The sequence below is a fragment of the Oncorhynchus gorbuscha genome, linkage group LG11, assembly GCF_021184085.1.
Source record: "Oncorhynchus gorbuscha isolate QuinsamMale2020 ecotype Even-year linkage group LG11, OgorEven_v1.0, whole genome shotgun sequence".
Taxonomy (NCBI): domain Eukaryota; kingdom Metazoa; phylum Chordata; class Actinopteri; order Salmoniformes; family Salmonidae; genus Oncorhynchus; species Oncorhynchus gorbuscha.
Window position 1 is genome coordinate 74,828,327 of NC_060183.1, and position 144,179 is coordinate 74,972,505.

The 144,179-nt window shown below is 42.9% G+C and overlaps 3 protein-coding genes across 5 annotated transcripts; 1 reads left to right on the forward strand and 2 right to left on the reverse strand.

Moving 5' to 3' along the window:
* Positions 1–1,312: 1,312 nt before the first annotated feature.
* slc12a2 (solute carrier family 12 member 2) lies at positions 1,313–71,903 on the reverse strand. 3 transcript variants are annotated; one of them, XM_046290486.1, is made up of 28 exons: positions 70,814–71,903; positions 35,642–35,761; positions 32,809–32,884; positions 32,282–32,377; positions 28,380–28,519; positions 27,273–27,383; positions 26,906–27,014; positions 26,438–26,565; positions 26,187–26,271; positions 25,942–26,108; positions 25,570–25,677; positions 25,206–25,329; positions 24,885–24,986; positions 22,258–22,413; positions 20,849–20,948; positions 18,937–19,048; positions 16,565–16,705; positions 15,539–15,645; positions 14,859–14,938; positions 13,388–13,528; positions 11,282–11,329; positions 10,700–10,726; positions 8,334–8,450; positions 7,326–7,437; positions 5,934–6,020; positions 3,951–4,086; positions 3,592–3,659; positions 1,313–1,627 (listed from the first exon to the last, which is right to left on the reverse strand). In XM_046290486.1, exons 1-28 carry the CDS (start codon positions 71,348–71,350, stop codon positions 1,492–1,494), a joined length of 3,471 nt encoding a protein of 1,156 aa, XP_046146442.1. In that variant the 5' UTR covers positions 71,351–71,903; the 3' UTR covers positions 1,313–1,491. The 3 variants fall into 3 exon arrangements, with proteins under 3 accessions (XP_046146442.1, XP_046146444.1, XP_046146443.1); XM_046290487.1 differs by lacking the exon at positions 10,700–10,726 and having other exon boundaries at positions 1,314–1,627; XM_046290488.1 differs by lacking the exons at positions 10,700–10,726; positions 11,282–11,329.
* Positions 71,904–115,178: 43,275 nt separating this feature from the next.
* LOC123989460 (cortexin-3) lies at positions 115,179–133,084 on the reverse strand. The gene is made up of 2 exons (XM_046290490.1): positions 132,811–133,084; positions 115,179–115,581 (listed from the first exon to the last, which is right to left on the reverse strand). The coding sequence occupies exon 2, from the start codon at positions 115,470–115,472 to the stop codon at positions 115,179–115,181; it is 294 nt and encodes a 97-aa protein (XP_046146446.1). The 5' UTR covers positions 115,473–115,581; positions 132,811–133,084.
* Positions 128,252–130,664, forward strand: LOC123989459 (diacylglycerol O-acyltransferase 2-like). Its single transcript, XM_046290489.1, has one exon. The coding sequence runs from the start codon at positions 128,374–128,376 to the stop codon at positions 129,352–129,354; it is 981 nt and encodes a 326-aa protein (XP_046146445.1). The 5' UTR covers positions 128,252–128,373; the 3' UTR covers positions 129,355–130,664.
* Positions 133,085–144,179: the final 11,095 nt, after the last annotated feature.

Below are 144,179 nucleotides of genomic sequence, written 5' to 3' on the forward strand. Positions count from 1 at the left end.
TAAACCAGGTATGGGCTTTTATAACAAGTATTGATTACAGCGCATCTGCATAGAAGCATGTATCAGTTCCCTCTTGAAACATGCTAATCCATAGCTTTTACCTACAATTTCCCCTCTTTTGAACACAGAACTAACTCAAACTCTGAACAAAGACACTCAGCAAAGTTAAGGCAACGTCTTCATTCGGTTGTAAAGGCTAGACCGGTTACTTTGTAGTCACTCCAATGAGGGGGACCTGAGGGGCAGAGTCCTAACTTGAGATATGAATTAACCAACTCAGACTTTGAAGTCTCCTCTAGACATCAATACACAAATTTAACAAAAAAGTTTGAGTAAAATTGGAGCGTCTCAAATTAGGATTCAGCCCATAGATTCCACTATGAGGACAGAAGTCAATGAGGGGAACCTACTCAAATCCAACGGGGACGTGGACTAGGAACTCAGCCGAGGGTTTTGCTGCTTTTGGTTGAAACACTTGTTCGCGTTAGCAGCTTTTGAGAGACAACTGGCATGATGAGGCTAATCCGAAGCTAAACCCACTTCTAGTCATTTCTGACAGCATGGTAGTAAGACCCCTGGGACCTTCCAAGTGTAGACCTGCAGATATCTTTCTGTTAAGAGACCATTCTTGGGCACCAACCAAATCAACTTTCAGAGTTGAAGTTGATTGCGTCTACTATAAAGTAGGTAGAGGGTACTGCACTAAGAACACCGTTTCATTTCCACAGCTTAAAAGGAAGACAAAATACAAATGTGGAGTCAAATTAAATCCGAGGTCAGAAAACAATAGGAAAGCGTTTAGGGAGGAGAAATAAAGACTAGAAAGATTTTTGTTCCATCAAGTGGAGAGTCTTTGCTAACCTCCTACAATCCACTCGCATAAAAACATTCCTCAAAAACAACAAAACATTTAAAACTCTATAACAAAATAACTTATCCATCTATATTCTTCATACCATTCAATCTGGGTAGATCTATTCATAATTTAATTCCTTTGATTCCAACTGGAAGGCACATCCATAAGGCTATAAAAGGAGTAGCAAAGCATTCAGTATGGTTCTCTCCAACACAAGAAAAGGAAAAATTAGAGGGTGATTATTGCTGCTTTGAAAAAAGCAAAAATTATCTAACTTAAAAACGTGACATCGAGAAGAATCTGAATAATAACAATAATGATAATAACATTGTGTGAATCACATGAACAGATGCTTTCAAGCCAGAGGAAATCAATGAGTAAATTAAAATTGTTCACTTCTTTCGTGTGCTGTGTACAATTTGAAAAGAGTAGTGCGGACCCCCCCCACCCCCGACAGACCCCCCCCCCCCCCCCTTTCACATAAGAGGCTGGACCTCCAGAGCAACACCATATCCTTTATTATCATCATTATTATCAATGGCTACGGTTTCTACCTTCATTGGAGTGTGTGTGTGTCTCTTAGGGCACTGGGATAGGAGGTGTGGGCGGTCCCAGAGGCGGCGTGTGTGTGATTTTTAAGAGTAGAAGGTGAGGACGCTCTGGTGGTTGCCTCGTACCAGGAGGAGGGGAGGCAGGTCCTTGGACAGAGTCTCCAACCAGGACATGTAGAGAGCACTGGATACGGCTCCCTTTCTGGCCAGGGGCATGCTCCTGGAAGAGAGATATTAAGAAGTCATACAGTGTCCTTGGCAAAAGGCAAAAGAAAAAGTATAACCTATTGAGAGAAATACCTGGCGGGGGATTTGGGATTGGGTGTATGTCCACGAAAGCATAGTTTAAATTCACCCTAGGACTGATGGACCATCACTACTGTTATCTCACCGATACGGTCCCACTTCCTGGGCAGTTACATAGAGACATCTTCACATAGGCTGACTGGTAATCATAATATAATAATAATAATAATATATGCCATTTAGCAGACGCTTTTATCCAAAGCGACTTACAGTCATGTGTGCATACATTCTACGTATGGGTGGTCCCGGGAATCGAACCCACTACCCTGGCGTTACAAGCGCCATGCTCTACCAACTGAGCTACAGAAGGACCAGCTGCACCATCCAATCCCACTTGGATTTTATTGCATTAGTCTGGGTTTCCCTTCAGATCGCACTATCCATTTCAGACCCTCTCAACCTCGTGCCTCATCCGTGGATCAGCACAAACTCAATCCCACTCGCCTACTTCAATGAAGTGCATTATGACCAACAGACAGCATTGACACATCCTATTCCAAACATCCATTAATGAGACACAAAATGGAGTTCCACTGACACGGAGGACAATGGGCTCCTTCATTATAGTGGTATCAGTACAGTATCAGTGGTGTTGTGAATAGGATAGCAGGGACTGAAGCAAAGCCTAGCCAGTTGTGGAGAGAGAATGCAAAGGCAATTAACCCACAGCCCTACTGAAAGAGTGTGTGGGCTGTCGTCTGTGCACGCGCGGACTGTCGACTATAGGCTGTGTGTGTGTGTGGACTATAGTCTGTGTGTGTGTGTGGTCTGTCTGTGTGTGTGTGTGTGTGTGTGTGTGTGTGTGTGTGTGTGTGTGTGTGTGTGTGTGTGTGTGTGTGTGTGTGTGTGTGTGTGTGTGTGTGTGTGTGTGTGTGTGTGTGTGGACTATAGTCTGTGTGTGTGTACTATGGTCTGTGTATCTGCGTGTGTGTGGACTATGGTCTGTGTATCTGCGTGTGTGTGGACTATGGTCTGTGTATCTGCGTGTGTGTGGACTATGGTCTGTGTATCTGCGTGTGTGTGGACTATGGTCTGTGTGGACTATGGTCTGTGTGGACTATGGTCTGTGTGGACTATGGTCTGTGTGGACTATGGTCTGTGTGGACTATGGTCTGTGTGGACTATGGTCTGTGTGGACTATGGTCTGTGTGGACTATGGTCTGTGTATCTGTGTGGACTATGGTCTGTGTGGACTATGGTCTGTGTGGACTATGGTCTGTGTGGACTATGGTCTGTGTGGACTATGGTCTGTGTGGACTATGGTCTGTGTGGACTATGGTCTGTGTGGACTATGGTCTGTGTGGACTATGGTCTGTGTGGACTATGGTCTGTGTGGACTATGGTCTGTGTGGACTATGGTCTGTGTGGACTATGGTCTGTGTGGACTATGGTCTGTGTGGACTATGGTCTGTGTGGACTATGGTCTGTGTGGACTATGGTCTGTGTGGACTATGGTCTGTGTCCATAGGAGAGGGAAGGATTAGTGAGGAAGCAGTGGGAGAATGAAATGAGGATGAGAGGAAAATGGAGGGTAAATATAGCAGAGAGAGAAGAGGATGAAGAATGGATTGAGAAAGAAAGGTGTGTGAGCAACAGAGATCAAAGGTGAAAGTTAAGTGGCAGAGAAGTGGGAAAAATGGAGGTAAGGAGAGGCCAGATGAGAGAAGGGGAGACCTGGGGGTGGGTGACAGAAGGAGAATGATTATGGGAGGGCTGCTGGAGTCTCAGTTTACTGGACAGCCAGCTGATCCACTTCGCGCCCATTATTGACAGACACGAGGCCTCCTCCACATCTTCACACTGCCGGTGGTTGCCAGAGGTCAAAGCCATAATGCCGCACACAGGCAAGTTGCAACACACATGAATAAATGCGCTTACATGACAATGAGGTTGGCTGTGCTCGAGTGCTCCTTCAGCAGTTCGTTCAGTCTGATCTGACGATTAGTCTGAGAACAATCAAAACAAAAATACAGGTTAAGTTGTATACACAGGCATTGGGTTACGAGATTACCATCTAAGACTGCAGCCACACTTGGCTGTAAAATAGGCAGATACCAGAGCACATTCCTTCCCATATAGCTCGTAAAATACATTGGGCACAATACAAAACTCATCATCGGCTTGGTTCCATTTAGTCTCCTAGCATCCTACAGTTAGCCCCTACCACTCCATGTTCACAGATCTGAAAGGACTGGATAGGAATAAGTGATATGGTGATGGCTAGTGGTTAGACTCACCTTGGCCCTGTAGAGCTCCAGCTCGTTGTCTGTGATCCTCCAGGGCTCGCTGGCCTTCAGTGCCTCTGCTGTATCCTGCTCCATGTCGTCCTCCTTCAGCCGGTACGGCTCAATCATCTCCTCAAAGGCAGTCACACTTAAACACCACAGGGGATCAAAGGTTGTTAAACCACAACACACACAGTCAAAAGTTTAGACACACCTACTCATTCAAGAATCTCTTTATTTGTACTAGTTTCTCCATTGTAGAATAATATTGAAGACATCAAAACTAAGAAATAATACATGGAATCAAAAAAGTGTTAAATCAAAATATATTTTATATTTGAGATTCTTTAAAGTAGCCACCCCTTGCCTTGATGAAAGCTTTGCGCACACTTGTTATTCTCTCAACCAGCTTCACTTGGAATGCTTTTCCAACAGTCTTGGAGGAGTTCCCACATATGCTGAATACTTGTTGGCTGCTTTTCCTTCATTCTGCAGTCCAAATCATCCCAAACCATCTCAATTGGGTTGAGGTCAGGTGATTGTGGAGACCAGGTCATCTCATGCAGCTCCATCACTTTCCTTCTTGGTCAAATAGCCCTGACACAGCCTGGAGGTGTGTTGGGTCATTGTCCTGTTGAAAAATACATGACAGTCCCACTAAGAGCAAACCAGATGGGATGGCGTATCGCTGCAGAATGCTGTGGTAGCGATGCTGGTTACGTGTGCCTTGAATTCGAAATAAATCACAGCAAAAGCACCCCCACACAATCAGACCCCCTCCTCCATGCTTCATAGTTGGAACTACACATGCGAATATCATACGTTCAGTTACTCTGCGTCTCACAAAGACACAGCGGTTGGAACCCAAAATCTCAAATTTGGACTCATCAGACCGAAAGGATAGATTTCCACCGGTCCAGGCAAGTCTTCTTATTGGTGTTTTTTTGGCCAGCAACTCAACCATGAAGGCCTGATTCACACAGTCTCCTCTGAACAGATGTTGAGATGTGTCTGTTACTTGAACTCTGTGAAACATTTATTTGGGCTGTCATTTCTGAGGCTGGTAACTCTAATGAACTCATCCTCTGCAGCAGAGGTAACTCGACCTTTTCCTGTGGCGGTCCTCATGAGAGCCAGTTTCATCATAGCGGTTGATGGTTTTTGTGACTGCACATTTTCTGGATTGACTGACCTTCATGTCTTAAAGTAATGATGGACTGTCATTTATCTTTGCCTATTTGAGCTGTTCTTGACATAATATGGACTTGGTCTTTTACCAAATAGGGCTTTCTTCTGTATTCCACCCTTTGGCTCAAACGCATTAAGGAAGGAAAGAAATTCCACAAATGAACTTTTAACAAGGCACACCTGTTAACTGAAATGCATTCCAAAGTTGTCATCAAGGCAAAGGGTGGATACTTTGAAGAATATAAAATATATTTTGATATGTTTAACACTTTTTTGGTTACTACATGATTCCATGTGTTATTTCATAGTTTGTGTTTTCACTATTATTCTACAATGTAGAAAATAGCAAAAATAAAGAAAAACCCTTGAATGAGTAGGTGTGTCCAAACTTTTGACTGGTACTGTACACAGCGCAGTAATACGTTTCATTCAAAATATGTTTTAATTCAAATTACCGCTGCTGTATATTACTATGCACAATAATCTGTTTTCAACTTGTGGAAAACATTGCAGCTTGCAGTTTACATTTATCCTATTATCCTATTATTCATATTAGTGATTGTCAATAAAAGGTTTCCTGTAAGTATTTAAGTGCTTGTAGACTTGTTGACTCCCAGCTCTAAGAACACAGTCTACTTAGTTACTTCACTTTCTTTTTACATACATTTTGCAATGACATTTCAAATAAGAACAAATGTGTCAAATTAAAATAGACATTTAAAAAAGAAACAGTGGCCAACCCCCACCCACCCGACAATCTGAGATCTGTCAAAAGGGAGATTCAATCATAAGAGAAAAACAACATACTTCTCTTTTTTGGGCTTGGTGTTGATGTCTCCCAGTACATTGATGTCGGAGAAGTCGATCCTGAACTTGCTGAGAAGTGTGGCCATCCTGAGGAGGAACAAATGCCTGATCAAACACTGAAAAGCCGCTTACATCCAGAAGCTTTAGAGGGACTGCAAACACAAGCCACCGAGGGCACGAAGAAGCCATTTGGAAGGATCACAGCAAACAGGTGCAAGCTGTAGTTTATATTTTGTAGGGGGAAAAGCCGCTGTAGCTGTTGAGAGGCTCTCTCTTTATGACAGTCATTTCCCTCGGCTTTCTTCTTCAAAAGATAGGGATAACGTCTCCTCAAAACATCTTCATCGTCGGCACACGGCGACTACAAACATGGAATGTCTGCATGTGAACTGCAACTTCTCTTCTTTTTTTGTCAAAGGACTTTCATATCAAAGGATACTGGAATCCTCAATGACATGGAGAGTTTGGATGGGATATTAATTGCAATAAAGAGGTCCAAGTATTGAACAAATGAAGTTCAAGAAAGATGGCTAGCCAGTAGTGAAACTATGTTCAAATCAGCCAGGAAATGCCTGGTCCTGGTTTTATCAAATGCCTGGTCCTGGTTTTATCAAATGCCTGGTCCTGGTTTTATCAAATGCCTGGTCCTGGTTTTATCAAATGCCTGGTCCTGGTTTTATCAAATGCCTGGTCCTGGTTTTATCAAATGTCTGGTCCTGGTTTTCAAGTACTAATAAACACAGTAGATAAATGAGTTGTGGCACATGCTAAGATAAAAGGCTTGGGTTGCCAACAAAAGGGAGGCAGCTGTGTGGCGACAATAACAGCGAGGGACATTTTGGACAATAATACTACTGCCATGTGGGTTTGTAATACGCAGAACACAGACAGAGAGACAAGGAGAAAGAGACAGAGACCCTAACTGCTTATGTGACGCGAATGCCACAGACGACGATAAAGAGTTTATATAAAAACACATGCAGATTTAATGTGATGATGCAACAGCGTGTGTTTAATCCCATAGGGCTGTGCCCATGCCAGGCAGTGTTTTTGGAAGGCGATCCCTGGCACCATTAACACACGGATATAATTCAGCAGTTTTAGTTTCAGCAGACTTAAATCTAGGCCATAAAAGAAAAATGAATAATTCAATTTCTCCCATTATGTATGTAGCATTAGGTGTTAAATCTTTTTTTTGAACCTTTATTTAACTGGTTTTCCTCAGAATTTAACCTAAAGGTTATTTGTGTGTTTTCTTGTCATTGTATTCCCGCATTAGCCTATGTCAGCAATCTAGCCATGAAGTTAAATGCAGCATTCAGTTATCTCAAGTACTTTCAACACATTGGCATAGGTAGAATAGATCTACAGCAACTAGGACTTTCAACTCACGCTCTGCGGTCGTGGTCAATCCTGTTGATCTTGCCTCCGATGAAGACGCGGATCTTGCAGTCATTCCACTTCTTCTTGTTGGTGAGCAGATAGGGGATGAGCAGGGTGAGGCCTGGCAGAGTCACGAGAAAGAGTCATTCACCATCTCTTTGTGGGGCCATGCTGTGGTTTGTTCTTGCTGATGTGCAGAGTTGGGATATCTCTAGTCTAAGGTCTAGGTTTCTAGTGTCCTCGGAGCTGCAAGGCCCATTTCGGTCCCCATTTCTCAGCCACAAATTGTTGATAACATGTAAACTATATTTAGTCGCCAATGTTTATTGAAAACATATACATTTGTACAGAGAGCATTTGTTGTCTCTAAAATAGATTGTTACTGTTGTTGGTTAGTCGTATTTTTTTGCCATAATAGCATTGACATGAAATCAGTCAAAACAAGACCTGGTTTAAAGAACCAGATGAAACGAGCCACCTACGATTCCCTACATGGCAGCTTCTTGTCATTGTTGCTATCTGGCCATCCGGAATCATAACAGCGTGCACATTGTTTGTGACATTGTCAGCTAACCAATCTATAGCCTTAAGTGTTTCCCTGCGTCCCAATGATCTACTCTTTCTCCTGAAGTGCGCATTCTTCCCAACACATCCAAAAGCATTGGGTTAGTGTGAGCATGGGCTAGAGCAGTGTTTCTCAATCCAGGTCCCGGGGACCCAAAGGGGGGCACATTTTAGTTATTGCCTTAGCATTAACACACCTGATTCAAATCATCAAACATGATGAGTTGATCATTTGAATCAGCTGTGTAGTGCTAGGGCAAAATGAACCAGGTTTGAGAAACACTTGGTTAGACTGTCTCCACCATACTTCTATACAAATCATTATCTTTTAAAAGGGAGGACATGGAGTGTTTGTCAACTTAAAACTGGGGTATCAAAGCTGCTCTGTAACAGAAACGCAGTAAGTAATCATATAGCACCCCCTTGTGTTCTGGAGGACCAGACTTAACTCACCACCGTCGTCAAAGAGCCACCACACGTCCACGGTGCCTTTGCCTTGTTTCCTCTTAAACAGCTGACTGGCGTCCAGGAGCCTCTGGTCGGCCACGTTCAACGTCTGGGGGCTTTTCTCTGTGGGGCCCAAAAACTGCTATGTCAGACACTAAGATCAAGACAGGACAGGAAGCTGCTGACTTAGGGAGATGACTTCGGTAAGAATTCTTCTCTGTGTGTGACTCAGACTGGGCCCGCAATCATAAAGTCTCTAGGATCAGTTTTGGCTTTCAGATCATAATGAACCAGATTATACAGACCAGAGGGATCTGATCCTAAATCAGCACGGTCTCCTAGTTTATATATATTTTTTGCCCTGGTCCCAGATATGTTGTTTGTGTGATATTGCCAACTCCTAAGGTCATTAGCAAGACCTGGGATCAGGATATGTGTGATAGAAATCAAAGGAAGTGGGATCTTATGTGTATTTTATCTAACAGTCACAGTATAATGGAAACCTTCTCTGAAGTGGGCTCAGTGGAATGTAAACTGTGTGCCGTCAGTGAGTGTCTATTGTAACATTCCTTCCTCTGCTCTCTGTCTTGGTCTGTGTCTGTCTGTCTGGGACTTGGATAAGTAGACAGTAGTTATAAAACAGATGTACCTGAAAAGCACATGACAAATACACACAGAATAGAGGGGCCGAGAGAGAGAATAGAGGGGCCGAGAGAGAGAATAGAGGGGCCGAGAGAGAGAGAATAGAGGGGCCGAGAGAGAGAATAGAGGGGCAGAGAGAGAGAGAATAGAGGGGCAGAGAGAGAGAATAGAGGGGCAGAGAGAGAGAATAGAGGGGCAGAGAGAGAGAATAGAGGGGCAGAGAGAGAGAATAGAGGGGCAGAGAGAGAGAATAGAGGGGCAGAGAGAGAGAATAGAGGGGCAGAGAGAGAGAATAGAGGGGCAGGTAGAGGGGTAGAGAGAGAGAATAGAGGGGTAGAGAGAGAGAATAGAGGGGTAGAGAGAGAGAATAGAGGGGTAGAGAGAGAGAATAGAGGGGTAGAGAGAGAGAATAGAGGGGCAGAGAGAGAGAATAGAGGGGCAGAGAGAGAGAATAGAGGGGCAGATAGAGGTAGGAAAAGGGGGAGAGGAGGAAATAAGCAGACAAACCCCAACAGAAACAGACATGCCTGCCAGAAAGGAAGGGAGAGAGACAATGACAAAGTACTGAAGAGAGTGTCATCTCCTCAGAAAGAGAAGAAACAGGCACTAAAGACCGACAGGAAGTCCAGCAAAGAAAGGATTTAGAGGAAATACAACGTCAGAGCAGACACACACGACGGCACTTCAGGGACTGCGCTAGAGCTACAGGAAGCCGGAGTGAGTTAGGAGTGGAAAGACAGGAGAAAATAAACATACAGGTTATTCCCAGAGCAGCCGGCCCTAACCGAGCCAGGGCAGCCGGCCCTGACCCAGAGCCAGGGCAGCTGGCCCTAACCCAGGGCAGCTGGCCCTAACCCAGGGCAGCTGGCCCTAACCCAGGGCAGCTGGCCCTAACCCAGAGCCAGAGCAGCTAGCCCTAACCCAGAGCCAGAGCAGCTAGCCCTAACCCAGGGCAGCTGGCCCTAACCCAGAGCCAGAGCAGCTAGCCCTAACCCAGAGCAGCTGGCCCTAACCCAGAGCAGCTAGCCCTAACCCAGAGCAGCTGGCCCTAACCCAGAGCAGCTGGCCCTAACCCAGACCCAGGGCAGCTGGCCCTAACCCAGAGCAGCTGGCCCTAACCCAGAGCAGCTGGCCCTAACCCAGAGCAGCTGGCCCTAACCCAGAGCAGCTGGCCCTAACCCAGAGCAGCTGGCCCTAACCCAGAGCAGCTGGCCCTAACCCAGAGCAGCTGGCCCTAACCCAGAGCAGCTGGCCCTAACCCAGAGCAGCTAGCCCTAACCTAGAGCAGCTGGCCCTAACCCAGAGCAGCTGGCCCTAACCCAGAGCAGCTGGCCCTAACCCAGAGCAGCTGGCCCTAACCCAGAGCAGCTAGCCCTAACCCAGAGCAGCTAGCCCTAACCCAGAGCAGCTAGCCCTAACCCAGAGCAGCTAGCCCTAACCCAGACCCAGGGCAGCTAGCCCTAACCCAGACCCAGGGCAGCTAGCCCTAACCCAGACCCAGGGCAGCTAGCCCTAACCCAGACCCAGAGCAGCTAGCCCTAACCCAGACCCAGGGCAGCTAGCCCTAACCCAGAGCCAGGGCAGCTAGCCCTAACCCAGAGCCAGGGCAGCTGGCTAGGCAGGAAAGACTAACCCTAGATGACAGAGGAAGACGGCAACAAAGGGTGACAGAGTTTGCGCATGAGTGTAAGAGCAATAGAAACAGAAAAGAAAAGAAAACCAAACTCAACCAGGTTCCACGGTTCGAAAGCACATGACTGAGAGTAAGAGAAAGAGAATTACAATAAGGCAACATGACAGGAAGACAATGTGTGAGGGAAGGGAAAGGGGGATACAGTCAGTTGTACAACTGAAGTGTGTCTTCCACATTTAACCCAACCCCTCTGAATCAGAGTGTGGGAACGTGCGAGTGAGCAGGTGTGAGTACGAGTGGGTGCATGTGCGCGGGTGGTGGGTACGTGTGCGCGGGTGGTGGGTATGTGTGCGCGGGTGGTGGGTATGTGTGTGTATGTGTGGTGGGTATATGTGTGTGTGTGGTGGGTATATGTGTGTGTATGTGTGGTGGGTATGTGTGTGTATGTGTGGTGGGTATGTGTGTGTATGTGTGGTGGGTATGTGTGTGTGTGTGTGTGGTGTGTGTGTGAGTATGTGTGTGTGGTGTGTGTGTGTGGTGTGTGGTGTGTGGTGTGTGGTGTGTGGTGTGTGGTGTGTGGTGTGTGGTGTGTGGTGTGTGGTGTGTGTGTGTGTGTGTAAGCACGTGTGAAACAAGAGAAAAGGAAAGGTAAAGAAACTCAATAAGGTGGACTGCCTGCCTTTTCTCAACAGCGGCTTCCTTGCGGCTTTGCGCTCATCATCGTCACCTGGATCATGGAGGGAGAGAGAACATGAAAAAATGATACAGAAATTAAGAACGGAAGGGTTAATGTTTTTGTTGCTGTCGCCATGATGGAAACCCATACGTCAACAGCCCCACTGGGTGTGTTGGGGGGGGGGGGGGGGCTACGTCAGTTGATCCCTGCGCCAAACAGAATGGAATGGACCCCAATGGAAAAGGCATCAGTGGTAACACCAACTGTTGGAGTCTCTCGGGGAAGGAACTTCCAACCCCGGCAATGGTTAGAGATCCTGGAGTCAGACAACTCCACTACTGGCTTAGTAGTGGACGAGCACTTTGAGAGTTTTAAGACATTGGTTTAGATGTTTGACTCCTTTGAAAGCTACTGGAATAGTCTAAAGACAGATTTGTGTAACCAGTGTTTCTAGCCAGGACCCACTCTTTAGTCTTTAAAGGAGGGAAAAATCATTTTCTGCCACTTCAACCATTTCAGAAACACTGCTTTACAACAACAGTTTAAATAACTTGGTCTAAATCACAATTTGGGGGAGGTTCTCTGGTAGTGTCAAAATTGAGAAAGTAATGTACGCAAGTAATCTGAGAAAAATAATGAAGGTTCCGGCATTAGAATTGCTTACTGCTAAGACGATTATAGATTTGACATTAATCTTCAACTAGCTGTTTTCGTCACTTGGCACTGAAAGTTCACCATGTAGTACAAACATGTACCTTACTTTTAAGTAGTCAACTGGCATGCACACAAACAACCTCTCCATCAAACAAGTGCACATTAAAGTACACACGCACACACGCACACACGCACACACGTCAGGGTAACATTAGAAAACCCACACAAACACACAGCTTCAGATGCTCTTCATTATTTACTGTGGGAGGGAATTGAGTGAATCGTGAGAAATGTCACTTCCTCTGTCACTGCACAGGATCAGGGACATGATATTCCCTATGGGAGGAAATAGAATTAAACTGACGTTCCCAGCCTGTCCATGCTGCACTGTGGGAACAGTTTCCCTGTTTGTTTGGTCATAGTTTGAGGAAAACACACATTTTAGTGAAGCAATGTGTGTGTGTATTTGGGTTTGTGTGTGTGCATATGCGTCTAAGTGCATGAGATGTTTGTGTGCATGTGTGTGCGTACACATACGTGTGTGTAAACAAGGACAGACACACACACACACACACACACACACACACACACACACACACACACACACACTGCAGTGAAGCCATCTGTGGGCTGTGGACTAACAAACTGGCCCCAGTGGGAAGGCTGGGGGTCACGGGGTCAGAGGCCACTTCCTCTCTGAGTCGGGCGACTTACAGGGCCGCCCACTCAGTGTATCCTAGTGACTGGCTGGCGAGATATAAGGGAGGTCTTTGAGAGATCTAGGGGGGATAGGGCGTGTGGCGATAAGAATTCTGAAAGCAGTTTACATGCTGACCTCTTTCTCAAGCACGTTCACATTGTGATTTCACAAGAAACCTAGTTCACTTTGGCAGAGTATCAGACCATCGAATGTCATCACAAAACGCCTATGTTTCCATACATGCTAACGTGAAGTTATGGACAATTAGGTTGAGTAAGAGAGGTGAACCAACCTTTTCTTCCTGTCTCAGGACCTCAATTAGCTGAAGCAGGCGTGTGCGCAACACCACTGGTGTAGAATCTAAGTAAAAAGGCACTCGACACGCGTTCCTGTTTATGTGGGATACTTTAGAATGACGCCTGTAATGGGAAATATGATGAATTACTTTCCTGTATTTGAGCCTATAATTATCTGCTGAGACTAACTACCTTTGAGCTGCTTAACTGCCAGTATCAAATGTCTGCCAGTGTTGAGCCGAGGACACACTGACAATGTATCTGTGACACTGTGATTCTGTAGCAGCTGATGTTGTGACTTCTGTCGGTGCTGTGTGATTAATATCAGAGAAGACTCTGCTTCAACAGGGAGGCGTCTCCCCGTTGCAACTTGTAATAAACCGGATCGGTTTTTGATTGACATTATCAACGACTGCGCTCCTTTTGGTTCACCTGGAAATTCCCATTACAACTCCTGACCTTTCTGGATGGCTGGGCTGTTCTGGACGCTGGTGGCTTTGGACGAGGGCTTGGATGAGTCTCCGTCAGAGTCCTTCATGTCGATGGACACCACCACATCCTTCATCCCCGACGTCTTCTCCTGCGACGACAGCAGGTCATCTGCAGAACAACAAAGCTAAACTATTAGCCAACTGAAACTGACATGACCAGAACATCCTGCAAACATGGTGAACAAATTACCTGCGATGCTAAACTATTAGCATAATGCAAACAGAACATCCTGTTAACATTGAAAATAAATGACCTGCAAAGTAGCCCGGGCTTGAGTGGAAAACAACTTGAGCAAGACTCCATTTTGTGTCCACTAAACACAGAAGTAGCCAGTAACTGTTAAAATGTTGGTCATTATCTTGATGATGGGGCTATTTGATGGGTGAAAGGCAAACAGTGTGTTAGAAAATGGCCGGAAAGCCATTTGGGCCAATTAAGGTGAATTTGGGTGGACTTTTGGCTGCGTAACAAGCCAAGTCAGATGACTGGACTGAGGAAGATTAATTCAACTAAAAAGTACAGAGTTAGGAACTGCTTGGTAATATGATACAGCCGCTTCCCACAAACAAGCAAGGACTTGGGCCTAACTTTTCCCTTTAATGCAATTATCTACATGTATTGACTAAGGTTTATTGGTGAAGGAATGGTGCGCGAGTAACACGCCTACTCTTCAACCAAGACATCTTCACAATATGTAGGAAAAAAATGGGTTTCAAATACAGGGGAAAGAAAAAGGTCAACTTTCAGGTGAAGATGAATAAGAAGGTTAACAGAGCGTGACCGCGTGGGACCCAGGTGATCTTCTAGAATCTGCAGTTGGACTGTGTTTGGAAAGCAAATCTAATAAAACATCCATTTGAGTTACTTGTTTAATTAAATCTCTCTCTCCAACTGGTGAGAGCCACATTGAGTTAAAGAATCACACCTCATTTTTGGTTGCTCTCGATTCCCTGTGTAGTTGCAGAACATAGACATGATGCAGAAAAGCACTGGTGCGAAATTCATTTTCTCAATAATAACATAACATTTTACGAGGAAACCAATATGAGACAAGCTGATGTGATTAGTCGTTTGGCAAGGGAGTGTTTTAGTGTGTGTGTGGGTGGGTGGGTAAGAGTATCATGTCATTTGGCAAGGGAGTGTTTTAGTGTGTGTGGGTGGGTAAGAGTATCATGTCATTTGGCAAGGGAGTGTTTTAGTGTGTGTGAGGGTGGGTAAGAGTATCATGTCATTTGGCAAGGGAGTGTTTTAGTGTGTGTGTGGGTGGGTAAGAGTATCATGTCGTTTGGCAAGGGAGTGTTTTAGTGTGTGTGTGTGTGGGTGGGTAAGAGTATCATGTCGTTTGGCAAGGGAGTGTTTTAGTGTGTGTGTGTGTGTGTGTGTGGGTAAGAGTATCATGTCGTTTGGTACAAAAGTGTTACTGTGTGTGTGAGTACACCTTGTTCTGAGATGTGGGACACGTCCAGACCCTCCTTCAGTCTGAGGACCACGGCACCGTACTGATAGTCAAACGCATCACTGAAAGACAAACAGAAATAAACACGCGCTGTTGGCATTTCACAGGAAGCCGCTTGACACAGAACTGGGCCTGGCTCTGTGTATAACACACTACATTAAAACCTGTACTTTTCCACTTGGACAAAACACACTAACCACACTAACGCAAACAAACAAGCTAAGGACTCAGGCCACAATGAATGGTTTCAAAGGACAAAGCGAAATGCCTTACTGGTAGAGGTGGGAACTTCATGATGATGTGAAAACTGGCAGCCAGACTTCACCCAATTAATAATACTTTGATGTCTATAGGTGAAGCTAGCATATATTGAAAACTAAAGAGCACATTCCTATAAGTATTAGAGTAGCTTTTAATATACTGTGGCTGAACCATCTCTAGCTTTCCAATCTAATACAAAAATTCACACACTTTACACCAGGAACTGATTCAACCTAAATCCATAATACCTACATGACTCTGATTAAGTTTATAAATGGAAGTCCAAGCTGTGTGCTTGTTATCTTCACAACCCATCACTTTAAAACAAATTACTTCTCTAATCAGGCATCTTTGTGGACAGCTTTTTGACAAGGTGGCTTGCGAGGCCCCCACTGACTTACTGGATCATCTGGATGTAGGTCTCAACGTTCATCATGTCTCCGTCCTTCCAGTCGTTCTTGAAGCCAATCACCAGAGTGTTGGGCCTCAGACGACCTAGCCCAGCCGCCTTGAGAAAACACAGGTCAGAACAACCTAAAGAAACTACTAAATAAATCACGGTCAGGAGTTTAACCCCCCCCCCCAAGTGACACAGCTATCAAAGGCACTATCAACGACACCAGGGGCGTCGTTCCCAGGCTGTGTCACAACCGGCCGTGATCGGGAGTACCATTGGGCGGCACACAATTCCTCCCCCCCAAGTGACACAGCTATCAAAGGCACTATCAACGGGTTGGGGGGGATCGGGAGTACCATTGGGCGGCACACAATTCATTATAATAACTAATAATTTGTTCTTAACTGACTTGCCTAGTCAAATAAAGGTTAAATAAAATATACATTTCACAGTGCTGCATCAACCAAAAACCAGAACACGCAATCGCTTTCAAGCATAAAAAAAGTCTGGTTGGCAGGCAATCAAAGAGCACCATCGGCATCAGGGTCAATTCAATCTCGATCCATTGCTATCATTAATTCTAGTTTTCAGTGTCAATTGACAATTCCATGGAGTTGAACTGGAGTTCACTCCAATGCTCACTACCGTGGGTTTCAATATATTTTCATGCACTTGAACTTTAGGATAAATAAATGACAACTTTGTATAAGGTCAAAGGCTTGTGTTTCAAGGGCAACTAGAGTAGGGTAGCAGGTAGCCTAGTAGTTAGAGCGCTGGGCCAGTAACTGAAAGGTCGCCCGTTTGAATCCCCAAACCAACAAGGTGAAAAATCTGTCATTCTGCCCTTGAGCAAGGCCGTTAACCACCCACACCTCTCTGTTCCAGTTGGACCTAGTGTCAAATTGATGATAAAAATACCTTTAATTCAAATAGAACTAAAATAACTTCTCACAATTGATGTACTTAAAATTACAGCCCACCTAACTTCTATGGTACACTGCCAATTATTGTAACGTTTGTCTGTTCTCACCTGTAGCAGATACTGGGTGCCCTCCCGAATGTCCTCAGCGAACACGGATGTGTAGAATGCCTTGGTCTCGTTCTTCATCAGCCAGCGCTGGTAACGTGTCTGGTCATTGGACAGCTCTTTGAAGTTGGGCCTTCTGGAGCCCTGTGAACACAAAGAAAATAGAGTCACGCTAAAGGCTAGTAGTATTTAGTGTAGTATTTAGTAACTCTTTAACAAAACAGAACTAGTTCCACCTTGCAGTCAAATCACAGCTGGATATATTTACGGTACCAATTACCGTTAGAAAAGGTTCTCAAGTTGTCCCGAAAAAAGCCCTAATTCAAACAACCACTCTTAAAAGGCCTATCCATGGAGTCTTGCTTATATCTAAAGAGGGGCTTCAGCATAAGAAGCAGCCCTAAGCCAGAAAATGCATTGGCTTGTGTCGTTGTACTTGCTCTTTTTTTGCAATAGAGAGAGTGAGGGTGTGTGTGAGAGAGAGTAAGCAAGCAAGACAAAGAGAGGGCACTATATTCCGCAGTACGCCCAGTGACTTGGAGAGATATCCCGCTCATGGAGCGGCACGCCACATTTTTTCCAACCGCTAAACTAAAAACCGCTCCTCGCTCAAAAAATTAAAAATAAATGCCCCTCTAAAATCACAATTTAACCAACATTATTTTTGTAACTACCTGGATCTACCATTTGGTTTTGAAGTATTGAAACCAAACCACATGATTTGAATTAAAAGTATTTTAATAAACATAAAAAGGTGAATGTCATATTAAACAGCATATAAACACTGTAAATAGGTCAGGAGCCAGACAGGGAGCATAAGGAAGGAAAATGAATTATTTAGGCTATATTATATCAAGGCTATAGCCTACAAAGAAATACATTGTGAAGCATTTTCGAGTGCGACACTAGGCTGGTAGGGACATAAAGCAATCAGCATTTTAAACAACATTTTATTGTATTAAATCATTAGTCTATAAATTACGCATACATGCTGTGACTTACTTAGAATTAAATACAAATTCATCTAAAAATGCCTTATTAGGCTTGGTCTGAATATATTTTTAGAAACACCAGTTTGGCCAGAGTCTGTGGCTTCAGGCTCGTGCCTGGAGAGCAGGCTGGCAGCAGAGAATATCCTCTCCCCTGCTTGCAGAGCTACTGGGAATGCTGAACACCCTTTGTGCCACTGTTGCCAGGCTGGGCAGAGATGCATAGTTGTTTTCTTTCTTTTTCTCTCTATAGGTAGGCCTAAAAGTTCAAAATGTAAAGTTCCTTGAAACTGGGAATATGCAAGCCCTATTGAACTAACATCAATTATGGCCTACTGTATAGATAATATAACAAAAATGAACACAGCTTAAGAGAGACGATTTTGTTGTTTATAAGTACTTTGCTACAATGACACTCTTAGCTAGCTACCCACCTCGTTCCTCTCTGTTAGCATGTGCACCCAGTACACCCATTATGCTTTCAGGATAAGGGTCTTTTCAGATTCTACAATGATTCCTTAGGTTGTGGACACTACATCACCACACTCCCTCTCTTGCTATTGTTCCTCCTCATCTTTGTAAGACACCTTGATTTTCACACCTGTGTGTTTTATCAGTTTATTTATGAAAATATTTTGTAAACTCCATGAGAGTAGCGAAAGTAGCTATAGCAGCACAAGTAAACTACAAATGCATGCTGGGCCACGCATGCTCCGAGCTCGTGAAGTGGGCGCTACTGGAGAGAAGTTGGAGTGGCCAATAAGGCTGACGCTCCAGCCTCTGGGAATCTCCCGCCAGTCACATTTGGCTCCACTGACACTCTGGTGGAGGCAAAATGATTAAGGCCAGAGACCTTTCGCTGCTATTGACAGCAGAGCGTCAGTAAAGTGCCTTTTCACATTGTGGGCACGGCACAGGGACGATTACATCAGCCCAGTCGTCACACTGTCTTATTGGATCGGTCATTTTATTGCCCCCAGGTGAGGGATTTCGATTTACAAAGTAGCTAAAAAATACAAATACAAAAAAACTAAATGGGAGCAATGACTCACTCAACAGGAAATGTGGATTTTAAAAGTGAACAGGGGACTAATAAGAGCAACACAGGAGTCCAGAACAACACAGGAGCCACTGTGTTCGGTTTCCTGTAAAATCGGTTCTAATAGTCTTCATGGGAGTTAATAGAGCACTTAGTCACCTGCAGTCAACAAGAAGTAGTTATGGCATTGCATTGAGATTGTTCATCTATGGCTCAATGTTCATCTATGGCTCAATGGACCCTATGAAACAAGTGGAAAACTATGAAATGGAGCCCACACTGTACCATGGTACAGTTATGGGATGGAGCCAAAATGGCCTCCGGTTGGGCGACGTCTGGTTACTCACCGTGCGAACATGGCCGCAGATCATCAGGCCCACATTCTTGGTGAAAGCGTGGACCAGGTGGAGCAGAGCTGGACGCGAGTTGGGGTAGCCCGTCATCACTAAGCACTGAGGTCTGTTATAAAACAAGATCAAAACGGAGTTAGCATCCATGCACAAATTAACACAAAGATCTAACCCAGGAATAGTAAATCGTCCTTCCGGAGAGCAACTGGCTTTTGGTTCCAAGCCTTTGCTCTGATTCTACATGTTTTGAGGAGCAGCGGATCAGGCGTGATAGACCAGTGCCGAGACAAAAGCAAGCACCCAGTAGCTCTCTAGGTGGGTTGACCAACAGCCACCGTTGGCTTAACCCTTTTGACTGTTTTTTGTTTGTTGCTAGGTCACATGCACATTGTACTTAATGCGTCATCACACACCGTGTCTTCTCATGACCTTGAGAGAAGACGTCGTCATATCCTCGATGAGGAATGAAAACAGACCGAGAGCTCCAGAGTAGCGCACATCAAAGCAAATATGTTAAGCACATGGGATTAGGGGAGCCAGGAAGGGGGAGAAAAGGCCAGGAGTAACATGTTTGAATGCTGACGACAATGTCCTCCCAAATCCATTGGAACACTTCCAGGACAAACGGCGCAGTCCGAACAGCATCCGTAGCGCCTCCTACAGTCCATGTGAGAGCGATTGAACAATAAAGCACAAGGTTGTTGTGTTGTGGCTCGGACAACGTCGACACAATGGTTGCATCGTTTTCTTAAAATTCATCTGGTTTAGCTCTACTGAAGCACTTTTCCTATATCAGTTTCTGAACGAGACCCACTGGGTCCAAACTCCAGGTAAGTTTAATCAAGCATCACTAGAATGATAGTACTAAAACATCACATATCTAGTTAGCTAGATAAAAAGGCTCAATAAACGTGGAATCATTCTAAAAGAGGCCACAGCACAGTAGACCATAGTTGAGAAACGCAGTTCTATACCAATAGCCTAATCCCCATGCTCTCTACCATGGCCTGATAATGACCGATGCTAGGTTTCAGAGAATAGATGGTTTAGTCTAGCTCCTTTGTCCTGAAAATAGATGGTTTAGTTTAGCTCCTTTGTCCTGAGGCGGGGGAGTGTGAAGGATGCCAATCATATGCCATTGTTGTCCCAGGTGTGCAGTTACACAACCCTCTCCAGGGGGGGTGTGTCGTGCCGAGACCAAGAGAGGGCTCTGGCTGCAGCCTGACTCGACAAACAGCAGTTTCCTCCCCCGCTACCCCGTCTGCAGCCTGAGCCTACTGCAGCCTTATCTGATCTATAAGACACAGTGAGCATGCGTTAGGGACGACTCGCCGAGCAGCATCGAACGGTAATTAAGTGAAGGAGTCGTCATTAATCAAATTTGCCAATCAGATACTTTTAGAACTAACAGGGCAACAGCCTTTATGACAATGTGAATGATAGAGATTTCCTGAATACGATACATTTTACCCAGTAAATATTTAACAAGTAACATAATGAAATTTAAAGACTGGGACAGACGCTGGTGTTGAAAATGAGGTGGTTTAGTGACTAAAGAACCTAGCCTTTTGGGCTCACGAGTGAAGCAACGGTCTAAGGCACTGCATCTCAGTACAACAGGTGTCACTGCAGTCCCTGGTTCGAATCCAGGCTGTATCACATCAGGCCGTGATTGGGAGTCCCATATGGCGGCGCACAATTGGCCCAGCGTTGTCCATGTTCGGCCAGGTTAGGCCATCATTGTAAATAAGAATTTGTTCTTAACTGACTTGCCTAGTTAAATAAAGGTTAAATAAAGGTTACATAAAGGTTAGATAAATATGGGCGAGCGCATTGTGAAGACGAGACATACTTTTCCGTTGGTCTAAGAAGTGAAAGTGTGTATATGGGAGTGGGTTCTGTACAGTACCTGAAGTTCTTGATGTGGTCCTCAACACTGCTGAGATGCAGACTGTGGGTCAGGGCCTGGTGGTACGTCAGAGCCTGAGTGGAAGAGCCCCAGTTCACATCTGGAAGACAGGACAAACAGTCACATTCTGGAGTCAGGACCCTGTATGGGTGGCCATTAAGACGGTCAGGCCACTGGAGCAACTTCCATGCAGTGTGGTACTCAGTAGGGATGCTGTGTACGTGTGTGTAGAGCTGTGACTCACCGTGTGAGTGTGTGTGTAAATCTGTGATGGAGAGCATTTGTGTATTAGAGATGTGTGTCAAATTGAGTGTGTGAAGCCATGTGTGTATTTGTGAGTTTATACAAAGCCTCTCTGTAGATGTCTATATTGGTGTCTGGTGCTCTGCTGGGGTTTCTAGCACAGGTCAGGTGTGTTTACCCAGAGGTCCCATATGGGGACCCAGATAGCCATCTGACCCCTGTGGGGACCTCCACAGCCAGGCCAGAGAGGCTGAGCACCAACACAGACGAGGGCATGTAACAGCATGTAGCTGGTCCCCCACCTGCTGCACCCTCCCAGCTCTAGACATTTCAAAAAGGCCCCCATTTAATGTCACACTGCCTTGCGTGGGCGGGTAGCTTAACAGAACGAGCCAGCCCTTTGGCAAATCACCATAGAAACACCGGAGGGAAAGTCTCTTCATGTACTAGATAACATCACAGAAGGAACAAAAAGTTGTTCAGAAATCCATATGCGAATTAACAGACAATCAAAGTTTCCCACAAAAATGTTTGTGAAAATATTTTCTAACCTGCAAATGGAGCCACAAGCAACTCTTAATGCAATATCATATTGTGAAAAGCCAGTTCACTTCAGTTGAATTCAGACAGTTTCCACAACCCTGCGTTTTGCTATAAATACATTTAAACCGTGTTGGCCTGGGCAGCACTGCAGCTGAGGGTGCATAACAAACACCTCATTGTGAGGCAAATGCTTACCACCAAAATACGTATGTGCATCAGCAATAAAATAACTTTAAATATCAATAGTGGGACCTGATTCACATTCTGTGTTCAAAGCATCTTTGGGTAACAAGGGACGGACTTCCAGTGCACTGTGCTACTGTGGCTGATAGAGGCTGACATTTCAGTGGAATCAAAAGAACTAGGCAATTATTTACGTTAAGTGGTGAAAGCGTAATTTACATCGATTGACATTCAATAGGACCTCTTTCGGGAATTTTTTTTTGTTGTAGGCTAATTCATGAAAATATTCTGCTTTAGTTTGTAAAGTAAAATAACCGATAACCCACGACAACGATAATCCACATCAAGTTTCACAATGAGCACCTATCTTGGCAAAATAACACTAGTCGATGTTGAGGCAATCCAAGATGGCCGACTTGGCCTGTTGACGAGTCACTCACCTGGCTTCTTGTAGCTCACGTAGATGTAGAGGCCCATGACAATGACGTTGGTCATCAAGGCTGCCCACCAGTTGATGACGAACATGACCACGCAGCACAGCACGGCTCCGGCCAGGGACACCCACATGTTGTAGTACTTGAAGCTGGGGCGCCATCCTATGGTTCAGCGAAACGTTAGGTGGACTCCCTTAGAAGAACCCTCATAACATGCACTTGGGGGGCCAGCCATACCAAGGGGTGACAGCATATGACATTTGTCCTTCTTGTAAAAGACAGAGGGGCTGGAATGGGTTATATAACCAAATTTAAGGAAGAAAATGTGAACTTGAACAGAGGTAGAATCCAAAAGGTTAGATCAAATCTGCCCCTCATGTCTATGAAGAACCAGTGACTCTATGGCGAGCCGCTTACCATAGCTGAAAACTCTTGTTAATTTACGACTTGCATTATGTCTTCACATACATGGTTTTAGTGAAATTACTGAATCATTTAAAAAAAACAATGGAAGGCGGCTTAATATGGCAATGTCACTGAATGAATAAGAGCATGGATATGCACTTGGATTAAAAATGGAGTTAAAAATCAGAGTTAGCAACCAGTTAGAACATTGTAAGAGAATGTTACATCCACGGCTACTGGATGCCCATTTATTGGGTACTAGAGACACTAGACCAGTGGGAGTTTAGTAAACTGGAACAATGGGGCACAGTTTGACTGTGTGCACGGTTACACAATGACAAGAACTACAAAAAAAAACAGGACCTAAAGGGTACATTGTTTGTGACGTCATTCTTTGCCACATTACTGTTTTTACACGCAGTCATGGGAGAGAGAATATGGGCTAGAGCCAGAAAAGAAGGCGTTAGACATTGCCAGTTTGAGAGTTTCCGGAGGTGAGAAGCCAAGTGTCTATTGCCTTGCCTTTGGTGAGTCATGTACCCTTTAAGTCTGTGTAATTTAATGGTCTGTGCGGACAATGTCAGAATTAGAGATCAACTCTACCTTCTGTTCTCCTAGGGTTTTTTGGTATTAAGGGAAAAACAAACGTCACTTTATACAACGACTGCTGAACGATACAACAGGATAAAAATATCACATTGAAAATGGTTCATCTGTTTCTTCCATGATTTCGACTAGACATTTAAAAAAAAGAATAACAGTCAATCTAAGCAGAGATCTTGATTTCTTGACACTGTTAGACTGACAGTTGAAACTGAGTGGACGGCGTCCATCTTTGATCAACCGAGTGCTAATTAATGACTGTCCCATTATGCCCAAGCTAGCTTCAGTACTAAACCCCATCCTCTGATTTGTGTCTGTCAAACCTCCAGTCAGACAAGGGTCAAATCCAAAATAGATAATCTGTTACATTGAATAATAAAGAGAAGCAAGCTGCTTTTCAGCAGTATTGTTTTCAGCCAAGTACAGTATCAATTGCATAATATTGCATGTGTATTATGAGTAATTGAGACATTCCCATTGATTCCAAACTACTTTCCTAAGATAAAGATCACAGTAGCCGTTATTTAATAAAACAACTCGCCGGATATGAAAATGTTCAGATAGGCATGTCATTACTTAGGCATGTCATTACTTAAGCTGAGTTATTTGGGAATGGCAGATTGATAAGACTCTATGCAAAACATACCACTGGTGCCATGCATATTAAACAAGTCCTATTCACTGAGAATCAGAGTTAGGACTGCCCTATCTCCCTCCACAATGTCAAGAGTCTGCCTTCAAGATGATTTGTCAGTTCCTATACAGGCCGTCATAGAAAGGCTGTGCCTAGCTTCTAAGAAGACCTCCATGGAGTGATGTAGAAGTGTAAACAAATGTTATTTGTAATTCTATAGTTGACATCTGTTTAAAAGGTATTCCTGGATGAGCCATTAAAAGTGAACATAACAACAACAAAAACACTCCACTGGGTATGATGTCTTCGCCATGTGGCCAGCCTCTACAGTAAATGGAACGACATCTTGAGCCACCATTGCATGACTGCATTGAAGTGGTTTAAAGGGAAGACTATTGTATGCCTTGTACTGGAAATAATTAGTGTGGAAGTCCTATCATTTCCTATTAAATCAAGTATTTAAGCCAGAAGGACTTGTGACCAATGACTTAAGTTAAGACTCATGACTTTACTCTGAAAGTGGAAATCAGCAGTTGAAACGTTTAAAGTGTTCTTCCCACCCGTTTCGGTAAAAAGCTGTCCAAAAATTGCAGATTGCCCCTTTAACTGGCAAATCTAGGAGGTTTCTTCAGCAAAGTACCATATTTGTATTTGTGGCTATAGTCAGGACCTTTGTGGCAGTTTTTTTGGTCGTAATAAACTTCCAGTCTTCCTGCATATATAACTTTTCCTCAGGTAATGAGGCCTTACCTGGCGAGTGGGCCAGAGAGGCCTTACCTGGCGAGTGGGCCAGAGAGGCCTTACCTGGCGAGTGGGCCAGAGAGGCCTTACCTGGCGAGTGGGCCAGAGAGGCCTTACCTGGCGAGTGGGCCAGAGAGGCCTTACCTGGCGAGTGGGCCAGAGGCCTTACCTGGCGAGTGGGCCAGAGAGGCCTTACCTGGCGAGTGGGCCAGAGAGGCCTTACCTGGCGAGTGGGCCAGAGAGGCCTTACCTGGAGAGTTGGCCAGAGAGGCGTGGAACACAGAGAAGTTGATGAGAGCATAGGAGGCCAGGAAGAAGTTGGAGATGATGGGAGCGATAATGTTCAACTGAGCTAAAATGAAACAAAAACATGGCTGTTTAGATTAACACTTTGTATATGTTCATTGGCAACTGTCCATAGACATTCAATAGTGCTCTTTAGGTAATTGGCTGTCCCAAACAGGACAGAACTATACCACTGAATGTCACACTACATACACACTAGAGAATTTCGTATTGTGAATAACAGTGTTGTCATTCGATGCAGAAACCTGGATAGCGTACTACGTACCAATAAGGATGAAGGCTAGAGCGATGCAAAACGTGAGAATGTAGCCGCGGAGGGGCTCATTGTTCTTGCCATAGCCCTTGGCAAACATCTCCAGGCCAGGGTAGATGTTGTCTTTGCATAAAGCCTGGAGAAGGAACAAAATCATTGGAATTGGACACTGCTATACTAATCAGTTGATAGGACCCTAGATGACGAAGGAACATTGGGATACGAGAGCACAATCTTGCCTTTTATCTGCGTCTATGGGACAGTAACTAACATGACACTGTTAGTATTTCATACAGTATGGATAGTATAAGCATAAACTGACTAGCAGGGACAGAGGAGGGAAGTGGTATCTGGGGAGGGTAGTCTAGGGACTTACCTGGAATACTTTGGGGGCGCTGACCAGAGACGCCAGGGCAGAGGACAGAGTGGCGGAGAAGATCCCGGCGGTTATGATGGGTCCGAAACCAGACACGATGCTCATGACCTGAAGAGAAAGCACGTGAAAGGTTAGATGTAAGGATTGGAGAGAAGGAGGAGTGCATAAATTGGAGTTTATATACTTGTGGTGGAAACATGTTGTCTAAATGCAGCTGTATTGGCCCTCTGGGAAGAATTCAAATTGGTTAAGCTTCCATAGTGTCCTTAAGAGTTTTTTACTCTGAGAATGAGAGCCTAACACTACTCAACTGTGATATTGCTACAAAATGGCTAGCGTTCTAGGTGGGAAACGGCACACAATCAGACATACCTGGAAGTCATTCTGGAGTCCATATCTGCAGTTGTACAGGCCGTCGTCACTCTTGCAGGAGGAGAAGTCATAGCCGAACTTGCAGGCGGCGTCGGTGCAGTTAGACATGATCTGGGCGCTGCGAGTGTCATTGTCGTTTCCTGTTGCGTCTCTCACGATGCATGAGCCTTTAATGAAAAATACAAAATGTCAAACTTTGTCTCTGTTATATTTATTTGGTCTTGTTAGGGGCGAATACCACATACCAGTAGAAATTGCAACACCCAGGTAGACAATACCGGTGATAAGAATGGCCAAGAGTGTTCCCCTTGGGATGGCCAGTTGTGGGTCCTGTGAATATAAATAGATGATTAAGTCTCCAACATAGATTTTATATCAAGTCACACACACACGTTGTTTAAATCAAGACAATATAGGAGTTCCATTGACTGTATATGAATTGAGGTTAGTCTTTTGATTGTTTGCGATGTCTTTTTAAATGACGTGGGGGTCTTACAGAAAGGTCTCCTGAGATGTTGGCACCGGCCAGAATGCCAGTGGCTGCAGGGAAGAATATGGCAAAGACTGAGAAAAACGATTCTGTGCCCCGGAAGTCCGGACCCATGTTCTCCATCATAATCCCACCTTAGAGTGAGGGGGAGGGGAGAGAAAGAGGGGAGGGGGTTAAGCAAAACTGAGAATGCTGACAAAGCAAGCAGTGTGTATGTTCGGACAGTCAGACTCCATCTCAGAGCTGGGAATCAGGCCGCAAAGTCAATTTCAAATAATCGAATTGGTTTGATTTTGTGATATCAGCAAAAACATCTCTGGCACAATTTTAGCCAGTGCTCATGACTTCAGAATCATTATAGGTCCACAATCCAACCGCCGCTAGTGTGTCAATCTAATAGTCTTTGACAGTCTTCTATTTTGTTTGACATTCATGTCAGTTTGTGTTGTGTAAAGGGAACCAAAGACGCCGTACTGTCGTAGCCGAAGAAGCCCTGCGACTCCTTGGACTGGAGGGGGATGAAGGAGCCAATAAAGTAGTTAAAGATGGCCGTGATCAGAACAACCAGCAGGAAAATCTGAGCCTGTGGACAGAATGAACATATGGACAGGTTAGCTCGACTTTCACCACACCTCCCAACTCCAACTAGCACTAGTCACATGCATTAAATCTAGCCAACTGCACAGCACACATCAATGTCTGCATTCACTCAGTCTGGAAGGAATTCCACCAACTTGAGGCTCAACATCAGAGACAAGTTGTAGTTCAATATCACCTTAAGTTCTAGATAGTCGTAGTTTGAGAGCTCTATTCAATCAAACATAGTTGTATGTTATCTTACCTTGGCCTCCCATTCCATTCCTGCCACGGAGATACCCAGGAGAAGGATGACTGTGATGGTTCCGACAATTCGGATGTCATTGATTTCATCAGTCATGATGCAATCCACGCTCTGTGAGAAATTACACGAGAATATCAACTTCACTGTCAGGCCAAGAGGTAGGAGAAATCCTCTCAAATTCATCCCTGGCTTTCCGCTGTTCAGATACTTTGTGATAATGGCCATTTGAAAAAGCAGTGCAAATATTTTGCTAAAGTTATTTTCAACAGCTTTACAATTTCATTCTTAACTCAAAATAGAATGTACAATGCAACATACAGTAATGCCAAGAGTGTGCAAAGCTGTCATCAAGGCAAAGGGTGGCTGCTTTGAAGAATCTCAAATATATTTTGATTTGTTTTACACTTTTTTGGTTACTACATGATTCCATGTGTTACTTAATAGCGAAGACATCAAAACTATGATTCCACAATGTAGAAAATAGTAAAAAATAAATAAAAACCCTTGAATAAGTAGGTGTCCAAACTTTTGACTGGTACTGTACATTTAGCAACCACTTATAGAAAGGCCCAAAACATCAAACCTCATTTTACTAGAGCAATTCTAAAACACAAAACAAATTCAAGTCTGATGAACAGAGAACATTAAACTTCAATCCCAATGGCATGCTTCAATCAGCAAAGCGCAAAACAACTACCCTCGTCTGTGACTAAAGAGTGACCAATAGGCCATGATTGTACCGCACCAATCCTTGGTTAAAATACTTGAGACCTCGGAAGGAGAAGACTCATTATTACAAATTTTGCATGAGCCATCCCTTAAAAATAGCGTGGGTTTTCAGTCCTCCATGCAAACAACCCAAGAATAAAACATTGAACAACATCATGAGAACCAAAGGCCAATTAGATTAGGCTTATTGCAGATGTTGAAACAATGCTCCAAACTGTAGGCTCGGTCAACATGGACTAAATGAATCAGCAAAACTTTGAGTAAAAACCAAAGATGTCCCCAGAAAAAGCTATTTAAAAAACACCTAAAAGAAAGTATTGAAAGAGTGAAAGAAACGTAACTGTCGATGACGACATGGGGAAAGATTCAGTGACTTACCGCAAGGAGCTCCACAACGGTTTCGGCAAAGCCCACCACGTACATGGCGACAGCCACAGCGTTAGCAAAGGCGAAGATCAAACCGATGGAGCCGCCAAACTCTGGGCCCAAACTTCTTGATATCAAATAGTACGCCCCTCCTGACAAACAGACAGATGGACAGACAGTTGGCCAGATGGACATAGCATTTAAAACTGGGTTTCATTTAATGTCTCTCATAAAAAGGTTAAACACAAATCGTTTAATCAAATAACTGTCATATGTAGGCTAGCCTATTGCATTTTCCTACATCAGTCAAACCTTCGCTCCAGTGCAGCACACTCCTCTCAACGACACGCTCAAACCAACATACCAGCTCAAATGAGAGTGGAGATGGTAGAGTAGCTCCAAGATGGGAGATTAAATGTGTCAATTCATTTTGCTGCCAGATGAGTTCGTAGTGCGACAGGCTGAGTAGTGTTCCTCGTTGAGCTCTCTTTATGCCATGTCTCTGCTGACAGCTTTGGAGAGCACTTCAGGTGCTCCTACATACACCAGTGGCAGGAACCAAAACAACTCATCTCTGAGGGCATGAGCAGGTAGAGAAATTCATGTGGGATCATGCTTGATTTTTTTGCTGGCTCTCTTCGTTCCACTTAAATCAAGTACACTCTAGCATCAAAGTCAAATTGCAAAACCATTTTCCAGAGAGCACATTTTGATTTGCCCTTTTGAAAGGGGCATTTTGATATTGAGAGACCATTTGGAGGGAGATGTGGGAATAACTGGAATACTTGGAAAGATTAGTTTGGATGGGATTAGAAACGTACACGTTGCTGTGATTAGGAGTATTACAGTAAACCCTACGAAAGGCATGTGATTTCAATCTACTCTTGACACTCAGTTCACTGCATCACAGTGCACCAACTTCACCCTACTAAAGCAAGTGCAGTAGCAGCAGGGGGGACGTTCATGTTTGAACACGTTACAGATATTACCAAGGGGGAAAAAAGGTTTTAGCATTCCACCCAAGGGTAATGGATTAGCCTACTTCGAAAGAAATCAATTCAGAGGAGGAGCTGATGGTTACTGTGCTGTTCTAAACAAAAACGGCCACTATATGGAGCCTCCCTTGCTGCCTGATGCCAAAGACAATCGGGCAGTGGTAGACGTGAAATCTTATGAGAATGAATCGAATACGCGGTCTCCAGGAGGAATACCCCGCTGAAAACACCAATATCCTTTACTACGATATAGTTTCCTCACTAGGATATTTTAAACAAAATGGAATCTTTGGTTTTCCCTTGCCCTCACAGATACAGCATCCTAATATCCAATTCAGACCTCTCTGCCAGCTCTCAGTGACTTGAGGGAGAACCACTGATTTAGAAACACACTATTGAATTTCCCCTCATGCTGCGAAAACTAGGAGCAATGTGCGGCCAGTGTTTCCCCCCCATCATTTCATTCCACTCCAAATGAACCAGGGCACATCTCATTGAGGTCCTAAGAGAATACATCTTCATTTCCGTGGATGAGGGAAGTAAACGATAGCCAGGTCCAGCTGGTAAAAATCACACCTGTAGAGGACACCTAATTCCATATCCAAACGCAGGAGACTAAGCAAATGTCATGTGAGCCGGCCACTGCTCTGCAGGTTGCATATTTGAATTGATTCCAGAGAGGAGTTCAATGTTAAGTTTATGGGTAGCGTGGGAACCCTCAGCCCAATTTATCCAAACATGCCAAGAAAAGGGAACAAAACAGTACTGTAAATCAGCATAATGCCACCTTGAGCAACTCATCAGTCAATTATTATGAGAGACGAGGGTAGAATTAGGATTGCAAACCTGAGCACTGAGCAGATTGTTGGCAAGCCCTCTCTTGAATGAATATAAATTGAGCTGCAGTATTAATCTATTGGAGAGAGTCTCATTTCTGTGCACCAGTGGCTAGTCGAATGTTCAGAAGAGCAGAGGTCAGACAGAGCTGGTAAAAACAGTAAACTGGCTGGACTGTAATAGCAACAATGACAGTCTTATAGTCCTGGTTTCTAACAACATGCCCTTGAGCTTTTTGATTAAGAGTTTGTGTTTTTTGTTATGAGTCCATAACATTATTATGTCTAAGGGCTCTCTGTTCAAGACAGAACCAATAACAGCTATCAAATGTTTGCTTTGAAGATTAAAGGCAACAACACACCTGCAGCCATCGACACCTGAAGAGCTACTGAGTCACCGGAGATGATCAAAGAAAGACTTGTGGCCATTAGCAACAGACATTAATTAAGTCTACGCTGATGAACATCGGCCAGGTGGGGTGGGAGAGGCAGAATAACGGTGTGGTGCCCTTCCCATGACCTCCCAATAAGCCCACTGATGAACGCTTGGTGAGCTCCGATTACACTAGGCAACACCGGGCCAGAACGTTCCATACACCCAATTAAAGCCACTCCACGTTTTCTTTATCCTCTGTTAATGGTTTCTCATCAAAGTGAGGAATTCACATGGAGTGGGCTTGGAAAAGAAAAACTTTCTGTACTTATATACATTTGACGCATGCTCTGACACACTCCGGTAGATGTGCATAACTTGACTGGAGGACTATGATATGATTGGACGAGAGAAGTGATTTGCATCAGAATTCTAGCGAAAGAGAAATCAGCGAGTCATCAGGCAAGTCATTATTAAATCTGGCAAAGGCACTCAGTCAGGCTCCTGTTGTTTGCAATATCCTGACCTTCCTCAAGGTAAAGAGATTAGAGAGTGGAGGCGATGGCATATCTAGGGCCCGGGGAAGGAGGGAGTTCATTAAAACCCAATGGTTTTGGATGTTAAGGAAAATGTACAGTGAAGTTGTCCTTGACTTCCGAGGGGCAGAAATTTGAGCTGATAATTAAAGAGAGAAAATCAGCTTCCTCGGGATGTAACAAATTGAAGGAAAACAACAACTTCTGGACTTCCATTCACAACTATTACCAGCTATGAAAATGGACCAATACTAACCGAATCACCTATATGTTGTCTTGACTAAAGCATGTGCTAATGATGCAGAGGCACACTCGCACGCCACTATTCGTAGTTGTTTCTGCTCTTTATTTTTATTTATTTTACCCTTATTTTACCAGGTAAGTTGACTGAGAACACATTCTCATTTACAGCAACAACCTGGGGAATAGTTATAGGGGAGAGGGGAGATGATTGAGCCAATTGTAAACTGGGGATGATTAGGTGGCCATGATGGTATGAGGGACAGATTGGGAATTTTGCCATAAGCACCATGGGATCTTACAATAAGCGCCATGGGATCTTTAGTGACCACAGAGTCAGGACACCTGTTTAACGTCTCATCCGAAAGAAGGCACCCTACACAGGGCAATGTCCCCAATCCCTGCCCTGGGGCATTGGGATCTTTTTTTAGACCAAAGGAAAGAGTGCCTCCTACACCACTTCCAGCAGCATCTGGTCTCCCATCTAGGGAGCAACCAGGACCAACCCTGCCTAGCTTCAGAAGCAAGCCAGCGGTGGGATGCAGGGTGGTCTGCTGCTGGCTAAACCTCACAGCTGTATCAGGTGGACATTTAGCGGAGGTAAGATACATAGGCCAGCTCAACTCACCCCAGGGCACCCGGACTTCAGGACTGCATCCTGAAGCCAGAGTGAGTTATACTTGCCTGCACTGCAATGACTATACCTGGAGTGTCAGATTTATTACACCATCAGAGAACGAGGCTTCCGTTACACAGATACTACTACATTTCATGATACATTAGCGATCCATGTTGATTTACTCATGCATTTTATGGTTTCATAGAGGGATGAACATGGCAACTAACTAGTCTTATAGTAGAGATTAGGCTTGGAAGAACTGGGAGTCCTTGGGGGTTCTTTGGAAACACACTTTAAATATGCAAGTGTTCATACCTCCTCGTACAAAGCCGTTGGTCGCAATCGCTGAGGTCGAAAGGCCGGTGATGGTGGTCACAACTGTTGCCATGAGAACGATCACACAGGAGAGAACTGTGAAAGAAAAGAGTTCATGGTTGATTAACAAAACAAATACAAATATCAGCATTAACATTTCTACAAACTTCTAAGAGGCAAATAACTGCAATAATGAGCAGCCAATTATCTGCTTGTTGAGGCTTTCCCCTCTCTCGCTCTACCTCTCCTGGCATTCACACATTCTGAGAAGACCTGTGAATAGTAGCGGCGCCGCTAGAAAAACAAGCTAGTGCGTGACAGTTGACTGCATATGTCGCCGTGTGGCAACATTTCACACCTGGACGGTGAATGGTTGAGAGGTGAGGGGAGGAGGGATGGTTGGGAAGGTGGGGGTTTGGGATGAGGTCGTGTGTGAATAAAACTATTTTTTATTTATTTATTAATTAAAAACCATTTTAAAAAGTCATTCACATAGACTCCCAAAGCTCAACTCCAGGGTGTCTTACCAATTCCCGCCTGTCCCACGATCCATGACATGCGGATGAAGAGCATCACGCCCCAAATGTTCAACATGCAGCGCACCTGCACAGAGGAAGGGGTGGCAGTTAGGACGCATGACAAGTAACGTGAACACTTCACTCAGCAGAGAGGTTTCCAATAACCTGGTCTTGAAACATTGCCGGTGGGTATCCACTGATTAGATGTCCAAGACCCGGGGCCCAGCTTTTCAAGTTATCGGATAGAATTAAATGCATTGAAATACATTGAAAAGAACGGGAGTACAATTCAAGTCAATGATTTCTATGCATTTAACCCTACCCGATAGGCAAAATCCAGATAGATAGGCTTAACTTTTGAAAGACTCTGATGAGGATTCAATCAAGGTTTGAACCGAATGTTAAAGGGCAAGATTCCAAACCTAGTGAAAGCAGCAGTTCCGCCTTGGCATCTACTTGTCTAGTCAAAATTGCTACAAGCACCAAGCTTGCAATTTAAGGTCAGAAGAACGGTTCAAACAGGGATTAAAGTCCTGATATAAATTGGGAAACTTTGGACAACAATGAAATACATGATATTAAAATGTTGATATGACATGCTAAAATAAATGTTGGCTGCCCGACTAAGCCTGGCCAAGGCTGATGCAAGTTAAAAATGAAATAACTAGCCTATTCAAATCACTGTCAACCTCTAAGAACATTCATTAATATCTACCACAGTTTAATCCATTTCAAATAAAAATCATTGACCATGTTTCCATCCACAGTAAAGACCTAATAAAAAAAAATAATGACAGCAGTGATGGAAACAGGAAGTTTTGTGTACTTTTATAAATGCCGAACAATTTGTTTGTTCGACATTGTGGGATCTTTTTTTGTCTGTAAAATTAATTATGTGGGAAATGGCAGTGGAAAAGTCACTTATGTGCAAATATTGATATAATAACTGTTATTTCGAAGTAAACTTGGAGTCATGCAATAACATGGTGTGTGGTCCTCCCACTACTGCTCGGGAAAGCATGCAGTTCATTAGCCTATAGATTAAATACATTATGATGAACATCAAAGGGTGGTGAAAATGCATGGTGATGAGCTTGATGCTGCTTTCCAATAAATAATCAAGGGTCTAACTCCGGCGACGTGATGCTCGAGGGTCTAACTCCGGAGACGTGATGCTCGAGGGTCTAACTCCGGAGACGTGATGCTCGAGGGTCTAACTCCGGAGACGTGATGCTCGAGGGTCTAACTCCGGAGACGTGATGCTCGAGGGTCTAACTCCGGAGACGTGATGCTCGAGGGTCTAACTCCGGAGACGTGATGCTCGAGGGTCTAACTCCGGAGACGTGATGCTCGATGCTTGACAAATAAAAAATATCATATCCATAACAAACTCATCATGTAGACTAGCCACCCCAAGAGCCTAGCCGCACTGTATCTGCAAGCTGTTGGCTAGAGCACAGGTGCCAAGACCAGAGTAGACACTTTTGATTCTTAACTCAGTCTGTGACAAAATTATCAGTAGAGTTGAAAATTGAGGATTTAGTTAAAAGCACTGTAGATTTAGAAAACTATGCACTGACAAGTAGCTACAACAATGTTTCCCCAAACTCGGTCCTGGGGACCACAGAAGTGCACGTTTTTTCTTTTTTCTTCCCCTAACACTACAAAGCTAATTAAAATAATCAACTAATCATCAAGTTTTAATTATTTGAAATCAGCTGAGCAAGGGCAAAAAACAAAAAAAACAAAGTGTGCACCCTTGGGGTTCCGAGGACTAAGTTTGGGAAACACTGTGCTACAACCATGCCAGATGCTCACACTAGAGCAAGGCTGTCAAACTAATTCCACGGAGGGCCTAATGTTGGCTGGGTTTTGTTTTTTTCCTTTCAATTAAGCCCTAGACAACCATGGTGAGGAGAGTTCCTTACTAATTAGTGACCTTAATTTATCAAACCAAGTACAAGGGAGGAGTGAAAAACACTCTACCCTCCTTGGAATGGGTTTGACACATGTGCATTAGTCTCAGAAACATGCTATGGCCTGGACAGACCTGGAAGGATTCAAATCAGCAAAAGCAATTCTTGCTAGAATCCTGTAGAGTGTGATCGACACACACCTCAGTTTGTTTGGTGACATGCTCATGTAATCTACCACTTGTTGAGGTTCCTCTTTAACTGCAATAGGAACTAATACAAATAAGCACCCACACAAAAAGGGGGAGGCAGCCACGGGACTCTTATAGTCCAATGATAATATGTGCATATTGAGATCGGAATTCCAAATAAAGTTTAAGTAACCACCTGGGAACTTTATACTACAGAGGCTAATTGTGGGAGGAATTTTCTGTACTTTGAATGGGAGAGGGGGCTTCTTGCGGTCAATTTGCAGTCTAGAAATGATTAGCATTCATGTTCCGCCCCCACCCCGTGCAAACATTCGCTCAACAAAAACATTGTCCCGCGTCTGAATCTAGATTATCCCTGGTCTATGCCATTGAACATTGTGTTCAAGAATAACTTGAGGACACTGCATTCCCTGCAATGTCAGGACTAAAAAGAGAAGTGCTTATGAGGTACCAATTGTAGAGGCAGAAATTTCACATTGGTCCTCTGTAGCTCAATTGCTATAGCATGGCTCTTGCAACGCCAGGATAGTAGTGGGTACAAGTCCAGGGACACCCAGGCGTAAAACATTTATGCAAGCATTACAGTAAGTCACTTTGAATGAAAATGTCTGCTATAAATGAGAGAGACACACACAGATGGTGTCACATAACAAAAAGGTAACCAGGGGGACAACGCTCTCAGGATGTCAAAGAGACGAGAGTCGGTTGACTACTCACCAGAACCCCTTTGACCCATCCGAACTTGACTGCTCCCTTGGGCTCGGACGCCTCCTTGGCTGCGGCCTCCTCGGCCGGGGTGAGCTCATCCCCGTTGGCGAAGCCATCCTCAAACGGCTCCTGCAAACAGAACGAGACAGACAGGCTATGGTCAGCACACAATGGAAAAAGACCCTTATTGAAGTAAATGTGCAAGTTCACACATCTGAATACTATTATCTCTGAATTAAACGGTTGTTCACCCATGTTCATTCATTTCTATGAACAATCTACAAGATCTTATTTTGCTCTTTATCCCGACAGAGAAAACTCCCCAGCACACACACACACACACACACACACACACACACACACACACACACACACACACACACACACACACACACACACACACACACACACACACACACACACACACACACACACACACACACACACACACACACACACACACACACACACACACACACACACACAAATCTGTGGTTGTATTGGCTGGAGAAGGTCAAACACAGGAAGCATCCCTGCAAAGACAATGCCGTGAAGTGGGTGGCTGCCTCACTGGGTTGGTCTCTCAGTGCCCACCGCCCCATGCTGTTCCATCTAAGTGGCCCAGGACACCCCCAGCCTGCAGTCCCCCCAGCCCACCCTCACCAGGGACAGCACAGGAGAGGAAGCCACGCATTCAAAGGCCTTTACAACATCCCGTCCCTGGTACTCCCCACCTATTAAGGCAGAAATAAGGCCCAGAAAAAGAGGAAGCTTGAAGACCGGATCTTTAAAAAAATGTTTATTTGTATTTTTTAAATCAGCCTAGACTTCCTGCTTTACGGGCACTGAACCAAAAGTTGACCCCAAACAACATATACACATGTATAGTGATTAACCCAGTCGCCACTGGCAGTGTGGAAAAATAAGTAACCATCGACTGCATGCAAACGTCCACCCGGCTGCGCGCACGAATGGGTATTGATGTTCTGCCAGCGTTCGATACACCACTCAGGCCCAGAGAGGGCCAGACACGGGTCCGCAGTCTCCATTTCAGGAAGATTGACACAGGAACAGGAGATGAGGTCTGGCCGACGTGACAATACAGGGCTTGTTCTCGTCCACGGTCCTTCATTTACCTAGGATTGGCATTCCAAGGCCCACAACGCCAAAGTCAGTTGTCGTACTGTGCCCTTTGGGCACATTAGAGGGTGATGAGACGACGTGGAGAGTGTTCATTGAATGTATGGATGACTTTGGGTTTATTGATAGCCCCAGTCCGCAGGATGACCGTGTTACATGACAAAACAGATACAGGCTGGCTGATACAGCAGGGGCAATGCCCTCAGTGTTCAGTGATAAGGACAGGGATGTTCACCACGCTCCAGGCCCTAGGAGACCGACTTATCATGCTATCTATCGGATGGTCAAATTTATTGGCCAGCGTTATGGCGTTGCAGAACAAAGCGCCACCATTCCATGATCATTCATTTAATTTGTTTCAACTTTCATTCTGCCCATCATGTGCATAGTGACTCACTTAACTGTTTTGGAAGGTACACTACTATAGCTACTGATCGACCAATGCAGAATTACTTTGCACTATTTTCTACATGTAAAGATCAATAGATGAGATGACGCTAGATGTTGTCTCATGTAGATGAGTCACTCACAGCTCTCAGGACAAGTGTGTCTCTAGAGAAGGTGAAGAGTGGAGCTTCTCCTCCACCTCACACCCTTCCCTTGGGGTTCTCTTGTCCTCTTCCTCAGCATTATGCGCTCCTCCAACCCCCCCCCCCCCCCATCCCCTTTCACTCATCTTAGCAACCTCCAGCTGATGCCTGAAGTAACGCAGTGCTACACTCAGCCACTTAAACAGAATAGCCTACCAAGTGTTTGTGTATTATTTGATGGTAAAGAGGATTCTGTTGGGAAGCTCTGACACCATCAAACAAAACGTAATCCTCAGTTTGGGTTTTGTGTATACAGGAGATTAAACGGGTTCATGGAAGGATGAAACTAATGGGGAGAAACGTCACCATCTACTCTAGCATGTCGGGTAGGTAAATTGATCGGAGGTGTGGCTCCATTACAAAAGATGTATAAATAGGTGTGTAAATTATAAAAGAGCACGGCGCCTCTGGCATGTACCCCAGCATGTGACGGGATGGGCTGTGTAGAGGGAAGGGTGCTCAGCTTTGCCTCGCCAAGGCCATCTGTCAACAAGAGCTCCCTGCCTGCGTCCCCTAACAATGACTCAGCAGCTTCGCTGAGGTCTGGCAGTGGCAGGTACACTGGGCTATTGAGGGAGGTGAAGGGAGATTCTAGGAAATTAAAAAAGGAACGGTATTGTTGGTTAGGGTTGTCACTCTTCAGTGGGGGACCCGTGAGTCTCTGCCGGGGACCATGTGTGGACAAGCATCGGGAGGGTGGGATGAACAGCAAACACATTGAGCTAGGAAATAGGTCTCTACTACTGCCTCAATAGGTCTGTCTAGTCAGACCACTAAGTAACCAACCTCTTCTCAAACAAACTAGCGCTTCTCAGCTATGATAGCAGTGAGACTCGAATTTGACAGTCCCAATTCCCAGCTCACAAGGAAGAAAATCATGAAAAGTTCTTGTAATTTGCTCTCAACACAGGAGGAAGGGAAGATCTGGAAAACAACCAATAGTATTAGGTCATGGATAACAACCAATAGTATTAGGTCATGGAAAACAACCAATAGTATTAGGTCATGGATAACAACCAATAGTATTAGGTCATGGATAACAACCAATAGTATTAGGTCATGGATAACAACCAATAGTATTAGGTCATGGAAAACAACCAATAGTATTAGGTCATGGAAAACAACCAATAGTATTAGGTCATGGATAGACCAACAATAGATTAGCTGCTAGTGAGGGGCAAGACCCAGAGCCTCAGGAAGTGAGTCATGCATCCCATCTAACTCTGTCTCTTTGTTAGTCAGCAGCCCTCGGGGCGTCTCGGAGAGTTGACTGGGACACAGGAATCCTCTGAAAGTCGTTGAGCAGGTAGGCATGACATCAGCCACTGTTAGGTCAGTCAGGAATATCTTAAGCGGATTAGCAGCTTAAAATAATACCCATGTTGAGACATGTCAAGCTCATGTCAGCAACCCACTGTTCAGAAAAAAGATGCACATCAGTAGTCGTCTTCATCTGATTGGGACCAGGGATTCTTGACTGGGCAACATACAGCAGTATGGCATTACTCCGCCTAGTGAGTCTAAAACAAGTCACTACAATCTACAGGAGGTTTTAAAAGCAGGGAAAGAATTCACACATCTAGAACACGTCCTCTAATCACTTTTGGCAAAAGAAAAATGTTTAATCATGGTGTACAGGACACCTGTCTGATTCTCACCGGTCTGAGTGGACTGATCCATTGTGAATCATGGCACAGTCCATCACTCAAAGACATGTGGTACTGAAAATGTATATGGTTATATTATGTAAGAACAATGGTGCAACACTAATAAAAAATATTATTTCACAACAAGTGCGCTTTGTCTCGCTTTAGATTTTTTCCCCATTCACATTTTCAAACAGTCCATTTATATTTTCCAACTGGGCTATACATTTGGTGGAGTTTCTCCCCCCCTCGCCTGAGTAGCCTCGTTTCACTGCCAAAAATAAAATGAAACCATCTAGGTGTTCAGCAAAATAACAACCCAATGTCAAATACAGGTAGCCTAGTCAAATAATGATCATCCAATCACATTAACTTACTTTCTCGCGGGAATTCCACTAACGGTCCGTATGTAGCTGCTGTTCATGTTGGCATCTGTACTGATGGCGCAAAAGCCATGACAGGGAGACATAGTGGAATGGTAAAGCGTGTGCAACAGTTGCTCCCGACGCCACGTGTGTACACTGCAGCATCAACCAAGAGGCTTTTGATGCCAAGGGAATGCCTGACTTTCTGGACACTACAGTGAAAATGGTTACCTTTGTTAAAGCAAGGCCCCTGAACTCTCGTGTACAGTTGAAGTCGGAAGTTTACATACACTTAGGTTGGAGTCATTAAAACTAATTTTTCAACTACTCCACAAATGTCTTGTTAACAAACTAAAGTTTGGTCGGGTAGGACATCTACCTTGTGCATAACAAGTCATTTTTCCAACAATTGTTTACAGAGATTATTTCACTGTATCACAATTCCAGTGGGTCAGAAGTTTACATACACTAAATTGACTGTGCCGTTAAACAGCTTGGAGAATTACAGAAAATGTCATGGCTTTAGAAGATTCTGATATCAATTAGCCTATCATTTGAGTCAATTGGAGGTGTACCTGTGGATGTATTTCAAGGCCTACCTTCAAACTCAGTGCCTCTCTGCTTGACATCATGGGAAATTAAAATATATATCAGACAAGACCTCAGAAAAAAAATTGTAGACCTCCACAAGTCTGGTTCATCCTTGGGATCAATTTCCAAAATGCCTGAAGGTACCACGTTCATCTGTACAAACAATAGTACGCAAGTATAAACACCATGGGACCACACAGCCATCATACCGCTCAGGAAGGAGGCGCGTTCTGTCGCCTAGAGATGAACGTACTTTGGTGCGAAAAGTGCAAATCAATTCCAGAACAGCAGCAAAGGACCTTGAAGATGCTGGAGGAACACGGTACAAAAACTATCTATATCCACAGTAAAACGAGTCCTGCATCAACATAACCTGAAAGGCCGCTCAGCAAGGAAGACACTGCTCCAAAACCGCCATAAAAACCCAGACTACGGTTTGCAACTGCACATGGGAACAAAGATCGTACCTTTTGGAAAAATGTCCTCTGGTCTGATGAAACAAACTGTTTGGCCATAATGACCATTGTTATGTTTTGAGGAAAAATGGGGAGGCTTGCAAGCCAGAGAACACCATCCCAACCATGAAGCAGGGGGTGGCAGCATCATGTTGTGGGGTGCTTTGCTGCAGGAGGGACTGGTGCACTTCACAAAATAGATGGCATCATGAGGTAGAAAAATGATGTGAATATATTGTAGCAACATCTCAAGGCATCAGTCAGAAAGTTAAAGCTTGGTGGCAAATGGGGCTTCCAAATGGACAATAACCCCAAGCGTACTTCACAAGGTTGTGGCAAAATAGCTTAAGGACAACAAAGTCAAGGTATTGGAGTGGCCATCACAAATCCCTGAACTCAAATCCTATAGAAAATTTGTGGGCATAGCAGAAAAGGCGTGTGCGAGCAAGGATGCCTACAAACCTGAATCAGTTACACCAGCTCTGTCAGGAGGAATGGGCCAAAATTCACCCAACTTATTGTGGGAAACTTGTGGAAATGTTTGACACAAGTCAAACCATTTAAAAGGCAATGCTACCAAATACTAATTGAGCGTATGTAAACTTCTGACCCACTGGGAATGTGAAGAGAAAAAAAGCTGAAATAAATCACTATTATTCTGACATTTCACATTCTTAAAATAAAGTGGTGATCCTAAGACAGGGAATTTTTACTAGGATTAAAATGTCAGGAATTGTGATGTTTTTTCTCGCCTGAATGATCTGAATCTGTAATACTAGAGACTCTCCGCAACTATATTCAATGTACGGGACTAAATTGAGGCTATGATTTAAGAAGTTGGAGCTCTTCTCTGTCTGCATTAACAAGGACAACACACAGGTCTTTCCATCATGCAAATGAACAAGCTTATGGACAACGTCAAACAGCGAAACACCCGAGTGAGTTGGGTGAGCAATTACGCAGGTACTTTCCCGAAATGGATGACAAACAGGGACTCGTTATCCCTTTCATTCCCCTCCTCCAGTCCACTTACAGATATCTGAACAAGAGAGCCTCATCTAAAATTGCAAGTGGTTCTGTGAAAATGGCATTTCAAATCAGAAGCCACTGCCAGATTTCTGGATTGAGCGGAGCTGCCTTGGAAAATCCCTCTGTTAAGACACTGATGTCCTTTGCAACCATGTACCTATGTGAGTGGATTCTCGGCCCTCACTAGCATGAAAACTAAATACAGGCACAGACTGTGTGTGGAAAAGGATTTAAGATGGAGACTCTCCAATACAACCCAACATTGCAGAGTTATGTGCATCCTTTCAAGCACACCCTTCTCATTAACCTGTGGTGAGTTATTCACAATTTTCAGTTAACAAATAAGGTTTTATATGTAAGATGGTTAAATAAAAGAGCACAATTAGATTATTATTATTTGTGCCCTGGTCCTATAAGAGCTCTGTCACTTCCCACAAGTTGGATTGTGACAAATCTCACTCATTCTTAAGTTATTTTTTTGATTTAACCTTCATTAAACCAGGAAAAGTCCATTGAGTCACAGAGTCTCTTTTTCAAGGGAGACCTGGCCAAGAAGGCAGCAACAATCAATACATAATTAAAACATGATCCAGCCTAAAAAAAAAAAAGCATTTATACTCTTCTGTAACAGAATCTCCCATCAATTTTAAATGAATTCAGTGGCACTAACATATCTAAACTCAGCAAAAAAAGAAACGTCCCTTTTTCAGGACCCTGTCTTTCAAAGTCAATTCGTAAAAATCCAAATAACTTCACTTTAAAAAGGTTTAAACACTGTTTCCCATGCTTGTTCAATGAACCATAAAGAATTAATGAACATGCACTTATGGAACAGTCGTTAAGACACTAACAGCTTACAGACAGGTAGGCAATTGAAGGTCACAGTTATGATAACTTAGGACACTAAAAGAGGCCTTTCTACTAACTCTGAAAAACACCAAAAGAAAGATGCCCAGGTTCCCTGCTCATCTGCGTGAACGTGACTTAGGCATGCTGCAAGGAGGCATGAGGACTGCAGATGTGCCAGAGCAATAAATTGCAATGGTCGTACTGTGAGACGCCTAAGACAGCGCTACAGGGAGACTGGACAGACAGCTGATCGTCCTCGCAGTGGCAGACCACGTGTAATGACACATGCACAGGATCGGTACATCACACCTGCGGGACAGGTACAGGATGGCAACAACAACTGCCCAAGTTACACCAGGAACACACAATTCCTCCATCAGTGCTTAGACAGTCCGCAATAGGCTGAGAGGGGCTGGACTGAGGGCTTGTAGGTCCTCACCGGCAACAACGTTGCCTATTGGCACAAACCCACCGTCGCTGGACCAGACAGGACTGGCAAAAAGTGCTCATCGCTGACGGGTCGCAGTTTTGTCTCACCAGGGGTGATGGTCAGATTCGCGTTTATCGTCGAAGGAATGAGCGTTACACCGAGGCCTGTACTCTGGAGCGGGATCGATTTGGAGGTGGAGGGTCTGTCATGGTCTGGGGCGGTGTGTCACAGCATCATCGGACTGAGCGTGTTGTCATTGCAGGCAATCTTAACGCTGTGCGTTACAGGGAAGAGATCCTCCTTCCTCATGTGGTACCCTTCCTGCAGGCTCATCCTGACATGACCCTCCAGCATGACAATGCCACCAGCCATACTGCTCGTTCTGTGCGTGATTTACTGCGAGACAGGAATGTCAGTGTTCTGCCATGGCCAGCGAAGAGCCCGGATCTCAATCCCATTAAGCACGTCTGGGACCTGTTGGATCGGAGGATGAGGGCTAGGGCCATCCATTTCCCCCAGAAATGTCTGGGAACTTGCAGGTGCCATGGTGGAAGAGTGGGGTAACATCTTATAGCAAGAACTGGCAAATCTAGTGCAGTCCATGAGGAGATGCACTGCAGTACTTAATTCAGCTGGTGGCCACACCAGATACGGACTGTTACTTTTGATTTTGACCCCCTTTTTGTTCAGGGACACATTATTCAATTTATGTTAGTCACATGTCTGTGGAACTTGTTCAGTTTACAAATATTTATACGTTACATTTGCTGAAAATAAACAGTTGACAGTGAGGACGTTTATTATTTTGTTTAAATCCTCCATTAATCCATCCACATATACAGTACCAGTCAAACACTCCTACTCATTCAAGGGTTCTTTATTTTCGGTAGAATAGTTAAGACATCAAAACTATGAAATAGTTTAGTAACCAAAAGTGTTAAATCAAAATACACTAACGTTCAAACGTTTGGGGTGACTTAGAAATGTCCTCGTTTTCCATGAAAACCTACATGAAATGAGTTGCAAAGTGAATAGGAAACATAGTCATGATGTTGACAAGGTTATAAATAATTATTTTTAATTGAAATAAGTGTCCTTCAAACTTAGCTTTCATCAAAGAATCCTCCATTTGCAGCCTTGCAGACCTTTGGCATTCTAGTTGTCCATTTTTTTAGGTAAATCTGAAGAGATTTCACCCCATGCTTCCTGAAGCACTTTCCACAAGTTGAATTCGCTTGAAGGGCACTTCTTACGCACCATACGGTCAAGCTGCTCCCACAACAGCTCAATAGGGTTGAGATCAGGTGACTATAATAGTGGCCAGCACAGACAGCAGACCAGCTAACTGCTTCTTCCTTAAATAGTTCCACCTGGAATGTATTTAAATTTACAGGTGTGCCTTGTTAATTTATTTATTTTATTTAACCTTTATTTAACCAGGAAGGGCTCGTTGAGATTTAAAATCTCTTTTTCAAAGAGAGTCCTGGCCAAGATAGGCAGCACCAAGTCATTACAAAAATTACAGACAAACATGAAAAACTACAAGTTAAAAGTTCATTTGTGGAATTTCTTTCCTTCTTAATGCGTTTGAGCCAAAGGTAAGGGTGGTATACAGAAGAAAGCCCTATTTGGTAAAAGACCAAGTCCATATTATGTCAAGAACAGCTCAAATAGGCAAAGATAAATGACAGTCCATCATTACTTTAAGACATGAAGGTCAGTCAATCCAGAAAATGTGCAGTCACAAAAACCATCAACCGCTATGATGAAACTGGCTCTCATGAGGACCGCCACAGGAAAAGGTAGAGTTACCTCTGCTGCAGAGGATGAGTTCATTAGAGTTACCAGCCTCAAACAGCAGCACAAATAAATTCAAATAACAGATACATCAACTTCAACTGTTCAGAGGAGACTGTGAATCAGTCCTTCATGGTCGAATTGCTGCAAAGAAACCACTACTATAGGACACTAACAATAAGAAGAGACTTGCTTGGGCTAAGAAACATGAGTAATGGACATTAGACCAGTGGAAATCTGTTCTTTGGTCTGATGAGTCCAAAGTTGAGATTTTTGGTTCCAACTGGTGAACAGATGATCTCCGCATGTGTGTTTCCCACCGTGAAGCAAGGAGGTGTGATGGTGCTTTGCTGGTGACTGTGATTTACTTAGAATTCAAGGTACATTTAACCAGCAAAGCTACCACAGCATTCTGCAGCGATACATCCCATCTGGTTTGAGCTTAGTGGGGCTATCATTTGTTTTTAAACAGGACAATGACCCAAAACACCTCCAGGCTGTGTAACCAAGAAGGAGAGTGATGGAGTGCTGCATCAGATGACCTGGCCTCCACAATCACCCGCCCTCAAACCAATTGAGATGGTTTGGGATGAGTTGGCCCGCGGATGTAATGTAGAAAATAGTACAAATGTGTATATACACATACTTTTGTGTGGTCACCCCTTCATATGAGTGGATTTGGCTATTTCAGCCACACCCGTTGCTGACAGGTGTATAAAATCGAGTACACAACCATGCAATCTCCATAGTCTTACATTGACAGTAGAATGGCCTCACTGATGAGCTCAGTGACGCCACTTTTCCAACAAGTCAGTTCGTCAAATTTCTGCAATGCTAGAGCTGCCCCAATCAACTGTAAGTGCTGTTACTGTAAAGTGGAAATGTCTAGGAGCAACAACGACTCCAAGGCCACAGCCGAGTGTAAAAATGTCTGTCTTCGAGTTTGGCGGACGCCTGGAGAACGCTACCTGCCCCGATGCATAGTGCCAACTGTAAAGTTTGTTGAAGGAGGACTAATCTGGGGCTGGTTTTCATGGTTCGGGCAAGGCCTCTTAGTTCCAGTGAAGAGAAATCTTAACACTACAGAATACAACGGCATTCAAGACGATTCTGTGCTTCCAACATTGTGGCAACAGTTAGAGGAAGGCCCTTTCCTGTTTCAGCATGGCAATACCCCATGCACAAAGCGAGGTCCATATAGAAATGGTCTGTCGAGATCAGTGTGGAAGGACTGGCCTGCACAGAGCACAGACCTCAACCCCATCGAACACCTTTTGGATAAATTGGAACACAGACTGTGAGCCAGGCCTAATTGCCCAACATCAGTGCCCAACCTCACTAATGCTTGTGGCTTATTGGTAGCAAGTCCCAGCAGCAATATTCCAACATCTAGTGGAAAGACATTCCAGAAAAGTGGAGGCTATTAATAGCAGCAAAGGGGGCCATATTAATGGCCATGATTTTGGAATAAAATGTTCGACGAGCAGGTGTGCCCATACTTTTTGTCAAATCAAAGTGTATTTGTCACGTGCGCCGAATACAACAGGTGTAGACCTTACAGTGAAATGCTTACTTACAGGCTCTAACCAATAGTGCAGAAATAAAGAAATAAATCAACAGTAAAAAGACAGACTACATACAGTAGCGAGGCTATTAAAGTAGCGAGGCTACATACAGACACCGGTTAGTCAGGCTGATTGAGGTAGTATATACATGTAAATATGGTCAAAGTGACTATGCATATGATGAACAGAGAGTAGCAGTAGCGTAAAATAGGGGTTGGCGGGTGGTGGGCGGGACACAATGCAGATAACCCAGTTAGCCAATGTGCAGGAGCACTGGTTGGTCAGCCCAATTGAGGTAGTATGTACATGTAAATATGGTTAATGACTATGCATATATGATATACAGAGAGTAGCAGCAGCAGCATACAAAGAGGGGTTGGGGGGGGGGCATAGTACAGGTAGCCATTTGATTACCTGTTTAGCAGTCTTATGGCTTGGGGGTAAAAACTGTTGAGAAGCCTTTTTGTCCTAGACGTGGCACTCCGGTGCCGCTTGCCATGCAGTAGTAGAGAGAACAGTCTATGACTGGGGTGGCTGGGGTCTTTGACACTTTTTAGGGCCTTCCTCTGACACCGTGTAGAAGTCCTGAATGACAGGCAGCTTAGCCCCAGTGATGTACTGGGCCGTACTTCCTTAGATTTTGTGCACCAGCTGTTGTATACAAATATGCAGACTGCCCCCCCCCCTCGTCTTACTGGAGTGTGCTGTTCTATCTTGCCGGTGCAGCGTGTATCCCACTAGCTGAATATCCATGTCATCATTCAGCCATGATTCTGTGAAACATAGGATATTACAGTTTTTGATGTCCCGTTGGTAGGATATTCGTGATCGTACCTCGTCTAGTTTATTGTCCAATGGTTGCATGTTGGCAAGTAGTACTGACAGTAACGGCAGCTTTCCCACTCAACTTTTCTGGGTCCTGACCAGGCATCCGACTCTTTGTCCTCTGTAACTTGCATCGCTTCCTCTTGCAAATAACGGGGATGCTGGCCCTGTCGGGTGTTTGGAGAAAACCCTGTGCGTCTTGTTTGTTGAAGATAAAAATCTTTGCCTAATCCGAGGTGAGTGATCACTGTCCTGATATCCAGAAGCTATTTTTTTGCAGTAAGATACGGTTGCAGAAACATTATGTACAAAATAAGTTACAAATAAACGCTTAAAAAACCCCACATAATAGCACATTTGGTTGGGCGCCCATAAAACTGCTGCCATTTCTTCCGGCGCCATTCATGTATTGCGTATCTACAGGAATAAGAAAGATCCTGCTTCTGTTGCGTTTGTTTAATAACCTACTGATTTCCGTGAGCACCAAGCTTCACATAACCACGTTAGATCAACAATAACAAATTTGGCTTTTTTAAAATCTTTGCTTTGGTGTAATAAAAGGCTTGACAGAACACTCTTCAAAATTCTGAAAATATTTATAATAACCCATTTTCTTTGATCATCATTATAATAAATAAGTAATGTCATTATCGTTAGTGAGCTTATATTACAACCTTGTATAACCACCATCGAGCTGTAGGCCTAAGAGCACGTCCTGTTTAGTCTTCTTACTGTACTTAGGCCTATATGATTTCAACATATAGGCTACTGTATCAATCATTCATGTCATCACATGAGTAATTCATGATTTTAAAATAAATAAATAAAGCGACCCTTGAATAATTAGCATAAACGAGAAATAAACCCTTCAATTTCGGAAATTGCATTCACAAATGAATGCGTCCGTTTTTAGTCTTTGCTGTAATAAAGGCTTTAAGGGAAAAAAAACGTTAGACTCTGGTAACTTATCATTTATTTAGTGTTGTTTACACTGTTCCAAACAGCCAGTAAAATTATATTGTAATCTAACAGCACCCTGTTTGGCACACATAATATGCTTGCAGCACCTTATCTTTTTCATGAGCTCCAGTATTTTCCAAAACTAGTCAAATTTATTCCACACATCTGACTTTCCCTTTACCTCCTGAGCAACCAGTAAACATTCCAGCGTTCCTAGTTCAGTTTATTTGGTACGTCCTCTGCATCGATTTTTCTGTCACGTGTTAGTTATCAATAAATTGGTTGTGATATAATGTTACGCTATAGGTCAGGCTCTATTGGTCACATGCATGCGATGCATACGTGTCACATAAAGAGAGCAAGGGTTGAGGGACTGTTTTTCTTAAATGAGGGATTTCAGTAACAGAACTTTCCAGTCAAAAATGGCTGTAATTATGTTGCAGGTTTAGCAACACCGACAGCGCGATAAACACTGATGTTCTGTGGTGGTCGCTGCAGCAGGGAGTGCGAGCGAGACAACGGGTGCTAGTCACAGTCACTTGCTGTCTAGTATTATCATTTTCTTTAACACAGAGCAGCAAGTCTGAGCCCGGCCCAACACAATCAAATTAATTGCGGTCGTACTCCATCTAGTCATGTGTGTGCGCAATGTTCCCTCTAAGCTACACACTAGCATGCCAAGACTACCGCGCAGCTCCCCCTGGGACACGCAGAAGAAATATCAGCCCACGAGATTGAATTGAACTCTAGAAAGTTGAGTGTTCACTGTTAGTTGACACAATAATCAATCAATGTTTCCATTTACAGTGGCAATTGTGATTGAATTAAACGCAGTATTATCCTTTGCTAGTTAGTGAGTTATTAGCCCAGTTATAAATCATTTGTAGTCAGTAATAGGGGAGTGATTGCATCTTACAGGAGCACAAAGCAAGTACATTTATAGACATCTTTGAAAAGCAAGTCAGATAAAAAGCTTATTTTTTTTCTTAAAGGGGCAGTGTTGCATTTTGAGACATGTTTGAATAAACTACGTAGTCAGAATGTAGCATCATTTGTCTGATTCTTTGTAATAATTATATGGATCTAATAATGCATTTTATTTTGTATAGCCGTTTCTTGCATCAAACATTTTCAGTCACCTTGTCTGAAGGACAAACAGGTTAATGTCAAGCCCTACATACCTCATTGTCTGAAGGACAAACAGGTTAATGTCAAGCCCTACATACCTCATTGTCTGAAGGACAAACAGGTTAATGTCAAGCCCTACATGTTTCCCCCCCAAAAGTCTCATGGAATGTAGGCCTACATTGAACACCACACTGACTGCTACTGTAGGTGGAATGATAGAAGAGCTCTTTCCATGTTAAAAATGTTATGGGATTTTCTTCATTGTTTTTGATGGTAGGCCTACATTATGCTCAAATAGCCACAGTAGCCTACTTGGTCACTTAAAATTAACTTAAAGCGGGTACAGCCTCAATGTTCACAGTAAATGCGTGGAAGTTGCACAGAATTTTCACAACGTTCAAGTTTGCGATCGACATACCTGAAATTTGCTCAGTGCCGAACAAAATGAGGGAACATTGATCAAATAATTAAAGGCACACAAACAGTGCGCTTAAAGCATCCGACAAGCTCAGTGCATATAGTTGATTTGACTGAAAACATATAGGGTGTCTATATATGGAAAAATACAAACATTTTTTTACCAAATCGATTGGTCAAACCAATAATTTATTTTTGGGGGTCAGGGACAGCCCTACATATTTTATTTATTCCTCTTACTGGTTTATCACATACAGCTGTTCAGGGTAAGGCTTCTTGTTTTACATTCCCCCAAGAGCGTGTCAAAAACCACTGGCAAAGTGATAGCCTGGTCCCAGATCTGTTTCTGTTGTCTTGTCAACAGATCTGGGACCAGGCTAGCAGAAACAGATCTGGAACCAGGCTAGCAGAAACAGATCTGGAACCAGGCTAGCAGAAACAGATCTGGAACCAGGCTAGCAGAAACAGATCTGGAACCAGGCTAGCAGAAACAGATCTGGAACCAGGCTAGCAGAAACAGATCTGGAACCAGGCTAGCAGAAACAGATCTGGAACCAGGCTAGCAGAAACAGATCTGGAACCAGGCTAGCAGAAACAGATCTGGAACCAGGCTAGCAGAAACAGATCTGGAACCAGGCTAGCAGAAACATATCTGGGACCAGGCTAGCAGAAACAGATCTGGGACCAGGCTAGCAGAAACAGATCTGGGACCAGGCTAGCAGAAACAGATCTGGGACCAGGCTAGCAGAAACAGATCTGGGACCAGGCTAGCAGAAACAGATCTGGGACCAGGCTAGCAGAAACAGATCTGGGACCAGGCTAGCAGAAACAGATCTGGAACCAGGCTAGCAGAAACAGATCTGGAACCAGGCTAGCAGAAACAGATCTGGAACCAGGCTAGCAGAAACAGATCTGGAACCAGGCTCGCAAAGTAATACTGTATCACTGGAATCACCCAGGGGTTTTGACTCCCTTGTAGAAACAAAGCTGGGTCAAAAGGAAGTCATCAGATAGCCTAATAGCAACAGAATAGAAGTGTATCAACACTAGAGTTGTACCGTGAAAGCAACAAATGAGGTCACGTGTTGAACATATTGTAGCCAAGACTGGAGACAATTATATTTGTATAGATTGGCGGGGTATGCCTATTTATAGAAACCAGATTGAAGGTGAAAATTGACTGGATTAATCAGTGTTTCTGAATCTGAACTCTGGCTCCTTAAACCTTCAATACATGTTTAATTCCCATGACAGACTGGGTAAAGCTTGTTCTGTGTTCTCATTCGCTTCCTCCCTCCCTATTTCCCCTTGAGTATTTATGGAGAAACCGAGGAAAATCTAATTCCTTCACACATGGCCGTTATTTTTTTATTTTTTTTTAAATGGGCAAGCACCCCCTTGGGTGCTCTGATATAAACAGCATGTTTTTCCTAGTATTCTTACTACAGTGCATGTTTGTGTATGCTGCAGACTTATTTTGGTAGCTAGCTAGTTACCAAGGGAAGAAAATATCAAGGGATTAAGGCGCATTATGTCAAGGAGATTGATACTAGAACAGCCTAAACATCTCCTAAGGGAGGACCGTCAGGTCAAAGCAACCATTTCCCCACAATCAAGTGCTGCTCGATGATAGAGGTGTGAAAATGTTGTAAATAGCAACATTAAAACGGAATGTTCTCATCTAAGGAAAGGCAGCAACCACATTTAAAAGGATAGCTTTCTGGCCAGGCCAAAGACCTAGCCAAGGAGTGATATTTAAACAAACGTATATGCCTAAAGGATGGTGCATTACCCATGTTGCTTGGAAACCAGAGTTAGCAGCATCCATTTGCATGTCACAGTGATGCCCATGCCTGCCCAGTAATGAAAGATAAACAGTAATCTGTTTTTTTGGCCATCAGTGGCATGAACAGCTGGGTGACGACAGTGTTCATTTAAATAAAAAAACAAGTGAGACTGGGTCATGTTATTGGGGCCATTATGCAACATAGTAATCAAGGTGCTCTTGCGTAACTCCAGGGAGTGGCTCAGCTAGGCTACTTTTTGGAGGGATAATTTGACAGTAACTTCATCCTGCCCAGAGAAGAGAACATACTAACCCCTGTCCCACCACAAATGAGCTAGTTGACCACTCAGGTCTGGGGTACCACATGAGGCCCTTTCTCACGTGACCATAGGGCCACACATATCTCCTATGCAGAGCTCTACGCTGAAATATATTACAACAAGCATATGTGCTCCTAAATTGAAAAATGTAGGAGCACAATGAAAAAAATAATTGAGAGCAATTCCAAAACACAGGGTAAAGGTGCACCAGAAAAAAATGTTTTTAAGGTGTAGCCTACTTTGGGCCTATATGAATCCTAGCTACTTTTGAAACACATCTCCTGAAGAAGCTCTCTTAACTGAGGTCCACACTCCAGTCGGTGGTGGTAATGCACCTTTAAATTGGTTGCCAACTACCATAAAGTCCACAGAAGAAGACTAGAGGAGCGATTACTAGAAACTAACTAGGTTTCTACTTTTATCTGTGGATTAATTGTTGAGAACACACAATTGGTCAGAATTCTACAAAGATCCAGAAAAAGGACCTTGTGCAATTCAGGTAAAATAACTCGATGTTTATATCCCAGAACAAATTAGCTAGCAATGGCTAGTTTTGACCTGTCCCCAAATTAATATAGTTGGTTCAGAGTTCGTTTTGATATTTTAACCGGAGTGTCCTTAAATCGCATCTGGTGGGGAGGAATACAAATCAAACATACACGCGATGAGCGGACGCACTAGCGTGCCCAGTCTAGTCAGCTTGTTAGGCCAACTTCCTCATTCCACAGTGCAACATGATACCGTGCCTTCAGAAAGCATTCATACCCCTCGACTTATTCAACATTTTCCTAGTCTAAATTCAAAATGGAATACAGAGTGACGTAGATTATCTAGGTGACAACCACATATCACAGTTGTAGTAAGTATATTTTCCATCAAAGTAGTTACCAGAAAATTCAGTGCTAGTAAGAAAAGTATATATATATATTTACATTTGATCTTTCTAATATTTTACGGGTAATTAATTTCAGTCAGCCATGTAAAGTAGTATTCAATCACTTATGAGCCAACTGGTTTGATGAATGGCAAACACACTGCCTGTGGTGTGATACTATGGACACAGTGTTTGTGACTTGGAATTGTGACACAAAAGCTCAGAGTCCAAGCTTGGCCAAATCAGTTCCGCTACTGTTTTGGTAGGGAAGATTGAGGTCAGTGGGGGCATAATGTTCCCCTCCAGTTCACAGATAAGGAGCTTGGATCTTGTAATAAGTCGCCTTTGGTTTACTTCATTAGTTGTTTGTTTGATGTCCACTCAAAAAGGTTACCAATAATCTATAAGGTCTGGAACAGTCACGGCAATGGCGGATTAAAAGGATAGTCACCGGGCCTCCCGAGTGCCGCAGCGGTCTAAGGCATCGCAGTGTTGCGGCATCACTAGAGCCTGGGGTTTGATCCCATAGGGCGGCGCACACATGGCCCAGCGTCATCCAGGTTAGGGGAGTTTGGCTCTTGCGACTCGTGGCTGGCCGGGCGCCTATAGACTGACTCCGGTCGTCAGTAGAACGTTGTTGCTTCCTCCGACACATTGGTGCGGGTTGCTTCCGGGTTAAGCGGGCGGGTGTTGAGAAGTGCGGTTTGGCGGGGCGTGTTTCAAAGGATGCATGACTTGACCTTCGCATCTCCCGAGCTGGTTGGGGAGTTGCAGCGATGAGACAAGATCGTAATCACGAAAAATTGGTGAGAAAAAGGGGGTACATTTTTATCTTATAACAAATGAAAGGAGTCAGGTATCAAGGGAAGTATGAGGGTCCAAAAGTTAGAGCTGTGCAATTAATACAATTCACAATATTGACATGAGCAATATCCATATCGCAAGAGATCCATATTGCATGCAACATCTTGAAACACTCAACCACGTGTAACAACCGGTTTTATGGTTTGCCCCCCCCCCCCTCCCAAGCCCCACCCAATCACTCAAGCAGTTCCTCCTCTGTTAGATGTTGTTCTGTTAGGTCAAACGCTTTCCACTTTGCTTCTTAATATAAAATCCTTCTATGAATCCAACAGTTCATCTATAAATCATTTTTTTTGCCCATACCGTGTAGCCCTACCCAAAAGGCAATAATTAAAAAGTGATCTAGGGACCAATGACCCTAAAATTGTTTGTGGAAAACTGTGGTTTCCATCTTTCATTTAGCATTGTCTAGTTGTATGCTTGCTTCCAAGTGAAACATTACCTACATAAAACATCAGGGATGAAGTTAACAATTGCATTTGACTACAAACGGTGTCTAGATATGTTTTTGTCTGCCCATTTGCAATGCTTTGGCTTGAGAACAGAGATCTGATGTCAACAGTGAATTACACAAAGTAGAGGCAATTTGGACCAACTACAGAGAAAAAAAACGTGTGTGTGTAGATGGACTGAATAAGAATTTTTATTACACCACATTTTGCTCCCTGGCAGGGACACCAGACTCTGCTTCGAGCTAAAGAGCGAGACCAGGGTAGCTCATATACTGCCTGAGGAGATGCCGAGAACTGATATTGTACTGCCGACAATCTCCTCAAAAAACATACATCAAAAGCGCTTTACTTCTTCCCCGGGGCTATGACTATCACCTTGTTACCGGTGGCATCTTCAAGACAGTAGCCCACTGGCAGCTTCTGTGAGCGTCAGTCAGCTGACATGCTCGGACTGCTGTGTACCTGGTAGTAAGACCTGAGTGTACAGACGAGCTGTTCATGTCTATAGAGGAAGTGCTGGGATGGAACAGAACTGGGTACTAGGAGTTAAAACATGGACCAGCTTCTGTTCCCATATCGCTTCTGTACCCCATCTGTTATTTATTCATTCAAAATCATATAAAGAGATTCAAATGTTCCTGTTAAACAAGCATCAAGTCTTGGCACATTTGGAGTGGTAATAAAATAAGTGGGCAAAGCAGTATTGAATTCTACAAAATCTGCTTGGTGTGCCAGCGAGAGCCAACGCTTCCGAAACTCACACCACTGGAGAGCAGACGGCACAGAACGAGTCAGAGAACATTATCTACGTGGGTGAAGTAATACAAAGAGCAGAGTTCCACAACAATGCCAAAGCATTAGCTGGACAGAGGAAACTGTAGTTGGATCAGCCAAGGAGAAGATGGCCTCCAAAAAAAAACACGAGAGCAAACCGATTTCACACCAAGCAAAATTGACCTCAGGAAAAGGAAAGACTTGAATAATGATGAATGAAAATAAAATCAATAGAGAACAATTGTGTGTGCAAGCAGCCAACACAATAGGATACAGGGCTAGGCCTTGTAGATGTATGAATCCACAAACGAATCTGGCAATAGAACAGGTTTCATAATAAACGCTGTTCTCTCCTGTGGGTTAGCAGGTTTCCAAGAATTGACGCAACACCTCTAATCAAAAAACAAATAACACTCCAATTAATATCAGTATTCTTGGAACGGCCGGTTCCCCCCACTGCAATCCCAAATGGCATCACGGAACAAAATAGCGACTGCCTGCATCACAACCCAGGTTCCAATTTGGCTCTGCTAAACAGGCAGCTTTGTTGGGTTGCGTTTTATAGGTGACCCTTGCGCAAGGGTGAGCTCATTTCTAAACAGGAAATGAGCACCTTTCCTCTCATACCTGCCCAATAATGAAAACAAAACCTGTCCAAACCCCTGTAACTGGTCCACTCATAAGGTTTCACCTTCACCCTGAGCTGGGGTTAAGATCGCCCGCCATCTTTCCTCCCATTCATAATAAGACCTTTGTCTATATAGAGTGCAATTAGCAGTCGGCATACCACAGGTATATACGGCTGTTGACAAGTGCACTTTTTTTTTGGAATTAAAAGATCTAGATAACTAGACGCTCAGAGGTCAGTGAATGACGAGTTGTAACGGTGGCCACTGCCTATATAGTCTCCCCACGGAGGGAGAAAGCCGGGATCATCAAAGTAGTATAATTGATGACCAGCAGGACACTGGAGCTCTTCAAGCATCCTGGATCCATTAGGATCAATGACGTCACCAAACTCAGGCCCCTCCATGTTGTGACCCAGTGACAGATGACAGCGTTGATTAAAATGGGCAGGCTTCCTGTTCATGTTTATTTGCACCCTTCCACGTGAGCACACACACACACACACACACACACACACACACACACACACACACACACACACACACACACACACAATCTGGCTTATTTGTAACCAAGTACAGCATCAAATTGTGCTAGACTACCCATATATGGTTGCACGGCCCAAATACATCCCAGCTGCATTGCCGAAAGAAACACTGAGGAAATCAATGGAAACCATATGTAATATGTGCACCCACTTACAGCGACTGAATGACGCATACAGACAAAAGTGTGGAGACAAACTGCAAGCAGCCATTGGAGACAATTCACACTAACCCTCTCCTATACAAGCTTTTATCCTTGTAAAAAATCTCAAGTCACACCATCTTCCCATATAAATCAGCATAATTTTAGAGGTCTGGGACCACTGACAGCTCCAGGGCAATTCCACCATAACACAATTACACTAGGACTCAGATTGATTTTTAAAAGTTTAACACACAAAATCTCCACACAATGACTACTTTTTATTTATTTACTGTGTAAATTGTTCAAACATTTACTAGGGGAAAAAAATGCAGATGCAGTTTGATCATTTTATTCTGTTACAAAATGTTGTATCTGCACAGTTCTTCCTGTAAATGTGTTTTTATGAAATTCGAAATTGTTAAGTAGTCCTTGTTAAGTAGTCCTTGTTCATAGAGTTCTATGGTTTGTTAAACTTAGAAATCAAATGTTTTTTGTTTGGTATTACATTTTAAAGTGAAAAATATGAGTCGCAGTGTAATTCCGATACAGTGGAATTGCCCTCCAATAAAACCACGATGGGATGAGGGTACTCATGACTGGCCACTGGTTAACCCAAAAGGCAAAGAGAAAGACCAATTGACATGCAATGCAAAGCAGCACAAACATATAGTTACTAAACTGGCCACAGTTGGTGAACCACACACTGAGGCAGCGCTGCCACACAGAGCTGCTAGTACAATCCAGCAGTGGTCTATGGGAGTGTGACTATAAAAAAAGGGACCAAACAGGGTTGGGATGGAAAGAAAAGGAGACCATGTTTACTAGCAGTAGCAGGCTGCAGCTGATTGTCATGTGGACTCTGTCTGTCTATCAGCCAGCTGTGCATTTATGATAAGATCATTGTTGTTTTGCGGGGTCACATGCTGCTCATTTGAGTAGTGAGGGGGGGGGACATACAAATGCACGTGGCAGGTGCCATGGGCTTGGTTGAGGTTTTTAGCGTGTCGAAAATGTAGTCTAAGTACAAACTGAGGCCAAACGAAGATGTTCTTTCGTACCTGGCAAAACATTTGTTGGTTGTTTTGGAGGCTGTAACAGCCATAAAAATACAAATAAAATGCAGGTTTAAGTTGTTTGCAATATCTGACCGATACCTTTATTCAAGGCAAAATATATATAAAATATATATAGAAAAATCTAAAAAATGTGCTTGTTTTTTTATTCATCAAATCCGCCAAATGAGAACGCCTGAGCCAGTCTTTCATTTCTAGTGATGGGACTACCTTGCTTAGCAACAAAGCCCCTCATTGTTGCGGGGGACTCACTCGTCACCGGTTTCACTGTGGTGATCCAAGTGGTAATTCAACACAATTCAAAAGGCACCAGCAACACAAGGCAGGCAATTGCAGTTCCATTAGTACGACACACTAAGAGCCCTGGGTTCGACTCCCAGAGAGTTTGAACATGGGAGATGAATAATGAATTAAGTGGATGGGGGGGGGGGGGGGGTACTCCGTTGCATCTAAAATGGTTCTCAGAGACCCAGGGAAAGCGAGACAAAGGGCAAAAAAAAGATATCCTAAAATGCCATTACTGTTAGCCTTAATAGCTGAAGAAATTCCAACTTTACAGTTCAACGTGGGGGAAAAAAAGCATGAAGGGGAAAAGTTGTATACCATTCGACAGTCACCAATATTGATGATAGCATGTGGCCATGACAAGCAGCAAATCAGTCAATCATCGGTTCTGATGCTATATGCAATAGCAGGCGACAGAGGAATACCTAGGATAGGATAAGTAATCCTTCTCACCCCCCCCTTTAAGATTTAGATGCACTATTGTAAAGTGACTGTTCTACTGGATGTCATAAGGTGAATGCACCAATTTATAAGTCGCTCTGGATAAGAGCGTCTGCTAAATGACTTAAATGTAAATGTAATGTAAATGAAATGTTTACGTGAAGGTGTTTTGTCCTCAAGGAAAAGTTCTGAGAAGCCATGTGAAAAGAATGCGGCCTATCAGTGGTCATGTCAAGGGCTCCTATTCAGCAAATAAGAACTAGCCACAAGTCTTCTATTAAAGATAGTGCCAATATTGGCACTCACCAAGCAGGTTTCCATCCAACCTTTTTATGCGAGTGAAGTACATGTCGGATAAATGTCACGACAGGCCTGACGGAAACACCAAACTTGTCTGGAAACTTTCCAAATGTCAACAAAACAAAACACTAGATGAGGTGGAACATTGTGTCTGTCAAATGTATTATGAGAGTGGCAGCAGAAACGCCTTTATGAGCAAATTTAACTATATTAAAATCAACATATGGAAGTAAACTTGGAGTGATGCATGATATGTTGCGTGGTCCTTCCACGAGGTCTTGGGAAAGCACAGTCGATTAGGCTACAGAGGAAATAAAGTTATGACCTTTACAAGGGGGTGAAAGTGCACAGTGATGAGCTTCATGCTCCTTTCCAATAAATACAGAGTCTTATTCTGGTGACGTGAAGATCAATGCTTGGCTGCAGTTTGACAAATTAAAATGATCTTACTCTTTCGTACATACAATCATATAGTAGGCTATCCCTGCACTGTATTAGCAAGCTGTTGGATAGAGCACATGTTCCAAGAACACAGTGGGCACAATTGCTAAATAAACACAAATGTTTTCAGTAGAGTTGAAAATGCCATAGAAACATTAAATTTTTAAAATGTTTTATTTTATTTTATATAATTATAAATTATTTATGTGCACTACGTCATCACGCACAGCCTTTAATCTGCAAGTCAGTTCGATGGAAATAATTGTCAATGCGAATTTTAGAATATTCACATGAAAAGCTGTCGCCAGTTGGATGGAAACCTAGATATAGAAATACCAGTTGTCAGTACGGAAGTATTTAGTCCATAAAAAGGAGTGAATACATTGCTCCATCTGTGACTGTGTAGCAGTGGCATCTCGTCATTCCCAGAGTAGGCCTACTCCAAGAAGGGATAGTAAATAGTCATTTCTGACATTCACACTGACACTAATAGATATGACCGTGGGCCAGAGAGAAACCATACGCATACACGAACATTTCGCACAAGCACTTACAAGTGACTGCCAAATGGCGTGTATACATTACACAAGCTGCAGGCCCACAACACAGTCAAGAACTGAATAAAGGCCTCCCTCTCCATTCACAGGCCAGACCAGAAGCCTGCTCCTTCTCCTGTTTCTGACTCTGCATACAATCTTGAGCACAACTAGTGCAGAGGGAGAGAATAAACAAGTCCACGTGGAGTTGTTCCTAGCCAGGCCACTGCACAGAGCCTCCCTTGTGCAAGCTAGTTAAAAAGGGGACGCCGTCATGAGGTTAACTGCGACAAACGATGCAAAAAAGTCTTACCTCAGACCTTGTTTACTTGCAAAGAAATTAACTAGGCTACAGGTAGCCTGACTACAAAACAACATTCAACTATTAATCCCACTAGACACTCCTGTAAAAGAAGGGTTGATACAGTGGTTGGTGATACAAAGACTGTATCCATTTTGTTTTATCAACAAACAAAAAAAATGCATGCTTAGACTGGTAAGACCGGACTGTATAATGAACTAATAACAATGGAATGTACCAGAACAAAAACGATGGGGGTTAATGGGGTGCAGTTTTAATATTTGGACAGGGACACGGGATCCAACACAACATTGGGCTTGTTATGGTTACAGTAGAAGTCAGACATAACTCAGGCCTATTCAATTTGAAGGGTGCACCCCCCCCCCAAATTTTTTTGCAGTAAACCTGTGGTGACAGATGGACTTTTCACAAGTCACCACAAACACGCCAGTGTGAGTGACAGACCAACCTCTGCCATTGCAGGCGGAGGCTCCCAGCGTTGATGCTCAGTCGTGATAGAGCTCCAAGCACATGGGACCAGAAACTACAACTGATATCCGGTTATCAATAATGAAAAGACATCAGATGGCTTATCTGGAAACATGTGATCTAGGCTAGATCTAAGAAAGAAGTGACATTGCACACAGGAAATGGCAACTGAGGTGAAATCTTCATCGGAACACAACTTCCGCTTTTGAACAACAGAATGGGCGTAAGTGTGAGAGATTCAAGGTGAGCATTGAGGGCAAAGCCTAGCTGTGGATTGCATGCTCACTACATTGTCACTTCCAGCTCAATCAGTTCAATTAGACCTAGCCTGATCTCCAGGCCTCCTGCTCTGAAAAGGGCCACAAGAGACAACCTGTTGACAGCAAGCCCTGCCCACAGGACTGGCATCGCCATGGAGACCAAGGACATGAGTGCTAGGAGACGGGGGCTTTTGTGATGCCTGACCTGGTGAGAAACATCTGCCATGCAAAGCCCTTTAAATTCAGCCCCAAATGACCAATTGTGTTTTCACTGCATCCAATAGAAAATGTCCCTAACAAGGAAGTAACATTAGCTGGAGATCCTTCAAAGCAGTACAACAGAAGTGTAATAACAAGGGAACAATGTTCCTCTTTTCAACATTAGTTGTGCTTCTCCAGTCAACTCAACAAGTTTGTGCTCTGGCGAGATTATGTAATTTCAGCAGACTGCTCATGTCAAAATGTAAGACTATCCAATCATTCAGAATAGGATTCATGTTTAAAGACTACTTATCATACATTTAAATAAAAAAAAGAGTGGGGTGTCACATCACATTTCCCCAGCACCGGGGCTTCCTATTTGATTTAGTGGAAACCACTAAAAAGGGTTTGGTTGACTGGGCTAAGCCAGTGAAAAGCACAACCATGTCTATAGGGAGGAACACCGGTCTCTTAATAATTCCCTATTAATATGGCCACTTGTTATTGAGGCCCTGCCTACCCAACACTCCACAGAGAAAGAGAGAGCGGGTCAAGACTTCACAATATGCTTGCTAGCTGCCAGAGAAGAAGGGATTGGTCAGCGTGTAATGACATGAGCCAATAGGAACACAGTAAAATAACGCCACTAGGCATCACCTTCCAAAGAATGTAGGAGAACAAAAGCTACATGCGGACATGTGTTTGTCATTGTCCTGTAACAGATAGCAATGGAATAGGCAGCAAAACACTGTAGTGTACCCAACTTGAAGTCCTTGTTTTTTGGAAACACACAAGAGGTAGTAATGGGAGCAATAAGGGCATTGCATCAAAAGGCATTACACTTTGATAAAATGTTAGCTTATACAAAAGGCTTATCGTGAGCTGTTCACACTTTTTTACGGAGTCTCACATGTTCAAATTGCATTAAAAATCGAATTAGGCTTTACAGGCAGACATGTCTGCTCCCCATCACTAAAGGCCAAGAAGGCACACAGTACTACCGACTCATACTAGAGTTGGAAGTTAGCTGGCCTGTTCGTCGACTTTGTGCCCTCACTGTAGTGGCAGTGCGAAGACATCAATATTTCAGTACAATCAGCTTGGCTGCCCGGCGCAGAATAAATCTGTCCTGTCAGGGTTTCCCCTCTGGTTGGTCAATATAAACGGGTCTCATGCGGCTTCTGCTACTGCCGGGTGACGGGTTCAGGGCCCAATGAGAACACAGTAAAATGCTGCCCCTTTTTATTTGATTTGAATGGAATTCACAACTGCCGTTGGTTTCGTTAGAGTTTGTGTGTGGAACGGAGCCAGGGTGCCCAGCAATGGCCAGGTAACTTTAGCAGGCGATCACTCAAGTCCACTTTTATCAGCACTAACAATGGCTATTTGGTTGACTCATTGATTTAGGTGCAAGTCCACAGGCACAGGTCGATTAGCTACAATGGAATTTCCATTTGCCGTTTTCCATCATTAGTTCGCTCTACTGATAAAAGGAAGAAAAAAAAATACACTTCTCAAAAAAATAAAGGGAACACTTAAACAACACAATGTAACTCCAAGTCAATCACACTTCTGTGAAATCAAACTGTCCACTTAGGAAGCAACACTGATTGACAATAAATTTCACATGCTGTTGTGCAAATGGAATAGACAACAGGTGGAAATTATAGGCAATTAGCAAAGACACCCACAACAAAAGGAGTGGTTCTGCAGGTGGTGACCACAGACCACTTCTCAGTTCCTATGCTTCCTGGCTGATGATTTGGTCACTTTTGAATGCTGGCGGTGCTTTCACTCTAGTGGTAGCATGAGACGGAGTCTACAACCCACACAAGTGGCTCAGGTAGTGCAGCTCATCCAGGATGGCACATCAATGCGAGCTGTGACAAGAAGGTTTGCTGTGTCTGTCAACGTAGTGTCCAGAGCATGGAGGCGCTACCAGGAGACAGGCAAGTACATCAGGAGACGTGGAGGAGGCCGTAGGAGGGCAACAACCCAGCAGCAGGACCGCTACCTCCGCCTTTGTGCAAGGAGGAGCACTGCCAGAGCCCTGCAAAATTACCTCCAGCAGGCCACAAATGTGCATGTGTCTGCTCAAACGGTCAGAAACAGACTCCATGAGGGTGGTATGAGGGCCCGACGTCCACAGGTGGGGGTTGTGCTTACAGCCCTCCATGTGCTCGCCAGAGGTAGCCTGACTGCCATTAAGTACCGAGATGAGATTCTACAGACCCCTTGTGAGACCATATGCTGGTGCGGTTGGCCCTGGGTTCCTCCTAATGCAAGTCAATGCTAGACCTCATGTGTCTGGAGTGTGTCAGCAGTTCCTGCAAGAGGAAGGCATTGATGCTATGGACTGGCCCACCCGTTCCCCAGATCTGAATCCAATTGAGCACATCTGGGACATCATGTCTCGCTCCATCCACCAACACCACGTTGCACCACAGACTGTCCAGGAGTTGGCGGATGCTTTAGTCCAGGTCTGGGAGGAGATCCCTCAGGAGACCATCCGACACCTCATCAGGAGCATGCCCAGGAGTTGTAGGGAGGTCATACAGGCACGTGGAGGCCACACACACTACTGAGCCTCATTTTGACTTGTTTTAAGGACATTACATCAAAGTTGGATCAGCCTGTAGTGTGGTTTTCCACTTTAAATTTTGAGTGTGACTCCAAATCCAGACATCCATGGGTTGATAAATTTGATTTCCATTGATAATTTGTGTGTGATTTTGTTGTCAGCACATTCAACTATGTAAGTATTTTCTAAGAATATTTGATTCATTCAGACCTAGGGTGTTATTTTAGTGTTCCCATTATTTTATTTGAGCAGTACACACACACACACACACACACACACACACACACACACACACACACACAAACACCAATACCATGTTAGTTGAGATCTTGAAGCAACTACAATGAACAGACTGCATTTGAATGCTTCCTCTGTGGCATAGAGCAACAAAATAATCTATCGTTGAAGATGAGGGTTCTTTTATTCTCTTTCAGTCCTCATTTTGACTAATCTTCCAGGGCTCCTTAAAACATTCAAATACAATCAGATAACACACTGTTACAGACAGACAAATACATATTGCATATGTGGGCAACTGCCAGCTACAGCAAATGCCCTCATGTTTTGAACCATGTGTATCAGTTAACGCCACGAGCACAAGTCATTCTAAGGTGATGAAATAACATTTAATAGTACCCGACTAGTTCTAAAATGCATTCAATAGGGATTCTCTGCCAACTACATGACCTTGGACCAATAGGACACTACTTTTCATGAAAACCTTGGATGTCTGGACAGCGTGTCACCCTCTTGATTGCCATCGATAGCTAAGAGCAGGTTTTTGGATTTACTTTATGCTATTTTACTACATGACAGTGAATGCTAAGCTTCAGCATTCCATGCATGCATGCAGAAAAAAAACTGACATCTATATTTATTGTCATAGCAAAACAAGTACATTTTTACCAGTGTCCAGTTACTGACAGCTGCCAGTGTACAGCTGCTCATGTACAAAGGCCAAAAATGGCACATGTTCAACTGATGCATCCAGGACAAAAATGGTGACATCTAAAACAAAATGTGCCGACCAAGGCCCTGTTCGGAACAGGGAAAAAAAGTCTTCCTTGCTTTCTTGAAGTAAACAGATTAGTAAAGAGTTGGCTGGGCGAAAGCAGTACAGATCAATCCTTAATCTACTTTAAGTAAGGAAAGAAGAATCACAAAATCACCTTCATTTCACCATATACATTTGCATGTACAGGAATTTGACTGAAACGTTGCCGCCACGAAAACAGGACAGACAGAAAACCGGATAAGTGGACAAAATATACATTGTATTTCAGACCTCTTGACTTTTCCCACATTTTGTTACGCTACAGCCTTATTCTAAAATGTATTACAATTGTTCCCCCAATCTACACACAATACCCCATCATTACAAAGCAAAAAAATGGCTTATAAATCTTTGCTAATTTATAGAAGAAAAAAATGGAAATAGTACATTTCCATAAGTATTCAGACCCTTTACACCCAGTACTTTGCTGAAGCACCGTTTGCAGCGATTACATCAGTGTTCTTGGGTACGACTCTACAAGCTTGGCACACATGTATTTGGAGGATTTCTCCCATTCTTCTCTGCAGATCTTCTCAAGCTCTGTCAGGTTGGATGGGGAGCGTCGCTGCACAGCCATTTTCAGGTCTCTCCAGAGCGGTTTGAGCAAGTTCAAGTCCAGGCTCTGGTTGGGACACTGAAGGACATTGAGACTTGTCCCAAAGCCACTCCTGCGTTGTCTTGGCTGTGTGCTTAAGGTCGTTGTCCCGTTGAAAGGTGAACCGTCGCCCCAGTCTGAGGTCCTGAGCAGGTTTTCATCAAGGATCTCTGTACTTTGCTCCTTTCATCTTTCCCTCGATCCTGACTAGACTCCCAGTCCCTGCAGCTGAAAAACATCCCCACAGCATGATGCTGCCACCACAATGCATCACCATAGGGATGGTGCCAGGTTTCCTCCAGACATGACGCTTGGCATTCAGGCCAAAGAGTTTCATCTTGGTTTTATCAGACCAGATAATCTCCAAGCGTGCTGTCAAGTGCCATATAGAGGAGTGGCTTCCAGCTGGCCATTAGCATAAAAGGCTTAATTGGTGGAGTGCTGCAGAGATGGTTGTCCCATCTACAAAGACAAACTCTAGAGCTCTGTCAGAGTGACCATTGGGTTCTTGGTCACCTCCCAGACCAAGGCCCTTCGCCCACGATTGCTCAGTTTGGCCAGGTAGCCAGCTACCAGAAGAGTCTTGGTGGTTCCAAACTTCTATTTAAGAATGATTGAGGCCACTGTGTTCTTTGATACCTTCAATGCTGTAGAAGTATTTTGGTACCCTTCCCCAAATCTGTGCTTCGACACAATCCGGTCTCGGAATTCCAATGACAATTCCTTCGATCTGATGGCTTGGTTTTTGCCCTGACATGCATTTTTCAACGGTGAAATCTTACAGTTGAAGTCAGAAGTTTACATACACCTTAGCCAAGTACATTTAAACTCAGTTTTTCACAATTCCTGACATTTAATCAGAGTAAAAATGCACTGTCTATGGTCAGTTAAGATCACCACTTCATTTTAAGAATGTGAAATATCAATAATAGTAGTGTGATTTATTTCAGCTTTTATTTCTTTCATCACATTCCCAGTGGATCAGAAGTTTACATACATTCAATTAGTATTTGGTAGCATTGCCTTTAAATTGTTGAACTTGGATCAAACGTTTTGGGTAGCCTTCCACAAGCTTCCCACGATAAGTTGGGTGAATTTTGGCCCATTCCTCCTGACAAAGCTCCTTGCTCGCACATGCTTTTTCAGTTCTGCCCACAAATTTCTATAGGATCATGGTCAGGGCTTTGTGACAGACACTCCAATACCTTGTCTTTGTTGTCATTAAGCCATTTTGCCACAACTTTATGAAGTACGCTTGGGGTCATTGTCCATTTGGAAGACCCATTTGCGACCAAGCTTCAACTTCCTGACTGATGTCTTGAGATTTTGCTTCAAAATATCCACATAATTTCCCCTCCTCATGATGACATCTATTTTGTGAAGTGCACCAGTCCCTCCTGCAGCAAAGCACCCCACAACATGATACCTCCACCCCCATGCTTCACGGTTTGGATGGTGTTCTTCAGTATTCAAGCCGCCCACCTTTTCCTCCAAACACAACGATGGTCATTAGAGGTCGACTGATTATGATTTTTCAACACCGATACAGATTAATATGACCAATTTAGTTTGTTTTTTTGTAATAATGACAATTACAACAATACTGAATGAACACTTATTTTAACTTAATATAATACATCAATAAAATCAATTTAGCCTCAAATAAATAATGAAACATGCTCAATTTGGTTTAAATAATGCAAAAACAAAAGTGTTGGAGAAAAAGTAAAAGTGTAATATGTGCTATGTAAGAAAGCTAACGTTTAAGTTCCTTGCTCAGAACATGAGAACATATGAAAGCTGGTGGTTCCTTTTAACACGAGTCTTCAATATTCCCGGGTAAGAAGTTTTAGGTTGTAGTTATTGTAGACTTATAAAGTCTATTTCCCTCTATACCATTAACCCTTGACTGTTGGATGTTCTTATAGGCACTTTAGTATTGCCAGTGTAACAGTATAGCTTCCGTCCCTCTCCTCGCTCCTCCCTGGGCTCGAACCAGCAACACAACAGCCACCATCGAAGCAGCGTTACCCATGCAAGGGGAACAACTACTAGAAGGCTCAGAGAGAGTGACGTTTGAAACGCTATTAGCGTGCGCTAACTGGCTAGCCATTTCACTTCGGTTACACCAGCCTCATCTCGGGAGTTGATAGGCTTGAAGTCATAAACAGCGCAATGCTTGACGCACAACGAAGAGCTGCTGGCAAAACGCACTAAAGTGCTGTTTGAATGAATGTTTACACGCCTGCTTCTGCCTACCACCGCCCAGTCAGATACTTAGATACTTGTATGCTCAGTCAGATTATATGCAACGCAGGACACTAGATAATATCTAGTAATATCAAACCATGTGTAGTTAACTAGTGATTATGATGATTGTTTTTTTATAAGATACATTTAATGCTACCTAGCAACTTACCTTGGCTTACTGCAGTCGCGTAATAATATAATAATAATAAATGCCATTTAGCAGACGCTTTTATCCAAAGCGACTTACAGTCATGTGTGCATACATTCTACTGGGTGGTCCCGGGAGTACCCTGGCGTTACAAGTGCTCTAAACTGAGCTACAGAAGGACCACAGGCAGTCTCCTTGTGGAGTGCAACGAGAGAGAGGCAGGTCGTTATCGTGTTGGACTAGTTAACTGTAAGGTTGAAAGATTGGATCCACCAAGCTGACAAGATCGTTCTGCCCCTGAACAAGGCAGTCAACCCATTTTCACTTTGTCGTTATGGGTTATTGTGTGTAGATTGATGCGAGGGGGGGGTGGGGGTGTATTTAAATCAATTTTAGGATGAGGCTGTAACGTAACAAAATGTGGAAAAAGGGAAGAGGTCTGAATACTTTCCAAATGCACGCAGAATTTACACATTCCACATACAGTATGTACACAAGGCTAAAAACTAGACTGCACTATAAACATGAGCTACACGGTCCAAAAATATAAAACGCAACAACTAAAGATTTTACTGAGTTACCGTTCATATAAGGAAATCAGTCAATTGAAATAAATTAGGCCCTAATCTATGGATTTTAAGACTGGGAATACAGATATGCGTGTTGGTCCAAGATACTTCAGGGAGGGAAAAAAGTAGGGGCATGGATAAGAAAACCAGTCAGTATCTGGTGTGACCACCATTTGCCTAATACAGTGAGACATCTCCTTCGCATAGAGTTGATCAGCCTGTTGATTGTGGCCTGTGGAATGTTGTCCCACTCCTCAACGGCTGTGTGAAGTTGCTGGATATTGGCAGAAACTGTCGTACACGTCGATGCATCCCAAACATGCTCAATGGGTGAAATGTCTGATCATGGAAGAATTTCAGGTTCCAGGAATTGTGTACAGATACTTGCGACATGGGGCATTATGTCGAAACATGAGGTGATGGCGGTGGATGAATGGCACAACAATGGGCCTCGGGATCTCGTCACGCATCTCTGTCAGTTCAAATTGCCATTGATAAAAGGCAGCTGTGCTTGTTGGTCGTAGCTAATGCTTCCCCATAACATACCCCACCACGGGGCGCTCTGTTCACAACAAATCGATCGCCTACACAACGGCATACACTCTCTGCCATCTGCCCGTTACAGTTGAAACCCGGGATTAATCTATGAAAAGCACAATTCTCCAGCGTGCCAATGGCCATCAAAAGTGAGCATTTGCCCCCAGAAGTCAGTCACAATGCCAAACTGCAGTCAGGTCAAGACAATGAGCACACAGATGAGCTTCCCTGAGACGGTTTCTGACAGTTTGTGCAGAAATTATTTGGATGTGCAAACCCAGTTTCATCAGCTGTCCGGGTGGCTGGTCTCAGACGATCCCACAACTGAAGAAGCCGGATGGGGAGGTCCTGGGCTGGCGTGGTTACACGTGGTCTGCGGTTGTGAGAACGGTTGGATGTACTGCCAAATTCTCTAAAATGATGTTGAGGCGGCTTATGGTAGAGAAATTAACATCACATTTTCTGGCAACAGCTCTGGTGGACATTCCTGCAGTCAGCATGCCAATTGCACACTCCCTCAAATTTGTGGCATTGTGTTGCGACAAAACTGCACACATGCCACACTTTGCAAAGATAATGCAGCCTTGACAAGGAAAAATGCTCACTAGCAGGGATGTAAAGAAAATAGTGCTTTTTGTGCATATGGAAAATTTCTGGGAACTTTTATTTCCACTCATGAAACATGGGACAAACACTTTACATTTTGAGTTGTATTTTTGTTCAGTTTACATGATAACTAATGCATGCCTTTAATATGTATTCAAACAGGGCCTGTCTGGATCTCAAAATGTCTATGGCAATGTGTTGTGCTGCTGAGATATATGCTGGGATAAGGAGATGACCACAGATCTATAGTAGGAAACTGAAGTGGCGATTGTAACAACACTAGAAAATAATCTGTCTTGACTATGAATTAACAGTTATTCCTTGTGTAGCCTATATTAGGCCACAAGAGCATGGCACACAAATGCCCTCAAGGACATACAGTATGTCAGTTAACATGTAGAGTGTCTGCAACTCTCCTCACCTGGTTGTCTAGGGTTTCATTGAAAATAAAAACCAGCAGACACTAGGACCTCCATGGAATTAGTTTGACAGCCCTGATGTAGAGGGTTGTCGCTTTAAGAGTTCATCACGCCAAATATATTATCCCACATGCCTTATCAATATCATAACCATGTTCTCTACATACAAGCTGTAAGGCATGTGCTTATAAAAGCCATATGGGAACGGTCTCCATACTTACTGGCAGCTCGATTGGACATCACTAGAATACTACAACAACACTAGAATACTACAACAACACTAGAATACTACAACAACAACAAAACTACAAAAAATGTAGGTATTGAGAAGACATTGGTGAAAAGTGGAAATTTATGTCTGGAGATATGGAGCCTAGACAAAGGCTAATGGATAAAGGAAGGGGTCATGCTGCCAGTTGTCCTCCCATGTGTCAGTCAGGAACACCCCCGCCTGCTTACCAGTCTCCAAGACATAATGGCCCATGGAATGTCAACATGGCACACGGCCTTCAGTTGTTTTTCTTTCATCCGCCAATAAGTTTTACAGAACGATATGAAGAGCACAGGACTGGCATGCCAGGGAAATATGTCAATGCTTAGAAGTAATGCTCTGGAATTGAGAGCCACGTTTGGGTTATTATTGGGGGCAAGTTTTAAATAAAGGATTTACAAAGATTTGCTGACCAAATATAAGGGCTGACATTGTGGACAATGGCCAGTGTGCTTGGGATTGATTTGTCATGGTCAAGCGTAAAAGATTACATTTAAGTCATTTAGCAGACGATTACATCAGTACTTAGATAAACCCATAAACTACTAGACACAGAAATTGTATTACTTAGCTGTAACGATTTTATTTTACCTTTAACCAGGCAAGTCAGTTAAGAACAAATTATTATTTTCAATGACGGCCTAGGAACAGTGGGTTAGCTGCCTGTTCAGGGGCAGAACGACAGATTGTACCTTGTCAGCTCGGGGGTTTGAACTTGCAACCTTCCGGTTACTAGTCCAACGCTCTAACCACTAGGCAACCCTGCCGCCCCCTAACATTATCAGGTAAATTAATTTAAAAATTAGGACAGGATGAACTATTTGACTACTGAGTCAGAAAACGTCTCATATTACAAAGCAGGAAGTCCGGGTGTCTACAGACCACATCAATAGCCAAGTAAAATGTATCCAAGCAAATACACTTCAACCTATCCTGTGAATACAACTGCATAACTAACGCCAGTATAATACTTAAATAATAGCTCTACCAGAATGACTGATTATAAGTAGGCCTAGTTAGATACAGTGTAACCGATAGCTGAGCTGCGAAATAAATGTTTTTTCATCCTAGAGGGAGTCTCACGTGCGCACAATTGTTGGACATATTCTGGAAATATTAGCTACTCTAATATATTACTCAGTTGGGAACTATCAAAATACACCGAAATATCGATGGCTATGTAAACAAATGTGTTTTTGCTAAGTAAAACATAATTTTGTCAATTCCTGATTCCAATTTCCTACTTTGTGACAAAAGCTTTCATTCTTGTGACCCGAAACCATGCATTCTATGCGCTACGTAAAACTGACAAATAATGTGTGACGACATCATTCAAGTACAATGAATACGTGGTGGAGCCTATCCACATGCGTTTCAATTGAAGAATGCGCACAGTTCCTCTGTTCCACACCGACATCCCACCAATGTTGCTAATGACAGGCATGTAGCTAGCCATCCTTTTTACCAAGTACAATAAACGAGCATGAGACTGTAAAATGATCCACTGACCACAACGTGGTCTAAATACAGAAACTAAATCTAACCAATTGACGCCCCACAAGCTTGGAACGTTGATGCAGCAGTGGCGCCCCATGTGTGCTCTGTCCTAGCACGCGCTAGCATCCGTGTCAAAGCCATGAGTTTGCTTACTTTGTCTAGCTCGTCATGCAGCTCCGAAAGGGTGGGTCTTATCAGCTTGTCCCCCAGAGGCGCAGCAGTTTGCCGGTAGAAGTCGATGTTCGGCACGGCATCGATGGTGTTGTGACCAAAAGTCCTTAGGTAATAGGTGTTTGTATGGGTGTCGTAATGGTAGTGATGTTGGCCTCCTGTCGAAGAATGTAGGCTGCCCTCACTCATCACGGTGTCTCCATTCTGGAAACCTTCAGCGGGCACTGCTTCTGGTGGGCTTGCTCCACTCGGATCTACAAAGTTCACCACACGGAACCGACCCTTTGCCTCCTCGCCACCCGCCGCTGGCTCCGAACCTTCGGGTGGGGGAGCGTCTTTATCGCCAGATGCGAGCGTTTTATCAGCGGCACCGGCTGCTTCGGCCACCAGGTCCACCTGGAACCGACTCGAGCTGGGTGTCGGGCCGGCGGGCTTCAAACCCGTATCCACGGCCAGACCCTCATTTTCTGGCGCGGGGTTCTCTCCCTGGGTGGGAGGCAAGGAGGATGGCGCCGACATTGCAAATATTACCGGTAAATGAAGGACCTTTTAAGGGGAAAAAATCCTAGCTAAATGTCCGGCACAACTCGTGTGCAATAGCAAAACTACACTGCTTCTAAACCCCGGTTCTTTCCGACATATAAGTAGTCAGCTCACACTCCTGGTACCGCCCAAGTGGTGGAAGACCGTCTGGATAGTTGGTCCCAGAGAAACGCGGTGCTTTCGAATTCAGAAAAAGCCGAATGCCACTTCTGCCACTCTCAAAAAAGGTAGCACAACCACAAAACATGCAGAGCTACAAATGGAGAAGGATGGCTTGCTAGCTGTCTCAGTATACACTCTCAGAGATTAAAAAAGGCATCAACTTTCAGCCCTAGCCAACGCTACTCATCAAGAGATGAAATCTCCGAGTAGCCTCTCGGTCCTCTAGCTTTCCGCACACTTGTACGAAAGCGAATAATATCCGCGATGTGATGTTTTTTTAAGAGTAGGATGCTCTATCGACCTTGCCGCAACTCTTCCGAGATTCCCAAAACAACCCTCGCCTCGCTCATATATACACACTGCAGTAAAGGCAACGCTTTAGGGTGGGTTCCAAACGGAAGGTAGAGCTCGCGAGATTTCAGCACAGCGTGTTTTTTTTGCACTGAGGTATGTTTTTTTATTTTTTACGTAATACAAAGGATGTTCCAGAGTCTGTAGGTGGAGAAAAAAAGTACAATCATTATAATAACATCACCTATAGATATGCAAAAATGTGGGTAACTTTCGTGCAATTGCGAATGGTAAATACTGTATACATCATCCCAAACCACAGAGAAGGAAAATGATAATGAAATTAAAGTTGCCTCACACGTTCTAATCATAGAAAATATATTACACACAGGTCCAGACAAAACCAAGGATTTGGTTTGAGTTTATCGCAATTTAATTCAATAATTTTTGTAATTTAATCAAAGTTACAAGTGAGTTATGTGTCCAAAATATAATGTTTTTGGATTGGTCCACTAGCCCACACATTATGGTCATGTATGGTATGTTAAAACATTTTTTATGGTTTACATTATACCGAACAGCAATTGGTCTCTGTTTGGTGGTTGGCCGGGTCAAATGCACCAGCTGTTGTACTTTTTGTTTATCACATGCTCAATTAGGGCCACCCTAAACTTGTTGTAAATGTTTGGTATTCATTGTTACATTTGTCCAGCAGAAAACGGTCCATTAGGGAGGACCTGCAGGGTTTTTGGTTATTCTTTTCGATTAAGATGTAAACAACTAGGTGAGTGGAGTTCCTTACTAATTGGTTACCTTAAGTTATCAATCAAGTACATGGGTGGATCGAAAACTTGCAAACACTCGGCCCTCTGTGGAATGAGTTTGACACATACATTAAAGACATATCTAATCTGTGTTGTCGTTTATAGTCTAGATTAGATACAGAAGAAACGAAGACATCAGATTGCATGGGTTTGTAGTATTGTTTTGCAGGCTACCTTTCTGGCGCGTAATAAGGACCTTGGATGTCTGTCTGGAGAAGAGCTGTGTCCAGTGCACAATGCTGAGGTTTGTTTACTGTTACATCTACATGCATACCATAGATCACACTCATATCAATGGATTGTCAGCAATGTGACACCACACCCCTAATTCCTGACCCTTCCCACCCAACAACCCTATCTACCCTCTCCAAGTCAACCAATGTCCTTGTTAACAAAAAAGTTGGGGCTTAAAGTTGGGGTGCCAGGGTAGCCTAGTGGTTAGAGCATTGGACTAGTAACCGGAAGGTTGCAAGTTCAAACCCCTGAGCTGACAAGGTACAAATCTGTCATTCTGCCCCTGAACAGGCAGTTAACCCACTGTTCCTAAGCTGTCATTGAAAATAAGAATTTGTTCTTAACTGACTTGCCTAAAATAAAGATAAATATGGGATATTTAAATATTGAAAATGTGGAATATGTTTCCACTGGATATTGGCAATAGAGGGGATTTTAAATGACAATGTATCACCACCAAAAGTACATCTGCACCACATGAAGACATCATTGTGATTGATTATGAATGAATGACAAGTGCATTTAGAACAATACATTATTAATCAGAGCCCTATGATTGTCTGTTGAATTTTTTTCCATTAATCCCATAGCTTTCTTTCCTCACTGCATAAAACACTACTGTCCACTGTCCATCATTTGGTTGCAACTTCTAAGTTTTCCACTTCAATGGTCTGGAGGTCTGCATGTAGTGTGGAAGTTGGAGATCTGGCTGCTTCAGTGTGCACTGCAACATCTTTGCCCAGCAGTGTTCTAAGGCCAGAGGTCAGGTCAGACCCATCAGAAAGGTTCATCTCCTCATTACCTAGCTCCTCTAATCCTAATCCTGTTAATACAATTCTCTACAGCCCAGGAGCTCATTACAGTGAGCCAGTTAGCCAGGTCAGGCAATGACAGCCACTCAGTCTGTCTGCTAGCTAGCTCACTAGCTCAGACACTCACGACCCAGTCAAATAAGTGTGCTGGTCACATAATTGAATTATAAAAAAAGAGCTTTGGAGAGGTTGAGGGTAAGTAAATGTATAAGATCTTTGCCTGTCAAATGGTCCTTATGAAAGGCAGAGAGTTTAGGATGGTGCATACTGGCCAGAGGATGAAATGTGGAAAGTCCATACTGGTTCAGAAGAGGAGGAATGCTTCTTATGCATACGTACACTACCAGCATCAATGCATGTTTGTCCAGAGTGGCAAATGTGGAAGACTCCATTGCATGCACTGGTGGGCAATAGGCATCAGCCCATCTGTTGTGAAATGATTTCATTATTTGCGCAGGTCTTTTCATTTGAAGGTCATCTGTTATTTGAAATGAAATGGTTGCAGTGTATTTGTGAAAGTAAAAGAGCAAAATGGCAGAAATAATGGATAGATGATGGCCTTTAAAACAAAAGTATACAAGGTGATCAGAGTCTGGTTATGGCCAGGAAACTCCCCAGGACCTTGATCAGCTGAATTAGTCTGGTTATGGCCAGGCAACTCCCCAGGACCTTGATCAGCTGAATTAGTCTGGTTATGGCCAGGCAACTCCCCAGGACCTTGATCAGCTGAATTAGATGGCTCCCGAATGGTGCAGCGGTCTAAGGCACTGCATCTCAGTGCTAGAGGTGTCACTACAGTCCCTGGTTCAATCCTGGGCTGTATCACAACTGGCCGTGATCGGGAGTCTCATAGGGCGGCGCACAATTGGCCCAGCATCGTCTGGGTTAGGGGAGGGTTTAGCCAGCCAGCTCTAGGAAGAGTCTTGGTGGTTCCAAACTTCTTCCATTTAAGAATGATGGAGGCCACTGTGTTCTTGGGGACCTTCAATGCTGCAGACATTTTTTGGTACCCTTCCCCAGATCTGTGCCTCGACACAATCCTGTCTTGGAGCTCTACAGACAATTCCTTTGACCTCATGGCTTGGTTTTTGCTCTGACATGCACTGTCAACTGTGGGACCTTAGACTGGTGTGTGCCTTTTCAAATCACTTCCAATCAATTGAATTTACCATAGGTGGACTCCAATCAAGTTGTAGAAACATCTCAAGGATGATCAATGGAAACAGGATGCACCTGAGCTCAATTTTGTGTCTCATAGCAAAGGGACTGAACACTTATGTAAATAAGGTATTTCTGTTATTTCTTTTTTTTTTTTTTTGAATAAATTTGCAAACATTTAAAAAAAAATGTTTTTGCTTTGTCATTATGGGGTATTGTGGGTAGATTGCTGAGTGTCTTTTTATATTTAATCAATTTTAGAATAAGCCTGTAACGTAACAAAATGTGGAAAACAGCAAAGGGGTCTGAATACTTCCTGAAGGCGCTGTAAGTGAAAGTAGGAATTTTGTGTGAATGAATGAAAGAAGTGCTTTTTTCATAAAAGTGAATAATTCAGGGCAATAATCTGATCCCTGGGAGGAGGAGTGGGAAGGTGGATGGAAAAGCATCATTGATTGCCAAGCAACCTTGGATGTTTAAGTGGGTGGGTGATTTAGGGGTGGGGGTGAGAGAAACTTCTAAGTACATTTATTATTACTTTAAAACTCTGTAATATACTAAATATGATCAAACCTTTGTATTTTTGTACCTTTTTTATGTTTATTTTTTTATTTGAGTGGCAGCCCACAAATAAATGCGAAATCAACTGAATATGAAGTTATATGAATTTGTATATTGTTTCTGTAACTCCTGCAATGAAACAAATGACAAAAAAAGTGAATTATTCATCAAATTGAAATGAGTCATTGAAAGAGAAAAATTCCACTCTGGCTTTTAGTCTCTGCCTCTCCCCTTTCTCCCAGTCTTCCCCTCTCTCCCAATCTCTCTCTTTTCTCTCTCTCTTCTGTTTTCCCTCCATTTCTCTCTCTCTCTTCTGTTACGTGACACCCCACACCTCCCTCTTTATCATTCCTCTGTCACTTTCTCTGAAAATCATTTTCACCTCTTGGTCAGGAATTACAGCTTGTCTCTAAAACCACAGGAGACGAAGTTTCATCCCACTTGAATGTCTACACCTCTAACTAGTTTTGCAATCCATTTTGGAGTGTTCACACTTACCTTGGTGAAGACTGTTCGACTTTCCCTAGTAGGTGTAGTCACTTGCAATAACACACTCTATTTTCCAACAATAACATGATATTAAATGTTGGAAATAGTGATTACTACCATACCCTGTAGGTTATAGCAGTATACTCTGTTATTCACAGTGAACATTGAATTCTGAATGTGTACCGGGCCAATTCACTCTTGTGAATTGTACATTTTGCTGTATGATATTGTATTAAGGCATTTCAGAAGTGTGTAGCCTAGTAGTTACACTCCTTTTGAGTGAATTATAGTAAGGCTTCTCTCACAGACAGCCAGTTGTTCTGAGCCTCCACACTAACAGGAAGGCTCCTTTGACAGAGTCACTGAAGAGGAGCGCAGGGGTGTCGTAACCGGTCCCATTTGGAGGATGGATAAGGGGATTGTTCACAAAGCCTCGCCGTTGGGACTTCACAGGTCATCGCTTGTCTCTTCCAGTCTTTTCCCACAATTACCCCCTTTCTTTCTGGAGCCACAGAGAATCACAGAGATTATCTCTCTGTGTCCTCCTGGCTGAAAAATACTAAACAAATTCCCACCTGGGCTGAGGGCTGAAGGCTTCTTGCAGCTGAAAGGGAGGGAATCCACCTGGCAACAAAGCAGGGGTGCCTGGGAGGTTTGGGGTTAGGTGAAACAGGTCTTGTGGAGATTCTAATGGTTTTATAAAGGGTCACTTACACTTTATCTTACGTTTTTAAAGTATAGTCAATACAAGTCCATTTGACAAAAAAATGTACCTAAATGTTATCAGGGTGAACAACTAGTGGTATGCCACATTATTTTTTTTTAAATGTCATAAGGTGAATGCACCAATTTGTAAGTCACTCTGGATAAGAGCGTCTGCTAAATGACTTAAATGTAAATGTAATGTAAATATTTTTTTCAAATCTGACCTAAAACTGTCAGTGACTGAGATCTGTTTTACACCTCTGATTAGGTTGAAATAGACTTTCAGTTTTTGTCTTTTGCTGAGCACAGTCTCCCACATGAGTTCTCACTGATACACTACTCAAATGTCAACCAATTCTGTTCATTATGTCATACGATTATGAACAAAATTGTTATTATGTAAGATGTATCCTTTTAAACTACGAAATGTATTGTAAATGTACACCAGTCCGATTTCAGACTAGGTCATAGCACCATCTCTGCTACTTCTCTGGATATACATTCTGTTCTTAACTGGTTGGATAAGAAGAAACACAGACCTTTTTATTGACCTGTCTAAAGCAATGGTTCCCAAACTTTTTATAGTCCTTCAAACATTCAACCTCCAGCCTTTATTTAACTAGGCAAGTCAGTTAAGAACATATTCTTATTTACAATGAGGGCCTACATCGGCCAAACCCGGACGACGCTGGGCCAATTGTGCGCCGCCCTATGGGACTCCCAATCACGGCCGGTTGTGATACAGCCTGGATTCAGGCGGAAGTTAGAGGGCCTTTTTACTGAAGTTGTTTTGCTTTCATTGTTTTCTGTTTTCATCTATTGTGTAATTGATGTGTATATAGATGTGTATAGTGTCGTTTTGTGTTCATTGTTTTCTGTTTTCATCTATTGTGTAATTGATGTGTATATAGATGTGTATAGTGTCGTTTTGTGTTCATTGTTTTCTGTTTTCATCTATTGTGTAATTGATGTGTATATAGATGTGTATAGTGTCGTTTTGTGTTCATTGTTTTCTGTTTTCATCTATTGTGTAATTGATGTGTATATAGATGTGTATAGTGTCGTTTGGTGTTCATGCACGGCTCATCTGAAAAATAGATCATGGTTTCAGCTTGAATCCCTGCTTAAATAAAGGTTCAATAATAGTATGGCATTTATGAACGGTCGGTCACAAACTCCTTACCCACAGACTTCCATGTTTTATTGATGGTTATTCCAATTTCAATTATTTTCTCATTAAAGTGTTTTTACAGAGCACTCAGTGATGTCACTGGTGTAAATAATCCTTACATATGCAAGTTTCCCGTTCTTCAGTCATCTCTCCAACATCCTTTTTTTCCCCGAACAAGCCATACTATGTTGATTACATTGTTAAGCCTAAATCCAGGAACCATTAGTTTCACATGAGCGCACTTAAGTGCTTTTTAAAGACCAGTGTGATCGGTGAGAAACTTGTGTCATATGAACCATGACATTTAAACACCCAATTCATGACTCTTATATTTGTAGTAGTGATTTAAGGTTACAGAATAACTTGACTCCACTAAGATCCAATAAACATCAATCAGTAATCATAATATGACACCTAATGATGCCTTTCTCAAAGGTCCTAATTCTATTTAATTCAAAACTACTGTATATAAGCAAAATAAACGTTTATAGAAATACTGGTAGCTACTTGTCACAGTTAATGAAGTGTTCTCAGAAGATTTTAAAAATGGCATATTTGTATTCCTTGTATTGTGTTCCATTCATAGTGAACCTCCCTGAAAAAATGTGTGGGAAATTAGCATTGTGGGAAAACAATATAGTTAAACTGAAAGTACCTACTTTGATAGAAGCCTACTTCGATAGAAGGTAATAATGACATTAGTTATACATTGGTAGTTACCCTGGTTTAACGCCTAATAGAACATGTGACCAATATTTGCTGCCCTTACTTCCTGTTACTCACCAAAACCTCTACTATGACATCTATTAGGACAGTCACTGCAAAGTCAAGGGAATGTGTCATATCTGCAGGTCAGCTTCAGTAATGGTTTGACGCCCTTGGAGCCAATTGAGCGACCAAGCGGGCTTGCTTGTCGTACATGGAGGTGAATTTTAGGGAGACAGTCGAGAAGAGAGTTTTAGGGAGAAAGCCGAGAGGAGAGTTTTGGGTAGAGAGCCGAGAGGTGAGTTTTAGGGAGAGAGCCGAGAGGAGAGTTTTGGGTAGAGAGCTGAGAGGTGAGTTTTGAGTATAGAGCTGGGAGCTGGGGGGAGAGTTTTGGGTAGAGAGCCGAGAGGAGAGTTTTGGGCAGAGAGTCGAGAGGTTAGTTTTGGGTAGAGAGCCGGGAGGTGAGTTTTAGGTAGAGACCTGAGAGGAGAGTTTTAGGTAGAGATCCGAGAGGAGAGTTTTGGCTAGAGATCCGGGAGGAGAGTTTTAGGTAGAGATCCGAGAGGAGAGTTTTGGCTAGAGATCCGGGAGGAGAGTTTTAGGTAGAGATCCGAGAGGAGAGTTTTGGCTAGAGATCCGGGAGGAGAGTTTTAGGTAGAGATCCAAGAGGAGAGTTTTAGGTAGAGATCCGAGAGGAGAGTTTTAGGTAGAGATCCGAGAGGAGAGTTTTGGCTAGAGATCCGAGAGGAGAGTTTTAGGTAGAGATCCAAGAGGAGAGTTTTAGGTAGAGATCCGAGAGGAGAGTTTTGGCTAGAGATCCGGGAGGACAGAAGCAGTGGTGGCATTCTAGGATGACAGAGGCCTCTGAGGTGTCAGGTGTCAGAACATGACACTAGATTGTTGTTAAAAAGTGTCTGCCAAAATGTTAGTGATCTAACTGTTGTATGCATGTCCAATTGGCAGTTCTCAGTACTGACGGCACAAATATCGTGTCCATTCCTTTTCAAAGGATATGATCCAGATTTCTAAATGTAGTCTACTGCTCACATTGAAACCGACATAGACCCATTCATCTCAAGATTATCAGTACCCAAAAAATAAACCCATCTTAATTGATTTTTCAAGATAAGTGTCTATGTGCAGCCCCATTTAATGTAACATTCAGCCATGCAGGCTGCTGGTAGCCTAAACCATGTAAGCCCTGCAGCCAGTGAGCAAGACTGAGACACTGCACACAAACAATGGCTGCATGACGCAGGTCCCCCGAGAGTCCCCTGAGAGGGTGACGCAATGAGAGACGATCAGGCTCAATAACGACTATGAACATATGGCGTCATATGCTGCGTTCAAAACAACTGGGAACTGGGAATCTCCGACTTCCGACTTCAGTGCTTTCAGGATAACTGAGAACTGGAAAAATAGTTTTGAAAGGTTATCCTTATCGGAATTCCAAGTCGGAAACTCAGGCATCTAGCTAGAGCTCTGACCTGAAGATCACTGAAGTCATGATTTGACCTCGTTTTTTCCCAGACCTCTTGAAAGCATCAATAAGTGCACAACAGAGCCTGGAACCACCACAGCACATCATTAACTGTGATTGGGTCACAGAACCAGCAGGATGTGTAGTCAAATGCAACAACTCGAATGCGTAGGCATGGCTTAGGCTTTTTCAATTATCAAATCAAATCACATTTTACTAGTCACATGCACCGAATACAACAGGTATTCCTTACAGTGAAATGCTTACTTTCGCGCCCCTAAACAACAATGCAGTTTTAAAAAACATACAGATGAAATAAAAAATAAAAGTACCAATTCATTAAAGAGCAGCAGTAAAATAACAATAGCGAGACTATATACAGGGGGGTGCCTATATACAGGGGGTACCGGTACAGAGTCAATGTGCGGATGTACCGGTTAGTTGAGGAAATATGTACATGTAGGTAGAGTTGTTAAAGTGACTATGCATGGATGATAACAACAGAGAGTAGCAGCGGTGTAAAGTAGGGGGTTGGGGGGCGCAATGCAATTAGTCTGTGTAGCCATTAGATTAGTTGTTCAAGAGTCTTACGGCTTGGGGGTAGAAGCCTCTTGGACCTAGACTTGGCGCTTAGGTACCGCTTGCCGTGCGTAGCAGAGAGAACAGTCTATGACTAGGGTGGCTGGAGTCTTTGACAATTTTTAGGGCCTTCCTCTGACACCGCCTGGTATAGGTGTCCTGGATGGCAGGAAACAGTGTTGTACTGGGCCTTTCGCACTAAGGCGCGCACTTTACTGAGGCAGACGGATGCCACTGCGTAGAAACCTCCAGCCAATGCAAACGCGCAAACAGTCACAATAATATTGTATAAACACAATAACATACCTCGTGAAATAAAACACGGAATAAACGCATACCAGTAAAACGCGTCAACATAGACACGTAACACAAACAATCTCACAAGACATGAGGGGGAACAGAGGAATAAATACATGTAGTGTGATTGGGGAATGAAAACCAGGTGTGCAGGGAACAAGACAAAAGAAATAGATAAATGAAAAATGGAGCGGCAATGGCTAGAAAGCCAGTGACGTCGACCGCCGAACGCCACCCGAACAAGGAGAGGGGCCGACTTCAGTCGGAAGTTGTGACACAAGCAGTGATGCAACCAGTCAGGATTCTATCGATGGTGCAGCTGTAGAAACTTTTGAGGATCTGATGACCCATGCCAAATCTTTTCAGGCTCCTGAGGGGGAATCGGTTTTGTCTTGCCCTCTTCACGACTGTCTTGTTGTGCTTGGACCATGTTAGTTTGTTGAAGATGTGGACACCAAGGAACTTGAAGCTCTCAACCTGCTCCACTGAAGCCCCGTTGATGAGAATGGGGTGTGCTCAGTCCTCTTTTTCCTGTAGTCCACAATCATCTCCTATGTCTAGATCACGTTGAGGGAGAGATTGATGTCCTGGCACCACACGGCCAGGTCTCGTCGTTGTCGATGTCTACCACTGTTGTGTCATCGGCAATGATCTCATTAATTCAGTGCTAGGATCATTGACTTCCTTTATGTGTAGCCTATTATTAGAACTTCAATATTGCTTTAAAATTCTTTATAGCAGCTATATTACTCACATCCTGTTTCATAGCCAATAATATCAGGAGTTTTCCAGGAAAACTGGAAGCCAAATGGAGCCAGAAAAGTAATGTTTGTGGTCTGATATAATGATGTGAGAACGAAAAAGTTTTTCCATTCTCTCTTCCAAATTGAAACCAGTTCAGTCATTGATCCGATTCCCGACATGGAAAACCCAGTATAGGATGATTTTAGTTTCTCTCAGTAAAATAGAAATTGCTTACATAATTCTTCAATGGAACCAATTGGTGGCTCTGCACAATGTACACACGACTGGTTTACAGATTGATTAGTTTAGGACACATCTGTCCTAGAAGTAAAGGTTGTTGAAAGGTCAACGTTGTAATACAGGATTAGCTGTATGAAATGGATGCCATGACGACCAACAATGTAATTTGAAACATAGTTATGCCTTGACATTTCAACCTTATACTGGGCGAAACACGAGGCGATTGATGTTCAGTTGTCAAATCGTTCCAAACCTAATTTTGTCCCGTTAAGATATAACTATTCTCTCCAATTAACCACCTGGACTATATTATGACTCAGTAGGGGGATGATGAGGATAAGTCCCATAAGCCAATCAAACTGATACTCCCTTAATGTACCAGTGCAATTGATACTTACAGTTGGCCACCTAACATTTCAATATAATATAACATAGCTACTTTGGAAGACATCCAATGTGCTGCTCCCAGTTCTTAGTTACTAAACTTAATTTTTAAGCCCATGTTTAATCATAATTATTTATAAAAAGATCTGTCAGCTGTATTTTGCGGAGGGGGCTAGATGACTGGACCAGGCAAGGCATGTCAACACTTCTTACAAAAACAAGTAATGATGAAGTCAATCTCTCATGAGAGATTTACATGCCAGCAGCATACCTCCAGCAGCATATCACCAGCAGCATATCACCTTGCATCCCACGGCCTGCTGGCTGCTTCTGAAGCTAAGCAGGGTTGGTCCTGGTCAGTCCCTGGACAGGAGACCAGATGCTGCAAGAAGTGGTGTTGGAGGTTGAGTAGGAGGTACCCTTTCCTCTGGTCTAAAATAAAATATCCCAATTCCCCAGGGCATTCCCCCGTGTAGGTTGCTGTCTTTCGGATGTGTCCTGACTCTTGGTGGTCAGTAAAAGATCCCATGGCACTTATCCTAAGAGTAGGAGTGTGCTAGGGTCCTGGCTAAATTCCCAATCAGGCCCTCATACCATCATGGTCACCTAATCATCCCAAGTTTACAATTGGCTCAATCATCTCCCCTGTAACTATCCCCCAGGCCATTGCTGTGAATGTGTTCTCAGTCATTTTACCTGGTAAAATAAGGGTTAAATTAATCAAATAAACATGCATATTATTAACTTTAGCTCTCTGTGTACATTTAAGGGCCAGCCATGCTGCCCTGTTCTGAGGGCCAGCCGTGCTGCCTTGTTCTGAGGGCCAGCCATGCTGCCCTGTTCTGAGGGCCAGCCATGCTGCCCTGTTCTGAGGGCCAGCCATGCTGCCCTGTTCTGAGGGCCAGCCGTGCTGCCTTGTTCTGAGGGCCAGCCGTGCTGCCCTGTTCTGAGGGCCAGCCGTGCTGCCCTGTTCTGAGGGCCAGCCATGCTGCCCTGTTCTGAGGGCCAGCCGTGCTGCCCTGTTCTGAGGGCCAGCCATGCTGCCCTGTTCTGAGGGCCAGCCATGCTGCCCTGTTCTGAGCCAATTGTAATTTTCCGAGGTCCCTCTTTGTGGCACTTGACCACATGACTGAACAGTAGTCCAGGCGAGACAAAACTAGAGCCTGTATGACCTGCCTTGTTGATAGTGTTGTTAAAAACGCAGAGCAACGCTTCATTATGAACCTCATCTTAGCTACTGTTGTATCAACATGGTTTGACCATGACAGTTTTCAATCCAGGGTTACTCCAAGCAGTTTATTCACATCAACTTGCTCAATTTCCACATGATTTATTACAAGATTCAGTTGAGGTTTAGGTTTAGTGAATGATGTGTCCCAAATACAATGCTCCTAGTTTTTTAAAACATATTTAGGACAAATGTATTCCTTGCTACCCATTCTGAAACTAACTGTATCTCTTTGTAGGAATAGGAGGCACCCTCCAGTGATTTCACTCGTCATCTGCATACATAGACACACTGGCTTTACTTTGTGAGGGCACACACTTTCTAGTAGGCTTTGATTGAAGATATGGCAAATAGGAGTGGCAATATCGTCCGCTATTATCCTCAGAAATTTTCCATCCAAGTTGTCAGACCCGGGTGGGTTGTCATTGTTGATGGATAACAATAATTTTTCACGTCTTCCACACTCACTTCATGGAATTCTAAATTACAATGATTGTCTTTCATAATTTATTTATAAAAAGAGAAAAGATATGCTAGGCAGGACGCTACATACTCTAGTGCATGTCTAGCACATGGAGATGTGTGAAACTTCTGCCTCCATGTGACGTGACTGATAAGACTTTTTGTGAGGGTGGTCACGTCTGCTAGCAAAGCAGAGGCCCTGGGTTCGAGCCTCAGTGTGAGCCGAATCAGGAGGAAGTGGTTCTCGCTAAGCAAGCAGCATGACGTCCTTTACAGTGGCACCTAGTGGCTGGGATCTCAGCCAGGGCGGGCCTCAGCGGGCCAGGGGGTACGTTAGGGCGGGCCTAGACCATGTATCTGATGCTATCTGGACCAAAAGAGTATGGTACGACATAGTCTTTTTTGCCAGACCGCATCAGATACATTGGGCTACATATTGTAATCTCTGTTGTAACGGGGCTCCGTCCGATCGCTGTTTCAGTCGATCTGATGCTAACGTGCGAAGGTAACCTACGTTTGGAAGTGATTTGTTTTACAATCAGATGAAAACACCATGACTGGTTGTATTCATGCAACATCTTAAAAAAAACTTTTTTACAAACAGTTGAAGTCAGAAGTTTACATACACTTAGGTTGGAATCATTAAAACGCATTTTTCAACCACTCCACAAATGTCTTGTTAACAAACTATAGTTTTGGCAAGTCGATTAGGACATCTACTTTGTGCATGACACAAGTAAATTCTCCAACAACTGTGTACAGACAGATTATTTCACTTCTAATTCACTGTATCACAATTCCAGTGGGTCAGAAGTTTACATACACTAAGTTGACTGTGCCTTTAAACAGCTCGAAAAATTCCAGAAAATTATGTCATGGCTTTAGAAGCTTCTGGTAGACTAAATGACATAATTTGAGTCAATTGGAGGTGTACCTGTGGATGTATTTCAAGGCCTACCTTCAAACTCAGTGCATCTTTGCTTGACCTCATGGGAAAATCAAAAGAAATCAGCCAAGACCTCAGAAAAACAATTGTAGACCTCCACAAGTGTGGTTCATCCTTGGGATCATTTTCCAAATGCCTGAAGGTACCAGGTTCATGTGTACAAACAATAGTAGGCAAGTATAAACACCATGGGACGACACAGCCGTCATACCGCTCAGGAAGGAGATGCGTCCCGTTTTCCTAGAGATGAACGGACTTTGGTGTTAAAAGTGCAAATCAATCCCAGAACAACAGCAAAGGACCTTGTGAAGATGCTGGAGGAAACAGGTACAAAAATATCTATATGACCCCCCGGGTGGCGTAGTCGTCTGGGGCACTGCATCTCAGTGCTAGCTGTGCCACCAGAGACTCTGGGTTCCCGGTCGCAGGGCGACACACAATTGGCCTAGCATCGTCCGGGTTAGGGGGGGTTTGGCCGGTAGGGACATCGTGCGCAGTCTCATCATGCGCAGTGCGGGCCGGGCTCAGTGCGAGGTCGCCAGGTGCGGCTGGTTTCCGGGTTGGCTGCGCGCTGTGTTAAGAAGCAGTGCGGCTTGGTTCGGTTGTGTTTCAGAGGACGCATGGCTTTCGACCTTCGTCGGGATTGAACCCAGGTCTGTAGTGACACCTCAAACACTACACAGCTGTGCCTTAAACCGCTGCGCCACTCAAGAGGCCCTACAAGGCCCGTAATTATGACGACTTCCTTCAACCTGTCAGAGCTCTTGTAGTGTGATCTGACATGTTGTCCTCCCAGGATCAGAGAAGGAATCTAGTCTGAAAGCATAAGCTACAGCCCTGTAATTCATAAAATGTAGTGAGTAGTTGACTAAGAGAGAGAAAGACAATAGTTTAACAGTTTTGAACACATTTAATTATTTTAAAAGTAAGGAGTAACAAGATAGATAGATCAAAATAAAGAGAGAGAGATATTTAGTTGTATTTTTTTTCACTTAGCTAGTGAATGCAGTTAGCTAGTTCAGACTACTCAAGTACCTGGCTCAAACAGAAATGGATGCTATGGTAGATAGATGGCTATGGCTATCCAACACTGGAACTCTTCCAAGTCAAGGCTTTTGGTTTTATTCATTTATTGCCACCGGGGCCTGTGGGTGTAACTGCTGAACTGCTTGCTGACTGTACGCTCCACTGCATGACTGTAACAAGTTTACTGACGCGTTAGTTCTAGTAGCGATGTTGACAATGACGTTAGCTGATACAGTTACAGCAATGTAGTCTGTGTGTAGAGGTTAGCAGTTATGATATGAAGGTTTGGCCTGGAATTTATTTTCCGCCTGGGTCACAGACAGCTGATGTGCTGTGCACTGAAGTCCACAAGCAAAGGAAAAAGCAGAGGAGGAGAGCGTGTAGATGCGAGAAGGAATTATACAATGATCAAAAAGTTCATGCTGTTTGTATGTGGCTGGTATGAAAGTGAACTGTTTTCGTGTGATCATGGGTATAATCATATCGCCGATTCTATTGAAAAAACGCTTCTTAAATGGAAGAAAACGCAAGGAAACGGGCATAACACACCAGAATTTGTCCAATAAAAACTTGTTTGCATCTGTTGGACTAATGATTACAACCCAGATTAGCTAGAGGTAGGGAGGGGTGTGCAAGGCGGTATTGAATGTGTCACTGTCTGTCACATTGATTACTCAAATATTTCCCTTGACCTGTGCGCTCCAACCTTTCATTCCAAGGCTAGGTTGTAGCAACCTCATAATGGGTATAGGGAAATTAGAGTATCATGTATTAGCCTAAACCTATAGATGTTACATTGAGCTGAGGGAATGGAATACAAAATGGCAGTCATCCAATATGCTGTCATAGAAATAAGAATAGAAATGATGGTGCTCCCTCATCTTAAACGTCACCAACGGCCACTGGTACTGATGTTTCTACCCTTAACCAGTTTAACTGCTTGCATCAAATGTCTGCCAGTGTTGAATGGTTAAAGTTTGATGCCAGGCTGAACCGAGGACACACTGAAAATGTCAAAATAAAATAAAATGTTATTGGTCACATACACATGCTTAGCAGATGTTATTGCGGGTGTAGCGAAATGCTTGTGTTTCTGTGACTGTGTGATTATGTAGCAGCTGATGTTGTGTCCTACAAGCCTCTCGGGCTGGTGTTTACAGAACTGTCGTTGCTGTATAGTTAATTTATAAGGGCCTTCTCAGAGAAGGCCTGTTAGACATTTTCTCTGTTTTTTTTTATCTGGATTTGTCTCCCTGTTGCAACTTGTAATAAACAGAATAGATTTTTGGCTGACATTATGAACGACTGCTCTCCTTTCTGTTGACTTGGAAATGCCCTTTACAATGAGATAAAAGTTAAAGGGTGTTAGATTAGTATTAGCTCTCTTCCAATGAGGAGAAAATATACTGTATTGCCAAACACAACACCGCAAGAGGGTTTCCATTACAGATAGGATGCAGGTGAAAATATTTATACTCAAGAAAGAGGCTCTGTGGATTTGCCAGCTAAAGGAATTGAACTTCAGTGTATGGATAGAACTTCATATTTGGATGAATCCTACAATGACTAGTGTATGTTCAAACTGCAACTAACAGCAATGTGCTTCAAATCCATTGGGCGAGGAGACCTTTTGTGACCAACCCCAATAATAAATTGCTATTGTTCAAATGTTCTGCTACAGTTCTGATTTTTGAATTACTGTATTATTGTGTGTGCCCTTACTCTCACAAAGTGATGAGCAGTGTGCGAACTACGGAGAGTTCCTCTGTCCAGTGTCTGTGTTATTTTGCCCATCTCAATCCTTTCTTTTTATTGGTCAGTATGAGATATGGCTTTTTCTTTGGAACGTCCCGGAGTTGCCTCTCACTGTTGACGTTGAGACTGGTGTTTTGCATGTACTATTTAATGAAACGGCCAGTTGAGGACTTGTGAGGCATCTGTTTCTCAAACTTTACACTCTAATGTACTTGTCTTCTTGCTCAATTGTGCACCGGGGCCTCCCACTCCTCTTTCTATTCTGGTTAGGGCCAATTTGCTCTGTTCTGTGAAGGGAGTAGTACACAGTGTTGTACAAGATCTTCAGTTTCTTGGCAATTTCTTGCATGGAATAGCCTTCATCTCTCAGAACAAGAATAGACTGACGAGTTTCAGCAGAAAGGTCTTTGTTTCTGGCCATTTTGAGCCTGTAATCGAACCCACAAATGATGATGCTCCAGATACTCACCTAGTCTAAGGCCAGTTTTACTGTTTCATTAATCAGTACAACAGTTTTCAGCTCTGCTAACATAATTGCAGAAGGGTTTTCTAATGGTTAATTAGCCTTTTAAAATTATAAACTTGGATTAGCTAACACAACGTGCCATTGGAACACAGGAGTGATGGTTGCTGATAATGGGCCTCTGTACACCTATGTAGATACTCCATTAAAAAATCTGCCGTTTCCAGCTACAAAAGTCATTTACAACATTAATAATGTCTACACTGTATTTCTGATCAATTTTATGTTATTTTCATGGAGAAAAAAATGAGCTTTTCTTTCAAAACAAGGACATTTCTAAGTGACCCCAAAATTTTGAACAGCAGGGTACAGTTGAAGTCATAAGTTTACATACACTTAGGTTGGAGTCATTAAAACTAGTTTTTCAACCACTCCACAAATGTCTTGTTAACAAACTATAGTTTTGTCAAGTCAAGTCAATTTCCAAATTCCTGAAGGTACCACGTTCATCTGTACAAACAATAGTAGGCAAGTATTAACACCATGGGATCACGCAGCCATCATACTTCTCAGAAAGGATACTCGTTTTGATTCCTAGAGATGAACGTACTTTGGTGCGAAAAGTGCAAATCAGAACAACAGCAAAGGACCTTGTGAAGATGCTGGAGGAAACGGGTACAAAAGTATTTATATCCACAGTAAAACGAGGCCTATATCGACATAACCTGAAAGGCCCTCAGCAAGGAAGAAGCCACTGCTCCAAACCTCCATAAAAAATAGCCAGACTACGGTTTGCAACTGCACATGGGGACAAAGATTGTAGTTTTGGGAGAAATGTCCTCTGGTCTGATGAAACAAAAATAGAACCGTTTGCCCATAATGACCATTGTTATGTTTGGAGGAAAAGGGGGGAGACTTGCAAGCCGAAGAACACCATCTCAACCGTAAAGCATGGGGGTGGCAGCATCATGTTGTGGGGGTGTGCTTTGCTGCAGGAGGGACTGGTGCACTTCACAAAATAGATGTCATCATGAGGCAGAAAAATTATGTGGGTATATTGAAGCAACATCTCAAGACATCAGTCAGGAAGTTAAAGCTTGGTTGCAAATTGGTCTTCCAAATGGACAATGACCCCAAGCGTACTTCCAAAGTTCTGGCACAATGGCATGAGAACAACAAAGTCAAGGTCTTAGAGTGGCCATCACAAAGCCCTGACCTCAAACCTATAGGAAATTTGTGGGCAGAACTGAAAAAGCATGTGCGAGCTAGGATGCCTACAAACCTGACTCAGTTACACCAGCTCTGTCAGGAGGAATGGGCCAATATTCACCCAACTTATTGTGGGAAGCTTGTGGAAGGCTACCTTCAACGTTTGACCCAAGTTAAACAATTTAAACACAATGCTACCAAATACTAATTGAATGTATGTAAACTTCTGACCCACTGGGAATGTGATGAAAGAAATAAAAGCTGAAATAAATCATTCTCTCTACTATTATTCTGATATTTCCTATTCTGAAAATAAAGTGGTGATCCTAACTGACCTAAGACAGGGAATTATTTTTAAGATTAAATGTCAGGAATTGTGAAAATCCGAGTTTAAATGTATTTAGCTAAGGTGTATTATATCTTCCGACTTCAACTGTAAATATACATGAGGCCCCTTGATGATGTGAGGGCTGAGGCAATTGCCTATTCCATCTAATGGGGAGTCTGCCAGTGAGCACACTAACACCTCGTTCCTTGGATGGTGGAGGCTTGCCATGCCATTTTCCCATTGCAAAGAGAAGGGCAGGACATGGTTAGATGTTTTTTCTTCGTTTTTGGACATAAAATACTGTAAAAGCACTAGGAAATGAGCTAAAAGTGATTTTAATTGAGGAAATATTCTCCCAAGTATTCCCACGCATAAATGAAGAGGCATACTGTATGTGATCATATCCCAATGCAATACATTTTTTAAATTAATATATTTTGGATTCTTGCGGTCAATTTGCAGTGTATAAATTATTTATAACCAGGTTCGGGCCCCCAGACAATCCCGCTCAAGGAAAAATTGGCTCACGGCTGAATGTAATTGGGGACCTCTGTAATACTAGGACTACAGGACATACGGAGCCTTCAGAAAGTATTCATATTCCTTGACTTATTCCACATTTTCTTGTGTTACAGCATGAATTCAAAATGGATTCAATATTTTTTTCTCACCCATCTACACACAGTATTCCTTAAATGACCCTTAACCTTGTTCTGAACACCTCCAAAACAAAGGTCATGTGGTTTGGTAAGATGAATGCCCATCTTCCCACAGGTGTTATTACTACCTCTGAGGGTTTAGAGCTTGAGGTAGTCCCCTCATACAAGTACTTGGGAGTATGGCTAGACAGTGCACTGTCCTTCTCTCAGCACATATCAAATCTGCAGGCTAAAGCTAAAATCTAGACTTGGTTTCCTCTATTGTAATCGCTCCTCTTTCACCCCAGCTGCCGAAATAACCCTGATTCAGATGACCATCCTACCCATGCTAGTTTACGGAGACATCATTTATAGATCGGCAGGTAAGGGTGCTCTCGAGCGGCTAAATGCTCTTTACCATTCGGCCATCAGATTTGCCACCAATGCTCCTTATAGGACACATCACTACACTCTATGCTCCTCTATAAACTGGTCATTTCTGTATACCCATCGCAAGACCCACCGGCTGATGATTATTTATAAAAACCCTCTTAGGCCTCACTCCCCCGCTATCTGAGATATTTACTTCAGCCCTCATCCTCTACATACAATACCCGTTCTGCCAGTCACATTCTGTTAAAGGTCCTCTTTTCAGTTTGCCGCAGCTAGCGACTAGAACGAGCTGCAACAAACACTCCAACTGGACAGTTTTATTTCAATCTCTTCATTCAAAGACTCAATCATGGACACTATAACTGACAGTTGTGGCTGCCTTGTGTGATGTATTGTTATCTCTACCTTCTTCCCTTTGTGTTGTTGTCTGTGCCCAATAATGTTTGTACCATGTTTTCTGAGAGTTTGTTCTGCTAGGTGACCTAAACTGGGATATGCTTAACACCCCGGCAGTCCTACAATCTAAGCTAGATGCCCTCAATCTCACACAAATCATCAAAGAACCCACCAGGTACAACCCTAACTCTGTAAGCAAGGGCACCCTCATAGACGTCATCCTGACCAACTGGCCCTCCAAATACACCTCCGCTGTCTTCAACCAGGATCTCAGCGACCACTGCCTCATTGCCTGTATCCGCTAAGGTGCCGCAGTCAAACGACCACCCCTCATCACTGTCAAACGCTCCCTTAAACACTTCTGTGAGCAGGCCTTCCTAATCGACCTGGCCCAGGTATCCTGGAAGGACATTGACCTCATCCCGTCAGTTGAGGATGCCTGATCATTCTTTAAAAGTAACTTCCTCTCCATTTTAGATAAGCATGCTCCGTTCAAAAAATGCAGAACTAAGAACAGATACAGCCCTTGGTTCACTCCAGACCTGACTGCCCTCGACCAGCACAAAAACATCCTGTGGCGGACTGCAATAGCATCGAACAGTCCCCGCGATATGCAACTGTTCAGGGAAGTCAGGAACCAATACACGCAGTCAGTCAGGAAAGCTAAGGCCAGCTTCTTCAGGCAGAAGTTTGCATCCTGTAGCTCCAACTCCAAAAAGTTCTGGGACACTGTGAAGTCCATGGAGAACAAGAGCACCTCCTCCCAGCTGCCCACTGCACTGAGGCTAGGGAACACGGTCACCACCGACAAATCCATGATTATCGAAAACTTCAACAAGCATTTCTCAACGGCTGGCCATGCCTTCCGCCTGGCTACTCCTACCTCGGCCAACAGCCCTGGCCCCCCCGCAGCTCCTCGCCCAAGCCTCTCCAGGTTCTCCTTTACCCAAATCCAGATAGCAGATGTTCTGAAAGAGCTGCAAAACCTGGACCCGTATAAATCAGCTGGGCTTGACAATCTGGACCCTCTATTTCTGAAACTATCCGCTGCCATTGTCGCAACCCCTATTACCAGCCTGTTCAACCTCTCTTTCATATCGTTTGAGATCCCCAAGGACTGGAAAGCTGCCGCAGTCATCCCCTCTTCAAAGGGGTGACACCCTGGACCCAAACTGTTACAGACCTATATCCATCCTGCCCTGCCTATCTAAGGTCTTCGAAAGCCAAGTCAACAAACAGGTGACTGACCATCTCGAATCCCACCGTACCTTCTCCGCTATGCAATCCGGTTTCCGAGCCGGTCACGGGTGCACCTCAGCCACACTCAAGGTACTAAACGACATCATAACTGCCATCGATAAAAGACAGTACTGTGCAGCCGTCTTCATCGACCTTGCCAAGGCTTTCGACTCTGTCAATCACCATATTCTTATCGGCAGACTCAGTAGCCTCGGTTTTTCGGATGACTGCCTTGCCTGGTTCACCAATTACTTTGCAGACAGAGTTCAGTGTGTCAAATCGGAGGGCATGTTGTCCGGTCCTCTGGCAGTCTCTATGGGGGTGCCACAGGGTTCAATTCTTGGGCCGACTCTTTTCTCTGTATATATCAATGATGTTGCGCTTGCTGCGGGCGATTCCCTGATCCACCACTACGCAGACGACACCATTGTATACACTTTCGGCCCGTCATTGGACACTGTGCTATCTAACCTCCAATCGAGCTTCAATGCCATACAACACTCCTTCCGTGGCCTCCAACTGCTCTTAAACGCTAGTAAAACCAAATGCATGCTTTTCAACCGATCGCTGCCTGCACCCGCATGCCCGACTAGCATCACCACACTGGATGGCTCCGACCTTGAATATGTGGACACCTATAAGTACCTAGGTTTCTGGCTAGACTGCAAAACCTCCTTCCAGACCCATATCAAACATCTCCAATCGAAAATCAAATCAAGAATCGGCTTTCTATTCCGCAACAAAGCCTCCTTCACTCACGCTGCCAAGCTTACCCTAGTAAAACTGACTATCCTACCGATCCTCGACTTACATCAGCTGATATCTCAAAGACGTCATCTACAAGATTTCTTCCAACACTCTACTCAGCAAACTGGATGCAGTTTATCACAGTGCCATCCGTTTTGTCACTAAAGCACCTTATACTACCCACCACTGCGACTTGTATGCTCTAGTCGGCTGGCCCTCGCTACATATTCGTCGCCAGACCCACTGGCTTCAGGTCATCTACAAGGCCATGCTAGGCAAAGCTCCGCCTTATCTCAGCTCACTGGTCACGATGGCAACACCCATCCGTAGCACGCGCTCCAGCAGGTGTATCTCATTGATCATCCCTAAAGCCAACACCTCATTCGGCCGCCTTTCGTTCCAGTACTCTGCTGCCTGTGACTGGAACGAATTGCAAAAATCGCTGAGTTGGAGACTTTTATCTCCCTCACCAACTTCAAACATCAGCTAGCTGAGCAGCTAACCGATCGCTGCAGCTGTACATAATCTATTGGTAAATAGCACACCCATTTTCACCTACCTCATCCCCACAGTTTTTATTTATTTACTGTTCTGCTCTTTTGCACACCAATATCTCTACCTGTACATGATCATTTATCACTCCAGTGTTAATCTGCAATATTGTAATTATTCGCCTACCTCCTCATGCCTTTTGCACACATTGTATATAGACTCCCCTTTTTTTCTCTGTGTTATTGACTTGTTAATTGTTTACTCCATGTGTAACTCTGTGTTGTCTGTTCACACTGCTATGCTTTATCTTGGCCAGGTCGCAGTTGCAAATGAGAACCTGTTCTCAACTAGCCTACCTGGTTAAATAAAGGTGAAATAAAAAATAAAAAATAAAAAAGTTTTGTGCTGCTACCATGTTGTTATTATGTTGTGTTGTGTTGTCATGTGTTGCTGACTTGCTATGTTGTTGTCTTAGTTCTCTCTTTATGTAGTGTTGTGTTGTCTCTCTTGTTGTGATGTGTGTATGTCCTATATTTATATTCTGTTTATTAAAAAAAATAAAAATCCCAGGGCCCTGTCCCTGCAGGTGGCTTTTTGCGTTTTAGTAGGCCGTCATTATAAATAAGAATTTGTTCTTAACTGACTTGCCTAGTTAAATAAATAAAGGTTAAATAAAAAATACAAATAAACTTATGACAATGTGAAAACAAGTTTGTGCAAAACTTGTCATTAAGGCGAAGAATTGTAATGCATCCTGGCGGAAGAGAAGTCAGGCGCAGGAGAGCAAAGACTGTTACAACGGTGCAGTTTAATAATACAAATCACAGTGAACAAAAACAATAAATAAATACAATGGGACGAAACCCTTCGCACGCCAGACATAACGTGCACAAACTCTTACAATCAACAATACCGACAAGGACATGTGGGGAACAGAGGGTTAAATACACAACATGTAATTGATGGGATTGAAACCAGGTGTGTGGGAAGACAAGACAAAATAAATGGAAAATGAAAGGTGGATTGGCGATGGCTAGAAGACCGGTAACTTCGCCCGACGAACGTCACCTGAACAAGGAGAGGGACCGGATTCGAAGGAAGTCATGACAAGAAACTCAAATATAAAATAGATATTTTGATTTGTTTAACACTTTTTTTGTTACTACATGATTCCATATGTGTTATTTCATAGTTTTGATGTCTTCACTATTATTCTACAATGTAGAAAATAGTAAAAATAAAGGAAAAACCCTTGAAGGAGTAGGTATGTCCAAACTTTTGAAGAGTACTGTATATACTCCAGACTCCGACATTGCTCGTCCTAATATTTGAATATTTCTTTATTCCATTCTTTTACTTTTTGATTGTTGTGTATTGTTAGATATTACTGTACTGTTGGATCTAGGAACACAAGCATTTCACTATACCCGCAATATCATTAGCAAAACATGTGTATGCGACCGATACAATTTGATTTATATATATGCCATTTAGCAGACGCTTTTATCCAAAGCGACTTACAGTCATGTGTGCATACATTCTACGTATGGGTGGTCCCGGGGATCGAACCCAGTACCCTGGCGTTACAAGCGCCATGCTCTACCAACTGAGCTACAGAACCCACAGAACCCACTGATTTGAATGATCAGGTGATCTTCCTTTTTTGTATACTCAGTGTAGAAACCCAGTACATAGGCTCCACCCCACCTTGAGCGCTTACATCTTTATCTTTAAACTGTTGGAAAAGTAACCATACGTATGGTTTTCAAAGTTAGTCTACACCTGTTGTTTACGAAGCATGTGGCAAATAACATTTGATTTGATATTGATTGATTTTAAATGGGACGTTGAACGGAAAGTTTTTGCCAATTCCCCTTTGGCCACCAGCGTTTGTTGTGACATGACACAACGTTTTAAACCCAGAATTTAGCTTTGGATATCAGGCGTGAAACAATGAAGAGCTAGCTGCTCAAGTGGCTGAACTTTGAATTAAAGTAAACATTATGGGTATCAATATTGATGGTGCTCCTCATGTAGGCAGGTTTTTATGCTTCGGAAATGTCAAATAACAAAGGCACTGAAGGCATATTACACCTCGATCGCAAACCCAATAACCCAACTACAGCCTCATTGAAATGAGTCAATGATTGAAAATGAGGTTTATGACATTTATTCCATAGAACACCAGATATCTCTTTACCACATTACTGGAATATTTTATATACATCCTTTAATTGAAAAGCAAAATAGTGTTTTTCACTACTATTTAGAGTTTGACAATACTATGTATTGACAAAACTATGTAGGCGTAATACTACACCTACTGGTCTATAAAATAAGCAAAGACGATATAGAGTATAGAAGACCACCATTGTGCCACTATTTCAGTAGCAGGGGGCAACAAAGTGTCCCAAAGTAGAATTTCCAGTCCAGTGTTTAAAGTTGGAAATGAGCGCAACAGATCTGAGATTTTAAGATATGAATGATTGGAATAATGCTTCTAATCCCTGAACAATGCTTCCTCTGTCATTAGTTTGCAGAAATGATTCATATTTCATGTTAATATGGCACTCACTCCCTAACAAATGAAAGAGATGCAATGGAAGCTTTTATGAAATCCTATGCTGCACAGTCACAACACACAGTCTAATTTAGACTACTCCATGTATTGGTTTTGAGGTGGACTGTCTATCTGTTTAGCTGCAAAAATACCTCAGGGCTATACGATGAGGCACATACTGGTTGAATCAACATTGTTCCCACAACATTTCAATGAAATTACGTTGAACCAACGTGGAATAGATGTTGAATTGACCTCTGTGCCCAGTGGGATGTGACTCAACCATTACAGTCTGTGGATAGGTAAATAGTTATATGTAAGCTTATTTAACCTATTGCCTTCCTCAAAGGGACACCCACCTGGCTGTAGGCTATCGAGACAGAACACGCAGCTAGCTAGCCAATGTATTTCCCCAAGACAACCACAACAGATGCTAACAATAGCATTAGCATCTCTGACGCCACATTCAGTCAATAGCCATATTAAATGCCTAGGAGGTTGCAATCAATACAATTAGAAAACCACATCATCATTAGCGCCAAAAGATTCTATTTTGAAGGTCAGAAGCCAGGTCCGGTAATGTCACTTTCTCCCTAAATCAACAGAGATAAGCATCTGCTCTCTTGAATGGGAATATAGCCTGTGTCCAGAAAATGGTAGCTACCTGATAGGGGATCCTGTCAAAACCCACAAAGTGACACTGGAATAAATTGACCATCTGTAACAATGACTTGAGATTTTGAAGTGACCACTTTCTCTCACCCGGGTACATCAAAACCAATTGTCAGCGAAGGTCATACATTTATTTTGATGCAGGGCAAGTCTGTTGGATTGGCTTTTGGGGAAGTGGAAATTCTCAAATCCTCTTACCTGTCACTGCAAAATGATGCAGTGAAGTATATGACACACAGTTGATGAAATGATTGACTTTCGTTGACTTAATTCAATCAAATGAAATATCACTATAACTACGTGGATAATAGTTCAATGTTGATAGTGGATGGTCGAGTGAGGCAGTGACAATGATGTTCTGGATGAGTTGTTGTTTAAGCTCTGATAGGGCAGATAGTATTAGTCAAACTGATGCAAGTTATAGAACAGGGGCCACCAGACTGCGAGTGATTATATAAATGTATAAACTGGGTGATTCGAGCCCTGAATGCTGATTGGCTGACTGCCATGGTATACTTAAGCAATGAGGCACTTCGGGGTTTGTGGTATATGGCCAATATACCACAGCTAAGGGCTGTTCTAAAGCACGGCGCAATGCGGAGTGCCTGGATACAACCCTTAGCCGTGGTATATTGGCCATATACCACAAACCCCCGAGGTGCCTCATTGTTTTTATAAACTGGTTACCTACGTAATTACCACAGTAAAAATACATGCTATTGAACTATTGATGTACATATACTATTATATCCTACATATTCTTCAGATATTCTACATATTATATCCACATACTGTTCATAATGTCTATACATCCCATACCTGTATATACTCCGGACTCCAACATTGCTCGTCCAAATAGTTCTATTAGATATTGTTAGATTTTTACTGCACTATTGGAGCTAGAAACACAAGCATTTCGCTACACCCGGAAAAAAATCTGCTGTGTATGTGTGTATGTGATGATTACAATTTGATTTGATTTGAACTAACAGGTGTTCTTAATTTTTTGTATACTCAGTGTACAAACCTAATACATAGGTTTCACCCCACCTTGAGCGATTACATTTTTGTTATTTTTTTCTTTACTTTTGGAAAAGTACCCGTGAGTATGCTTTTCAATGTTAGTCAACACGGTGTGACAAATAACATTTGATTTGATGTTGACTGATTTTGAATGGGACGTTGAAAATCATTTTTGCCGATTCCCCTTTGGCCACCAGCGTTCGTTGTGACATGACACAAGACATGACACAAGACATGACACAAGACATGACACAAGAACCCCCATCATTTAGCTTTGGATATCAAGGGTGAAACAATGAAGAGCTAGCTGCTCAAGTGGCTGAACTTTGAATTAAAGTAAACATTATGGGTATCAATATTGATGGTGCTCCTCATGTAGGCAGGTTTTTATGCTTCGGAAATGTCAAATAACAAAGGCACTGAAGGCATATTACACCTCGATCACAAACCCAATGACCAGAAGCCAGGTCCGGTAATGTCACTTTCTCCTTAAATCAACAGAGATAAGCATCTGCTCTCTTGAATGGGCATATAGCCTGTGTCCAGAAAATGGTAGCTACCTGATAGGGGATCCTGTCAAAACCAGCAAAGTGACACTGGAATAAATTGACCATCTGTTTGTAACAATGACTTGAGATTTTGAAGTGACCACTTTCTCTCACCCAGGTACATCAAAACCAATTTTCAGCGAAGGTCATACATTTATTTTGATGCAGGGCAATACTGAAATCCTCTTGCTTCTCACTGCGAAACGATACAGTGAAGTACAGTGCCTTGCGAAAGTATTCGGAACCCCTTGAACTTTGCGACCTTTTGCCACATTTCAGGCTTCAAACATAAAGATATAAAACTGTATTTTTTTGTGAAGAATCAACAACAAGTGGGACACAATCATGAAGTAGAATGACATTTATTGGATATTTCAAACTTTTTTAACAAATCAAAAACTAAAAAATTGGGAGTGCAAAATTATTCAGCCCTCTTAAGTTAATACTTTGTAGCGCCACCTTTTGCTGCGATTACAGCAGGTAAGTCGCTTGGGGTATGTCTCTATCAGTTTTGCACATTGAGAGACTGAAATTTTTTCCCATTCCTCCTCGCAAAACAGCTCGAACTCAGTGAGGTTGGATGGAGAGCATTTGTGAACAGCAGTTTTCAGTTCTTTCCACAGATTCTCGATCAGATTCAGGTCTGGACTGACTTGGCCATTCTAACACCTGGATATGTTTATTTTTGAACCATTCCATTGTAGATTTTGCTTTATGTTTTGGATCATTGTCTTGTTGGAAGACAAATCTCCGTCCCAGTCTCAGGTCTTTTGCAGACTCCATCAGGTTTTCTTTCAGAATGGTCCTGTATTTGGCTCCATCCATCTTCCCATCAATTTTAACCATCTTCCCTGTCCCTGCTGAAGAAAAGCAGGCCCAAACCATGATGCTGCCACCACCATGTTTGACAGTGGGGATGGAATGTTCAGGGTGATGAGCTGTGTTGCTTTTACGCCAAACATAACGTTTTGCATTGTTGCCAAAAAGTTCAATTTTGGTTTCATCTGACCAGAGCACCTTCTTCCACATGTTTGGTGTGTCTCCCAGGTGGCTTGTGGCAAACTTTAAACAACACTTTTTATGGATATCTTTAAGAAATGGCTTTCTTCTTGCCACTCTTCCATAAAGGCCAGATTTGTGCAATATACAACTGATTGTTGTCCTATGGACAGAGTCTCCCACCTCAGCTGTAGATCTCTGCAGTTCATCCAGAGTGATCATGGGCCTCTTGGCTGCATCTCTGATCAGTCTTCTCCTTGTATGAGCTGAAAGTTTAGAGGGACGGCCAGGTCTTGGTAGATTTGCAGTGGTCTGATACTCCTTCCATTTCAATATTATCGCTTGCACAGTGCTCCTTGGGATGTTTAAAGCTTGGGAAATATTTTTGTATCCAAATCCGGCTTTAAACTTCTTCACAACAGTATCTCGGACCTGCCTGGTGTGTTCCTTGTTCTTCATGATGCTCTCTGCGCTTTTAACGGACCTCTGAGACTATCACAGTGCAGGTGCATTTATACGGAGACTTGATTACACACAGGTGGATTGTATTTATCATCATCAGTCATTTAGGTCAACATTGGATCATTCAGAGATCCTCACTGAACTTCTGGAGAGAGTTTGCTGCACTGAAAGTAAAGGGGCTGAATAATTTTGCACGCCCAATTTTTCAGTTTTTGATTTGTTAAAAAAGTTTGAAATATCCAATAAATGTCGTTCCACTTCATGATTGTGTCCCACTTGTTGTTGATTCTTCCCCAAAAAATACAGTTTTATATCTTTATGTTTGAAGCCTGAAATGTGGCAAAAGGTCGCAAAGTTCAAGGGGGCCGAATACTTTCGCAAGGCACTGTATATGACACACAGTTGATTAAATTATCCACTGTTTTGCATATATTATACTATATAGATACAGTATTAAAGAATACAGTTTCTGTAGGGGAAAATAGCACTGCTTTATTTTAGCCCGGTTTGCCAGACACAGATTAAACTAGACTAGGTTTATCTATGTCTGGGAAACCAGCCTTTTAAGGTAGTAGTTTGGATTTAAAGTGTAATCATTTTAAGATAGCTTGGTGGGACAACCACATATCTCAGTCATAGTAGGTACGTTTTCCCTCAATAAAGTAGCTATCAGCAAAGTCAGTGCTAGTAGGGGGAAAAAAGTTAACGAAAGGCAAAGGGTGTAAATTTGTTCCCAATTTTTTACAAGAGGGGAAGTGCTTGGAAATTATGATGTCATACTATATCTTAATATCCATCAGAGCACCTCTGTTTTTCTGGAGGAGTTTTGTCCTCTGGTTTTAATAAAAGTGCATTATATCGAACTTCAAACAAGTTGGTGAATGTGGCAGAAAATACATGGACTTAATTCAATTTAATGAAATGCCACCATAACTACATGAATATAGGTTTATTGTGGATAGATAGTGGATGGATGAGTGAATCATTGACAATGATGTTGTGGATGAGTTCTTTTTTTAAGCTCTGATAAGGCAGATAATACTAGTCAAACTGATGGACGGTATAGATCAGGGGCAACCTGAGTTATATATTTATAAACTGGGTGGTTCGAGCGCCGAATGCTGATTTGTTGACAGCCGTGGTATATCAGACCGTATGTCACGGATATGACAAGACATTTATTTTTACTGCTCTAATTACGTTGGTAACCAGTTAATAATAGCAATAGCACCTCTGGGCTTTGTGGTATAGGGCCAATATACCACTGCTAAGGGCTGTATCCAGGCAACAAACAGCCCTCAGCCATGGTATATTTGCCATATACCCCCCCCCCCTCCTCCCGTGCCTTATTGCTTAAATATATTGACACATTTTTGTTTTTGGTAAAAAAAATACCATAAATTCACAAGCTAAAAATGTGTTTCCATGTATTCCCACAATTAAAAAGAGAGGCAAATGTGATCGTGTCTGAGTGTAATCCTGGCTTAGGAAGGCCACCAAGATTTCCATCCCCAACTACAACATCTTCCGTCAAGATAGAACTGCCAAAGGGGGAGGAGTTGCAATCTACTGCAGAGATAGCCTGCAAAGTTCTGTCATACTTTCCAGGTCTATGCCCAACAGTTCGAGCTTCTAATTTTAAAAATGAATCTCTCCAGAAATAAGTCTCAGATTGGAAAGCTGCTGCGGTCATCAGCCTCTTCAAAGGGGGTGACACTCTAGACCCAAACTGTTATAGACCTATATCCATCCTGTCCTGCCTTTCTAAAGTCTTCAAAAGCCAAGTTAATAACAAACAGATCACTGACCATTTTGAATCCCACCGTACCTTCTCTGCTGTGCAATCCGGTTTCCGAGCTGGTCACGGGTGCACCTCAGCCACGCTCAAGGTACTAAATGATATCATAACCGCCATCAATTAAAGACAGTATTGTGCAGCCGTCTTTATCGACCTGGCCAAGGCTTTTGACTCTGTCAACCATCGTATTCTTATCGGCAGACTCAACAGCCTTGGTTTCTCAAATGACTGCCTCGCCTGGTTCACCAACTACTTCTCAGATAGAGTTCAGTGTGTCAAATTGGAGGGCCTGTTGTTCGGACCTCTGGAAGTCTCTATGGGGGTGCCACAGGGTTAAATTCTCGGGCTGACTCTTTTCTCTGTATATATCAACGATATCATTTATCACTCCAGTGTTAATCTGCAAAATTGTATTATTCGCCTACCTCCTCATGCCTTTTGCACACATTGTATATAGACTGCCCATTTTTCTCTACTGTGTTACTGACTTGTTAATTGTTTACTCCATGTGTAACTCTGTGTTGTCTGTTCACACTGCTATGCTTTATTTTGGCCAGGTCGCAGTTGCAAATGAGAACTTGTTCTCAACTAGCCTACCTGGTTAAATAAAGGTGAAATAAAAATATAAAAAAATCACTCTTGCAGCGGATGATTCCCTGATCCACCTCTACACAGACAACACCATTCTGTATAATCTAATCTAAGCTAGATGCCCTCAATCTCACTCAAATCATCAAGGAACCCACCAGGTACAACCCTAACTCTGTAAACAAGGGCACCCTCATAGACGTCATCCTGACCAACTGGCCCTCCAAATATACCTCTGCTGTCTTCAACCAGGATCTCAGCGATCACTGCCTCATCGCCTGTATCCGCCACGGAGCCGCAGTCAAACGACCACCCCTCATCACTGTCAAACGCTCCCTAAAACACTTCTGTGAGCAGGCCTTTCTAATCGACCTGGCCCGGGTATCCTGGAAGGACATTGACCTCATCCCGTCAGTTGAGGATGCCTGGTCATTCTTTAAGAGTAACTTCCTCACCATTTTAGATAAGCATGCTCCGTTCAAAAAATGCAGAACTAAGAACAGATACAGCCCTTGGTTCACTCCAGACCTGACTGCCCTCGACCAGCACAAAAACATCCTGTGGCGGACTGCAATAGCATCGAACAGTCCCCGCGATATGCAACTGTTCAGGGAAGTCAGGAACCAATACACACAGTCAGTCAGGAAAGCTAAGGCCAGCTTCTTCAGGCAGAAGTTTGCATCCTGTAGCTCCAACTCCAAAAAGTTCTGGGACACTGTGAAGTCCATGGAGAACAAGAGCACCTCCTCCCAGCTGCCCACTGCACTGAAGCTAGGGAACACGGTCACCACCGACAAATCCATGATTATCGAAAACTTCAACAAGCATTTCTCAACGGCTGGCCATGCCTTCCGCCTGGCTACTCCTACCTCGGCCAACAGCCCTGGCCCCCCCGCAGCTCCTCGCCCAAGCCTCTCCAGGTTCTCCTTTACCCAAATCCAGATAGCAGATGTTCTGAAAGAGCTGCAAAACCTAGACCCGTACAAATCAGCTGGGCTTGACAATCTGGACCCGCTATTTCTGAAACTATCTGCCGCCATTGTCGCAACCCCTATTACCAGCCTGTTCAACCTCTCTTTCATATCGTCTGAGATCCCCAAGGATTGGAAAGCTGCCGCAGTCATCCCCCTCTTCAAAGGGGGAGACACCCTGGACCCAAACTGTTACAGACCTATATCCATCCTGCCCTGCCTATCTAAGGTCTTCGAAAACCAAGTCAACAAACAGGTCACTGACCATCTCGAATCCCACCGTACCTTCTCCGCTGTGCAATCTGGTTTCCGAGCCGGTCACGGGTGCACCTCAGCCACACTCAAGGTACTAAACGATATCATAACCGCCATCGATAAAAGACAGTACTGTGCAGCCGTCTTCATCGACCTCGCCAAGGCTTTCGACTCTGTCAATCACCATATTCTTATCGGCAGACTCAACAGCCTCGGTTTTTCGGATGACTGCCTTGCCTGGTTCACCAATTACTATGCAGACAGAGTTCAGTGTGTCAAATCGGAGGGCATGCTGTCCGGTCCTCTGGCAGTCTCTATGGGGGTGCCACAGGGTTCAATTCTCGGGCCGACTCTTTTCTCTGTGTATATCAATGATGTTGCTCTTGCTGCGGGCGATTCCCTGATCCACCTCTACGCAGACGACACCATTCTATATTCTTTCGGCCCGTCATTGGACACTGTGCTATCTAACCTCCAAACGAGCTTCAATGCCATACAGCACTCCTTCCGTGGCCTCCAACTGCTCTTAAACGCGAGTAAAACCAAATGCATGCTTTTCAACCGATCGCTGCCTGCACCCGCATGCCCGACTAGCATCACCACCCTGGATGGTTCCGACCTTGAATATGTGGACATCTATAAGTACCTAGGTGTCTGGCTAGACTGCAAACTCTCCTTCCAGACCCACATCAAACATATCCAATCGAAAATCAAATCAAGAGTCGGCTTTCTATTCCGCAACAAAGCCTCCACTCACGCTGCCAAGCTTACCCTAGTAAAACTGACTATCCTACCGATCCTCGACTTCGGCGATGTCATCTACAAAATGGCTTCCAACACTCTACTCAGCAAACTGGATGCAGTCTATCACAGTGCCATCCGTTTTGTCACTAAAGCACCTTATACCACCCACCACTGCGACTTGTATGCTCTAGTCGGCTGGCCCTCACTACATATTCGTCGCCAGACCCACTGGCTCCAGGTCATCTACAAGTCCATGCTAGGTAAAGCTCCGCCTTATCTCAGTTCACTGGTCACGATGGCAACACCCATCCGTAGCACGCGCTCCAGAAGGTGTATCTCACTGATCATCCCTAAAGCCAACACATCATTTGGCCGCCTTTCGTTCCAGTACTCTGCTGCCTGTGACTGGAACGAATTGCAAAAATCGCTGAAGTTGGAGACTTTTATCTCCCTCACCAACTTCAAACATCAGCTATCCGAGCAGCTAACCGATCGCTGCAGCTGTACATAGTCTATAGGATAATAGCCCACCCATTTTCACCTACCTCATTCCCATACTGTTTTTTATACTGTTTTTATTTATTTATTTTTCTGCTCTTTTGCACACCAATATCTCTACCTGTACATGACCATCTGATCATTTATCACTCCAGTGTTAATCTGCAAAACTGTATTATTCGCCTACCTCCTCATGCCATTTGCACACATTGTATATAGACTGCCCATTTTTTTCTACGGTGTTATTGACTTGTTAATTGTTTATTCCATGTGTAACTCTGTGTTGTCTGTTCACACTGCTATGCTTTATCTTGGCCAGGTCGCAGTTGCAAATGAGAACTTGTTCTCAACTAGCCTACCTGGTTAAATAAAGGTGAAATAAAAAATTTTTTTTTTTTTAATCTGGCCCTTCTTTGGACACTGTGTTAACTAACCTTCAAATGAGCTTCAATGCCATACAACACTCCTTTCGTGGCTTCCAACTGCTCTTAAACGCTAGTAAAACTAAATGCATGCTTTTCAATCGATCGCTGCCCACACCCACCCGCCCAAGCATCACTACTCTGGACGGTTCTGACTTAGAATATGTGGACAACTACAAATACCTAGGTGTCTGGCTAGACTGTAAACTCTCCTTCCAGACTCATATTAAACATCTCCAATTCAAAATTAAATCTAGAATCGGCTTCCTATTTCACAACAAAGCCTCCTTCACTCACGCTCCTATACATACCCTCGTAAAACTGACTATCCTACCAATCCTCGACTTCGGCGATGTCTTTTACAAAATAGCCTCCAATATTCTACTCAGCAAACTGGATGCAGTCTATCACAGTGCCATCCATTTTGTCACCAAAGCCCCATATACCACCCATCACTGCGACCTGTATGCTTTCGTCGGCTGGCCCTTGCTACATATTCATCACCAGACCCACTGGCTCCAGGTCAGCTAAAAGTCTTTGTTAGGTAAAGCTCTGCCTTATCTCAGCTCACTGGTCACAAAAACAACACCCACATGTAGCACGCGCTCCAGAAGGGACCCCGCCCTGTGCAACTGGGTACTGGACTTCCTGACGGGCCGCCCCCAGGTGGTGAGGGTAGGCAACAACATCTCCTCCCCGCTGATCCTCAACACTGGGGCCCCACAAGGGTGCGTTCTGAGCCCTCTCCTGTACTCCCTGTTCACCCACGACTGCATGGCCACGCACGCCTCCAACTCAATCATCAAGTTTCCGGACAACACAACAGTGGTAGGCTTGATTACCAACAACGATGAGACGGCCTACAGGGAGAAGGTGAGGGCCCTCGGAGTGTGGTGTCAGGAAAATAACCTCACACTCAACGTCAACAAAACTAAGGAGATGATTGTGGACTTCAGGAAACAGCAGAGGGAACACCCCCCTATCCACATCGATGGAACAGTAGTGGAGAGGGTAGCAAGTTTTAAGTTCCTCGGCATACACATCACAGACAAACTGAATTGGTCCACTCACACAGACAGCATCGTGAAGAAGGCGCAGCAGTGCCCCTTCAACCTCAGGAGACTGAAGAAATTCAGCTTGTCACCAAAAGCACTCACAAACTTCTACAGATGCACAATTGAGAGCATCCTAGCGGGCTGTATCACCGCCTGGTACGGCAACTGCTCCGCCCTCAACTGTAAGGCTCTCCAGAGGGTAGTGAGGTCTGCACAACGCATCACCGGGGGCAAACTACCTGCCCTCCAGGACACCTACACCACCCGATGTTACAGGAAGGCCATAAAGATCATCAAGGACATCAACCACCCGAGCCACTGCCTGTTCACCGCGCTATCATCCAGAAGGCGAGGTCAGTACAGGTGCATTAAAGCTGGGACCGAGAGACTGAAAAACAGCTTCTATCTCAAGGCCATCAGACTGTTAAACAGCCACCACAAACATTGAGTGGCTGCTGCCAACACACTGACACTGACACTGACTCAACTCCAGCCACTTTAATAATGGGAATTGATGGGAAATTATGTAAATATATCACTAGCCACTTTAAACTTTGCTACCTTATATAATGTTACTTACCCTACATTATTCATCTCATATGCATACGTATATACTGTACTCTATATCATCGACTGCATCCTTATGTAATACATGTATCACTAGCCACTCTAACTATGCCACTTTGTTTACATACTCATCTCATATGTATATACTGTACTCGATACCATCTACTGTATCTTGCCTATGCTGCTCTGTACCATCACTCATTCATATATCTTTATGTACATATTCTTTATCCCCTTACACTGTCTATAAGGTAGTAGTTTTGGAATTGTTAGTTAGATTTCTTGTTGGTTATTACTGCATTGTCGGAACTAGAAGCACAAGCATTTCGCTACACTCACATTAACATCTGCTAACCATGTGTATGTGACAAATAACATTTGATTTGATTTGATCTCATCCCTAAAGCCAACACCCCCTTTGGCCGCCTTTCCTTCCAGTTCTCTGCTGCCAATGACTGGAACGAATTGCAAAAATTGCTGAAGTTGGAGACTTATATCTCCCTCACTAACTTTAAACATCAGCTATCTGAGCAGCTTACCAATCACTGCACCTGTACACAGCCCGTCTATAAATAGCTCATCCAATCTACCTCATCCCCATATTGTTTATATGCATTTTTTGCTCTTTTGCACACCAGTATTTGTACTTGCACATCATCATCTGCACATCTATCACTCCAGTGTTAATTTGCTAAATTGTAATTACTTCGCTACTATGGCCTATTTATTGCCTTACCTCCTCACGCCATTTGCACACACTGTATATAGACTTTTTTCTATTGTTTTTGTTGACTGTATGTTTGTTTATTCCACGTGTAACTGTGTTGTTGTTTGTGTCGCACTGCTTTGCTTTATCTTGGCCAGGTTGCAGTTGTAAATGAGAACTTGGCTTACCTGGTTAAATAAAGGTGAAACAAAAAAAAATGTAAAATAATCAAGGTATGAAATTAGTATGTTATTTTCAAATAGAATCTCTTTTTGGACTTGGTTGTGGTCAATTCGTAGTGTACAAATGATTATAATTATGTTTTGGCCCCCCGACCATCAACAATCAAAAATTGGCCTGCGGCTGAATCTACAATAATTGCCTTCCCCTAGTATAGAAGCTTTGATTCAAGGACACTGTATTTTAAATCAAGGTTGGGGTCTGCTGCCTCCTATTGACAAATAGGTGAATTACATTTCTACTATTCATTCAGACATTGCCTATTTGTATACAGTACATTCTACAGGTAACTGCCAAGATAAAGTTAACACCAGCATAATGTGTATTGATAGGGCATTGGGCCACAATGAGCTGTCAGAACAGCTTCAACGCACCTTGGCGTAGATTCTACAAGTGTCTGGATCTCAATTGGAGGGATGCGACACCATTCTGTCAGAACAGCTTCAATGCACCTTGGCATAGATTCTGGAATTGCAGGGATGTGAAACCAGTCTTCCACACAAAGTTTTGGATTTTTGGATGTTTTGTTGATGGTCATGGAAAACGCCGTTTCAGGCGCTGCTCCTGAATCAATTGGGTTGAGATCTGGTGACTGACACACACACACACACACACACACACACACACACACACACACACACACACACACACACACACACACACACACACACACACACACACACACACACACACACACACACACACACACACACACACACACACACACACACACACACACACACACACACACACACTAAATCCCCTATGCATCTTTGAAACCCCTCTTTCAAAGTCACTGAGATCGCTCTTCTTCTAGCCTTGCAGCCAAAATAATGCTTTCAATATACTTTGTATCCATCATTTACTGAAGTGTTTCGTTTCTTTTGGCAGCTTCCTGCATTTATGTGGTCAGAATCCTTGGTCCTTGAGAGCTACAGGCTTTTGTTCCAGCCTTGCACTACACACCTGATTCAACTAGTAAATTAATCAGGTGTTTCAGTGCTGGTTTGGATGTTGTTGTTTTTAAAAAACTTTATTTTGAAAGAGAGTCATGCCTGCACACCATGTGGCTAGCTCACAGAGTATCTAAGGGTTGACGTGATGAACAGGGATTCAGCTAACATTAAGTACTTTGTGTGCCAGTTGAGATGTCATTCTGAATTATGTCGTTTATTGTGTTTGATTTTCATAATAATTTCCTGATTTAGATGGTTCGTCAATACAGTAATCTTCCTCTTCTAATTTGAAATGAGCTCACATTTGACATATTTTAGGGTGAATGGAAATAATTGCAGGATAATTTGGTAGTTTGATTGGGGTCGTAGGCCTTTAACATTTTGAATGAGAACAACAGCATGATCAATGCATGAGAGTTACCATTAGCCACCTAGCTGAAAAGATGAAAGAAAAACAATAATGATCCACCAATTAAATGCATTGAAATGCCTTTCTCGTCTGTGAGAGCAAGACCATTTGGGCAGAAAAATCTTTTTCAGCTGTGGAGCCCATTCATAGTGAATGCTTTGCATAGAGTGAGGGGCTTTGCAGCTGTGCAGGGAAGGTGAAGAGGATTACAAGTCCTGAAAACACATACACACACAAAAACCTGCATGCAAGTACACGCACACAAACGTGGTCGCACACATGCATGAACATACGCACACCCACCGAAATATAAGAGATACACACATGCATGAACATACGCACACCCACCGAAATATAAGAGATACACACATGCATGAACATACGCACACCCACCGAAATATAAGAGATACACACATGCATGAACATACGCACACCCACCGAAATATAAGAGATACACACATGCATGAACATACGCACACCCAACGAAATATAAGAGATACACACATGCATGAACATACGCACACCCAACGAAATATAAGAGATACACACATGCAAGCTTGCTCACATACAAATACGTACACACACATATGCACTGACACACACACACCACAAAAATATGTCAGGATTGGACTTGTTACATTACACAGTGGAGCAGACCAAAGGTCCATGTGGACGAGCTGTCATTGAGGGAGGGAGTAGGTCAATACTGCTATTGCTGCATATTTAGATTCCAGGACAAGCAAATGGCCCACTGTCCTATGAAGTCATTTTTAAATGGATTTTTAACCTTTATTTAACTAGGCAAGTCAGTTAAGAATGAATTCTGATTTACAATGACAGCCGAGGACCAGTGGATTAACTGCCTTACAGGTTTTTTCCTTGTCAGCTCAGGGATTTGATTTGACAACCTTTCGGTTACTGGCCCAACACTCTACCACTTGGCAGGTACGGATTACCTGCAGTAATCAAGCTGTGTTCCCTGTAATGTTCTGGTATGGACATTTGAGGGCAAAATTACTTGTTTTTGTATCATTGGGAGGACAGAATATTGAGTTTTGAGGAGTGAATTATGTTTAAATAATGTTTAAATATGAATCATGTTTAAATAATGTTTACATAATGTATTCTATTCTACTTTATTTTAGTCAATGCCACTCCGACATCGCTTGATCTAATATTCATATATTTCTTAATTCCATTAATTTACTTTTAGATTTGTGTGTTTTGTTGTGAATTGTTAGATATTGCTGCACTGTTGGAGCTAGGAACACAAGCATTTCACTACAACCGCAATAACATCTGCAGGGCCTTCAGAGTGGGTCAGTGGTCTAAGGCACTGCATTGCAGTGCTAGCTGTTCCACTAGAGATTCTGGGTTCCAGTCCAGGCTCTGTCGCAGCTGGCTGTGACCGGGAGACCCATGGGGTGGTACACGATTGGCCCAGCGTTGTCTGGGTTAGGGGAGGGTTTGGCAGGCAAGGATGTCCTTGTCCCATTGTGTGCTATTCTTTTGTTTTTTATTTCACCTTTATTTAACCAGGTAGGCTAGTTGAGAACAAATTCTCATTTACAACTGCGACCTGGCCAAGATAAAGCAAAGCAGTGTGGCAAACACAATAACAAAGAGTTACACGTGGAATAAACAAAACGTACAGTCAATAACACAATAGAAAAATCTATATACAGTGTGTGCAAGTGTAGAAAGGCAATAAATAGGCCATAGTGGCGAAATAATTACAATTTAGCATTAATACTGGAGTGATAGATGTGCAGATGATGATGTGCAAGTGGAAATACTGGGTTGCAATGAGAATTTTTTTAAATAACAATACGGGGATGAGGTAGTTGGCTATTTACAGATGGGCTGTGTACAGGTAGTGATCGGTAAGCTGCTCTAACAGCTGATGCTTATAGTTAGTGAGGGAAATGTAAGTCTCCAGCTTCATTGTCTTTTGCAATTCATTCCAGTCATTGGCAGCAGAGAACTGGAAGGAAAGGTGGCCAAAAGAGGTGTTGGCTTTGGGGATGACCAGTGAAATATACCTGCTGGAGTGCGTGCTATGGGTGTTGCTATGGCGACCAGTGAGCTGAGATAAGGTGGGGCTTTACCTAGCAAAAACTTATAGATGACCTGAAGCCAGTGGGTCTGGCGACGGATATGTAGCGAGGGCTAGCCAACGAGAGCATACAGGTCGCAGTGGTGGATAGTATATGGGGCTTTAGTGACAAAACGGATGGCACTGTGATTGACTACATCCAATTTGCTGAGTAGAGTGTTGGAGGCTATTTTGTAAATGACATCGCCGAAGTCAAGGATCGGACTCCTGTGGAGGGCCGGGCGCAGTGCTCGCTGACACGATCGCCAGGTGTACGGTGTTTCCTCCTACACATTGGTCCGGCTGGCTTCCGGGTTAAGTGGGCATTGTGTCAAGAAGCAGTGCGGCTTGGTTGGGTTGTGTTTCGGAGAACACACAACTCTTGACCTTCGCCTCACGAGTCCATACGGGAGTTGCAGCGATGAAACAAGACTGTAACCACCAATAGAATACCATAAAAAAGGAGTCAAAAATAAAATATCTGCTAAATATGTGTATGTGACCTATTTGATTGAATTATACATTAAAGAAGATTTGTATTCTGTTACTGTTCTTTGTTGTGAAAAATGGTGTTTTACTGAGAAATTGAAACAAGTAATATGATGCTAATTTACTAAGTCAATGTGTGTGTCATTACTGCAGTGTAACATTAGGGTACTCTTTTCATACTGAACTTGGCCTGAATCCTCCTCATACTCCGGTTATATCCATGACGTCAATAACTCTATGAGAAAGATTCAAGCAGTCTTGAAAGCTATAACAGCTTGAAGCATAGCGGTATATGGCACTCTCACAGCAGTATATGGCACTCTCACAGCAGTATGTGACACTCTCACAGCGGTATATGGCAGCATGCACTGTCTAAGTCGACATTCATTATCACATTTTAGGGAAGACCCAAATCTATTTTATTATTTATTAAGGCAAGCCAGTTAAAAACAAATTCTTATTTACAATGACGGCCTAGGAACAGTGGGTTAACTGCCTTGTTCAGGGGAAGAACGATAGATTTTTACCTTGTCAGCTTGGGGATTTGATCTTGCAACCGTTCGGTTACTGGCCCAACGCTCAGTGGGGTGAAGTAACAACAGTTTATTACTAGAACAGGGGCAGGCAAAACGACAGGTCAAGGCAGGCAGAGGTCAGTAATCCAGATCAGCGTCAAAAGGTATAGAATGGCAGGCAGAGGTCAATAGTCCAGGGCGGTGTGACAAGGTACAGAATGGCAGGGAGGCTCAGGGTCGGGGCAGGCAGTATAGTCAAAACTAGAAAACATCAATTATAGAAAAAGACAGGAGCAAGCGGAAAACCACTGGTAAGCTTGATGGAGGAAACGAACCGGCAACAGAGAACACAGGTATAAATACACTGGGGATAATGGGGAAGATGGGTGACACCTGGAGGGGGGTGGAGACAAGCACAAAGACAGGTGAAACAGATCAGGGTGTGACATTTATATTAACAGAATATCTTTCCACTTGACTTTTTGAACCATAAGCCAAACGTCAATAACTACATCTTCAGAGGTAGTGATCCGGAAACACTTTATTCATCGTCATTCTATCACATTGAAGGAAGGGGTTGTTTTTACTCCACAAGGTTCTGTTGCTCCACAAGATTCTGACTGACCACTACATGCAATTGCCGCAAAATCATCACTATAACCCTGCATATTTACATAGACTTTACATAAGCTGATCTAGTGACTGAGTTATGAGTTGTACTTCACAGCTTGAAAAGGCCATTCCTTCCAATGTCAGTATTGAAAAAGGAGTGAGTGTTATTTGAACAGTACCCTGGTCACTGCAACACACTCAGGTGAGACGCAGTTAGTGGACATAACCTGCCTTCTGTAACAGAAGTGATTTTTGACCAACGACACGTTCATTTGAATCGAAGCAAGTATACTCTGTATGTCACAAGAGAGCAAATATCTGTTGCACAACGTATTCTTGGGTTTGTGGATTACCGGGCCAGGATTTAATTACTTGGTGACACTTTATTTGGATAGTCCCCTATGTTCAAACTCTAAGCAATCTATCATTTTGATTTATCAGGTGTCAACTGCTCTGAATCCCATGCAAGATCCAACAACCACATTTACTAAAAATACTTTCAGCAACTAAGTTGCATGCAGTTGATTATAAATGAAAGTGACAGCTCCAACTGTAGAGCCCTATCCAAACACACTGTTGTTGCCACCTACAGTATTTCATGACATTTTACACAGAAATCCCACATTTTATATAGTGTCAAAGTGTTAGTCCACTCAAAAATCTAAGTTAGTCAGATATTTGAAGAAAAACCCATTTACACAACACATGCACACATCTTGATATCAGACTACTTCTGAGGTCTGAAAACATAGAAGAGGAGCGTACGGGGATCTGCAGTGGGGATCTGCAGTGGGGATCTGCAGTGGGGATCTGCAGTGGGGATCTGCAGTGGGGATCTGCAGTGGGGATCTGCAGTGGGGATCTGCAGTGGGGACAGCAGCTAATCTTTAGGAACAGGTATCTGACTGATAGGAACACACTTGTGTCACAGGTAGGATCTGAACCCAGGTTTCCCATAGGAGAAACCACATCTGATAGTTTTAATATATTATTGCATTGACTTGAAGTGCTTAGATAGATAGATAGATAGATAGATAGATAGATAGATAGATAGATAGATAGATAGATAGATAGATAGATAGATAGATAGATAGATAGATAGATAGATAGATAGATAGATAGATAGATAGATAGATATAATATGTACATTTATGTATCCCTTCTAGCCATCTGCTGACTGGGACAAATGATATCAGCTATTATCTCAATCTATACCAACAATATCAAATTATTGAGCTATAAAAACAAGATGAGGAATGCTTGTTTTTGGCCATTGAAAATAATATCATCCTAAAAATCGAATTCCCTGATTGTGTAAATACGTCCATCTATAATAGATTAACATAAGTCAGTTATGAGCAATGACTGTAAAATGACAAAATGATCACCATAATAATATGTTAGGTCAGCATTCAGCATTTAACATTCTGAACACACATTTCTGGGACATACATATATCAACAACAACACTCCTCCAGGACAGTAGAAGATTTCAAATGTTCCTTTAGTACAAGGTTGAATAACTTAGCAGCCTACGACAGCACAGGTTGACATAGCGTTGGCATAGTTCTTGACTCGAATGGTGCGGTATTATGAGAAGGAGGGGTGAAATAGTTTAGTTCTTGACTCGGATGGTGAGGTATTACGAGGAGGAGGGTTGAAATAGTTTAGTTCTTGACTCGAATGGTGCGGTATTATGAGAAGGAGGGGTGAAATAGTTTAGTTCTTGACTCGGATGGTGAGGTATTACGAGGAGGAGGGGTGAAATAGTTTAGTTCTTGACTCGGATGGTGAGGTATTACGAGGAGGAGGGTTGAAATAGTTTAGTTCTGGACTCGGATGGTGAGGTATTACGATCAGGAGGGTTGAAATAGCACTGACATTGTTGTCAACTTGAACGGTGAGGAGGACACGGAGGAGGATGAGAACTACCCTGTAGGAGTGAGGCACTGAAGGAGCCCCAGGTGGCCTCTTGTGTCAGTGTGTGTGAGTGACATTAGCTGTCTACGGTGTAAACAAGTGGGGGAAAGTGAACCCAGAAGGATGTGTGTGTGTCTGTGTGTGTGGGTGTGTGGTTAAACCGGCTCTTCTCTTGCTCATGCATACTGTGAATCTAGGAGGATACAACCACGTGTGTGTATTGTGTGTGTGTATTTCATGACATACAAAGCATGTTGGTCTGTGTCCTTACACCACAGCGTGTGATCAAATTTACCATTCTCTCTAGCCCATCCAGACCATCAGCCAAGGTGAATGCAGCCATTCTGCATATTCATGTGTGTGTGTGTGTGTGTGTGTGTGTGTGTGTGTGTGTGTGTGTGTGTGTGTGTGTGTGTGTGTGTGTGTGTGTGTGTGTGTGTGTGTGTGTGTGTGTGTGTGTGTGTGTGTGTGTGTGTGTGTGTGTGTGTGTGTGTGTGTGTGTGTGTGTGTGTACAGTATACAGTACATGGACGCTCAACCCCCTATGCCAGTGTATAGTCGAATTGGCCCTTCTCCAGCCCGTCCAGGCCGTCTGCCCAGGTGGAGGTGGGCATGCTGCGGTAGGGGTCCAGCAGGATGCGAAAGCACCGCACGATTAGGATGAGGAGGACACCGAAGAGGAAGAGGACCAGGGCGAAGGTGGTCTTCTGCTCCAGGGTCATGGCGGCGACAAGGGCAGTAGCGGCCACTGATGAGGAAGAGGACGAGGAGAGGCGCTGTCCTCCGGCAGAGTGCAGCAGGGAGAGAGGAGAGGTGAAGGGCTCACCCTCCCTCATCCAGGAGGAGAGGTGCTGGACGGCTAGGCTACGGGACTCCCACAGGGGTGCTCTGGCATTCTCATGAAGCCAGCCCCATCCCTCATCCCCTCCAGACGGACCTCATTGTCTAGACAGAAATAGAGAGTGGGGGAGAGGTGGGGAGGGGGTGAGGGAGAGAGAGGGAGGGAGGAAGAGGAGATGGAGGGAAAGAGAGGTGGGAACAGAAAAGGGGAGATAGGGGACAAGAGACAGACAGGGAAAAGAGATTAGGACAAAAAGACAGACAGCAGTGCGGGGAGAAAGCAAAAGAGGAAAAAAGTGAGCTCAGAGAAAGATAGACAGACAGAGACAGAATCTGTGTAAAACCATTACAGTCAGAACGGGAACAGTATTTTGTTATTCGTCACCTGAACATAAAAATGTTGACTATGAATATGATGGGCCAAATTTGAGGGATGGTACAGCTTATCTGAAGAACAGACAAACAAAAACAATGTCTTAAGCAAAATTCCAACTACAGCGTGAAATAGTTTTTTGCTTGTGCTGCTGTTTCTATTAGATTGATCTGAAACAAGGAAAAAAGGGAACGCGACAAGGTGTCCCCAGTTACCCAGTTACCCTTTTCGCTTTCATTTGAATAACTTTAAATCGCTGTGAGTCCATATTCTGTGCTGTGCTGAGTAATTTATCTTTAAGGTATTCTAGGATAAATCAACTGTCAAGAACTCGTTTGAAATACGAGTGTCAAGCACTACAATTTCTCAGACACCTTTTATAGGTTTGACTGGCTCTACAAAGAAGAAGTAAGACACAATCCACTCTGATACGATTTATACTGCAATAAATCAAACAGACAAGCTTAAAAAACTAAACACGGATTCAATTAACAGAAAATGACGTGGAAATTCCTGATGGAATAAGTTCTATGAGAACTTTCAAGCACCTGAGAACTGCCTCAAAACATCCAAGTTTCTTTTTTTTAAATTCATTTTTGCTTTATTTAAATGCCACCTTCGAACTTTGAAAACTGCAAGCTTTGGTGTTTATTTTAGAACTGATTGAATTAACACAAGGACATAGGAAAGTAATTTGACGGAAGCTTAATTGTAAAGTGTATATCTACAAAAGTTATTTTGATTGAAAAGTTTATTTGTCAAATGCCACCTGCCAGATATGAAGTTGCAGTGAGTGTGAGTGAGTGTCAACTGCTGTTTTCCTCAAATATATATCCTGTCTGAAAAGTCCACAGTTCCCCATGCAGTGCTGCCACTTCTAACATGGTGACCAAAGTCAAGTTGGCAAGTGCAGATTTGGGTGTCAGTAAGTTGTCACAACTGATTCACAGCTTGGATTGAGCTGCGAGGAGTGCAGACTACCTCATGTAGTTACAGTTGAAGTCGGAAGTTTACATACATCTTAGCCAAATACATTTAAACTCAGTTTTTCACAATCCCTGACATTTAATCCTAGTAAAAATTCCCTGTCTTAGGTCAGTTAGGATCACCACTTTATTTTAAGAATGTCATTAGCAGAGAGAATGATTTATTTCAGCTTTTATTTATTTCATCACATTCCCAGTGGGTCAGACGTTTACATACACTCAATTAGTATTTGGTAGCATTGCCTTTAAATTGTTTAACTTTGATCAAACGTTTTGGGTAGCCTTCCACAAGTTTCTGAGTCAATAGTCACCTTTGGCAGTGATTACAGCTGTGAGACTTTCTGGGTAAGTCTCTAAGAACTTTCCACACCTGGATTGTACAATATTTGTACATTATTATTTGAAAAGTTCTTCAAGCTCTCTCAAGTTGGTTGTTGATCATTGATAGACTGAATTTTTTAAATATTGCCAAACTGTAACTAGGCAACTCAAGAACATTCAAACTCCAGTCTATATTTGGCCTTGTGTTTTAGGTTATTGTCCTGCTGAAAGGTGAATTTGAAAGCAGACTGAACCAGGTTTTCCTCTAGTTGGTTTATTTTTATCCTAAAAAAACTCCCTAGACCTTTCCGATGACAAGCATACCCATAACATGATGCAGCCACCACCATGCTTGAAAATATGAAGAGTGGTACTCATTGATGTGTTTCACCAAACACAACGCTTTGTATTCAGATATAAAAATATTTTTGGGGCTTTTTTTTTGCAGTTTTACTTTAGTGCCTTATTACAAACAGGATGCATGTTTTGGAATATTTTTAATCTGTTCAGACTTATTTTCACTCTGTCATTTAGGTTAGTATTGTGGAGTAACTACAATGTTGGTGATCCATCCTCAGTGTTCTCCTATCACAGCCATTAAACTCTGTGACTGTTTTACAGACACTATTGGCCTTATGGTGAAATTCCTGAGCGGTGTCCTTCCTCTCCGGCAACTGAGTTAGGAAGGACGCCTGTATCTTTGTAGTGACTGGGTGTATTGATACAGCATCCAAAGCGTAACTTCACCATGCTGAAAGGGATAGTCAATGTCTGCTTTTTTATTTTTACCCATTTACCAATAGGTGCATTGGAAAACCTCTCTGGTCTTTGTGGTTGAATCTGATCTTATAGATAATTGTATGTGTGGGGTACAGAGATGAGGTAGTCATTCAAAAATCATGTTAAACACTATTATTGCACACAGAGTGAGTCCAAGCAACTTATTATGTGACTGTTAAGACACATTTTACCCCTAAACTTATTTAGGCTTGCCATTACAAAGGGGTTGAATACTTACTGCCTCAACACATTTCAGCCCAAAAAATATAATTCTACTTTGACATTATGGGGTATTGTGTGTAGGCGAGTGACACAAAATCTCATTTGAATCAATTTTAAATTCAGGCAGTAACACAACAAAAAGTGGAAAAATTCCAGGGGTTGGAATACGTTCTGAAGGCACTGTACCTATGTGTGTTCAGGCTCTGGCCCAAGCCATCCATTTCTAGGACAAAACAAAAAGGTTACAATGTGTTTGCATTCTACAAATCGCTGGGGAGGTACTCAGATCCAGACTCATTGCGGAGAAGAAACTAATGTCTGTGGGCATGACGTAGCGTTTACCTGGAGCAAGTAGTTTGGGTAGCCTGGGAAGGCTAAAGTCTCTAAAAAACATCTCTAAAAGCCTCTACATTTTAAACATGAATAATTTCACATTCTTCATCATGCAGTCTCTAAAATGGCAGCCAATAGGCAGTGAGTGGGGGACTTTAAGTGAGTGCGTTCTTAAATTCAGGATTATAAAACACAGCGGGAGTTCTTTGCGCTTGGCGCTAATCAAAGACAGGTATGTGGCAGCAGCCTTCTCCAAGCAGATCAATGCCTGGTACATATTTAGTCCTAAGACTGAGGGGCTCAGGCTTGTTCACACTCAGGACACATTAGAAAACAGAGAGACTGGAGAGAGAGGGAGACATAAAGGGAAGGAGAAAGACAGGAGAGCGAGATAGTCAGAGATAAAGAGGGAGAGGAAAGGAGAGAGGCGGCTGATGTATCATCTTCATTCTATTGAAGCACTATCTCTCTCTGTCTGTCTCTCTCTCTCTCTGTTGAAGAGGACACACACTGACTCACAATCAGACTGCTGCAAATGAAAGAAAATAGAATAAACAGATCCATTAAATGTGTCTTATTCTCCATTCAAACAGTATTGCAGAGGAACAAAACAGTTTAGGACTGTAACGATGAGGGATAAACAAGAGTCTGTGGCAGCCGCATTAGACTTGGGCTTCCAACATTTGATTTGATCTGTTGCAAAGCAATCTGTTGGCTTTGGTTTAGTGCGGCATTGGTGATTGTTTGGAGAGCTATTTTTCAGTCAGAGCTGGAGGTAGAGAGCTGTATATATCAATGCCTTGGTGAATGAATGAATGACTAATAAAGCAGTCTTGCGGAAGAGTTTCTGTGTGCCAGGGATTCTAGAAATATTCAGTCAGTGGTGATAGTCTCCAGTCTTTGAAACATCTGGTGCAGAAATTCAGAGCTATACATTAGCCTAGACACACACTGGGAAAAACAATGCTAGCATTGTTGTACAGTAGAAGTCGACCCAACTGGAACTCAACCTACACACATACACGCAACTGCACACACACATACACACACGCACACACACACACACACACACACACACACACACACGTACACGTTCCCGTACACACACCTGCACACACACACCTGTCCACCCGCACACACACACGCACCCGCACGCACGCACGCACGCACGCACGCACACGCACACACACACACACACACACACACACACACACACACACACACACACACACACACACACACACACACACACACACACACACACACACACACACACACACACACACACACACACACACACACACACACACACACACACACACACACACACACACACACACAAATACTCAGGCATTGAGGTACTGGTGCAATGCAGTAAACAGAGCACAATTCTTTCAGAAGCAGGGAAAAGATGTCAGAAAGAGCGTTAGAACACAACGGTGGAATATCCTTGACAGGTAGTTCAATTTATGGAGCTACTTCAGTGATGTCCCTCTGAGCGGCTCGGTGTCAATGTCGATGTACCGTAGCTGAGGATTTTGTCTTTCAGATCGGGAGTCGTATAGATTACTCACAATACCTGAGGCTTGAAATTCAAGTCTCTTTCCTGCTTCATTTCTCTCTCTCCACTCTCGCTCACTTTGCAGAAAAGGGAAATTCTAAAGTCCACCATCCAATTCACTTAATCAGCAAGAACGGACTTTTCTGACATTAGCACAAGTGAGCATAAAGCATTACACAGCACATTACAGGAAGCACAATACCAGTCGCACACCATTTAACGTATGAACAGGTCCATCATGGGAAGTACAACTGCTTCTAGATATCACTCTGCAGTTGGATTAATATACACTATGGACCATCTCTTAATGGAAACAGTGAATTGGTTCCAAGGATAGCTACAGACACGTGGTTGCTGTTCTGAGAGCACGTACGTATATTCCTTATGCCAGCGGTGTTTTATCTGCAGAATACGGGTGTGGGTGCAGGCTTTTCTTCCAGCCAAGTAGGAAGACATAATTGTTGACTGAAGATAATGATTAGTTCTATGTCAAATTGGATGTGTTGACGCTTGTCTGGAACAAAGCCTGCCCTCCCACCAGCTCTCTGTGGATATAACTCTCAAAAGAGGGATGGGAATGTTGAGGAAACCCTTTAATCCACTATTGAATAAGAGGGAAGCTGCAAGTTCTCCACACTAAAAATCAATGTTCCTAGCAGAATTGTCAGAGTCTCTATTGAAACCAATTTACAATGAAGCTGTTTCTTGAACCCATTTCCCTCCTTGTTGTATGCACTGTCTCTGTCAGTGTCAGAGGGTGATTTGACTGGCTCTGGAGTCTGGTTGTGTCTGTCCTGTCCATCTTGCTCAACCAACCATGAGCTTCCCCCTACGAACTAAAAGAAGAAACCACAGCTAGACCCTGTCTGCAGACACCGAGCTTCCCCCTACGAACTAAAAGAAGAAACCACAGCTAGACCCTGTCTGCAGACACCGAGCTTCCCCCTACGAACTAAAAGAAGAAACCATAGCTAAACCCTGTCTGCAGACACCGAGCTTCCCCCTACGAACTCAAAGAAGAAACCACAGCTAGACCCTGTCTGCAGACACCGAGCTTCCCCCTACGAACTAAAAGAAGAAACCACAGCTAGACCCTGTCTGCAGACACCGTGTTTGGAACGCTAACAAAGTGTTGTTCTTAGAACCTGTTTTTACTGTTTCCCCCTGGGCAGATCATTATGGAAACCAACCATTGTTTGATGGTCAGGCTATGCTGTATCGAAGTTAGTTTGATTGTTACAACGTATCGTATAAAAGGTATAGGTCTTTAAGAATGGTTCCTGCATTACGAACCAAGCATTTCCAAAACAATCCGTAATGTTAGTCAGTGACCTTTAATTCAACCTTATTTTAAGCTGAAGAGAAATATCACTTAACATTCTGAGAACATTCTATGTTTGCTGAGATTCTTCCTCCCAGCCCTCTGTTGCCTCGTGGGAAGATTCTCTTCTCTGTGACAGTAGTGGGCTCTTAAACGGTGACATGGTGTCATACAGCCGCCATTGTGGGCAGACTGGGATCAGCTGTGTGTCTGTGCCATTTGATTAGCTGTTCAGGAGTCTTATAGCTTGGGGGTAGAAGCTGTTAAGAAGCCTTATAGCTTGGGGGTAGAAGCTGTTAAGAAGCCTTATAGCTTGGGGGTAGAAGCTGTTAAGAAGCCTTATAGCTTGGGGGTAGAAGCTGTTAAGAAGCCTTATAGCTTGGGGGTAGAAGCTGTTAAGAAGCCTTATAGCTTGGGGGTAGAAGCTGTTAAGAAGCCTTATAAGCTTGGGGGTAGAAGCTGTTAAGAAGCCTTATAGCTTGGGGGTAGAAGCTGTTAAGAAGCATTATAGCTTGGGGGTAGAAGCTGTTAAGAAGCCTTATAGTTTGGGGGTAGAAGCTGTTAAGAAGCATTATAGCTTGGGGGTAGAAGCTGTTAAGAAGCCTTATAGCTTGGGGGTAGAAGCTGTTAAGAAGCCTTTTGGAACTAGACTTGGCACTCTGGTACCACTTGCCATGTGGTGGAAAAGAGAACAGTGTATGACTTGGGTGGCTGGAGTCTTTGACAATTTTTAGAGCCTTCCTCTGAAACCACCTGGTATAGAGGTTCTGGATGGCAGGAAGATTGGCCCCAGTGATGTACTGTAAACTCTAAGCGGGTTGTCACATGCCTTTTACTGAGGAGTTGCTTCCAGCTGGCCACTCTACTATAAAGGCCTGATTGGTGGAGTGCTGCAGAGATTGGTGACCTTCTGGAAGGTTCTCCCACCTCCACAGAGGAACTCTGGAGCTCTGTCAGAGTGACCATTGGGTTCTTGGTCACCTCCCTGACCAAGGCCCTCCCCCGATTACTCAGTTTGTCCGGGTGGCCAGCTCTTGAGTCTTGGTGGTTCCAAACTTCTTCCAATTAAGAATGATGGAGGCCACTGCGTTCTTGGGGACCTTCAATGCTGCAGACACAATCCTGTCACTGAGCTCTTCGAACCATTCCTTCGACCTCATGGCTTGGTTTTTTCTCTGACATGCAGTGTCAACTGTGGGACCTTACATAGACAGATGTGTGCCTTTTAAAATCATATCCAATTAAAATTAATTTACCACAGATGGACTCCAATCAAGTTATAGAAACATCTCAAGGGATGATTAATGGAAACAGGATGCACCTGAGCTCAAATTTGAGTCTCATAGCAAAGGGTCTGAAAACTTATGTAAATAAGGTATTTCTGTTTTTTATTTTTAATACATTTGCAAAAATTTATTTAAAAAACAATTTTTGCTTTGTAATTATGGGGTATTGTGTGTAGATTGATTAAGGAGACAAAATCATTGAAATAATTTTTTAATAAGGCTGTAACGTAACAAAAATGTTGAAAAAGGGAAGGGGTCTGAATACTTTCCGAATGCACTGTATCCTTTGCTAGTTAGTGAGTTCTTAGCCCAGTTATAGATCAAATCAAATCAAATTGTACTTCCCGAATACAACAGGTGTAGTAGACCTTACCTTGAAATGCTTACTTACAAGCCCTTAATCAACAATGCAGTTCAATAAATAAATTAAGAAAATATTTACTAAATAAACTCAAGTAAAAATGTTATAAAAAGTAAAATAACAATAAGAAGGCCAGGGGGTACCGGTACCGAGTCAATGTGCGGTGTTGCAGGTTAGTCAAGGTAATATGTACATGTAGGTAGGGGCATAGATAATAAACAGCGAGTAGCAGCAGTGTAAAAGGGGGGAGGGGGTCAATGTAAATAGTCCGGTGGCCATTTGATTAATTGTTCATCAGTCTTATGGCTTGGGGGTAGAAGCTGTTAAGGAGCCTTTTGGACCTAGACTTGGTGCTCCGGAACCGCTTGCCGTGCAGTAGCAGAGAGAATAGTCTATGACTTGGGTGACTAGAGTCTTTGACAATCTTTTGGGCCTCCCTATGACACCGCCTAGTGTATAGATCCTGGATTGCAGGAAGCTTGGCCCCAGTGATGTACTGGGCCGTACGCACTACCCTCTGTTGCGCCTTACAGTCAGATGCGGTGCAGTTGTCACACCAGGTGGTGATGCAACCGGTCAGAATGCTCTCGATGAGGATATGAGGACCCGTGCCAAATCATTTCAGTCTCCTGAGGGGGAAAAGGTGTTGTCGTGCCCTCTTCACGACTGTCGTGGTGTGTTTGGACCATGATAGTTCATTGGTGATGTGGACACCAGGGAACTCTCGACCCAATAGGATCAGCAATAGGGGAGTGATTGCTTCCTACAAGAGCACAAAATGTGTACATTTCTAGACATCTTTGAAAAACAAGTCAGGTAAAGAGCATTGTCAGGTAAAAACACAGTGTTGTATTTTGAGGCAGGCTTGAATAAGCTTGGTAGCCAATAGGCAGAGGGCAGCATAATGTGTCTGATTCTCTGTAATAATGGTATGGGAATAATAAAGCACTGTATTTTGTACAGTGGTTTCTTGCATCAAACAACACAACAACAGTGTGTGGATAGTGGATAAACAGGTTAATGTCAAGCCCTGCATGTTTTTTCCTCATGGAATGTAGGCCTACATTGAACACCACACATTTGGCTGCTGCTGTGGCTGAATGATAGAACAGCTCTTTCCATGTTACAATGGGACGCATGTTTTCCATTGTTTTTGATGGTAGGACACTCTGGAAGGCCTACATTATGATCAAATAGCCACAGGAGCCTACTTGGTCTTTGTTAAAACTGTAACTTAAAGTCGGTACAGCCTCAGTGTTCGCATTAAATGTGCCTTTGAAGTTGCACAGAATTTTCACAACATTCAAGTTTGCTCAGCAGACCTGAAATTTGCCCTGTTCTGAAAAAAATTTGAACAGTAATAATCAAAAATGGTGTAATATCAAAGATTAACAATAATTTCTCTGTTAAACTATTATGAAACCATAATGCCTTAGAGACACACAAAATAAGTTTATATCCATAACATATTCCTATAGGGCCCGATTTAGATTTCCGAAATTAAGCCTTATCTTACGCATGCCTTTCCTACACACTTCTCAGTAGTTGCTATTCAGACTTACCTTATGAAGGTGCATAACGGGCTTTGCAGGCATGGTTCCCTTGCGCGCACTGAATAAATGTAATTGATCAGGAGAAAACCTTCCCACTTGCCTGCCAACAGATTTTTTTGTGGAGTTTTCATTCAATAGGTTTTTAAGTACATTTATCTTAAGCCATCCCTTTAAATACAGTGTACCTTTTAGTTTGAATTTTGTCTACAGACTTAAAATAAAATATTGAGAGAATGGGTTCAGAATATTAGGGATCAATGAAACATTTAAATATTCCTATTTCGGCAGCAATTGGTAGATGGAAAAATACTCTGATCTTGTAGATTATTTAGGGCTAGGAAAGTATTTTCAAATCATAAAAAAACAGGTTATGGATATAAAAGAAAGAAAATGGTGTTCGCACAAAAGAAAGAAAATGGTGTTTTGATTCATTCTGAAAATTGCTACATTCAGTTCTTTAACACATGGTAATATTGGAAGATTAGTGTACGTAGAATTATAATAGGGAGAATAGTGTACAATAATAGGCTTTACCCTCGTCTATTGCCTGCACTAACCAAGGATCTGTGTGATCCTTGGTTAGTGCAGCTCAGTTGGTAGAGCATGGTGCTTGTAATGCCAGGGTAGTGGGTTCAATCCCCGGGACCACCCATACGTAGAATGTATGCACACATGACTGTAAGTCGCTTTGGATAAAAGCGTCTGCTAAATGGCATATATTAAGTATTGTGCCATGCGTCAGGTTCAAACTGCTTGGTCTGCACCAAGCGCTCCGCTTCATAATGATTGAATTAGCCTACATGTATTTTTATATATTATCCTCAGCAACAACCACATGGCTGTGACAGCGTTTACAGAGGAAGCAAATTAAGGTAAACAAAACAATGGAATTAAATGGAATTATAATGTAGGCTATACCAACTAAAGGGAACTAACATTAAATGGAATATGTTTTGTTATTAGGCCTACTGACGGTCGATACTGATAGTGACTAATATTTAACATGATAGAAACAGGAAACAGAGAAAGTCACGGTGACCTATAATTAAGACATTCAAGGGTACTCATCCCTGCAAGTTAAAAGGCTGTACAATTCAAATTCTGCACAATGGCACAGCGTTTCATAAACTACTGTGGGAAAGTTTATATGTTGATTTGCTTCAGTTTGCTGCCATATGACTGGTTTCACATTTGTCTCCAGGGATTATAAGGTCAAATAGATCTAAAATAAGTGTAATTTATTACACAATTCCCTTATCTAAGCAGATTACTCATTTACCTAGCTCCTATCAATAGCTCTTATCAAGTTAGAAAGGACAGTGCATGGGGAATGGTGTAATTTCTATAGGAAAAAATGTAGTTGGCGCTATTTCCACGTGGACCTGGTAGGTTTGCTAGACCTTATTCATGTTACCCTCACGTGTAAAGGTGATGGAATTATTAGGACATTAAGTCAAGATCAGAATAAGGCGTATCTGTAGACACACCTCCACCACACCTTAATTTATTGGACCTGCACACAAAAAGAAATAGCAGGTGAATAGCACGCTATTCTCACGCTTAAGTTCAAGGTCAGAATACGCAGAGAGAAAAAGTGCATTAAAAGTGCATTATGTTCCATTTACGCGTGCTTAACTCCGGTTGGAATCGGGTCCATAGCGAAATGCTTATTAAAATGCAACAGGGGATCTGTGAAAAGGGTACGCCTGGAGACAGACCGACCTGCTGCAGGAACATTTGCTCAGGACATCACAAGGGAACACGGGCAGAGAAAGTACAACTTGAAAGACCTTGGAGAGGGACTTAATGCAATATGTACTGTCAGAGTAATGCAATAATGGTATGTGTGTTCTTGTAGTACATTTTGCCTGTTAGAGGGCATTGTCATGACTGTTGTCAGCAAATTCCTATAAGAAATATTATAAATGTTTTTATTGTTATATTCATAGTCTCGTATAGGGGGTAATAAGTATGTTCATAAATCATATATTTTTTACATTTCAGCAGACACTCTAATCCAGAGCAATTTGGGTTAAGTACCTTGCTCAAGGGCACATCAACAGATTTGTCACCTATTCAGCATGGGGATTGAAACCAGCAACCTTTTGGTTACTGGTCCAATGCTCTTAACCACTAGTGTACTTAATAAGAGCACAGTGAAGTGTTCTTGTTGTTCTTTCTACTCTTTGTGTAGGAAAAAAACTTACACAACTGACCATAAGTGCACTTATTAATCACATAGATTCGACTGGGAATGATTGTTCCATCGATTTTAACCTTTAAAATCAATATTCATTTGGACCGTGAGGGGAGACTTCAGCATTAAGTAATTGATGTTTCATGGGTTAAAATATCCTGCCTTTCCTTGTCTGTGAACAAATGCCACACACACACACACACCTATATCTAGCCACTCCATGCCTCACAATCACACACACTCTTGTTCCTCTTCTTACTCCTTTTTAATTATCCGTTAATCACAATGTTTAACTAAACAAATCATTCCCAAACCCATGTGAGCAAACTGATCAAATCAAATTTGATTGTATTACTCTATATTACTCTTTTTTAAATATAATTTGTTTTATAAAACCTTTATTACATGACTATATCATAATGCTGTCTGTCTGTCTGTCTGTCTGTCTGTCTGTCTGTCTGTCTGTCTGTCTGTCTGTCTGTCTGTCTGTCTGTCTGTCTGTCTGTCTGTCTGTCTGTCTGTCTGTCTGTCTGTCTGTCTGTCTGTCTGTCTGTCTGTCTGTCTGTCTGTCTGTCTGTCTGTCTGTCTGTCTGTCTGTCTGTCTGTCTGTCTGTCTTATTTCCAATGATGGCCTACCCCGGCCAAACCCTAACGATGCTGGGCCAATTGTGCGCCGCCATATGGGACTCCCATTTCCCGTCGGGTGTGATACAGCCTGGAATCAAACCAGGGTTTGTAGTGATGCCTCTAGCACTGAGATGCAGCGCCTTAGAATGCTATGCCTCTCGGGAGCCCCTAATGAACCACATCAACATAATATAATAATCTTGTAATATGCGTATGCCCGCGCAGAATATGTCATAATCACAGCCAATCATGTCAGATTTCAATGCTTGTCCACGCTGAAATATACTTGAGATTGAAATATTGCAACTGACTAACATGATTTTCGAAACTTGCCAAGCAGTCCATGCATTGTCTGTCTGCTGTGAGCTGTAACTCGACAGTCTATGGAGGTCAAACCCAGGCTTTGATTTGACTGCTGATCCGGGAACTCACCAAGGGACATAATCTTCCGCTCTGAGATGTGTTCTCATAAACAGATTATCTCGAGTAACGATAATAGTATTGTTAATATAGTTACATGAAGACATGGCTAAAGGTCAATCAGATTTGTGAACATAATCCCTAGCTGTGTGTTGCCGCTTTCCATGTTGTCTATTGTCAGTAGCTTGTGAGGTGTGGAAACACTTTGTTGCTTTTATGGATTTTGTCTTGTTGCTTTTTGTACTGTCTGTGTGGTTGAAAATTTGCCAGCTGGTTAAAACCGGTACATTTACTGAAACGTTGATTAATGTGCACTGTCCCTGTAAAAAATCAAATAAACTCAAACTATTAACTTGGTGCGCTGTAAATGGTTAAAGACTTTGGACTCATGTTTATCAAAGTGTTGCAGGAGTGGAAGTGATTGTTATCTGCAGCCTCCCTGGAACTGTGATCAAAGTACATTCACACAGGGCACTGGTGCTCTCAGGAAAGTTGCACTTGTTCGCGCAGTCATATTGTGAACAACTTTGGGAAAAGGACAGAAAAGGTTGACGGGATGAAGCAAGAAAAGACTCAGATGAAGGATTTCCTGGAGAATATCAGTGTTCTGCAAGCGGTGCTGACACTCCCCCTCTTAGGTCCAGCGTGTATTGGGTTGATGGTGTACCTTATGTTTACGTCTCTGTGGCTGCTGCCTACTCTCTACTTCATATGGCAGTTAAAGGACCGGCACACACCTGAAAGAGGGGGTAGGAGAACTGCATTTGTGAGAAACTGGAAAGTGTGGAAGCTCGTAAGGGACTACTTCCCAATGAAGTTGGTGAAGACAGCGGAGTTGAACCCAAACAAGAACTACATCTTAGGGTGTCATCCACATGGGGTCTTGAGTGTCGGAGCCTTTACTACTTTCACCACGGAGGCCTGTGGCTTTATGGACCTCTTCCCTGGGGTGCGCTCCTGTCTCTGCATCCTGAGTGGCCTCTTCAAGATCCCCCTCTACAGGGAATATGTCATGGCCACAGGTTGTTGTCCAGTCAGCAAGCCCAGTCTCAAGCACCTTTTGTCTAAAAGTGGGAAAGGCAATGCGCTGGTGATTATTATAGGGGGCGCTGCTGAGTCTCTGCTGAGTGTGCCTGGGGTCAACGCTGTGGTTATGAAGCAGAGGAAAGGCTTCGTCAAGGTGGCCCTGGAGTTTGGGGCTGACCTGGTGCCCGTCTACTCGTATGGGGAAAACGATATGTTCCGCCAGGTGATCTTCTCAGAAGGCAGTGTGGGCTGGAGGTTACAGCAACTCTGTAAGAAGATCATGGGCTTTGCCCCTTGTCTGTTCATGGGTGAACGCTGGTTCTGGATGCCTTACCACTGCCCAGTCACCATTGTCGTGGGTAGTCCTATCCCAGTGCCAAAGAGGCCTTTTCCCACTCAGGAGGAGGTGGACCACTATCATGGCCTATACATGGAGTCCCTGGTCAAGCTCTTCAATGAGCACAAAGTCAGCTGTGGACTCTCAGACAGCCACGAGCTGCTGATCACATAAGCCACTCATTTTGACAACGTGAATGAGGTGATTTGTCATGGTGTCCTTGTCTGTACTGTAGCCCACCGATCTCCACAGTGAGTATGTTTACACGCACGGTAATAATTCTATATTAACTGATCATATCGATGATATACTGATTACGACAGTACTGCGAGTTTGGCAGTAGTCATGATTATCTTAATCGCCGTAAAGTCATAAACGAAGCATAAACGGACTAAAATACCTATATTTTTTGCAATCTTTTGAATGATTTGGATACCTTATTCAGAGATCCTGTGGTGTAGTTGATCTGCACATGTGGTATCATCATGAATCTAAGAAATAGGTTTCACATACAAACTCTATATTTCTGAAGTCAGAATCAAATAGGCTTCCCAAAAAATGATATGATTGCTGTGATCGGACCTTCATTTTTATTGGTCATTTTCTACATTTCTTTAAGTCCCATCAAGCACCCTTATTATCAGCTGTCCATGTAAACAGGATGTTTAGGGAATGATTTCTTCTTGCAAATCATAACAATGTTTTAATCAAATTATTATATTAAAATCAGAGTATTTACAACGATCCTATTACTGAATGCATGTTAACATACTCAGCGAGACTACTTGAATGAAAGCATTCCAACTCAGTATCTGTCCCAATCATTGATCCCTGGATCCACCAAGCTGCCTGTCTAATTGACGCATCGCTTTGACTGCATTTACTGTAAGAATGAATTCAAGGGGAAATTGTATGTGGTTTATATGTAGCAATACTTTAACCATGAATCTGAATACCTTTAAGATCCACTCAATTTCATAACAAACAGTAATTTATTGTGTGACTTAGGATTTATGAAGAAATACTGTGCTTACATGTTGAGTATAATCAATGAGACTTTGTAGCCACCAGCAGCACCTGAGCAATGTTAATCAGGGATCATAACATTCTTTCAAGTATAACAGTTGACTTTGAATAACTTGTGCAGTAGAGCTGCCGAATACTGACTATTTGCAATACAGTAATATATAGAAATGATGTATTTCTGCTGATATGTATTTTAATACATTTGGCTTGTGGTGAGGGTTCACTTTGACCACAGGATTTTGCCACAATGTATGAATTTATTTAATCCTTCCTGTGAACTGCGAAGTGGATACAGATAGCGGTAGTGAGAGGTTTTGGACATGAACAGAGTAGGAGTGTCTTTCAGTGCTATGATTCACAAGCTGTAGAGATCTATCATAACATTTCAATATGTCTCTCTCATCACATACACATATTAGGCATACTCTTCTCTACAGGACAAAGTAGTTGTTACCCAACTATCCCAATTATTTTTGACATGGAAAATGAATCTAGATTTAAAATACACTACCGTTCAAAAGTTTGGGGTCACTTAGAAATGTCCTTGTTTTTGAAAGAAAATAACATTTTTTTCCATTAAAATAACATCAAATTGATTAGAAATACAGTGTAGACATTGTTAATGTCGTAAATGACTATTGTAGCTGGAAACAGGTGATTTCTTTATGGAATATCTACATATGTGTACAGAGGCCCATTATCAGCAACCCATCACTCCTGTGTTCCAATGGCACGTTGTGTTAGTTAATCCAAGTTTTTCATTTGAAAAAGGCTAATTAATCATTAGGAAACCCTTTTGCAATTATGTTAGCACAGCTGAAAACTACTGTTCTGATTAAAGCAGCAATAAAACTGGCCTTCTTTAGACTAGTTGAGTATCTGGAGCATCAGCATTTGTGGGTTTGATTACGGCTCACAATGGCAAGAAATAAAGCACTTTCTTCTGAAACATGTCAGTCTATTCTTGTTCTGAGAAACGAAGACTATTCCATGTGAGAAATTGCCAAGAAACTGAAGATCTCGTACAACGCTGTGTACTACTGCCTTTACAGAACAGCGCAAACTGGCTCTAACCAGAATAGAAAGAGGAGTGGGAGGCCCCGGTGCACAACTGAGAAAGAGGACAAGTACATTAGAGTGTCTAGTTTGAGAAACAGACACCTCACAAGTTCTCAACTGGCAGCTTCATTAAATAGTACCCGCAAAACACCAGTCTCAACATCAACAGTGAAGAGGTGACTCCGGGATGCTGGCCTTCTAGGCAGAGTTCCTCTGTCCAGTATCTGTGTTCTTTTGCCCATCTTAATCTTTTCTTTTTATTGGCCAGTCTGAGATATGGCTTTCTCTTTGCAACTCTGCCTAGAAGGCCAGCATCCCGGAGATCATTCATGAAAACCAGCTTCAGAGTGCTCAGGACCTCAGACTGGGGAGAAGATTCACTTTCAAAGGTGCTTCAACAAAGTACTGAGTAAAGGTTCTGAATACTTATGTAAATGTATTATTTCAGATTTCTATTTTTAATACATTTGCAAAAATGTCTAAAAAACAGTTTTTCCTTTGTCATTATGGGATATTGTGTGTAGATTGATGAGGGTAAAAGAATAAGAAGAATAAGGCTGTAACATAACAAAATGTGGAAAAAGTCAAGGGGTCTGAATAGTTTCCGAATGCACTGTAGACAATGTAAACCATGTTAGCCATTGTGTAGCATTTAGAGTAGAACAAAAGCTGGCCACTCTACTAGACAGCTTAATGTCATGAGTGGTGACAGGTTTTAATTATAAATATGATTCTGCCTCAGTGCTGGACCAAACACACATCCATGTGTGCCCTATAACATGTTCAAATCTAAATCATTGCAGTTTTCTGTCATCAAAGCACACATACCTATACAAATACATAGATAGATATAAATATATACTACAATAGCCTACTGGTATTCAGTATCTTGAAATGTTCTGCACCTGGTCATACAACATACTTGTCTTTATGCAGGTCATCAATAGACCATCAAATACAAATGAATACATAAATCTAAAAACAGACTAAAAAGAATTACATTTATAATATGCAGAAGATTCATTCAGAAGTCCAGAGGGCTTACATATACAGGCTACTGTTAAATAGATTTAGAATTGGAATTTTATGCAGTAGCCTATGGAAATGCGACCTCATCAAATCAAGGTGCTTCTAATGAATATTGGAATTAAATATTTAAAAAATACCATTTAAAAGTTAGTCACAACAAACAGGCTAACACCCAAATGCAACACTTAAAACATATAGCCTAGTCACAGGTGTAGGCTACAATATCAAATGTAACGACACATTAATTTAGGTGGCGATTTAACCTTCAGCCTATAATAACCTATAGTTATAGCCATTTTCTGTTCCACCTACTGAGGTGACCTCACCACAAGCATATGCTCATTCACTCAACAAGTGAAAATCCGATATCGATGCCGACGACCATGTCACAGGCAATCAGACACTACTGGAGAGTATCTTCTCAATACACAAAACAAACAACGAAATATTTGAGAAATTAACAGGAAAAACAAGAAAATATTCACAACTATTTAGGTGAAAACATTGAGTTTATACCTTTGTCTCCCTGCGAGAACGTCGGATCCATTCCCAGAGTTACACAGGGAACCAGAGGGTTTCGCCCATTCTACCTTCCCCTCTCCCCTTCAATATCAGCACATATTGAAAAGACAAGACAAGGACGAAAAGGAAGGAGTGTTGTGAATAAAAGGTTAACTTGGGTCTTCAAAAATGGTAACAATGCAGTCTTCGGTTCAATGAAATTGGCAATGCAGGGAGACTGGCTCCAACCGCTCGGCGCACATCGTTGCGCGTCTGCTGTGTGTGCTAGAGTTTATGGACTCAACTGGTAGAGGAAATCTCCGGGTTCCCCCATACACACTCCATCATACAGCTAGGAAGGGAGGGGCACCCATACTGAATTTGCGCCAGTGATGCGTTTTTTAAATAGATTTTTCTAGAGCAACAATTGGAAAGTATTGTTCTATTTTTTAAATAGCTTATAAATATATATATTTTTGGTTTGTATTTGATTAGGACTATATATTTCTCATTGATAGGATTCTACTGATATAGGCCTATAAATCCATGGAAGATGGTAATCAATCAAATACATGTCTATGACGGAGTCAGCGAAATTACGCACAGCTTTCTCAAAATACAGTATGTCAGTCTATGGATATTTTTCGATTGATAAAACACTGTCAAAACAATTTTTACACAGTCATGCATTTTCAAATCTACAAAACGGAGGCTTATATGTATTATTGGACTCAAACCATTTCTGGACACAATAAATCCTCAGGGAGATTATGTCATCAGCATATGTTTTCACATTGAGTGGGCGAAGCAAATCAATTTCCTGATTTGATATAAAAATCTTTAGAAGCAATAATCCTCTCATATAGATATCTAAGCAGATGAGAATAGTCTCCAGATATCTTATTCCCCTTCTCTCTGTATAATTATCCATCCATTATGAGTAAAACATAGCATTTGAAACAGACACAGGGTTCTCAACTGCATCAGATATACTCTGATAATGGCAGGGTATGTTTTTCAATTGAAGTATATTTATATTTGACTTAAATGGCACTCTGAGCTTTCCATTGGTCCTCATAATGAAGAGTGATCGTGCAGGGTTGTTTTACTGTTAAAACAACAGTTTTACTAAAATTGCACTACAGTGACCATTAACTAAGGAAGCTCCACAACAATCAGTTGGTCCTCTATAACCTTATGTTACTGCCTTATTCTAAAATGGGATTCAATTGTTTTTCTTCCCTCATCAATCTGAACAGAATAACCCATAATGACAAAGCAAAAACATTTGGACTTTTTTGAAAATGTATATATATATAGTTTTCTGATCTTTCTTATATCTCTCAGATATAGGACAGACACTTAAAAACAAACTTCATTGTGATATTGTTCCATGTAGTGAATGTAATTCAATGTGTTTCTATTGGCTAATATCAGTAATGCCAAATTCAATGTTTCATCTAATATATATATTTTTTATACGTTAAGGGGTCTTAACATTTGAAATCAAATAGCTAAATTATCCCTGATAGGACCATCTTAAAACGGCTTAGAACCACCCCGCCCCCTCCCAGCTTAGACAGGGCTTAAACTCTAAAGGGGTTAAACAGCATGATTATTACACAGGTGCACCTTGTGCTGGGGATAATTAAAGGTCACTCTAAAATGTGCAGTTTTGTCACACAACACAATGCCATAGCTATCTTAAGTTGAGGGAGCTTGCAATTGGCATACTGACTGCAGGAATATCCACCAGAGCTCCTGCCAGATAATTGAATGTTCATTTTATCAAATATGATCAATGGAAACAGGATACACCTGAGCTCAATTTTGCTTAAAATAGCAAACGGTCTGAATACTTATGTAAATAAGGTATTTCTGCTTTTATTTTAATACATTTTCACAAATATCTAAAAACCAATTTTTGCTTTGTCATTATGGGGTATTGTGTGTAGATTGATGATTATGTTTTAAATCCATTTTAGAATAAGGCTGTAGGGAAACTATATGATTAACACTTAGCAATAGCGTCTGGGCAACAGTCTCAATAATTTCCATTGAGTCTGGTGCCAGAGTCGAACGCTGCATAAGACACACCCAGATCAATGTATTTAGAGAGTAGGGACATTGAGGTTTCTGGTTTATGATGCATTTACATGACACTTCAACATTCTATGGCAGCCATGTTAGCTCCCCATTAACATGACATGAGGAATATTCTAACAATGCTATGCTATGTAACTGAACGTCTGGAATTAGAACAATATCCAACATTCTAAAAGTTGGTCTATCTCTCTAAATATATGGCTCTGGACACACCTATTGGGGTGAGAAATGTCTCCCGTGTGATCCCCATATGTCTCCCATGTGGATCCCCATATGTCTCCCGTGTGATCCCCATATGTCTCCCGTGTGGCTCCCCATATGTCTCCCGTGTGGATCCCCATATGTCTCCCGTGTGGATCCCCATATGTCTCCCGTGTGGATCCCCATATGTCTCCCGTGTGGATCCCCATATGTCTCCCGTGTGGATCCCCATATGTCTCCCGTGTGATCCCCATATGTCTCCGTTCCATTCCTGGAATGGGCAGCCTGGTACAGTCTGATGAAGAGAAGAGGACAGTCTGTGGCCTACTGCAGTTTTATACAGTAACAGACAGATCAGAGACGGTCAAGGTTGATTGGTTTCAGAATTCAGATAGCTGCGGAGGATACATTTGGTTTTAAACGTCATTGTGTCAAGGCCAATGGAGAACTCTTGAACTTTGAGCACCTCATCATTCACCATGTAATTGTCTCAATATAAGACTGAAACTAAACACTTATCATCTGACATTTTGATCTGTGGTAGAAGCATATCCAGTGATTCTGAGACTGAGCTTTTGCTTGAAGTCACATTGCACCATGCAGGCATCTGTTGTACCTGGCAACCCTGCCAATCTTTGCCCACAGACGACACGGAGGGAGTGTGTATCACACATGCCAAACACATTCCCTTCAATGTAGCTCTTAGATCATTTTTTAAAATCTGCGAGTCAAAGACAAGCACGCTGAAAGAAAACTATGACGTGATCTCGTGATTGCTTCAATTAAGGGCTGCAAGAAACTGAATCCAGTAGTTTGTCAAACCGTCTTGGGACGTTCCCTGGATGTTTACCCTCCTGTGAAGTCTTCGGTCAACGTCTTGGACATGGAAAGACAGGGAACGTTCTCAGGTTCTAAGAAATCCGCAAAGGGGTCCCAATATCGTTCTCCTTCTGGCCACTTTGTGAATCATTGATGAGAAATACCCCTCATGGTCCATTTGTTATAAAGTGAGCATGATTCATTGGCAGCCTTGGTCGTGTTCTGCATTAAGCTACTATTTCATGTTTTTCATGCTCCATTCTATCGAACAAAAAGTGGTTTGGGATACTGAGGGAACTCTTCTCCACATCTCTCTCTACTGCCTGTCTTTGAACATGTGGAGCCTTGGCAGCATAGCCATCTCTTGCACTATCGTTCAACCACCCCAAGATAAAAGGAGCATCAAAGACCTTTCCCCTACACGCACTCCACTGGTGGGTTGCCGTGTACTGTACTCGCAGTAATACATATTAAAAATAACACATTCATTATTAAACCTGATCTATGAGACACTCAAGCAAAGTTGCTGAGGCACTGCATACTGAATTGATTGGGTACGCCATGGGAAAATTAGCAAGTGCTTCCCGATAGTTGATATGCATAACGTGTGCGAATTCCAGAACTCATTCCAGGGGCGTGGAGGAGCGTCTGTGCTGCTCCCCTGCATCTCTGCATTCATAGTTGATATTGCTCAAGGGGCCAGGGTTCCGGCCCAGAAGCACGTCTTCCGACTGATCCTACAGTTTTGCTTCGGTACTGCAGTTTAACTGACGTCTGGTCCAGAAATAACATTTTCATAGACGGCCACAGAGAAATCAGATTTGAACAATAGTGGAAAAAGTACTCAATTGTCATACTTGAGTAAAAGTAAAGTAACCTTTATAGAAAATTACTCAAGTTAAAGTCATCCAGTAAAATACTACTTAAGAAAAGTCTAAAAGTATTTTATTTTAAATACACTTAAGTATCAAAAGTAAAGGTAATAGCAAAAATATACTTAAGTATCAAAAGTAAAGGTAATAGCAAAAATATACTTAAGTATCAAAAGTAAAGGTAATAGCAAAAATATACTTAAGTATCAAAAGTAAAGGTAATAGCAAAAATATACTTAAGTATCAAAAGTAAAGGTAATAGCAAAAATATACTTAAGTATCAAAAGTAAAGGTAACAGCAAAAATATACTTAAGTATCAAAAGTAAAAGAGTAAATCATTTCAAATTGCTTATATTAAGCAAACCAGACAGTACAATTGTTTTTCATTTTTATTTATGGATAGCCAGGGGCACACCAACATTCAGACATCATTTACAAACAAAGCATTTGTGTTTAGTGAGTCCTCCAGATCAGAGGAAGTAGGGATGACTAGGGTTGTTCTCTTGATGAGTGTGTGAATTGGACAATTTTCTTGTCCTGCTAATCATTCCAAATGTAATGACTACTTTAGGGTGTCAGGGAAAATGTATGGAGTAAAAAGTACATTATTTTCTTTAGGAATGTAGTGAAGTAACATTAAAAGTAGTCAAAATATCAATAATAAAGTAAAGTACAGATACCCCCCCAAACTATAAGTAGTACTTTAAATGATTTTTACTTAAGTACTTTACACCAGTGGATTTGAAAATTCCTAATAGACTCTTTTAGTCATCACCTTTGTGCACAAAACATCCATAGATTTTTGTTTTCATCGATCACAGACGAAGATATCAACATTTTACATTCATCAGATGTCTGCCATGTTTTTGGATAATGTGATGATGTCGCAGCTGCTACCGCTGCTCCCTGTGCGCAATGAGTGAGCTGTTGGTCTGTATAAACCGGATGCAACCCAGATACAGACAGTCCATGAATCGGCATATGCAACATGAGTCGATTACCTTGAAAACAACTAGGCAGACATCTTGGGCGCGGTCTCCAGTTCTTATTATACATCAGTGATATTGCTAAGCAACAACACTACCCCAGCCAAGAGAGTGAAAATGCCTAAATTAATTTGCATTGCCAGATAATTAATTTGCGATGAGAATCTACTCTAAGAGTAATCCGTGGATAGAAATCACTACTGCTGCCAGTTAATAGGCACTAAGTGTGAACAATTTAAAAACGCCTTTACTTGGGTTCCGGATGAGTCATAATTCAGATTTTTAATCAATAATCTAATAAGATTTGGGCGGGAATATGGCTTAGATTTAGCAAAACTAAAGAGAAACTCGACGTCTGCATTCACTTAGCAGATGATTAGATAATACAGTACTTGAACATTAATGATTAGATTGCCTTTGTTACTGTTGCCCAACATACCATAATGCTTTAGCTACTTAAATTCAATGTTGGCTTAGGAAAGGTGAATAGCTTCATAAAAGCCCAGAAAATGTAATATATAAAACGGTTAATTTCAGATGTAGCATACATTTTCCAAAACCAACAGTAGTACACAGAGAGACAAAAGACATGCAAAACAAATCAAGAATACCCCTTATATTCAAGTCACACGCCTTGTCAAAAAACTAAGTAAAAAAAAAAAATCTAGATACAAATGTATAAATTCTAGTCAAGTCCAGACAGACAAGGGTCTGTTTATATCTCCCCGACATCATCATCAACCGGTAACACAAAATAACTCAGGAAAACCAAACAGGAAGAGCGTCAAAAGAACAAAAACAGTCAAAAGTGTTACAACAATATCAGTTGAAAACAGGTCGAAAAATGTCTCGAAAGCGGAACAGGAAATAATTACCCCGGGAAAGCACATATTTCCTAGTAGGTCAGGTTTCATGTCCCATAAAACTATAGTGGCCTGAGTTGGACAGCAGGGTCTGGGGGGACAGAGAATAAGGGACAGAGGGACACACACAGTGGGCTTTTTGATTAGATGTGTGTTAGTCCTAGTGTGAGAGGCAATGCGTCAATATCTGCAACTATCCCTTTTAGCTGGTGGATGGATCTTATCTGCAGTGGGGTGGGTGTATGTGTGACCTTGTGTGTCCTCAGGAGCGAACGTACAGGAGTTCAAAAGCCCTCAGACAGCCTGGGAGATGTTCATCAGTGTCAGGACAGCTATTCTATTTGTGATAACGCCTCCACCCATCTGAATACACACACTCCCTATACATCTTATCACTCACTCATTCACAGATGCAGGGATGCACACACACACAAATGCATGGCGCGCACACACACACACACACACACACACACACACACACACACACACACACACACACACACACACACACACACACACACACACACACACACACACACACACACACACACACACACACACACACACACACACACACACACACACACACACACACTCTGAATCACAGTCTCCAGAAATAAGTCTCTCACTGTTGCCGCCTGCTACCGACCCCCTTCAGCTCCCAGCTGTGCCCTGGACACCATTTGTGAATTGATCGCCCCCCATCTAGCTTCAGAGTTTGTTCTGTTAGGTGACCTAAACTGGGATATGCTTAACACCCCGGCAGTCCTACAATCTAAGCTAGATGCCCTCAATCTCACACACAAATCATCAAGGAACCCACCAGGTACAACCCTAACTCTGTAAACAAGGGCACCCTCATAGATGTCATCCTGACCAACTGGCCCTCCAAATACACCTCCGCTGTCTTCAACCAGGATCTCAGCGATCACTGCCTCATTGCCTGTATCCTCTACGGAGCCGCAGTCAAACGACCACCCCTCATCACTGTCAAACGCTCCCTAAAACACTTCTGTGAGCAGGCCTTCCTAATCGACCTGGCCCAGGTATCCTGGAAGGACATTGACCTCATCCCGTCAGTTGAGGATGCCTGGTCATTCTTTAAAAGTAACTTCCTCTCCATTTTAGATAAGCATGCTCCGTTCAAAAAATGCAGAACTAAGACCAGATACAGCCCTTGGTTCACTCCAGACCTGACTGCCCTCGACCAGCACAAAAACATCCTGTGGCGGAATGCAATAGCATCGAATAGTCCCCGTGATATGCAACTGTTCAGGGAAGTCAGGAACCAATACACACAGTCAGCTAAGGCCAGCTTCTTCAGGCAGAAGTTTGCATCCTGTAGCTCCAACTCCAAAAAGTTCTGGGACACTGAAGTCCATGGAGAACAAGAGCACCTCCTCCCAGCTGCCCACTGCACTGAGGCTAGGTAACATGGTCACCACCGATAAATCCACGATTATCGAAAACTTCAACAAGCATTTCTCAACGGCTGGCCATGCCTTCCGCCTGGGTACTCCAACCTCGGCCAACAGCTCCCCCCCCCCGCAGCTCCTCGCCCAAGCCTCTCCAGATTCTCCTTTACCCAAATCCAGATAGCAGATGTTCTGAAAAAGCTCCAAAACCTGGACCCGTACAAATCAGCTGAGCTTGACAATCTGGACCCTCTATTTCTGAAACTATCCGCCGCCATTGTCGCAACCCCTATTACCAGCCTGTTCAACCTCTCATATCGTCCGAGATCCCGAAGGATTGGAAAGCTGCCGCAGTCATCCCCCGCTTCAAAGGGGGAGACACCCTGGATCCAAACTGTTACAGACCAATATCCATCCTGCCCTGCCTATCTAAGGTCTTCGAAAGCCAAGTCAACAAACAGGTCACTGACCATCTCGAATCCCACGTACCTTCTCCGCTGTGCAATCTGGTTTCTGAGCCGGTCACGGGTGCACCTCAGCCACACTCAAGGTACTAAACGATATCATAACCGCCATCGATAAAAGACAGTACTGTGCAGCCGTCTTCATCGACCTTGCCAAGGCCTTCAACTCTGTCAATCACCATATTCTTATTTGCAGACTCAGTAGCCTCGGTTTTTCGGGTGACTGCCTTGCCTGGTTCACCAATTACTTTGCAGTGTCAAATCGGAGGGCATGCTGTCCGGTCCTCTGGCAGTCTCTATGGGGGTGCCACAGGGTTCAATTCTCGGGCCGACTATTTTCTCTGTATATATCAATGATGTTGCTCTTGCTGCGGGAGATTCCCTGATCCACCTCTGCACAGACGACACCATTCTATATACTTTCGGCCTGTCATTGGACACTGTGCTATCTAACCTCCAAACGAGCTTCAATGCCATACAACACTCCTTCCGTGGCCTCCAACTGCTCTTAAACGCTAGTAAAACCAAATGCATGCTTTTCAACCGATCGCTGCCTGCACCCGCATGCCCGACTAGCATCACCACCCTGGATGGTTCCGACCTTGAATATGTGGACATCTATAAGTACCTAGGTGTCTGGCTAGACTGCAAACTCTCCTTCCAGACTCATATCAAACATCTCCAATCGAAAATCAAATCAAGAGTCGGCTTTCTATTCCGCAACAAAGCCTCCTTCACTCACGCCGCCAAGCTTAACCTAGTAAAACTGACTATCCTACCAATCCTCGACTTCGGCGATGTCATCTACAAAATGGCTTCCAACACTCTACTCAGCAAACTGGATGCAGTCTATCACAGTGCCATCCGTTTTGTCACTAAAGCACTTTATATACCACCCACCACTGCGACCTGTATGCTCTAGTCGGCTGGCCCTCGCTACATATTCGTCGCCAGACCCACTGGCTCCAGGTCATCTACAAGTACATGCTAGGTAAAGCTCCGCCTTATCTCAGTTCACTGGTCACGATGGCAACACCCATCCGTAGCACGCGCTCCAGCAGGTGTATCTCATTGATCATCCCTAAAGCCAACATCTCATTTTGCCGCCTTTCGTTCCAGTATTATATAATATTATAATAATAATATAATAATATAATATATATAATAATATATAGTTCCAGTACTCTGCTGCCTGTGACTGGAACGAATTGTAAAAATCGCTGAAGTTGTAGACTCATCTCCCTCACCAACTTCAAACATCAGCTATCTGAGCAGCTAACCGATCGTTGCAGCTGTACATAGTCTATTGGTAAATAGCCCACCCATTTTCACCTACCTCATCCCCATACTGTTTTATTTATTTACTTTTCTGCTCTTTTGCACACCAATATATCTACCTGTATATGACCATCTGATCATTTATCACTCCAGTGTTAATCTGCAAAATTGTAATTATTCGCCTACCTCATGCCTTTTGCACACATTGTATATAGACTCCCCCTTTTTTTCTACTGTGTTATTGACTTGTTAATTGTTTACTCCATGTGTAACTCTGTGTTGTCTGTTCACACTGCTATGCTTGATCTTGGCCAGGTCGCAGTTGCAAATGAAACCTGTTCTCAACTAGTTAAATAAAGGTGAAATAAAAAAAAAGAAATAGGGGGCACAGGGGCATGTGCCCCCTCAGGTTTGTCCTGTTAATAATGTATATTTACATGTTCTTGTCATTTCTCTGTAATAAATCTAGCATTTTTTTTCGAATGTAATTTTTTTCTCCCCAATTTCGTGGTATCCAATTGTTAGTAGTTACTATCTGGTCTCATCGCTACAACTCCTGTACAGGCTCGGGAGAGACGAAGGTCGAAAGCTATGCGTACCCCGAAACACAACCCAACCAAGCAGCACTGCTGCTTGACACAGCTCGCATCCAACCTGGAAGCCAGCCACACCAATGTGTCGGAGGAAACACCGTACACCTGGCGACCTGGTTAGCGTGCAATGCGCCAGGCTCGCCACAGGAGTCGCTAGTGCAAGATGAGACAAGGAAATCCCTACCGGCCAAGCCCTCCCTAACCCGGACGACGCTAGGCCAATTGTGCGTCGTCGCATGCGACAGAGCCTGGGCTCGAACCCAGTCTCTGGTGGCATTGCGATGCAGTGCACTAGACCACTGCGCCACCCGGGAGGCAATTTGAAGTTCTTTATCTTGCATAGCTAGGTTCCCAGTCCCCCATCCTCATAACTAGCTACCAAGAAGCCAATCACTCAAGTTAGAGTAGCTAGCTTGTCTATCTTAATTGGCATGCCTGCTAGAAAGTTGGTAGACTTTAGAAAAGCAAGCAATAACTAAATGTACTGAATAAAACACATTCCTTGCAGAGAAGCATTTATAAACAAACAAAAATATGTATGTAAAGTGTTTGCCCCATTTTTCATGAGCTGAATTAAAAAAGGTACCAGAAAGTTTCCATACGCACAAAAAGCTTTTTTCTCTCAAATTTTGTGCACACATTTGTTAACATTCCCGTTAGTGAGCATTTCTCCTTTGCCAAGATAATCCATCCACCTGACAGGTGTGGCATATCAAGAAGGTGATTAAACAGCATGTTCATTACACAGGTGAACCTTGTGCTGGGGACAATAAATGGCCATTCTAAAATGTGCAGTTATGACACATAATGCCACAGATGTTTCAAGTTTTGAGGGAGCGTGCAATTGGCATGCTGACTGCAGGAATGTCCACCAGAGTTGTTGACAGATGTTTTTTTTGTTATAGCATAAACTGCCTCTAAAGTAGTTTTAGATAATTTGGCAGTATGTCCAACCGGCTTCACAACTGCAAACCACTTGTAACCACGCAGCCTAGGATCTCACATCTGGCTTCTTCACCTGCGGGATTGTCTGAGACCACCCACCAGGACAGCGGATGAAACTGGGGAGTATTTATGTCTGTAATAAAGCCCTTTTGTGGGGAAAAACTCATTCTGATTAGCTGGGCCTGGCTCCCCAGTGGGTGGGCACATATATTTGTTCAGTATAGTTTCTTTAAAAAAGAACCAACCGGTCAGGAGAACACAGATAGTTCAAGAGGTATCCTTAGATATGCAGAAAAATACATATTTTTTACATACAAATTAAGGATAATGATTATGCCTCTAGATTGCAGGAAAATGCTTTTTCAGGCGTTTTAAAAATTCTAAATTCTACAACCTTTGGACAACCCACCCAGCCATCCTCAAGTTCTTTGTGCCCCCTCAGATTTTTGGGATGCATGGCACCCCTGCATAGGATGTAATTTACTTTACACAGAATTAATAAAATATTTGGCCATCTGTGGTCCCTCCAAAGATCATTGGTGCATGACACCTCAGCATGTTATCAAAGTGCATTTGGTCACACGAGTACCATTAGTCAAATGGACCTCCTATGCCAGTCATATATCTTGATGAAGACAAGGTTAGCTTTTCCCAAACATGATACTTTCAAGTACAACCTAATCAGAACCATCAACAGAGGGACTACATATGCATGAATCAAGTTCTTCTGAATCAGGTCCTTGTTAGAATGATTCCTTTAGGAATAGATCATTATGGCAACAGAAACATATCTGCTAGCTAGAGAGCGAGGCTTTCAGTATGCCTCAAGAGAGGTCATAGC

Coding starts and splice junctions, on each gene's coding strand:
- slc12a2 (XM_046290486.1), bottom strand. CDS start 71,350: ATGTCGGCGCCATCCTCCTTGCCTCCCACCCAGGGAGAGAACCCCGCG. Junction 28,520..32,281: donor CAACGGCTTTGTACGAGGAG/GTATGAACACTT, acceptor TCTGTTTGTCAG/GAGGGGCGTACTATTTGATA. Junction 13,529..14,858: donor GTCCCACATCTCAGAACAAG/GTGTACTCACAC, acceptor GTTGTTCTGCAG/ATGACCTGCTGTCGTCGCAG.
- LOC123989460 (XM_046290490.1), bottom strand. CDS start 115,472: ATGAGGGAGGGTGAGCCCTTCACCTCTCCTCTCTCCCTGCTGCACTCT.
- LOC123989459 (XM_046290489.1), top strand. CDS start 128,374: ATGAAGCAAGAAAAGACTCAGATGAAGGATTTCCTGGAGAATATCAGT.